Below are 144,179 nucleotides of genomic sequence, written 5' to 3'. Positions count from 1 at the left end.
GCTCCCCATTTGAGTATTCATTGTCGATTAAGCTTCCTTTCTTCTTTTCCTTCTCTCTCAAACACGAGCTATGTAGTGGTACTATGATAGCGATGAGCCGGTTCTTCTTGAACATCGGTGTAGAGCACAACACACGATTACGATGAGGCGAGTGGGCTAGATCGAGCTACCAAATCGCTCTGATACAATGTAAAGAATCGGGTATGATTCTTGTGTAGCGAAAGAGATGTGTGTTATGTGTATGTGTGAGAGGAATTATAGGAGAGATGAGAGAACACAAGATAGGTAGGAAAAGGAATACTCAAGAAGAAGGTGTATATTTCACAAGTAGAATAAGAATTACAAAATGTAGCATAATAAGGAGTCACAACCGACCTTATATGAAGTATGAGGACGGTGCTTTATATAGAGTCACCCTCTCTCTTCATTAACTTTACAACAACCACTCTCTCTCTCTCGGGGAATGTGAAGACTCATAGTCATGGGGAATATGTAACTCATTAGTTATGTGTCATAGAATATGATTCTATGACACATAGTTAATGTGTAGAGAGTAGTGGTTTGACTCTTGACCTTTGAGTAATCATAGATTCTCAAAAGGTGTGTTCACACGTTGTGCTATGTTGAGCTTGATCCTCAACATAAAGATTTATTAAAACAACATTGACCATTTGGGTGACAGTTGATTGTAGTAACTCATTCTTTTGGGATTTACTGCCAGGATTGATGTCTCAAATTGGTAAAGTTTTGGTTGCTCCTCATGTTAATTCATTGAAAAAATGTAGATTTTGCATGTTATGGGATAAAAGTTTTAAACTTCCAGGATGGTTGAGTATTGATACATCTCGATTTGGTCGATTTCGTTTTAAGCTTCAATGGGAAACTTTTCCGGACATTGTTTTAAATGTGGTAAATTGGAGCATTTTATGGCTAAATGCCAATATGATGGTGAACTGTTCCCGGAAAATAATGTCAAACGGAAAATAAGAAAGATGGTGAGAAGGATATTGTTTCAATGGTTGATATGGTTAGGGATGAAGGAACATCTTGACAAGAACTCAAGGCTCCTTTTGCACAACGCTCGGCCACAACCGAGCGTAGGATCATACACAGAAAGCGGGAAAGAAAACACGACACGAAGAAGAGAAGAGTACGCGGGATGTTTACGTGGAAAACCCCAAACTAGGGTAAAAAACCACGGCAGCCCACAGGCTGCAAACTATCACTATGTTAGAATGTACAACAGTGAGTTCACAGAGGCAACGACCTCATGCTCACGATCTTCGCCACAAGCAGCGGTTACAACAGAGGCGACGACCTCTTTCTCTCTCTCTCTCTCTCTGTACACAATTACGCGCTCTCTCACTCCTTGCACCAACAAGAATGACAACAACAGTTACTAGAAGTTTTCCCTAAGTCATATTTATACTAATATGACTTTTCGCCTATTTACAAATATAGCCTCGATGGACTCTCAGAAACATATTTACGAATATGTCTCTTCATCCGGTAGGAATTCCTCACCGGGTCTGCACCATCCGTCTCTCCGTAGCCGGGTATTCCTCATCCGGTCTTCACCAGGTCTGCACCATCCGGCTCTCCGTAGTCGGGCACTCCTCATCCGGTCTTCACTAGGTTTGCACCATCCGGCTCTCCGTAGCCGGGTACTCCTCATCCGATCTTCACCGGGTCTGCACCATCCGGCTCTCCGTAGCCGGGTACTCCTCATCCGGTCTTCACCGGGTCTGCAACATCCGGCTCTGCTCTTCTCCCTTCCCATCCGGAGGGACCTGTCTCCCAACAAACTCCCCCTTCACTCCGGCATGGGGTGTATTACTAGTCTGATCCTCTTCCGGCATGCATCCAGCTCGTTCTCAGCCGTGTGTACCTTCGTCAGTGAGAACTCCTGGTCATCTACTCTTTCCCGGATCTAGTGATATCTTCGCTGGATATGCTTCGTCCAGGAATGGTAGGCCGCATTCTTAGCAAGATGGATGGCACTTTGAATGTCGCAATAGAGCCGGTATTCATCTTGTCGGATACCGAGCTCTCCGATGAAGTTCTTCATCCATAAGATTTTCTTGCCGGCTTCCACAGCTGCCATGTACTCTGCCTCCGTGGTTGACAATGCAACCGTCTTCTGCAACCGACATGTCTGAATCGGTGAAACCGTCAAGTTGAGGTTTTCCGGAGCCGAATCGGAGACACATATTTGAAGTGCCCTTCAAATACCGAAGTATCCATTTGACCGAGTTCCAGTGCTCCTTGTCGGGATTGCTCATAAACCGGCTCACCACTCCAACTGCGTATCCTATATCCGGTCGGGTACACACCATTGCGTACATCAAGCTCCCAACAACAGAGGCATATGGAATCTTCATCATATCCGCCTTCTCTGCTTTCGTCTTCGGCCTTTCCTTACCGGATAGCCTGTAGTTTGCCAGAAGTGTCGATCCGACCGGTTTCGCATCTGACATGTTGAACCGATGAAGCACCTTTTTCACGTACTTTTCCTATGACAACCATAATTGCTTCACTGACCGGTTCCGGATAATATGCATCCCCAGCATCTGTCTTGCCGGACCCAAGTCTTTCATTGAGAAGGTCCGGTTGAGGGCCTTCTTCAGCATCCGTATTTTGACTTGGTCCCGTTCGACGATCAACATGTCATCCATGTACAGGAGTATCAAGAAGTCGCCTCCTTCAAACTTCTTCAAAAACACGCAGTGATCGGCCTACGTCTTGTGGTACCCTTGATTGACCATGAAGGAGTCAAACTTCCGGTACCATTGACGGGGAGCCTGCTTTAGTCGATACAGGCTCTTCTTCAGCCGGCATACAAGGTGCTCATTCCCTTTCTCCACGAATCCTTCCGGTTGCTGCATGTAGATCTCCTCTTCGAGGTCGCCGTGAAGGAATGTCGTCTTCACGTCCAGCTGCTCTACCTCGAGGTCCATGCTTGCCGTTATACTCAGCACCGTCCGGATGGAGGTCATCTTTACAACCGGGGCAAATATCTCGTTGAAGTCCATGCCCTTCTTCTGCTGGAACCCCTTCACCATGATCATGGCTTTGTATCTTGGGGGGTTGCCGGCATCTCTCGGTTTCAACTTGTACACCCACTTGTTTTGGAGGGCCCACTTTCCTTTCGGCAACTCCACCAATTCGTATGTATGGTTCTCATGCAGGGAATCCATCTCATCCTGCATAGCACTTAACCATTTGTGGCTGTGGGTGTCATCCTTTGCTTCTTCGAAGCTTTCTGGCTCCCCTTCATCGGTTAGCAGCACATGCTCTACATCCGGAAATCTCCGGGGGGGCCTTCTCTCTCTAAGAGGATATCTCCGTCTTCGGGCTTCGGTAATCGGCTCCTCCATTTGCTCTTCATCCGAATCCGATTCAGGGTCTTGGCCGGTTTCGGATTCGGCTTCCTCTACTTCTTCTTCAGCTTGTTCGGTATCCTCACCGTATCCAGCTGGTTCTTCGAGTGCTAATCGGTCTCTCGTTGGTTGGGTTTGCTCTTCGTAGAATCGATCCTTACCAGTCGACTCGGAGTTCATTATCTTCTTTTCCGACTCCCAGTCGGCAAGCGTCTTGGCCTCCATGAAGATAATATCTCGACTCCGAAATACCTTCTTGTCGACCAGGTCCCACACTCGGTAGCCAAACTCATCGTCACCGTAACCGAGGAATATGCATGGCCAGGTCTTTGGATCTAACTTTCCACTCTGGTCCTTAGCTACATGCACGTACGCGAGACACCCGAATACCTTCAGATGCCGGTAGGATACTTCCTTACCGGTCCATACTCTTTGTGGCGTGTCTCCGTCCAAGGGTACTGAGGGTAATCTATTTATCACATATGTCGTCATCGACAATGCCTCAGCCCAAAACTTCTTGGGTAGTTTTGCATGCGCTAGCATACTCCGGACCCTCTCCATTATGGTCCGGTTCATCCTCTCAGCCAGTCCGTTTAGTTCCGGCATCTTCGGCACGGTAAATTCGAGCCGGATTCCCTTCGAGCGGCAGTACTCCTCGAACTGCCCCCGGTATTCTCCTCCGTTATCTGCTCGAACCGCCTTCAGCTTCCGGTCGGTTTCTCTTTCCACTCTTGCGTGGAGCTCTTTGAAGACGGATAGCACCTGATCCTTCGTCTTCAATGGTGTGGCCCACAGCTTCCGGCTATGGTCATCTATGAATGTCACGAAGTACTGCGGTCCGGCATGTGACTTCGTGTCTACTTGACACACATCCGTATGTACCAACTCTAGTGGTGCATTACGTCTCATCGGTGGCCTTGGTCGGAAGGAGGTCCAGTTTTGCTTACCGGCCAGACAATCAGTGCACTTCTCCAACTGCACGTTCTTCACTGGAATGAGGTTGTCGTTTGCAAGCCTCTTCATCCCCTTCTCGCTCATATGACACAGCCTCTTGTGCCACAGCTCACCGGCAGTGTCGGATGCCACGTTCACTTATTCCGGACATAACCGGGCATTCATCAGGTACAATGTGTTGACCTTCTGGGCCCGAGCCACAATCAGGCTCCCTTTGCTGAACTTCATGACACCGTTTCAGATGTTACCCGTGTAGCCTTCATCATCTAGCCAACCGTCTGATATCAGGTTCAAACGAACCTCCAGAACGTGTCGGACATCCTTCAGCAGCAGCTTGCATCCGGTTGGTGTTGTCAGCCACACGTCTCCTATGCCGACAATTCGGCATGTACCTTCATTCCCCATTCGGACACAGCCGTGATCAGCGGCTACGTAGAATGAGAAGCATTTCCGGTCCAGGGTAAGGTGGAACAACGCTCCGGAGTCTACCACCCAGGTCATCTCGTCGCCGGCAAGGTTTATCTCACTCTCCTCGGTGATGAGCATCAACTCTTCTTCACTTGCCGCGATTGCCGTCGTTCCCTTCCAGTCTGGCCCCCTCCGATCTTTACCATTCCGGTCCGGGGTCCGCTTCGAATCGGTACCGTCGGTTTCCTTGTCTTTTCGGAAATGCCAACAGTTCTTTTGGAAGTGTCCCGGCTTGCCACAATAGAAGCAAGTAGGCCTTCCCCTTGACTTTGACCGTGTCCCCGACTTCTCCCGGTTCTGGGGACTACGGTTTCTATGTCTTCCGCGTTCCGATTCGGTAAGGAGCGCTTTGGAGTCGGAGCTCGTATCTTTATCTTTCCGACGTGCCTCCTCATCTAGCAAGCTCGACTTTACTCTTGCTAGGGATAACTGTTTCCCTTCCGGCCCAGCGTTGCCCAAGGTGACAACCAACGTCTCCCAGCTATCTGGGAGGGAATCGAGCAGGAGTAGTGCTAGTACCTCATCGGCGAGAGGTACCTCCAATGATGTTGCCTGGTGTATCAACCCCTGGAAGGCATTCATGTGCTCCGCCATGTTGGAGCCGTCTTGGTACCGGAGTCTTACTAGCTTCCGGAATACCGAAACCTGATTAACAGCATTTTTGTTTTGAAACATTATGCCGATCTTCTCCCAGAGCTCATGAGCCTTGCTCTCTTTATTGAAGTTGTTGTACAGGCTCATGTCGATGAAGCACCGTATGTACGTCGTTGTCTTCATGTGCATCACCTCCCATATCGCGGCGTCGATTTTGTCCGGTCTCTTGTCCCCAAACTGAACCGGCAGCCAGAGGTCTTTAACCACGAGCATGTCCCTCATCTTCGACTTCCACACCGAATAGTTGGAGCTGGTGAGCTTGAACATGCCACCAAACGATTCGTCCATTTTTTGTGTTGTTATGCTCTGATACCACTTGACGAGAACTCAAGGCTCCTTTTGCACAACGCTCGGCCACAACCGAGCGTAGGATCATACATAGAAAGCGGGAAAGAAAACACGACACGAAGAAGAGAAGAGTACGCGGGATGTTTACGTGGAAAACCCCAAACTAGGGTAAAAAACCACGGCAGCCCACAGGCTGCAAACTATCACTATGTTAGAATGTACAACAGTGAGTTCATAGAGGCAACGACCTCGTGCTCACGATCTTCGCCACAAGCAGCGGTTACAACAGAGGCGACGACCTCTTTCTCTCTCTCTCTCTCTGTACACAGTTACACGCTCTCTCACTCCTTGCACCAACAAGAATGACAACAACAGTTACTAGAAGTTTTCCCTAAGTCATATTTATACTAATATGACTTTTCGGCTATTTACAAATATAGCCCCGATGGACTCTTAGAAACATATTTACGAATATGTCTCTTCATCCGGTGAGCATTCCTCACTGGGTCTGCACCATCCGGCTCTCTGTAGCCAGGTACTCCTCATCCGGTCTTCACCGGGTCTGCACCATCCGGCTCTCCGTAGCCGGGCACTCCTCACTCCTCATCTGGTCTTCACCGGGTCTGCACCATCCGGCTCTCCGTAGCCGGGCACTCCTCATCCGATCTTCACCGGGTCTGCACCATCCGGCTCTCCGTAGCCGGGTACTCCTCATCCGGTCTTCACCGGGTCTGCACCATCTGGCTCTGCTCTTCTCCCTTCCCATCTGAAGGGACCTATCTCCCAACACATCTCGTGGGTTAGAGCGAGATCCTAAAGTTCATGGTCATGTTAGAGGTTTTGGAGAGGAGAATGGAGTATGTATTAATGATGGCCCAAATGTTGAAGATGGAGAGTGGCATCAAGTGAAGCATAAGATAAAAGGGAAAGGTGTTGTCATACAAAGGGACATAAAAAATACTAATGGTAAGGCATTACCGAAAGATAATTTGAGATTGAAGGAGGGGTTTATGAAAAATCATTGACAAAAACAAGTGAGAAATCAGAGATTGTCCAATCAATTACAATTCGATTCTTCCGGAAGGGTAGTGCGACCTCAATTAAATCAAGGGCTTCGTTCTCGTGGAGTGAGACAACAAAACCCTAATATTGGTGGGGGGATGTAGTACACACGAATCCTTATGCAATGCTTGAACAAGTAATTAGTACATTCATGAATACACTTGCTCATAAAGAGCAAGTTCTTACCAAAGGTGTTAAATGAAAGTGGTATCATGGAATGTGAGAGGGGAATCTTCTCCTCATAAGAAATATATATTATGGAAAACTTTATTTGATAAAGAATGGGGTGTTTTATGTGCAGTTGAACATAAGTGTCATGATGTAGCAGGATCAGTGTTACATTTGCGTGGATATTCCGCATATTATGCAGGACAATTATCACATCATTACTCAGGGGTTGTCAGGATTATTTGTGATTCGTTTTGTCCACATATAGTCTATAATGATCCATATGGACGTTTTTTGGTGATGGAGGTCAAGTATTTTGAGAATTTGATATGGTTAGTAGGAATCTATACACCCAATAATGCTAATCAACACATTGAGTATGGTCTTCAATGTATTCACGACTATCATTGGGCCGTGTTGGTTTGTTAATGGGTGATTTTAATATGTGTGTTGATGCGTCACAATCTACTTCACGATTCTCATTAATGGATTCTCCTGAGCAAGCCGTTTGGGACAAATTGGCATCAGAGGTTTTGAAGTTGGATGTATGGAATTGGTTGCATCAAGATGAGGTTGGGTTTACATTTCAGTCTATGCAATATAAGGAAACATGGAGTAGGTTAGATAGAATGTATGTTATGTATGATGAGTCCTTTTTGCCAGAGATGCTTCATATGTCAATTATGCAAGAGGTTGCGACATCGGATCATTTTCCCATATGTTTTGCGTTTAATAAACATGGGGTACACATGTATAAAACATTGCTTCATCGAGTTCCTTTGAGGTTTAATTCTTCTTTATTATTACATTCCTTATTTCAGGCCTATATGCAACAAATTTTTAGCATGTTTTCAGAACAAGTTATTACAAAAGGATGGCATGCATGGGATACAACACTACAAAACATCAATGATATTCATTGTATGTATGGTATGACTAATGCTAAAAGGCATAATAAATTGATTGATAAGTTTTCATATATTCTTACGCGATGCAATGTACTATTGATGAATAATCCTCATGATGAAGAGCTTTTGGATGTTCAAGTTCAAGTACAAGAGATTGTGAAGAATTTGTCTTGTCAAAATTATCAACAAATAAGACTACGCCAATTAAAGGAGGGATTTATAGATAATCAATCACAATCTCATATGTTTTGTCAAGGATTAAGACCACCATATGCTCGTTCAAATGTGGTACAAATTAAGATAGGGGATGACATTGTTGTAGACCTAGTCAAGGTTATTGAGTTATGTATTACTCATTTTAAGAATTTGATTGGGCCAGAGATGATTATAAATGACGATGTCTTGAAAGCACGACAAGAGTTTTATAATGTAATTGGGAGTGTCATGAATACAAATATTTGTCAACAATTGGATGCCGATTTTGAAGAAGCTGAGGTTGAAAAGGTATTGTTACACCTTCCAAATGGTAAAAGCCCTGGCTGGGATGGTGTTACAAATGAAGTTTTTAAGAAGTATGCTAGCATGCTTAAGAGTCCATTCACACAAATGTTTCAACAATGTTGGTATTCTGGTTTCATGCTTGAGAGCTGGAAGGTGGGTTTAATTAAATTGATACCAAAGGTACTATCTCCGGAGTCATTTCATCAATGGAGGCCTATTTCATTGATGGGAGGGTTGTACAAAGTGTTTGCAAAGATATTATCCAACAAACTTAAGAAATTTTTGCCTCAACTTATTCATCCATTTCAATATGGTTTTATTATAGGTAGAAATATATTGCATAATGTTTTGAATGTTCAAATAGCTACCGATTATGCTCAACATTCGCATCAAGAAATGGTTATGGTGCAATTAGATTTGGAAAAAGCATATGATCATGTTAATTGGTCTTTCCTCTTAGGTGTGATGTATAATATGGGATTTGGTCCTCGTATGTGTCGACTTATCTTTTTGCTAGGGCAAAATGCAACCTCGTGTTTGATGCTTACTGGAGGAGTCACTCCGAAAGTGTTTCTTACTAGATCCGTGCGGCAAGGATGTCCACTAAGCCCATTGTTATTTGCTATTGTTACACATTCTTTGTTAGTAATGTTGTCAAATCTTGCGACTAGTGGTGATATTGTGGGTTTGCATCTTCCTTCTGGTGGACAATTGGTGGCACAAGCATTGGCTAACAATTCTTTTATGTTTTTACAAGCCTCAAAAGAAAATCTTAAAAAGAGTATGCAAGTTTGGGATCAATTTGCTTTGTCTTCAGGGTTGTATATAAATTGGAGGAAGTCTCGCCTTATTTCTTCTACGAAGAGTGATTTTGAATGTTTGGGATGGCGAGGGTCAGTTATTACACGAGGAACAATTTATCAACATTTGGGTTATCCATTGGGTATTGATGTTACAAATGTTCAATTAATTGATTGGATTGGTAGTAAATTGAAGGACAAATTTATGTATTGGAAGTCTCAATTATGGCCCCTTCATGTATGACTCAAAGTGGTGCAATGTATCTTGATACCCATGTTATTATATTTTTTGCCTTTACTTCCTTGATCTAAGAAGCCATTACAAAACATGTTACAACCTATTCGGTTCATGTTGTGGCGAAAGGGAGAAATGATGGGAGTTACATGGATTTCATGGGACCATTTGGCTACTCCGAAAAGGTTAGATGGTGCAGCAATATTGGATTTGGAAAAGCATTTGATGGCTCATAGATTTGCATTATTACAAGATATATGTCAACAAGATCAACCATGGATATCTATCATGCAATATTTTATTGAGCATGAAGGATTGGTGCATGGGAAAACAAAGATTCAAGCATCATGGTGGTCACTACTCAATGGAAGTATTCCTCTGAAGATTCGACATTCTATATGTGGACAACATTTGGTAAGATCATGGCAAGATGCATTATCTCTTTTTGAATGGGGACCATCAAGTAATCGAGAATATTGTAATTCATTACAAAATGAATTGCTTGTTTCTTCTCGAGTTTTGTTTTGACATGGGAAAGAGAAGTTGAGATCTCAATTCAATAATTTATTTCGATTGGGGATTGTACATTTGGAAGATGTGGTTGATAATGAATCTCAAAGGTTGTCGGATTTTGAAGATGCCAAGCGATGGTTATGTGTTCCCCCAAATTATGGATTTATTTGGGAGAAATTACAAGATATACCATTGTTGCAAGGATCTTTACCATTGAAAACAAATTTTGCACCTTGGGTAGATTGGCAGCTACAAGATGGTACACGCTTGTTACAGGTCACTACAAATATATTGTATCATCATGCAATGGCATCATTATCTTGGTTATCTCCTAAAGCAACGAAGTTGTGGAATGTATGTAAGTCAGATGTAAGGTGGTGGAAAATATTACAATGTGGTTGGCATTCCCATCTACCATTTCGTGCAAAGGTATTCATATGGAGAGTCATGATTGGTGGGCTCCCATTAGGTTCAGCTTTAAAGAGACGAGGACTAGGGTCTGGCACTTGTTTCTTTTGCATCATTCCATTCGAGGATAGTACACATAGGTTCATCAAATGTCCTATAGCATGTACCATTTGGAAGTACTTATCTAACATTTGGTAAGTTTTAACCTGTTGTTGTTTGAGACCTCAACAATGGATTTTTTCTCAATATGTTCAAAATGGATCAAATGATGAGATGGAGATATTGTTCCAATTTTTACGTTATTGGGGTCTACAACACAATTGGAATATGAGTAATGCTTTCATGTTTAATAATAGACATGGGGTGAAAGCCTATATAAAGAAGTTGAAAGGTATTCTCATTTTTTGATGTTAGAGCATGTGGGGATCATTTCCTCAAATGCTTATTCAAGTTTTTTAATAGCATTACAGAATGTCCCTCTCTCTAAATAGGCATATGATAGGTAGAGGAGACTACGAAGTGGTGTAAATAAGTGGATTTTACATACAATTAATATAATTGTGTGCTTTTACCAAAGAGAGAGAGAGAGAGAGAAGAAAGATGAATTTTATTAATTTAGAATTATTATGGTTGTTCTCTACTAAATTGTAAAGAGGCGTGTAATGTTATTCTTATAGGACAAATGTGTCCTTTTGTTTACAACAGATGTAACTGTTCATATGGCTTTTCATACAAGAGTCATTTAACTCTTTATTTATTTATGTTAGGAAACATGTCCCTCCGGATGGGAAGTGAGAAGAACAGTACTGATGAGCAAACTCGGTCGAGGCCGAAACTGGATGTGGAAGACCCGGCTACGGAAAACCCAGTGAGAATCGGATGACAAGTACCCGGCAACGGAAGACCCGGTGAGAACCGGATGACGAGTACCCAGCAAGAGCCGGATAGTGAAGACCCGATGAGAACCGAATGTGGTGTACCCGGCAAGCGCCAGATGAGGAGTACCTCGCTACGGAGGACCCGGTGAGAACTGGATGAGGAGTACCCGGCAAGAGCCGGATGGTGAAGGCTTGGTGAGAAGTGCTCACCGGATGAAGGGACATATTTGTAAATATGTTTCTGAGAGTCCATCGGGGCTATATTTGTAAATAGCTGAAAAGTCATATTAGTATAAATATGACTTAGGTCAAACACTTGTAGTTGTTGTCATTCTTGTTGGCGTAAGATTAGAGCGCGCAACAGTGTACAGAGAGAGAGAGGGAGAGAAAGACTCGAAGAGGTCGTTGCCTCTGTTGTAACTGCCGCCTGTGGCGAAGATAGAAAGCTCGAGGTCGTTGCTTCAGTGCTTTACCATTTTATACATTCTGACATAGTGATAGTTTGCAGTCTGTGGGCTGCCGTGGTTTTTTCCCTAGTTTGGGTTTTTCCACGTTAACATCCTGTGTTCTCTTTTCTCCATTGTGACGTGCATTCATTATCCGTTTTTCTGTGTTTCGATTTTAGACTTGATTGTGGCCGAGTGGTGTGGAAAGGGAGTGTGCATTCCTGTCAATTTATTTAATTTTTTTTATTTTCCTTATATTTTCTAACACTCCCCCCTAAGGAAAATGATCAAAATTCTAAGTTTTTATCTTTAGTTTTTGTGTGATTAAACAATCCGATATTTTTGCAACATTCCAAGTGCTTGTGACTTGCTACTGCCTTTGTTAAGAAATCTGCCCAAATAAGAGTTGTAGGTGTAAACTTTATGTTGATCTTCTTTTCTTCAATCATGTCTCTTAGGAAGTGGTGCTTCATTGAGATGTGACGTATGTTGTCGCTAATTCTTGGGTTGCTTGCTAGTTTTATATAAGACTGATTATCGCAATAGATTTCTATTCCTTTCCTTCAGCAAAATTAATTTCCTCCTATATAGCTTTTAACTAGATTCCTTCTTTTGCAGTTAGAGTGGCAGCAACATATTCTGCTTCCGTTGACGATAGTGAAATCATAGCTTGTTTCTTCGATCTCCATGCAATCGCACCTACGGCAAAAGTGTTAACGTAGCCACTTGTGGATTTTCGGTCATCCACATCTCCACCCCAGTCAGAATCATTCCATCCATGAAGAGCAGTTGAGGGGTTTGCCCATGACACAGTTTTGGTTGGATCAATTCTGAATGCATGGATTGAAAAGTAAGACATAACTGTTTAGTATGTTTAAGATATCGAAGAATAAGTGCTTGCCAATGTTGAGGGCCAGGGTTTGTCATAAAGCGTGATAGTAGTCCAATACTAGCACACAGATCTGGTCTTGTGCTACTAACTAGATATCGTATGGAGCCTATTACTTGTCTATAGGGAATGTTTTTCATTTCGGTTTCTTCTATGGGTGATTTTGGTCTATCTTCAGTAGACAACATAAGTGTGGTAGGAATCCTCTAGCAGCTATTTTAGCTTTGAAACGCATAAGTTGTCCTTAGGGATCATGCTTTATTCAGAGTACCCACTTGTAGGTTATAATTTTACGGTCGGTGGGTTTTCTCACAAGGTTCCATGTTTTATTTTTGGTAAGGGAATGCATTTCATTTTTTATTGCATTGATCCAATTATCTGCATTAGGGCTTTGGAGTGCTTCTTCAACGTTGGGTGGTTCTTCGAGATCGGTTTAGGGTTTCTTTCTTTTTGTATCTGATATGTGAGCAAATGCAGGACAACTAAATATTCTCAAGATTTGGAGATGAGATTTATGTCCATACCAGATTTCAAATGGAGCAAGGAAGCCTAGGGAGTTGTTGTAGATTAGATTTTGAATGTAGCGTGATGTCGCAATGGCTTCTTCCCAGAATTTCGATTCTAGTTTTGCAACATGTAACATGCAGCAAGCAACATTAAACAGGCTTCTGTTTTTTCTTTCTGCAATGCCGTTTTGTTGGGGTGTGTGTGGGACAGACCTTCGATGGTGGATTCCATGTGATTTACAGAAACTTATGAAGTCTTTGGAGTGATATTCCCCTCCTCCATCAGTTTCTAAGAATTGAAGTTTTTGGTTAGTTAGATTTTTAGCAAGAGAAAGGTAATTCTTAAATCCTAATAGAGCTAGATTTTTAACTTTTAGGAAGGTAATAACAGTGAATTTATTTAGCCATCAATAAAATTTATGAAGTAATTGATCCGCTAATTGATTTTTTAGGAAAGGGGCCACAGAGACCATTGTGGACAAGTTGTAATGGACAACCACTTGTGGTTTGTCGAAGTGGAAAAGTGTGTTGGGGCATTTTTCCATGAATGCACCCTTCACAAATTTTCAGGTTTGTGAGATGGGCTTTTGGAAGGTCTAATGCCATGTTATGAAGTTGCATATTTTTTATGGCTTGTAGATGAGTATGTGCGAGTCGACAATGCCACAGATTTGTTAGACTAGATTGTTCGTTTGATGACGTGTAGTGTGATTCTAATGTGATGGTTTTGGGTGTGCATGGGATACGATAGAGTCCATCTAGGTGTTTACAAATGTATTTAGTTTTCTGTCCATCCGGGGTTTTATGTTTGATTTTTGCATATGTTTCTTCAAACTTTATGGAAGTACCATTTTTGGTTGCTTGACATAGTAATAGTAGGTTTTTTGTAATTCCAAGAACAAAGTAAACGTTGTCTACTGTGAGAAGTTGATTGTCTTCTAAGAAAAGGTTTACATCCCCTTTTCCTAAAGCATTTAGCCTATCATTATTGCCAAGACACAAGACATGTTATTACAACTTGGGATTACTTGGTGGTTGCTATGTTTTAGTCCTCTCAATTAGAATGATTTGTTCCTTTATAAAAGAAGAGCCTTAAATAGTACCTGAATAGAAATGGTACAAATTGGAGGTTCAGGTAGACTAGTAGTTTACTACCCATGAAGTCGATAACCATTACTTTTGGAACTGATGCTATATGGAAATTTGATGACTATCAAGGATATCATGTGTAAGATGATTTTTCAACAGATTTTAAACTTCTGCACGAATCTACTATTAACACACTGGAGATAGAAGAAACTACACACCAGCGTACTAATGCCTCAAGACTTGACATATCTACTTCTTCAGGAAGGCCAGTTCTATTTTCTTCCTGTATTTATTTATTTTAAATCTTTTTATCTGAATTGCGGGGTTAGAGTCTGGACATAATCAGTCTTGAAATTTCTTTTAAGGTCACATTAAAACCATATCCTTTCTTCCTGTGTTTGGCTAAATAAATCTATTTAAAATTGATCAATTTCTTCCTGATTTTGTTTTAGTTTTAAATCTTTATTTGTTTATTAACTTATTTTGTCTCTCCTGAAATAATAAGAAGACATAATAACGTTGCATGTAAATATAAATACATATTTCCATTGTTGAATTTATTTTGTCGTTTCTGCATCATTTTGACATGGCCATGTTTCTTTGAATCTAACAAGCACTTCAGAGGGCAAACGTTTTTTCATATCATTCTAATTTTTTTATCAGGGCTAGCATTCGATCAATCACATTATTTGAATATTTCAAAGATCTGTGTCGTTTCTCCCTTTTTATTCTTAATTTTTTTTTATGTTGATTTTTTCCTCTCAATTTATTTCTAGAACATTGTCATTCGAGCACATCGGCAACTCTGTCATAATTTCTTCCTACTTTTTAAAATTTTATTTAAATATTGCCATGGCAATGTTTTTGAGTCTAAAGAACACTTCCAACTGCAGGTGTGCAGGGATCCTCTATACACGAAGACTCTGGCATTAACTGGATTCAAATATGGAATTAGTAGAAAATGATTAACACTGCCATTAGTCTCGGCAGGTGTGCAGGGATCCTCTATACACGAAGACTCTGGCATTAACTGGATTCAAATATGGAATTAGTAGAGAATGATTAACACTGCCATTAGTCTCAACGAATGCTTGCCTAATAAGAAGATACTTTAGGTAAGTTATTTCCCTTTTTCCCTTGGTTTTGCTTCCATGCCCTTATAAGTATTATTCATGACTTTAAATTGAAAAAGGAAAAGGGTTTATAGTTTGTTTTGTCGTAAAACATCCTCAGTATTAAAACTGCGTCCAATTTTGGTTTGCGTGAATTTCTCATGGGTATATTTATCATTGTGATACAGAAAAGTAAAACAATTAAGAGTACCTTCATAACTTTATCTCTTATTGTTCTCGTAATGTGTTGATTATATATGAATCCTACAAAAAATATGGTTTTGAATAACAGTTGATGTAAAAAATATGGTTTTGAATCATTTTTCATGTCTTAGAATTTTCTGTTTTCATGAATCCTACAAAAAAATATTGTTTGTCATTTTTCAATCTAGTAGAAATTCAGCTTTAGAGTTCTCTTGAATACTATATAACGATTTCGGGTTGAGTGTTTGCCTTATTCATGAATTCTATCAACTCTAATTGTGATGCTTTTTCTTGATTTATGTTCTCATTTGTATTCATGAATTCTATGGAAAACAGGAGTTTCATGTATGTCTTATAGGAAACAGGGTTTGGATTATTTACGCATCTTTCACAAAAAGAACATGGTTTGAGGGTTTTCATTGTGAAAGAACATGCATCAGGGATGTTCATGAGTCTTATAGAAAATAAGGTTTTGAATCTTCTAGTACACACATGGTTTAGGCATTGAACTTTTGTAATGCAAAGTTGAGGGATTCTTGAATCCTACATAAAACGTAGTCAAGAATCCTAAAATCCAGAATGTTTCTCGTGGTCTACTGTGTATCCATGAATCCTATTGAAAATAGAGTTAAGCATTATTATTTGACCTATAGGAAACAGGGTTTCGGTCACATGTGCATCCTTAGAGAAAAGACTAGGGGTTTAGGGTTTTCATTGTAATGAAAAATGCATCATGGTGTTGGGAGACAGGTCCCTCCGGATGGGAAGGGAGAAGAACAGTGTTGTTGAGCAAACTCGGCCGAGGTCGAAACCGGATGACGAGTACCCGGCTACGGAAAGCCGAATGGTGCAGACTCGGTGAGAACCAGATGAGGAGAACCCGGCTACGGAGAGCCGGATGGTGCAGACTCGGTGAGAACCGGATGAGGAGAACCCGGCTACGGAGAGCCGGATGGTGCAAACCCGGTGAGAACCGGATGAGGAGTACCCGGAAACAGAAGACCTAGTGAGAACCGGATGACGAGTACCTGGCAAGCGCCGAATGATGTAGGCCCGGTTAGGAGTGCTCACCGGATGAAGAGACATATTCGTAAATATGTTTCTGAGAGTCCATCGTGGCTATATTTGTAAATAGCCGAAAAGTCATTTTAGTATAAATATGACTTAGGGCAAACTTTTAGATAAGTAGTTGTTGTTATTCTTGTTGGTGCAAGAGATCAGAGCGCGTAACTATGTACAAAGAGAGAGAGAGACAGAGAGGAAGAGGTTGTTGCCTCTGTTGTAACCGCCGCCTGTGGCGAAGATAGAAAGCTCGAGATTGTTGCCTCGGTGCTTTACTGTTGTACACTGTAACATAGTGATAGTTTGCAGCCTGTGGGCTGCCGTGGTTTTTCTCTAGTTTGGGTTTTCCACGTAAACATCCTGTGTACTCTTCTCTTCACTGTGTCGTGCATTTCATTTCCCGTTTTCTGTGTATTATTCTAAGCTCGGTTGTGGCCGAGCGTTGCGTATAGGGAGCGTGTAGTTCCTGTCAAGTGGTATCAGAGCGAAACGACACAGAAAATGGACGATTCGTTGGGAGGCATGTTCAAGCTCACTGACTCCAACTATTCGGTGCGGAAGTCGAAGATGAGGGACATGCTCGTGGTTAAAGACCTTTGGCTGCCGGTTCAGTTCGGGGACAAGAGACCGAACAAAATCAACACCGCGATATGGGAGGTGATGCACATGAAAACAACGGCGTACATACGGTGCTTCATCGACATGATTCTATACAACAACTTCAATGAAGAGAGCAAGGCTCATGAGCTCTGGGAGAAGATCGGCATTATGTTTCAGAACAAAAATGTTGTTAATCAGGTTTCAGTATTCCAGAAGCTAGTAAGATTCCGGTACCAAGATGGCTCCAGCATGGCGGAGCACATGAATGCCTTCAAAGGGCTGATCCACCGGGCAACATCATTGGAAGTACCTCTCGCCGATGAGGTACTAGCGCTACTCCTGCTCAGTTCCCTCCTGGATAGCTGGGAGACGTTGGTTGTCACTTTGGGCAACGCCAGGCCGGAAGGAAAACGGTTATCCCTAGCAAGAGTGAAGTCGAGCTTGCTAGATGAGGACGCGCGTCGAAAAGATAAGGATACGAGCTCCGACTCCAAAGCGCTCCTTACCGAATCGGAACGCGGAAGACATAGAAACCGTAGTCCCCAGAACCAGGAGAAGTCGAGGACACAGTCAAAGTCAAGGGGGAGGCCTACTTGCTTCTATTACGGCAAGCCAGGACACTTCCAAAAGAACTGTCGGCATTTCCGAAAAGACAAGGAAACCGACCATACCAATTCGAAGCGGATCCCGAACCGAAACGGTAAAGACCGGAGGGGGCCGGACTGGAAGGGAACGACAGCAATCACGGCAAGTGAAGAAGAGTTGATGCTCATCACCGAGGAAAGTGAGATAAACCTTGCCGGCAACGAGATGACCTGGGTGGTAGACTCCGAAGCGTCGTTCCACCTTACCCCGGACCGGAAATGCTTCTCATCCTACCCAGCCGGTGATCACGACTGTGTCCAGATGGGGAATGAAGGTACATGCCGAATTGTCGGCATAGGAGACGTGTGGCTGACAACACCAATCGGATGCAAGTTGCTGCTGAAGGATGTTCGACACATTCCGGAGGTTCGTCTGAACCTGATATGAGCCGGTCGGCTAGATGATGAAGGCTACACGGGTAGCATCCGGAACGGTGTTATGAAGTTCAGCAAAGGGAGCCTGATTGTGGCTCAGGCCCGGAAGGTAAACACGTTGTACCTAATGAATGCCCGGTTATGACCGGAGGAAGTGAACGTGGCATCCGACATTGCCGGTGAGCTGTGGCACAAAAGGTTGCGTCACATGAGCGAGAAGGGGATGAAGAGGCTTGCAGACGACAACCTCATTCCAGTGAAGAACGTGCACTTGGAGAAGTGTACTGATTGTCTGGCCGGTAAGCAAAACCGGACCTCCTTCCGACCAAGGCCACCGATGAGACGTAATGCACCACTGGAGTTGGTGCATACTGATGTGTGTCAAGTGGACACGAAGTCACATGCCGGAGCGCGGTACTTCGTGACGTTCATAGATGACCACAGCCAGAAGCTGTGGGCCACACCGCTGAAGACGAAGGATCATGTGCTATCCGTCCTCAAAGAGCTCCACGCGAGAGTGGAAAGAGAAACCGGCCGGAAGCTGAAGGCGGTTCGAGCAGATAACGGAGGTGAATACCGGGGGCAGTTCGAGGAGTACTGCCGCTCAAAGGGAATCCGACTCGAATTTACCGTGGCGAAGACGCCGGAACTAAACGGGTTGGCCGAGAGGATGAACCGGACCATAATGGAGAGGGTCCGGAGTATGCTAGCGCATGCAAAACTACCCAAGAAGTTCTGGGCTGAGCCACTGTCAACGGCGACATACGTGATAAACAGATCACCCTCATTACCCTTGGACGGAGACACACCGCAGAGAGTATGGACCGGTAAGGAAGTGTCCTATCGGCATTTGAAGGTGTTCGGGTGTCTCGCGTACGTGCATGTAGCTAAGGACCAGAGAGGAAAGTTAGATCCAAAGACCCGACCGTGCATATTCCTCGGTTACGGCGACGATGAGTTCGGCTACAGAGTGTGGGACCCAGTCGACAAGAAGGTATTCCGGAGTTGAGATATTATCTTCATGGAGGACAAGACGCTCACCGACTGGGAGTCGGAGAAGAAGATAATGAACTCCGAGTCAACCGGTAAGGATAGATTCTACGATGAGCAGACCCAACCGGCAAGAGACCGGTTAGTACTCAAGGAACCAGCCGGTTACGGTGAGGATACCGAACCGGCAGAAGAAGAAGTAGAGGAAGCTGAGACCGGAACCGGCCAAGACCCTGAATCGGATTCGGATGAAGAGCAAATGGAGGAGTCGGCTACCGAAGCCCAAAGACAGAGATATCCTCTTAGAGAGAGAAGGGCCCCCCGGAGATTTCCGGATGCAGAGCATGTGTTGCTGACCGATGAGGGGGAGCCGGAAAGCTTCGAAGAAGTGAAGGATGACACCCACAGCCGCAATTGGTTAAGTGCCATGCAGGATGAGATGGATTCCCTGCATGAGAACCATACGTACGAATTGGTGGAGTTGCCGAAAGGAAGGAGGGCCCTCCAAAACAAGTGGGTGTACAAGTTGAAACCGGGAGATGCCGGCAACCCCCCGAGATACAAAGCCAGGATTGTGGTGAAGGGGTTCCAGTAGAAGAAGGGCGTGGACTTCGACGAGATATTTGCCCCGGTAGTAAAGATGACTTCCATCCGGACGGTGCTGAGTATAGCGGCAAGCATGGACCTCGAGGTAGAACAGTTGGACGTGAAGACGGCATTCCTTCACGGCGACCTCGAAGAGGAGATCTACATGCAGCAACCGGAGGGATTTGTGGAAAAAGGGAAGGAGCACCTGGTATGCCGGCTGAAGAAGAGCCTGTACGGACTAAAGCAGGCTCCCCGACAATGGTACTAGAAGTTCGATTCCTTCATGACCAATCAAGGGTACCACAAGACGTAGGCCGATCACTGCATGTTTGTGAAGAAGTTTGAAGGAGGCGACTTCCTGATACTCCTTCTGTACGTGGACGACATGTTGATCGTCGGACGGGACCAAGCCAAAATACGGATGCTGAAGAAGGCTCTCAACCGGACCTTCTCAATGAAAGACTTGGGTCCGGCAAGACAGATGCTGGGGATGCATATTATTCGGAACCGGTCAATGAAGCAATTGTGGTTGTCACAGGAGAAGTATGTGACAAAGGTGCTTCACCGGTTCAACATGTCAGATGCGAAACCGGTCATATCGACACTTCCGGCAAACTACAGGCTATCCGGTAAGCAAAGCCCAAAGACGAAAGTAGAGAAGGCGGAGATGATGAAGGTCCCATATGCCTCTGCCGTCGGGAGCCTAATGTACGCAATGGTGTGTACCCGTCCGGATATAGGATACGCAGTCAGAGTGGTGAGCCGGTTTATGAGCAATCCCGACAAGGAGCATTGGAACGCGGTCAAATGGATACTCAGGCATTTGAAGGGCACTTCAAATATGTGTCTCTGATTCGGCTCCGGAAAACCTCAACTTGACGGTTTCACCGATTCGGACATGTCGGCTGATGTGGATACCAGCCGGTCTACATCCGGGTATGTAATGACATATGCAGGGGGAGCTGTTTTGTGGCAGTCGAGGCTGTAGAAGACGGTTGCATTGTTAACCACGGAGGCGGAGCACATGGCGGCTGTGGAAGCCGGCAAGGAAATATTATGGATGCAGGATTTCATCGGAGAGCTCGGTATCCGGCAAGATGAATACTGGCTCTATTGCGACAATAAAAGTGCCATCCATCTTGCTAAGAATGCGGCCTACCATTCCCGGACGAAGCATATCCAGCGAAAATATCACTGGATTCGGGAAAGAGTAGATGACCAGGAGTTCGCACTGACGAAGATCCACACGGTCGAGAACAGGTCAGATATGCTAACCAAAGTGTTGATACCCGACAAGCTGGATGCATGCCGGAAGAGGATCGGACTAGTAAGACACCCCATGCCTGAGTGAAGGGGGAGTTTGTTGGGAGACAGGTCCCTCCGGATGGGAAGGGAGAAGAACAATGCTGCTGAGCAAACTCGGCCGAGGCCGAAACCGGATGACGAGTACCCGGCTACGGAAAGCCAGATGGTGCAGACCCGGTGAGAACCGGATGACGAGTACCTGGCAAGCGCTGAATGATGCAGGCCCGATTAGGAGTGCTCACCGGATGAAGAGACATATTCGTAAATATGTTTTTGAGAGTCCATCGTGGCTATATTTGTAAATAGCCGAAAAGTCATTTTAGTATAAATATGACTTAGGGCAAACTTTTAGATAAGTAGTTGTTGTTATTCTTGTTGGCGCAAGAGATCAGAGCGCGTAACTGTGTACAAAGAGAGAGAGAGAGAGAGGAAGAGGTCGTTGCCTCTGTTGTAACCGCCGCCTGTGGCGAAGATAGAAAGCTCGAGGTTGTTACCTCGGTGCTTTACTGTTGTACACTGTAACATAGTGATAGTTTGCAGCCTGTGGGTTGCCGTGGTTTTTCCCTAGTTTGGGTTTTCCACGTAAACATCCTGTGTGCTCTTCTCTTCACTGTGTCGTGCATTTCATTTCCCGTTTTTTGTGTATGATTCTAAGCTCGGTTGTGGCCGAGCGTTGCGTATAGGGAGCGTGTAGTTCCTGTCACATGGCTGTTCGGCGTTTATTGTACTCCAAAATCCTAAAACCAAATTGCAATCAACAGTATATGACGGAAAGCCTACATGGTATGTTGATTCTGCAGCTCGTAGCTTCAAGGCACCACCTTTCAAAAACTAATGCATGCTTGATGACAATTATAATATTGAAATGTTGCACTCTAGTTTCTGTTAATTTTCCCAAACACCTCTGGCTAGCCCATGAGTGTGGAGCAACTACATGTGCTATTCGAATGATTAAATTGGTCAATTGATCTGCCTTTTCTCCCACAAGGATTGAGCAGGAGCATTTGGGCAACTAATGAGAACATTGGTGTATTTGGGGAAATAAAGAAAAACATAGTGGCACTCTTTGGAGTTTTACCTTTAATACTAATGGTAGTGATAATCAAACGAGATTCATAATCATCATCATGAGAGAACAATCTAAGCTCAAGAATTTATACCAGTATACCACAACATTAGTCCATTTTTCACTTCAATTCCTAGTATTCGCATCCAAACGGCTGGAAAAGTTCGACCAAAACCTCACACTAAAAAATTCATTATGAAAATGCCAATGTTACTCAAATTATAGCTAGAACCATTCTAGAGATTAATGAAACAATCAAACTACCTAAAGAATACCTAGAACATCACGGAATTCCAACTCAAACCTCATCTGCCCTTGAGCCCAGCGACCTAAAGTCATACATTATCCAAACCTAATCTCATGTGTCTTGAAACCCATACAGAAAGCATACCTTATCCAAACCAAATCTACATTCAAAATCCATAGCTTCACCAACTCTAGTTTACTAGTTTTCAAACCTAAAGCATTCCTTATCCAAAACCTCATTTATCTTGTGCAAACTAAAACATATAGTTTATTGAAACCTTTGCTCTACCATTTCTTACCCCATCTAAACCATGCCTAAATTGTACATCTCAAATCCATCTAAAAGCATAGCTACATTTCAAAAATCACCTAAATTGTACATTTCTCCTAACATAATCTGCCTTGCCAATCCATAAAAGAGCATCATCTAGATTATGCTAAAATAGGAGTCCATCAAGCACTAAAGTACCTTAATAAAGCAACATAAAACATGTTGAAGATCCATCAAATCCTAATATAACTTTACAAACCAACATAAGATCATACATCATCCAAATCCTAATCCAAATATCCCCCAAAAAAAGAGCTCTCCTCTATTTTTAATAGGTTTTAAGAGAGGCTTGATCAAAATAGTAAGTTTCTTTTGTAGAACATGACCTTGATACTTGATTGATGCAAAATTCCTTTCCATTTTTAAAGAACCATACCTCAACCTTACACCCCATTCCTTACTATAGATCACTATTCTCCCTTCATTGTCAACTCTCACTAACAAATTCATGGAGCTTAGTCAAATCAGTATGACAAGGTTGTCCTATAAGTGAATTGTTGTATGCAATCGCAACTCATCCGCTACTATTGTACATGGATCATCTAGTATCAATTAGTCAACTTCATGGTTTGCAAATGAAAGACGGACATGATTTCGTGGCTCAAGCATATGCAGATGATACATCATTCTTGTCACAAAACAATCCAAATGATATGAGGGTGATTATGGGTGCCCTCAAATTGTATGGATTGCATGTTAACTTCAAGAAGTCCAAACTTCTACCCTTGACACCATATAGTTGGCATCAACTTATGTGGTCAAGTCAGATTGTTAGCCCAAATGAAATGGTTAGACATCTTGGCTATCCATTGGGATGGAATGCAACAGGGAAAAGAAAGGTTGAATGGGTTTTGCAAAAAGTGAGACAAAAGCTAAGCTATTGGAAGATTGCAACATGGCCACTCCATGTTAGATTGAGGATAGCGCAATCCATATTCATGGCTTATATGCAGTATTACTTAATTATGATTGATTGGCCGAAACACATGATACAAAAGATTAACTTAGAAATCATAAGCAACTTTTGGTGCTCTAAGCAGTCGCATAGAGGTATACGGCTTCTATCATTAGAGAAGATATGCACTCCACGATTGAGTGGAGGGCTAAATTTTCTTAATTTGCATTTGCATATGTTGGCTAGAAAAGCTACTTTATTGCGAAATTTGCTGAAAAAACATTGCCTTGGGCAAGAATGTTATCTGATCTGTTTGATCTTTTGAAAACTAAGTCATTTGGCTCATGGGAAACTAACCATTGGGATGCAGTTTTTGGAAAGCTTGACGGACACATCAAAGATTGTTCGTTTAGCTCAAAGCTTCTAAAGCACTGGAAGGACGTATTGCACCACATAAAATGGAAAGCTTACACCGGAGTGCTATATTCCCACAGTCATTAGCTAAACAAGAGCCTAGGAAAGCTTATTTTTTAGCAAAGAAGGGGCTGAAATCAATTGCAGATGTGGTAAATGACGAAGGCCACTTATTGCACTTCAATGACATGACATGTCGTTATAATCTTGGGCCACATCATCGCATTATATGGAATCAAGTCACTGAGTTGGTGCTTTCCTTAATACTTGTGCCACCTCTCAATGGAGATCGCAGGATTCAGGATTGGATGTTACGAAAAGGGAACATTGTTATTCCAATGCATAACATTACAACACATTCAGTGTATATGTTGTTGCGACTTGACCCATGGTTTCACGAACATGCAAATGCATTATGGAACCTGCACAAAACGCAGTCCTGGTGGAATAACAAGCTTACAAGCTCATGGAGCTCTGGTCTTCCACTTAACCAATGGCTATTCCTATGGAGATGCTTATTGGGTGTCCTCCCGACTGGGTCAAATCTTCAAAAGAGATCGATAACCTCGCCGCATTGTGCAAGATGTGGTGGACGATTGGAAACAGTCCCACACTTATTACGGACTTGTTCATTCACTACAACGTTTGTACAAAGACTAAGTGTATCTCTTTATCATAGATTTCCTTGCCGAAGGTTTGATAAACACTTTTGGATATTTGGACAAATTCCATGCGCCCTATCCGACAATGCCTATTTTCTCCAATGGACACGATTTTGGGCACTTTGGACCATTTGGACAGCCCGCAATTATAAGCTCTTTGCTCGAAAGCAACTGCATGAAGTTAGCTTCTTTAAGCAATCCCTCAGGTAATCTCTATTTGATTGTCTACAACTTAGAGACATCACACTCCAAATTTATAACCTTTACTTTGAGTGCTTTTAAGCTCTTTACTGTCTATAAAGAATCGGATATGATTCCTGTGAAGCGGAAGAGATGTGAGTTATGTGTGTATGTGTGAGAGAAGAGAGGAGAGGAGAGAAACACAAGATAGATAAGAGACAATATGAAGTACTCAAGAAGAAGAAGGAGATGTATATTAACAAGTAGAATATGAGATACAAAATAGTGTTACAAGGAGTCACAACCAACTTAGTATGGAGTAGGAGGAGGGTGCTTTATATAAAGTCACCCTCTCTCTTTATTTACTCACTACAACATTCACTCTCTCACTAGAGCATTGAGGAATGTGAAGTCTTACGGTCATGGGGAATGTAGAACCATTAGTTATGTGTCATTGAATATGAATCTATGACACATTGTTTAATGTGTAGAGAGTGATGGTGTGACTCTGGACCTTTGAGTAATCATAGATTCTCAAAAGGTGTGTTCACACGTTGCTCTATGTTGAGCTTGATTCTCAACAGTGTCTAATTAACACTTGTATATTTTTCTTTATTCTTTGTGGGTTTTCACCTCACTTTGAGGTTTCCCACTAGTAATAAAAGTGTTACTAAAAAAACATTGTCAACTCTCACTCATAACGTAAGCTCTTCAATGATTGAACTAAGTATGCTTATTTTCATTGTCTTGAAGTTGATCTTGTCTCTCATCCTTCTTGTCTTACATTCAATCTTTTGTATAGATTTAGTTTAACACACCACTACATTGAAAAGATTATTAACCTGCCAAGAAAGGAAACAAGACGCTACATTGAAAAGACGAATAACCTACCAAGATTTTTGACTTTATAGTATTAGTAAACCACAAATGTCGTAGAAGACGAAGATGAAATGACACTACAAATGGCATGTGTATAAATCAATGAAATGCTTTTTTTCTCACTCATATTAAATTTGTTTTGTCATTTGGTGATCAAATGAAGAGATATAATAGTAATCAAGGTAGATGGAGAAACCTTACTCTTATGACCACCTCAATGCATTAAAAGATTGATTTTGGGAAGGCCCAAAAAGTGGATGTTAATTTGTGTTGAATTTGCGTAGATCAACCAAGTTGGCGAGAAATCTCAGGTAATGGGAGCCCAAAAGTGAAGGCAAGGGAGACAACAAAAAGTGTTGGGATGTGTTTTCACAACAAAAACAGGATATTACATGGTGTTGATATTAGACTAAATATTGGCACCAATAATATTTCAACGCATTGTGTGATACAAGCTAATGAACACTAAATAAATCACTAGAACACACCGCATGATATCCAACACCATCAACCATAATATTCACATAACCACATGATATAACATGAAACAACACATATCCACCACACAATGAATGATACCAAATTTGCATCACATTAATCACATAGCACAAGTATATTGATAGGATGGAGAAACTTTAAGTACTCTCCGGCTTGATGAAATCCTCAACGAACATGTTTTGCATCATCAACTTGGAAGGTTGGAAAAGGTGACACAACATCGATTTAGAGGACAAACTTGATATGAAACCCTCGACGAATATGTTTTGCATCATCAACTTCATAATATTTTGAACCATCATCTAAACATAAAGTGGGGCAAATCATAAATCTTCTCGTTGTTAACTACATATATAAAATCACACCCTACTTCTATCAGGATAATGAGCAATTTATATTCAATCCACTTATAAGTTACGATGGAGTACAATAATCTGATCCGCCTAATATTAATTAAGATGAAAATTGGATCGTGACGGTAATTTTTCATCTCTTCATTCTTCTATCGAGTAAATAGAAACATCGTAAAGTCTCTTTGTGATTAAAGTCATAGTTAATTCAAGTGAAATTAATTGTTTCCTAAAGTTGAGTCAAGTGAAAGCAATTGTTTCCTAGAGTAACATTTGATTTGCTTCTTGGCTAGTTTATAGCATTTTAGTTCCACAGTGATTAACATTCACTGCCACCCATCTCACCAACAAAAGTTTAGACAATGGTACGACCAATCTAAACAAGAAAAACCAATTAAGAAATAGTTATTCTATAGGCACATTGAAAGTCGTTACGTGCTCAAACTCCAACAAGAAATTCCTTATACAAAACCATTGGGCTTCATTGTTAAAATGCATCTACAACTTGATCACGGTCACTAATTTGGAGAAGTGGAGACCTCCTTCAACTGTTCAAATCCAAATCAAGTGTAGGAATAGTTTGACCAAGAAACTCGACAAAGTCCAGAACTCATTTGAGCATATTGACTAAAATGAACATATCACCTTGATCATGGTTTTGCGGATTCAATTGTGCACGTTGTTAAGAGACAAACTCAACATCGGCCGGATCGGCTAAGCAAACCGAGGACTGGATCGATTGGGACCGATCGGTTAGGCTGGACCGGTGCGTAAAACGGGCGCGTAAACCGGTACGCATATCAGTGCGTAGGAAGGCCGTATCGGTGCGTAAACCGAAAGGCCGTTAGAGAGATATTCCTCGTAAGGAATAGTTTTGGGAGTAAGAGTCGAAGCTCATTTATGAGCAATCAAGTATTCTCAGTACTTGTGTCAGCCCGATTGTCAGGGCTTGTATAAAAGTGTTCACTGAGCACATCCTATGTACAGATTGAGTATTATTTTTGAATTAAGTTTTGTGTTTTACTCTCTCTCTGTCTCTCCCGTGTGTACTGTGCAAACCTAAGCTTTCCATTAAACCTTGCGTTTTCTGTTGTTCGGTTTTCCTATATTGCTTCTGCACGCAATTCTTTTCACATGCAAACTTGATCAACCTAAAAGTTATTCAAATGTCCAAATTTGAACATGATCAAAATTCATTTGTATACGTAGGCTTGGTTGAGTGCATCTATTATTTCACTTTGTGCATAGACTCGGCCAAGTTTGGAACTTTTACCATAAACTCCATTGAGTTTATCGTTAGGTAATTGCTCTGAATCAATTGAGCACTCCAACCTAAAAGTGGATGGCATTTTTGTACTTTACTTCAAGAAACAATTTGCTTCAAAGTTCCAAGAAAAATAAGTGTACTTTCATTAATACTCCTTAAAAAATTGCATATCTTTAATGAGCCAAATTACTCAACTATCTATTTTATTATTTGGGTCTAAATTTACAAATAGAAAACAAGCCCATTTCTGTGTCACATTTGTGGCCTCTATCTACATATACAATCCTAATGAGAAATGGACAACATCTTATCCCAATTTTCTTAGAGTCCAATCACAAGTCATGGAAGGAAAAGGAAACGTAGCATTTCACTTAAAACGATGATTAACATGCCCCAAAGTTGATGATGCCCCCAACTAAACATCAATGTGAGAGAAGAACAAGATGCCAAAGCCATGAAACATGACAATGTAGAATTATTCGAAACTTTGTTGTCTCATTCATACTGAAATTATTTTGTCCTTTGACATTGAAATAGTGTCAATCACCTTTTCCATGAAACACGCTAATGAATGTAGATGGCTAGGATGAGCAAACTTTAACTATCCTCCATCCAAAAAACATCAAGTTGAACCATGTGAATGAGAAACCTTTTTAAGCAACTTGGGACCAACAATTGGATACAAAACATAGCAGACCCTCAACTAAAAGAAGTGTTTACATGTACAAAACATAAAGAAGTGTCTTAGTAAACTTGTTATATTTCGCTATAAATGACATTATGATATTCTCTATTACATGCTTCAAAGCTTTCAACACAATGTTTACAGCTTTTTATCCACTCCATATTTTATTTTTGTTCATTCAGTCCACAGATGCATCCTCTTTCTTATTCTTTACAATTAGATCATATGGGCATCCCTCTTGAAGAAGCTTATTGTGGAATAACCATATGTTTTGCAAATAGATTGGGAATCGTATGGGCATCTCTCTTGAAGAAGCTTACTCTAGAACTATCAGAAGAATCATACTTGGATCAACCAAATCCAAACAACTATAGTAAGCTTTTAGTTAGAACAATCAGATGTGCAATAGCTAAGATGGCAACTTGGATCACCCAAATCCAAATATTAGTAAGCTTTTAGTTTACTTAGTTTTTCTATTTGACCATACGAAAATTCCTACTTTTCATAGCTTATGTGGATGCAACTAAAGCATTACCACATGTGGGTTTAAATAATGAATTATTCTATGTAGGTGTGAACATTTTGGTGATGCAAGAACCCTAGAAGTCCGAATTTCATGTAACGGGCATGCATTCATAAATGTAGTAGTGAAAGGCTTTCTTTGCTACCCATTTGGAACATTCTTGCATACTAATGCAAATGGGAGTATTGAAGAAAGGAATAACTATCAGAAATCTTGGGTTTTGACCTTCATCTTATTGGGGTTGCATATATAGGGTATGTTATTTTAAGTCCCAAGGGTAAATTCACTACAAAGGCAAAAATGCCCCTTACCTCGTACATCCATTCCTCATTAACTTATATTTGGTGGTTGGTGATGGGAATTATACAATGATATATGTTAATATTGGACCTAGTTTTTACAACTTTCCTTTCAAGTTTCCACATTTTTATCTGCTACTTACAGAATCTTTCCTAGTTTTACAACTTTCCTTTCTACATTTCTATCTTCTACTTACGTACACAAACTTTCCATAGCTTTAGAGCTTTCCTTTCTACATTTCTATCTTCTACTTACGTACACAATCCTTTTTTCTATAAATGGCCCACAAGATGACCAACATCTTATCCAAATTTCCCTAGAGGCCAACCAAAAAGTCATGCAAGGGAAAGGAAACACAATAGTAAATTAAAAAAACAAATAACATGCCGAGACGTTTGACAGAAGACGAAGATGCTAAAAGGAATTGAAAATGGCATGTGCATCAATCATGACACTCATCTTTTTTCTCACTCATATGGAATATGTTTTGTCATTTGAACCATTGAATTATCGTTTGAACTCAGTTTCATCAAACACTCTAATGAAGAGATCAACTTTAACTATGCTTCCGTCCACCTCAGTGCATTAAAAGATCAACTTTTTGGAAGGCCCGAAAATTGGATGGTAATTTGCATCAACTTTTCTAGGATCAACCAAGTTGATGAGAAACCTCAAGTAAGTGTTGCCCAAAACGCGAAGCGGAGGGAGACAACAAAAAGCAAAAAGTGTGGAGGTGTGTTTTGTATCATTTTCTTAATATTGAACTACATTAATGTTTTTTAAATTTCTTATTTTCTATTTTAAAACGATCTTTTCATTTTTAAGCCTAATTAACACATTTTAGGAATAATGAAATATTTTAAAATTAAAAATGTGTTTTGTATCATTTTCTTAATATTGAACTACATTTGTTTTTTTATTTAGTTATTTAAAAACAATCTTTTCTTTTTTAAGCCTATTTAAAACTCAAACCGAACTAGAAAGTATGGTTTTAACTGTTTTATCAGTTAACGGTTTGAATTTTTTTTAATGGTTCGATTATTAAAACTGATTCGGTTCAAATGGTTTCATGGTTCGATTCGTTGAGTTCAAGTTTCAAACTTTTTAAACGGATCGGTTTTGAACTCTCAAACCGAACCGGACCGTTGTTGTTGATTGTTAACCTTTTGCTAGACTTGTCTAAACTTCACATTAATTCCGTTCATTCTCTTCTCTACGTATTCATCATCGTCTCCCATGGAGCACCTCCGACCCCCTCACAAACTCATCCTCACAAGGTGGGAATCCCATGAGATGAGAGAAGCGGTGGAGAAATCGAGAAAAGCTCTACTCAAACTCTCTTCAAGCTCAACCTCTCATAATTCTCTTAATTAATCTTGCCAATGTTGAGAACCTCTTCCTCCACAGTACTACACCTGAACTTGAAGGGGGATATCATTATGAGTCATATGGTGAAGGAGTAAAAACTCGAGCTTGGGAATGGGGGGGCAGAGACATGATGTTCGATTTCAGACATGATGATGATGATGATGATGCCTCTACTACACAACAACAACAACAACGGATGGCCATCCTCACGGCTGCCGCCAATCTCACGACTATCGCATTGACTTTAAAAGGAGCACTGGTTTCTTGCGGCATTGGACGAATCTCAAAGAGCTCTCTCTACACAATCCTATTGGAATGACAGAGGAGGAGCTAATGGATTTCATAGATCACCTAGCACCCCTAAAGAATGGAGCGGAGACAGCTGGTAGGATCTTTTCATCACCTCCTCAATTATACAGCCTTCAATTAGGTAGCCAGAGGGGTGAATTAAGCCGATCTGCTACTGCTGCGGTTGTGGATGCACTTTCTCGCTCCGGCCTTCCTTTCCTTGAAGGTATAGGGCTTCAGGAGCCTGCCGTCGAGGCCCAGCTGTGGAGGAACCAACGAAATTTCTTGTTGGGATCAGATCTGAAGCGAGTGCCTGCGACTTCCATGAGACTATTCATCTGCGGGGATCCATTCGCAGGTATAAAACACAGAACACACTCTCAAAATGTTGAAAATCAGGCAGGAGGCTAGATTGATGAGGTGTAATTCAAACTAAACACTTCCAATGCATAATTTGCTTATTTTGATTGGTGCAGGAAAGACTACCCTTGTATCCACCATGCGTTCCATCTATACACTCAAGCGAGATAAGCTAAAAGCCCTGCTTACCGGAGGTTCGCACACAAGGAATTGAGGTGCAGGCCATGAACAGTTCCACGCATTCCACGACTGCATGTTCCCAGACATAGGGTCAAGCTCTTATCATGTTCCATCCATGTTCATGTTCGTTTGGAGCCCCATGGATAGCGAAAGTAGCGACAGAGGCGCAAAGAAAAGCGTCGGGGACTTCGAAGCAAGCTTCAGGTACTGGCTCAAGTTCCTCGCCTCCAAAAGCCGTCAATCCAACATTGCCCTCAGAGTGATTGTGGTATTCACTCGATCAGACCAAATGGAGTTTGTCTCAAGCTCTCTCTCAGTTTCAATTGAATCTCTTCGATCAGAATTTAAATGGGTGATTGACATCGTGGACCCTGCATTTGATGTGGATGCAAGAAAGAAAGATTCTGTCAAAGCTGTAGGAGAATGTATTTTCAGAATTGCCAAAGAGGTACTCGAAGGTATCGAGCTCTACGACATCTGCACGCAAGTAAGTAAACATCTCTGGAATCATTCAAAGAGCACAAATGAACAAATCATTACATGGACGAAATTCAGCCAAATCTGCAATATTGATGGTCAGCTTTCCAATCCCACCCATGACAAAGCTAAGCTAAATATAATTGCCTTATCCTTGAATGAATCTGGTAACATCATATACATAAACAAAATCAAGCACATAGTTCTAGATCCCAACTGGTTTTGCAATCAGATTATGGGCAACCTCATTGGTTTCCCAAACTCAAAAGGATCATCTAAAGGTACAATTGTATTTGAGAATGGATACATCCCCCAGCATTTCCTAGAGCAGAAGTTTGAATCCATTATAAGACCTAAAGTGCATGGTTCATTGCTGGTAGAGTTGATGGAAGCCATGCACTTATGTTGCAAAGTTCCCAAAGTCCCCGATACCACGGGCGAGTGGATCTTTATCCCTGCCATATTGTCCAAGGATGAGGCTAGGGAACAACCCCAATGGACTCCGATGGATGATGATAAGGATACTTTAGTGTATATGGGAAGAAGACTAGGGTGTGAGAACAACAACTGCACGTTTCTTACACCGGGACTATTTCCGAGGATTCAAGTGTTATTTAACAATGCCTTTCAATCTGAGGATGATAAAGCTCAAGTGACATTGGGCAAGGATTTCATATCTATACGTTTCCCAAAAAATAAGATAATCATCGTACTATGCCAAGCAAAATCAAACTATGTGATAGATGTGTTGGTTCGAGCACAAAGTAATACTAAAGAAAACATGTTAAATACCTTAGCTTTTGTGGAAAAGCATATTATCAACACCTTGATCACAATATGTGCACAACCCACTGGCATACAAGGGGTTAAGTTGATCGAGAGCGTCATCCGGCCCGATTGCTTACATGATCCATCAAATGCACCAAAAAGAGAGGATCAATGTGTGAAAATAACTTACTTGAAGGAACAACTACGAGAAAAATTTGAGGAAGGCAAAGAAGAATTTTATGATTGGAAATGTACTAGAGACATGTATCAGTCTCTCACGAGTGCTCTCATAGATCTCTTAGGGTCAGAGTATTATGAGGAGGTCTTCAACTCATGTAAACAATGGTTTGAGGTGGAGGTGGAGAACGCATTGTTGAACAATGATAAAGTCAATTTATCTAGGCAATATCAAGGTCGTGAAAATATGATCACGCCTAACCTTGAAAACCAGTTGGTGCGAGAAGGGAAGACATCAGAAGACACAATAGAGGTGCAATCTAGTAAGTTTATGGTAAGGTCAATTTTAAGTTTACATCGTAAGGTCGATGCAACTCATGAAGAGGTTCTAAAGTTACATGATAAGGTGGATCAAATGACTAATAAGCAAGAGGAAATACATAAAGAACTTCAATGTATGAGGGAAGATGTTATTAGCAAAGTTGAGAAATCCGTAAACAAGCTTTTGGAGATGGCTCGAGATAATGAAGCTGAGAAGCAACTCCCTCGTGTTGCCTTCCTTATGTTTAAATTTCGTAACTCGACACTTCAAAGACTTACGACATTCGTGGCTAAACTTTTGGAAGGGGAGTTTGTGACAATCCATTTATATTGTGAATATAAGAGATTGCCACATCCAGTGAAAGGTCAACCTGGTATCACCCTCACCTACTTGTCAGAGTCTCGATTAAGGACTCTAAATAAAGCTCTTCCTTATATCAATGGTTTCCTTCGTGTTCTAATAATAGCTACTAGGCTTGGTGTTTCCTCCGTGGTTCCAATTGCAAGCTCCTTGATTCCTAATTGGTCCCCCCACTTCAAACAACTAGCAAATGGATACCCCATGATACAAACTACTATTAAATCAAACAAAGATACATATCTATTTACATTAGAATCTGCTTCCAAAGAGTGGCAAAAGTGTTTGGCATTGATATTGGAGGAAAATGGAGGATTGAGTGAGGAGAACATATCTAAGAAGTTCCTCCTCAAATGTGCCAACTATGAAGTTGATGGGAGAACTCAAGTTGCATGGTTATGTGAGACACACTATAAGGAAAAAGGCCCTTTTCACTAGGCTAAAGTATATCATTCTATATGTGTTTGAATAGATAACATTTTCTCATTGGTTTGAAATTCTTACTTTTCTTGAAACCTTTTGTGTTCCTTCACGACACCTGCATGGGCTTTTGTACCTAAAAGAAATCAATGTGTCTCTTTTAGGTATGTTGCACTAGTGCACGTCTTTCTCTTGATCAAAGTTGTATCTCCTTTAAGGAGATGAAATATGCAAGAGTTGTTCTCAAGCATTATTAAGCTGTAACAAAAAAATGTGTATTAGGCTGAAGAAAACACTTCCTTTTCTCTCTTAAATAATAATCTTAACAAACTAAATATTTAATGTGATAATGTTTCTTCAACAATCTCCTAAAGCATCTAAACGATATACAAAACACTAATACAAAATAGGGTGTTATCAACGCAAAAAATGTCTCTTGTACCTTTGATGCACGCGCCTAGTACGTATTTTACATATTGAGGATGTGAGCAATGTAGTATAGGCGTCATATAATGACATGCATGGCTTCGTCGTAGAGCTACACATTTTGTGCCTGTCGCAAGGCGACACATTATACATGTCACATATTAGCATCTTGCGACGGTTACAAAAATTGATAAAATGGTGAAGCCTCTCATATTATTTCTTTTCATTTGTTCTATTGTTAAATTATTGCTCTCTCTCAGCGTGTCTTTTAGCTCTCTCGTGTTGTCTCTTGCTTTGAACCTAAATGCTAAAGGCTGTCGACGCTCTCTTACTACGATCGCTCACACTCTGAAATTTACGCTCCAATATCACTTTCACTCACTAACTCACACTCTCCCCCACTCTCCAGATTCGATCCAAAAAACGAGGCCCACAAAGCCCAGTTCAATTTCACCTACTTTTTACACGTTTTGGCTTAATAAATGGCTTGGTTCTAAATGGTTCGGTTTATATGGCTTGGTAATTTGTAAATGGTTTGGATTGGGCCCATCACTATTTATGTATTAGGGCGTGACGCGTCTGTAGAGAAATTTACACATGCACAAAAAATTACATTGAAATTTGATACACGCACGCGCGCGCACACACACACACACACACACACATACACATTCAGAGTTAGTGTAAGGCTGGAGATATCATCCATCATTAACGTATCTAATAAAAAAATAGTTACCTTGAATAAACAATCATCACGTTCTGGATAGAAAAGACTACTGATTGAGAAACTCCCATCATTCCAAATTTTAATCATCAAATTCTATTAGCAAATTTAAGGTACACAATCTGATCAACAGATTTAAATGGTTTATGAACCACTTGATCGAACGTTTGACAATCTAATACCCCCCCCCCCCCCCTTAAGGGAAGCTTTAAATGCTCTCACTCCCAACCACGTGCTTCTTATATGTACATGAAATAGTTTGTGGAGTAAAGTATACAAGGATCTTGGAGCCAAATACAAATTACCTGCCAAACATTCGTTATGTCCAAGTGATAAGAGATCCCTAATGGTCGTTCCATGCTAATATGTTGTATGTAGTGATGAGATTAATAGAACTCAGCAGTGTTTTTTGATTGCTTAGAAAATGTTAGCGCTCCAAACTATCATTCATGTATGGTTTCATAGCAATGCATAATCATCGAACTTGGTCAATAGAAAATCTTACTTCTTTATAGTTTATTTCATGCATTTCTTACTTCTTCATAGCAATGCATAATCATCTAGCTTGGTCAATAGAAAATCTTAGTTCTTCATAGTTTATTTCACTGATACTAAAATATGTCTGATACAAAATCTTATTTCTTCATAATTTATCATGCATTTCAATTGCATAGGAAAGTTTCAAATATGTGTAATAGAAATTCTTATTTCTTCATAATTTATTGACATGCATTTCAATTGCATAGGAGTTTTTTTCACTGATACTCAAATATGTCTATCTTCGCCTCCACATATAGGTCAGCTAGTGAAAATTCTTAATTCTTCATAATTTATCGGTGCATTTCAATTGCATAGAGTTTTTTCCCACTGATACTCAAATATGTCTATCTTCACCTCCATGTATAGGCCAGTTAGTGAAATCATTTGATCACAAACCCACAATGAAGAACCTCCATAGAGTGTATCCTGTCAGTGCATGCACTGCAAGTTTCCAAACCTAATTCATCCATGTCATATCAAACTCTCTAAACAAAACAAGAATCTAGTCAATGCTTTTGTGAGCTATTGATTCAAAAAAATTATAACATACCAAAGTAAGCCACAATAAAACTTCGATGACTGCACCAAGTTCTCGCACGATATTCCCACTTGATTGATGGATGGATCAATAGACCTTTCGTAAAATTCATCACGAAAGTGGTGGTGAACAATCGAGTTTAACAATGACCAATTTGCCATCATCATCACATTGGATGCCCGATGCATTATTGTAAGGAGATTCATTAGGCAGCTTGGTTGTCTCTGCTTGAATAGTTATAATTGACAGTCAAATATGGTTTCCAACATTTCCTTTTCCTTTTCTCTGTCCAGATCAGAAAATCCAAAAAATCAGATTCAAAAACAATGAGTAAATTGTCAATTAAGTGGAGCCCAACCAGAGAAAATGTCAACAAAACAAATCACAAAATCTATGCTACATTAATCTCCATTGAAGTGAACTCAGTCTCTTATACATATATACACATTTTTTCTGTTTCATCTGAATCTCCTTCCTGTAATTCCGAAATGACAGAGACAGAGAGAAATCACATTACTTTGGTCTACACATTCTTCCTCTTCTTAGCGTAAGTTCTTCTTCACCCTGCTGTTCCCAATTCCTACCATGGCTCAGCAGCTTCTTCCACCGCCTCACCGCCTCATCATCACCGAGCGGGAATCGAACGGGATCAGAGAAGTGAGCGAGAAATCAAGAGAAGTTCTACTTCCTAGGAGTAGAAACCTGGGCATTTACCTTGACGCCTTCATGGTGAAGAAAGACATCTAATTCAAAACCATTGCCTGATGCATTCCATGTCAAGCATGTTGCACAACCTTGGCTTTCAATCACGACATTTAGAAACTTTCGAAAATAAAGACACTTTATAAAGTACGCGACATTGAATTATAAAACGACGTAATCCCTCCTCCCTCTGTGAATAAGCTTACCGACTGAAATAATATTCACCCGAATGTCCGGTACATGCCTAACATCATTTAATACTAGTTTGCAACCCGTGCTCGTGGTTAGAATTATATTTCCTATGCCGACAACCTCTGTTATGCCGTGGTTAGCCATTTTGACTTTGCCAAAGTCAGCACCGGCATATGACGAGAACATCTCTCGATATGGAGTAATTTGATACGAGGCTCCCGAGTCAATAATCCAATCAGTTTGTTGGCATGCTAAGCTAACACACGCGCGTCATCACAAGCAATGACAATGTTGCCATCACAAGTGGCTGTAGTGAGGTCATTGCTCTTATTATCGGTGGTTCCTTTCTTTTGGTCTCTCTTTTTCTTCCAACAGTCTCTCTCATAATGGTTTGGACCACCACAATAACGACATGAAAAATCTTTCTTGAAGTCTTTTCTACTACTAGACTTTGACCTCCCCTTAGAATTATTTCTATGATTTTGTGGACCCCTAACATGGTTTCATCCTCTAGAGGAGTTGTTTTCTATGACTAAGGCTTTATGGTCAAAGTTGGACTCCTGCTCCTTTCATCGTGCTTCTTCATGTCGAAGATTCGACTTAAGCATGTCCAATGTTAGGTCCTTTTGTTGCGTTGCAGTGCCAAGCGTCACAACAAGGGTTTCCCAACTATCTGGGAGAGAGCCTAACAATAACAAGGTCAAAACCTCATTTGCTAGAGGTATATCTAGAGAGACAATTTGACTTATAAGTGCTTGAAACGTATTAAGATGCTCTGCCATACTAGAGACATCTTGATACCTAAGTCTTACAAGTTTCAACACGAAGACTCTATTCAAAGCATTTTTTGTTTGAAACATACTCTCAATTTTTCTCCATAACTCGTGCGCTTTGGTTTCATCACAGAAATTGTTATATAGACTCATGTCTATAAAACATCGAATATATGCAGATGTCTTTAGATGCATGGCCTCCCAGGTTGATGTATCTATGTTCTCAGGTTTGCTCATACCATGTAGTACGGGCAACCACATGTCCTTACATACAACATGTCCCACATTTTGGACTTCCAAATGGGGTAGTTGGATCCTGTCAGTTTAATCATTCCGCCTAATGATTCATCCATATTCCAAGTCTTTGCAGAGGTATGAACCTTGCTCTGTTACCACTTGTTGGGAATATGGAGTGGAATCGAGATGATTAAAATTTCAAACAGAATTAACACTTGATAAACAATAGATGAAGCCACAAGATGAAAATGAGAGAGTCCATTGAGATTTAACGTGGAAAACCAAAAATTGGGAAAAACCACGGGAACCTTAGGTTCCGAAACAAATTCACTATTTTCTGACTATACAAAGGTGTTGACAACCTCTAGAGCTTACTCTAGAGATATGCACATATATTTCAAGGCTACTGCCTTGGATACAATATTCACCCTACCAGATAGGATAAACAATAGGGAAAAAAAACAAAAACACAGAACAAATAAACCTGTTACAAGTGGACAAAGAGTTGTTGTGACTCTTTTGGGTAGTCCAGACAGCACCTCGTTAGATCTCCGTCTTTACACTTGCAACGAGTTCTCGCTCTCGATCACCCTGTTCTTGAGCTCTCACACTTGTTTCTATTTTCTTGCAGAAGCTTTGTTGTGTTTTTCTCACACACCTCTTCTTCTGGAATCTTTGTTTTTCCAACCTTAGTTCTGTTCACTCGTGTGTAGTTTTTCTCTGTAACGTGCTCTATTTTCTCTGTCTTTCTCTTAGTTTTTTCCCTCTATGCGTTTTTTGTCTATGCCTTCTTTTTATCAGCCTTTTTGGAGTAACGTCTCCTCTTTGTGTATCTGCATTTACACATAAACATACAAAAAACACACACGCACACAAGAAGAAAAAAGGACACATAAAAAACGTATATATATATATATATATATATTAATAAACATATAAATGTTTCCTTTCTTTAGCTCTAAGTCGATTCGGCGTCCAGTTGAATCAACGCTCAACCTGAATCGATGCCCAACCAATTCAACACTCAGCCCGAATCAGCACCCAGCTGATTCGACACTGAGTTGGTATTTGGCTCTCAGGCAACTCCATGTCATGGCCTCCACTTGAGTGGATAGACCCAACAAGATATACATGAGAGGATCTTCATGGCTGCTTCGGAGAAGGTTTGCACCACCTGCTTCATTTTCTGGTTTTGGGGTAGGGAGTATGATGTGGTCCACAATGACTGGCAAGATTTGAGAGGAGAGAGAGGAGACTTTCATGATAGAGATGGGTTTCAAGAGAGGAGATATGATATTACAACTCGGGACGGCTATTGCTCAGCAGAGCTGAGGAAGATAGATATGGTCCATTTACGTTCCTTTCCATTTTTAAAGAAGCATTCCTCGACCTTACACCTCGTTCCTTATTATAGATCAATGTTCTCCCTTCATCGTCCATTATAAATTTGAGCAATTGACCTCTCACTCATAATATGAGCTCTTTGATGATTAAACAAAGTATGTTTGATGTTCTTAAGTTCATTATTTTCATTGTCTTCAAGTTGATCTTGTCTCTTGTCCTTGTCTTACATTCAATCTTTTGTATAGATTTAGTTTAACTCAATTCCTCATATGCCCTCATCACATTAGGACAAGGAATGGGAAAGGCAACATGACACTACATTGAAAAAATGAATAACCTACCAAGAAAGGAAACACACTACTATGTTGAAATGACGAATAACCTACCAAGACTTTTGACTTTATAATATGAGTAAACCCCAAATGTCGCAGAAGACAAAGATGCCAAAAGGCACTACAAGTGGCATGTGTGTCAATCAATGAATTCTTTTTTTCTCACTCATATTGGATTTGTTTTGTCATTTGGCAATCAAATGAAGAGATGTAATAGTAATCAAGATAGATGGACAAATCTTAATGCATTAGATCAACCAAGATGACGAGAAATCGCAGTTAATGGGGGTCCAAAAGTGAAGGTAAGGGAGACAACAAAAAGTGACGAGTTGTGTTTTCACAACAAAAACTTTGATATTACATGGTGTTGATATTGGACTAAATATTCGCACCAATAATATTTGAACACATTGTGTGATACCTAATGAACAAAAATAAATCACCAGAACACATTGCATGATATCAAACACCATCAACTATAATATTCACACCACCACATGAAACAACACATATCCCTACCACACAATGAAAGATATCAAATTTGCATCACATTAATCACATACCACAAGTACATTGATAGGATGGAGAAACTTTAAATACTCATCATCCAACACCATGCAAAAACATCAACTTGGAAGGTTGGAAAAGCTGATACAAAACATCGACTTAGAGGACAACGCTCATGAGAAACCCTCATCGAGCATGTTCTGCGTCATCAACTTCATAATATTTTGAACCATCTTTAAAACATAAAATGAGGCAATAACAAATCTTCTTGTTGTTAAATATATATATAAGATCACACCCTACGTCTATTAGGATAGTGACTAATATATGTTCAATCCACTTATAAGTAACTATGATGGAGTACAATAATCTACTTTTCCTAATCTTGATTAAGATGAAAGTTGGATCATGGCAGTGATTTATTATCTCTTCATTCTTCTATCATGTATATAGAAACATCATAAAGTCTCTTTGTGATTAAGTCATAGTTAAGTCAAGTGAAAGTAATTGTTTCCTAGAGTAAGATTCAATCTACTTCGTAGCTAGTTTATAGCATTATAGTTCCAAAGTGATTGACAGTCAATGGCACCCATCTCACCAACAAAAGGTTAGATAGTGATACGAGCAATCTAAACAAGAACAACCAATTAAGAAGTAGTATTCTATAGGCACATTGAAAACAGTTACATGCTCGAACTCCAACAAGAAATTCATGAACTACAAAACCATTGGGTTAATTATTAAAATGCATCTACACTTGATCAAGGTCACTAATGTTGAGAAGTGGAGATCTCCTTCAACTGTTCAAACCCAAATCAAGTGTAGGAATAGTTTGACCCAAGAAACTTGGCAAAGCCCAAAACTTATTTGAGCATATTGAGGAAATTGAACATATCAACTTGATCATGGATTTGTGGATTCAATTGTGCATGCAAACTAGATCAACCTAAAAGTTGTTCAAATGTCCAAATTTGACCGTGATTAACATTCATTTGTATATGTAAGCTTGATTGAGTGCATCTTATTATTTCACTATGTGCATAGACTCAACCAAGTTTGGAACTTGTACCAGAAACTCACTTGAGTTTGTTGTTAGTTAACTGCTATGAATCAATTGAGCACACCAACCTGAAACTGGATGACATTTGTATACTTTACTTCGAGAAACAATTTGCTTCAAAGTCCCAAGAAAAATAAGTGTACTTTCATTAATTCTCCTTAATTAATTCGCATATCTATAATGAGCCTAATTACACAACTATCTATTTCATTATTGGGCCTAAATTTACAAATAGAAAACAAACCCATTTTCGTTTCACATTTGCGTCCTCTACTTTCATATTACACGATGCAAAAGTGGCCAACATATTATCCCAATTTTCTTAAAGTCCAGTCACAAGTCATGGAAGGAAAAGGAAACGCGGCATTGCACTTTAATTAACATGCCCTAAACTTTTGACTTTATGCTATAAGAGTAAACATCAATGTGAGAGAAGACCAAGATGCCAAAGCCATGAATCACAACAATGCCGAATTATTCAAATCCTTGTTGTCTCATTCATATTGAAATTATTTTGACGTTTGACATTCAAATGGTGTAAATGAGAAACCTTTTTAACCAATTGGGGACCAACAATTGGATAGAAAACACTCAAGTAATCCTTTTTAACAAAGGTATCCCTCAACTAAAAGAAGTGTTTAGTACATGTACAAAAAATTAAAAAGCTTCTTAGTGAACTTGTTATCTTTCACTAAAAATGACATGTTATGATATCCATTACATGCTTCAAACTTCAAAGCATTCGACTCACTTTTCAACTTTTTATCCACTCCTTCACATTTTTCTTTTGTTCATTTAGTCCACACATGCATCCTCTTTCTCTTTTGTCATGGGTCTTATTCATTACAATCGGATCATATGGGCATCTCTCTTGAAGAAGCTTATTGTGGAATAGTCATATGTTGTGTAATAGATTGGGGATCATATGGGCATCTCCCTTGAAGAAGCTTACTCTAGAACAATCAGAAGAATCATTAGAACAATCATATGTGCAATAGCTTGGATGGCAACTTGAATCACCCAAATCCAAATAACAATAAGCCTTTAGTTTAGCTTAATTTTTCTATTTGCCCATACAAAAATTCCTACTTTTCAAAGCTTATGTGGATGCAACTAAAGCATTACCAAATGTGGGTTTAAATACTAAACTACTCAGTGCAGGTGTCAACATTTTGGTGATGCAAGAACCCTAGAACTCTGAATTCCATGTAATGGGCATGCATTCACAAATGCACTAGTGAAAGGCTCTCTTTGCTACCCATTTGGAACATTCTTGCATACTAATGCAAATGGATGAGGTGTTAAAGAAAGGGATAACTATCAGAAATCTTGAGTTGACCTTCGTCTTATTGGGGTTGATTATATAGGGTACGTTATTTTAAGACCTAAGGGTAAATTCACTACAAAGGCAAAAATGCCCTTAACCTCGTACATTCATTCCTCATTAACTTATATTTGTTAGTCGGTAATTGGAATTATACAATGATAATATTGAGCCTAGTTTTACAAATTTCATTTCTACATTTCTATCTTCTACTTACTTACACAATCTTCTTTTCTACAAATGGCCCACGAGGATGACCAACATCTTATACAAATTTCCTTAGAGGCCAACCAAAAGGTCATGCAAGGGAAAGGAAACACGACAATAAATTGAAAAGACAAATAATATGCCCGAGACTTTTGACAGAAGACGAAGATGCTAAAAGGAATTGCAAACGGCGTGTGCATCTATCCATGAAATTCGTCTTTCTCTCACTCATATGGAATATGTTTTGTCATTTGAACCATTCAAATATATAGTTTCAACTCCGTTTCATCAAACATTCTAATGAAGAGATCAACTTTAGGTGTGCTTCCTTCCACCTCATGCATTGAAAGATCCAACTTTTTGGAAGGACAAAAAAGTGGATGTTAATTTGCATCAACTTTTCTCCCATCAACGAAGTTGCCGAGAAACCTCAACTAAATGGTGCCCAAAAAGCTAAGTGAAGGGAGGCAACAAAAAGTGAGGGGGGGTGTTTTGTATCATTTTGTTCATGTCAACACCACAATAATGTACACTAAAAAGGGTGATGATATGTGGCGATGATATTAATGTATCGAATATCAGCACCACAATAATGTGAAGAAGCCATCGTGTGATACCTCATAAACACCAAATAAATTACGAGAACACATCCCATGATATAATGTGGATATCAAACACCACCAAATATGATATTCACACCACTCCATTATGTTGTATAAAACAAAACATATCCCTACCAGGGAATAGTAGATGGATAGGATGGAGAAACTTGAACTAACAAAAGATATCCTTGATTCCCTACCACATTATGATAGGACGTGACCATTACTCACACAAACGTAGGATATCGACCTCTTGACCGAAGAGTCATATGTAGGATATCGACCGCGAGGGGCAAGACGATCACGCGTCTTCCCTTTGTGTTAACAACTACATGGAAAGGGAATAGATTAAGATAGGGAAGAAGAAACCTCAGTCCACACATTTTTCTATTAGAGACAAGAGAGAGAGAGAGAGAGAGACGTATTGCTAAAACTTGAGAGGACTCTACATTCGTCCTCGTTTTATTAATTTCCGTCCATTCTCTTCGCTTCTTATTCATGGAGCGCCTCCCACCCCCTCACCGACTCATCTTCACGTGCTGGAGATACGATAAGTTGAGAGAAGCGGTGGAGAAATCGAGAGCAGCTCTATTTAACCTCTGTTCAATCTCAACATCTGTAACTCATGATCTAGACTTAATTAATCTTCCCAATGTTGAGAACGGTTACCTCTTCCTCGTCGATACCACCAATTTTGTTCCACAGGAAGCCTTGAGGCGAATTCAGACGTCATTTGGTGAAGACGAAAATTGGGAATGGGGGGGCACTGGCCGAAGCTCAAAGAGCTCTCTCTAGAGAGTATGTGGAGTCCAATGAAAGAGGAGGAGCTAATGGATTTCATGGATCACCTAGCACCCCCAATGAAAGGGGCCAAGACAGCTGGCCGCACCCTCCATTCTTCTCCTCCTCAATTATACGGCCTTCAATTAGGTTGGCTGCCAAATTGTTTAAGCAGATCTGCTGTTTCTGCAGTGGTGGATGCTCTTGCTCGATCCGGCCTTCCTTTCTTTCAAACATTAGGGCTTCTGGATCCTGCCATTCAGACGCAGCTGTGGAGGAACCAGCGCAATTTCTTGTTGGGATCAGATTTGAAGCGAGTGCCTGCGACTTCCATGCGATTGTTCATCTGCGGAGATCCATTCGCAGGTAGAAAAACAGAGAACATTCTCAAATATTGACAAATCAAAACAGCAGGCTAGATTGATGGGGGTGTAATCACACTAAACCATTGCAATACATAATTTTCTTATTTTGATTGCTCCAGGAAAGACTACCCTTGTATCCACCATGCGTTCCATCTATGGCAGCAAGACAGATAAGCTGAGAGCTCTGTTTACAGGAGAGCGTACACAAGGAATCGAGGTGCAGGCCATAAAAAAGGATGGAATCCGAGTGTCTGTGTGGGACATGGCAGGCCAACAACAGTTCCACGCATTCCACGACTGCATGTTCCCAGACATAGGAACCAGCTCTTATCAGTCCCCATCCATGTTCATGTTCGTTTGGAGCCCCATGGATAGCGAAAGTAGCCACAGAGGTGTAGAGAAAAGAGTCGGGGACTTCAAAGCAAGCTTCAGGTACTGGCTCAAGTTCCTCGCCTCCAAAATCCCTCAATCCAACATTGCCATCAAAGTGGTGGTGGTATTCACGCGATCAGATCAAGTGGAGTTTGTCTCTCGCTCCCTCTCACCTTCCATTGATTCTCTTCGATCAGATTTCGAAAGGGTCATTGACATCGTGAACCCTCCATTTGAAGTGGATGCAAGAAAGAAAGATTCTGTCAGAGCTGTAGGAGAATGTATATTCAGAATTGCCAAAGAGTTGCTCCAAGGTATCGAGCTCTACGACATCTGCTCGCAAGTAAGTAAACAGCTCTGGGATCATTCAAAGATCACAAATGAACAAATCATTACATGGACCAAATTTAGCGAAATCTGCAATATTGACGGTCAGCTTTCCGATCTTACCGGTGACAAAGCTAAGCTAAATATAATTGCCTTATCCTTGAATGAATCTGGCAACATCATATACATAAACAAAATCAAGCACATAGTTCTCAATCCAAATTGGTTTTGCAATCAAATCATGGGCAACCTCATTGGTTTCCCAAACTCAAAAGGATCATCTAAGGGTACCATTGTATTTGACAATGGATACATCCCCCAGCATTTCCTAGAGCAAAAGTTTGAATCCATTATAAGACCTAAAGTGAACGGGTCAATACTGGTAGAGTTGATGGAATCCATGCACTTATGTTGCAAAGTTCCCAAAGTCCCACATACCACAGGAGAGTGGATTTTTATCCCTGCCATATTGTCCAAGGATGAGGCTAGGGAACAACCCCAATGGACTCCGATGGATGATGATAAGGATACTTTAGTGTATATGGGAAGAAGACTAGGGTGTAAGAACAACAAGCGCACATTTCTTACACCAGGACTCTTTCCAAGGATTCAAGTGTTATTTAACAATGCCTTCCAATCAAAGGATGATAAAGCTCAGGTCACTTTGGGCAAGGATTTCATATCCATACGTTTCCCAAAAACTGAGATAATCATCGTGCTATGTCAAGCAAAATCAAATTATGTGATAGATGTGTTGGTTCGAGCACAGAGTAATACGAAAGAAAACGCCTTAAATACCTTGGCTTTTGTGGAAAAGCATATTATCAACACCTTGATCACAATATGTGCACAACCCACTGGCATACAAGGGGTTAGGCTAATCGAGAGCGTCATCCGGCCCGATTGCTTACGTGATCCATCAGATGCGCCAAAAAGAGAAGATCAATGTGTGAAAATAACTTACTTGAAGGAACAACTTCGAGAAAAATTTGAGGAAGGCAAGGAAGAATTTTATGATTGGAAATGTACTAGAGACATGTATCATTCTCTCACGAGTGCTTTTATAGATCTCTTAGGGTCAGAGTATTATGAGGAGGTCTTCAACTCATGTAAACAATGGTTTGAGGTGGAGGTGGAGAATGCATTGTTGGAGAATGATAACGTCGATATATCTAGGCAATATCAAAGTCGTGAAAATGTGATCATGCGCAAGTTGAACCTTGAAAACCAGTTGGTACAAGAAGGTAAGACATCAGAAGACACAATAGAGGTACAATCTAGTAAGATTATGGTGAGGTCAATTTTAAGTTTACGGCGTAAGGTGGATGCTACTCATGAAGAGGTTCTTAAATTAAATGATAAGGTGGATCAAATGACTAATAAGCTAGAGGAAATACATAAAGAACTTCAATGTATGAGGGAAGACGTTATTAGCAAAGTTGAGAAATCTGTAAACAAGCTTTTGGTGATGGCTCTAGATAATGAAGCTGAGAAGCAACTCCCTCGTGTTGCCTTCCTTATGTTTAAATTTCGTAGCTCGACATATCAAAGACTTATGACATCCGTGGCTAAACTTTTGGAAGGGGAGTTTGTGACAATCCATTTATATTGTGAACATAAGAGATTGCCACATCCCGTGAAAGACCAACCTGGTATCACCCTCACCTGCTTGTCAGAGTCTCGATTGGCGACACTAAATAAAGCACTTCCTTTTATTAATGGTTTCCTTTGTATTTTGATAATAGCTGCTAGACTTGGTATTTCTTCTGTGGTCCCACATGCAAGCTCCTTGATTCCTAATTGGTTCCCCCACTTCAAACATCTAGGCAATGAATATCCCCTTATAAAAAATACTATTAAATCAAAGAAAGATACATATTTAAGTACATTAGAGTCTGCTTCCAAAAAGTGGCAAAAGTGTTTGGCGTCGATATTGAAGGAAAATGGAGGTTTGACTGATGAGAACATAGCTAAGAAGTTCCTTCTCAAACGTACGAGCTATGAAGTTGATGGGAGAACTCAAGTTGCATGGTTATGTGAGACACACTATAAAGGAAAAAAACCTTATTCACTAGGCTAAAGTATATACTTCTATATGTTTTTTAATAGATAACGTTTTCTCATTGGTTTGAAAACCTTAGTTTGATCAATAACATTTTCAAAATGATAAATAGGTGAAGCTTCGCTATTATTTATTTTCATTTGTTCCATTGTTAAAGTATTGGTCTCTCTATGTCCTTTTTTGTCTTTTAGCTCTCTCTTGTTGTCTCCTGCTTTGAAGCTAAATGTTAAAGGTTTTCGATCTTTTACTGTGATCATTCACACTCTCATACTCTGAAATTCATGTTCAAGCTCACTTTCACTCACTTACACTCTTTTCCACTCTGCACATCCAAAAAACGAGGCACGTACATCCCAATTCAATTTCACGTACTTTTTAAACGTTTTGGCTTAAATGGCTTGGTTCTAAATGGTTCAATTTATATGTCTTTTAGCTCTCTCTTGTTGTCTCTTGCTTTGAAGTTAAATGTTCACTCACTCACACTTCCTCGTATCCGTCCACATGCACACGTGTGCATGTGTACACATACGTAATCATAGATTGACATATTCGCATTCGTTGGGTTTCCTATTCGAATGCAAACGAATAAGAATACGAATGGGTGATCAAGTATTCGTTTAACTAAAAAAAACTGTCTTTTTTAATTTCCTAGGATAAAAGAAAAGGAACTTGACAATAAATAGGGATAATAAAAGAGGGACTTTGGGATTTGTCACTACTAAATTTTTATAATAAATGTATAACTTATAAATTATAAGTATTCGTTTTATTTTTAATAAATAAAATAAAGGATCATTAATTTCTCACTTTTTATTCACTCAAAATTTATGGATATTTTTATTTTGACATTAAAAATAGTACTTCAAACTAATCATATATTCAAAGTTTATACTAATCATATTTGTATAGTAAATATAAAAATATTCGTTTTTTAAAAATTGATTAATTAAAATAAGTTTCATAAACTCTCTTGACACTATAATCTATTAATGAATAATTGTTCTTTTTTTGGTAAAATAAATTTATTTAAATAAATAAATAAATATTTTATATCTATTTTGCAAAACGAATGGTTTTTGAATATTCTTAGGGCCATTTCATATTCTCGAATATTGAGAATATTGTGCAAGGAGAATATCACGAATAGCATGCATGTGTCAATCTATGTACGTAATTACTCACACTCACAATTACACTTACACATTTATACATACACATCAACAACATATAACATTCCACCTTCTCTCCGTACATCTCGTACGGTAACAATTCTCGGTCTTTTACTGTGATTGTTCACACTCTCATACTCTAAAATTCATGCTCACTTTCACTCACTAACACTCTCCCCTACTCTGCACATCCAAAAAATGAGGCATGTAAATCCCAATTCAATTTCACGTACTATTTAACGTCTTGGCTTAAATGGCTTGGTTCTAAATAGTTCAATTTATATGGCTTTGTAATTTGTAAATGGTTTATATTGGTTTCAAGGTCAAGAAAAAGAACTGAACATAAACCGAACTAGGTACATTGCTATAATGTATGAGGGCACAATCAAAGAAATTTACACATGCACAAAAAATTACATTGATACGACGTGCACATTCAGAGTTGGTGCAAGGGTTGGGATACTTTATGGTAATTCTTCAAACATAAGTTCCATATTTATCTAAAACATAGGATCCACATGTATGTGTATGTGTATGTAGATTTGAATGTGATTGTTAATTTATGTATGTGTAGCTATATGTGAATTATCATCCACACTACTTTGAAGTACAACAAAATGTTAATAGCAAAATTTCTCTACAAGACATTGCATAAGATAGCAAAGACTTGTTCAAGCCTCGAAGTAATGATGACTACATATGCCAAGTGACCATGGCAATGTATGGTATAATTGTTCCAATAATTTTACACAAAGAATAGGCACTACTATAGTGAATCCTATGCTTCTTATCTAATTGTTTCTAAACTCTTAACACATCTCTATATTCTAGAGCATACCTATGGAATTCATATTAGGAAATGATCCACCATTAAGGTATCTAATCAAAAAATAGTCACCTTCAATAAACCATCATCACATTCCGTATAGATTTAAAGACTATTGATTGAGAATCTCCCATCATTCTAAATTTTAATCATCAAATTCTGATTTAAGGTACACAATCAATAAACAGATTTGAATGGTTTATGAACCACTTGATCAAACTTTTTGTAGGTCTTCGTGACAATCTAATACTCTCTTAAAGAATCTTTCAATGCTTGCAGCTCCCAATTACATGCTTCTTATATGTACATGAAATTGTTTGTTGATTAAAGTATACAAGGATCTTGGAGCCATATACAAATTAGAGTGATAGGGAAGAGAGAAATCAATTAATCTACATGTCATAACCCCTTTACACAGTTTTACAAAAAGTATACTTTCATTAACCCAAAGGAATATATTTGAAAAGAAGACAAATATTTCTTTAGTCAAAAGAACCTTTTTTGAACAATGGTGATCATTATATGAAGAGTCCAACATATTCTATTCAACTACCAATGTTGGGCAGTTTACATCAAAAATCATGCAATCTTCGTTATCTCCAAGTTTATATGTGGACTAGCTGCTATTGCTGGATTTTCTTATTGGTGATTGAACCTTTCATTTCATGTGTACTGTCCACACTCCTCTTACCACGATCCATATGATCCATATGCAAGGGTGTTGGTCTAACAAATGAGAACTGATTTTTGGTGATACCTGCTTTGCCATACTCTGGATGCTCCGCTAAAAAGCTGAACAAAAAACTTCGACAAAGGAATCTCTTAGAGAGAATGTAATATAATTTCACCACCGAGATTTATTAAATGCTAGAGGCATTGCTAGTAGAACTCAAGAATATATATAAATACCGTTCAACATCTGGCAGGGAGCGTAATCTCTTCCCTGTTGGGGACTTGTAGTATCTGTTCACATCATCAAAAACCATTAGACGTAAGGTGCGGCCAATGACCAGCAATACACCAACAAAAATTCAGTTGGCACATAACAAACCAAATGTGTACTATAGATAATGGTATATAAATTTTGCTTTGCAATGCACATTCCTACTATAACCAATACATCTAACCTAATAAAACAGCATACACTGATATACCCAAAACTACAGTTGAATATCCTTGATGGAAATATGATACATAAACCCTTCATAGTTCAAAGATACTGGTATGAGATTGAAGCTGTGATTTACTTAAGATATTTCTAGCAGGCCACATTCTCTCACTTCACCCACTAGGAAACTAGGAATCTCTAAAAGCACTTATATTCATATAATAAGCAGGGAGAAATAATATGTTCTACAATACCCACACCTATAATTGTAATGATGGCTCTCTATGTTCCTAGAATAAGATAACCAATTTCCAAAAGAAATGTAAGGTATGCTATACCAGTCACATACCACATATTCATACAAATCATGCCATTCAAAACTCTGAAACTGGTGATACCTTCGATGCTTATAATGAATTAAAACGAAGAAATCTAGAAAAGATATAGAAGTAGGGCCCAAAAATCATAGAAAGACCTGCAACTGAGACATCACATAAACTATTGAATGAAGAACTTCCAATGTTAGAAAACCTACAATTTTATGTATGAATATATATTTTCTCATCATTCAATGACGGAATCAGTACAAATACTACAGCATAATTATGGTGCAATATTACAATGACAGAAAAATATAGTGCTAAATATAACACCAAATAATGTGTATCCAATGACCAACCAAGAGCAATGATCATCATTTGGACGCCACACACCCAAATCGCAATAATTTAAAAAACTTTTGTCTTCAGTTATTGATCCCCTACACAAATTATTTGGTTATATATACAAGATCTAACTTTACTTGAAAATGACTCTGATGACAATCCTACTTTCAGGAAATAGGACTAACATTTCACAAGAACTCTTAAATATACAGGGAATTCAATTACGTGTTCCATTTCGGTCTCTGGTTTCATGCATCAGTATGACATTGATAATCATTTATCCATTCAAGAAGTTTATTTATATATAAATAATACTGGTTTCATCAGATGGACTTTAGCTAGGGTTTTCCTATTTCCCTTCTGTGGATCTTCGGTTTTTAATCACATTCATTTATCAAATCCTACACTAATTTCAGAGTAAGAGACCACATATCTTACTTTCTACGATGTAATATCTTACTTTTCACGAGGTAATATGTTACTTTCTACGAGGTAATAAGCATATAATAAATATCAGTTGCATTGGAAGGATTTAAGCTATTTAACTAGGGTTTCCTATTACACTGTTTTGGTTCTTAGGTTATCCTTGTACCTTCTAGTTAATTCATGCACAGTCATTCATCAAATCACAACAGTGATTTGAATGTAGTGACTGCATAGCTTAGTTTCTGTGTTGCATCAGAGGGATTCTAGCTAGGGTGTCCAATTTGAATCTTCAGCTTATCCATCCTCATTCATTCATCAAATCATGACACTGACTTTCGTGTAAACAATTGTATATCTTAGATCTGAGTTGCAATTCTAGGCCTTTCTTGCAGAATGGTTTCTCTAGGCTTTCTAATGAACTTAGATACGAAAGGATCATTTGCAGATATAACCAGCACATCAAAGGGTAATGTCATAAACAATGTTTCACATTAAGTTACAATGTTATTTTCCCACTGATGTATGTAAGATTATCTCTCACATCTTGCAAGCTGGAGCATTATTGTTAAATACAAAAATTTCAGGCCCATATGAAAACGTAAGGGTAAAATTCTACGTGCTGACCACTGAAAACATGAATGATATGTTATTGATTGGTTTCTTCTTCTGAAGAAACAATGACCTCAATTTGCAACAAATGTAATGTACAATTGATTAAAGGAGGAGAGAGTGAGAATGAATGAGACGGGAAAAAACTTACACATCCGCAAATCTTGCCGATCCTTGACCTCGGAAGACTAACAATCGCTCCCATCCTGACGGAGCTACAGGAATATCAGGCTTGTCCAGTGCCCACATGAGGTTCACATCTTGCGAGAAATCTGAGGGGTCATCACAACTGGCATGTGGACGCCAGCTACAGGCATGACTGCAAACAAAAGGGTTCTCCGTCACAACTTGTCGGATCTCCTCGTATATCTCCTTAGAAGGAATTAGCCTCCACTTGTAGCAAACGGCACACTGTACAGAGAATGCCTTGACTGTGCGCAATGCTCGGCTCGAGGGGTCATCGCCATTCGCTACCTCACCATCCACATCATCGATCTCTTTCACTTCCTCGGATTTCCTCTTGACCATTCTCTAGTGCGTATGTATGTGCGTTTACGCAATGCACTATTTCATTGAGCCTATCTGTTGCAGGTGCTACCTCAAGAAGGCAAACTCTGACTGCAAAATCCATCAGATGAACAAATTCTCAACAACAGAAACAACGCAGGGAAAGGATAGAAAAATGCCCGTGCATAAATATGGTCCCAGCACAATGTTATACCTTAGCATGCAGAAAAGAGATTCTCTGTCACGGCACTTAAGGATACGAGAGACATGAACAGCGCAAACCCCAACACTAACCCTAACCCTAATTTTGTTAACAGCAGATAATGGCGATGGCACAGATGTCAGAAGCCACTGATCAAAGTTACCCACGATTTCTATCACTGTGCCCTAGCCCGCCATGTCCGCTCCCTCTGATGGAGATCTTATGGCTGCGTTCACACTTGTCCGGACAAAGATACAGCCCAAAAGCACATATGGCTTGCCCTCCTCCGGAGCTGATCATGTAAGTTACCACTTAGAGAGACTCTTTGTAAAAGTTTACGTGTGTGGAAGTTAGTAAAGATAACATACACAACCGGCTCAGCCAAACAGCAGTATACAGGTAAAACACTGAGAATGGGGCACACAGTATGTAAGAGAGAGACAAAAAGAGCATACAACAAAACTCAATTCAAAATGATAACGCTTTGTACATACAATGTGCTCAGTGCACACTTTTATACAAGCCGTGACAGTGGGTTGACACAAGTACTTGAATGCTCATAAATGAGCATTTGACACTAATTGCCTATAATATTCATATAAGAATAGGAATATAGGCCCTAACAACCTGTCAGTTCCTGGTCGATCTAGCCTAACCAGCCTTTAGCCGATTTGGCTCATGTTGAGCTTGTCTTTCAACACTCTTCAAATACATAATAGAGGCATCCAACTTCTCAAAAGTGTTCAAAATTATAAATTCCTTTAGTGTCCTTTTTCGTGGGTTCGATCTCCTTGAAACCATATGCATCGAGAGGAATTAGGATAAACATCTAATTAGTTCAAGCATGCTTTGGTTGGCTAGGCCCAAACATAGGGGATAAAGCTTAGATGGTAGAATATTGATATCCTCATGTCTTGTGCATATCAGGAGATTTTATGACAAAGTAAAGTTTTATGAATCAAACACAGCGAAAGACTAGACAACAAAGTATAACAAAACAACAAAGATTAGTCTAGATCATAAGAATTGCCCTTTGTTAAAGAGAAAGGTTGAGAGCTTGATACCCTTTTTGGCCTCTTCTTTGTGGTGAAGGGAGGGCTAACTAAGCTTAAGTGGTTAGTTTTGGGGGGTGCCAAGTGGAGGTAGTGGGTCAAGTGGTGGGAGGATATTGACTTTTCAAATATCAACTTCAAAGAGTTTGAGCATGTCATTGGATGCTTTTGACATTTGTCTTCTCTCATTTTGTTTCCTCCACGCTTGTCCAAGGTTTGGCTTGCATAAGTAGGTCAACCAATCATGATGCGGTCCTATCGTGGATAATTATGATGAATCATCCATCGACTATGAGAGGGAGGATAAACTCAATATGGGGGTGCATGATGTGAGGATTCAATGGTTGCCTTACTTGCATTACCCCATGGTCATTAGGAATGACAAAAGGAATTGGTGGGGTTGTTGGGAGTACACATCAAAGGTGGGGACAAAGGATTGGATGTTAAGAATCTCTTACTAATCAATAGACTAAATTTAAAGTAAAAAAATGTAAATAGATTGGATAGATGGACCCGGTCTTCTTGACCACCTCCAAACTATGATCAAGACATAGCTAACCTATGTCTGACTTCCCATACCAACTAGTATTAGGACGACTAATACCTTGGAAGAGGTAACACGATTGTCGTGACATAAGTCTACCTTGCACTACTCATGCCTTTCGATGTAATGAAGTTAGGCCTTATATTTATACATCTTCCCATACCCATTGAATATACGTGGCTTTTTAAAAAGATTTAGCATTCATTGGTTCTCAAGCTCATGATTTTGCATGCACTTATTATTCCCCCTATCCAATCTTACATGGGTTAAGATTGATTACTCATGCTTGTCACTTAACACGACAAATTCTTAGATTGAGGCAAGCCCCACTAACTTGTTTACAAAGCTATTCCCTTTTCAAAATAGTCGTTGCAACAAGTGATTACAAATGGTAAATGTAGGAAACGAATACAAAGAAATAGGAACTATAAGTTAAGAGGTAGAACTTTGGGTTTTGGTCGCCCAAGCTCACAAACAATGGCAATCAAGCCTTTTATTGTTGTGGTTTTCTGCACCCTCTTTCGCATTCTCATCCTCTTCAAGGTCCCACCTTTTTTTGACATTTATGACTCTTTGAGCAAGAAGAACCCCAACAAGTAGCTCAAGTAAGAATTCGAAGAAGAATGGGTGAACCCCCACTATCCTCTCTTACACCATACACATGAAGCCCTAAAACTCAAGAAAGAAAAGAAGAAGAAGCTCTCTCAATAACACCCATAAACTAAAAGAAATAATGCATTCTCCAAAATAATGCGCGGTGCTCTCTCTCAACTAAGAGAAGATTACTTACAAGAAAAAGAGAGAGGGACTCAATGGTTCGTGGTGCTTACTTTTCAACAAAATGGTAAACGCTTTAAACTACCTCAATGCGATGATACAACCACATTGGTTTTGTTTCAATGGGTTTAAATACCGCTTGAATTGTATCGAAAGTATCCAAGATTGTAAATTGTAATATAGTTTTTTCTTAATACAATAAGCTTTTGTATCCTTCATCTTGTTGTATGCCTCACAAACTTTTAACTTCCGACCTTATTTTATCATACTTTTCTTTGAATATTACTTCCAAGATGTAATATACTTTTTCATTAATATAATTAGCAATTGTATCCTTCATCTTGTTGAATGCATCACAAGTTTTTATCTTCCCATCTTGTTTTATTAGACTTTACTTTGAAGATGTAATGAGCCTCGAACTTCAAATGTATTGCCTCAAAAATGTAATGAAACTCGAACTTGAGACAACTTGCGTCAATATTTTAAGACATGTCACTTGTAATAACTCTTCTTGATGAACATTAAACTTCTCGCTATTTGATTTTGGGTAGTTTATGCGCAACGAATAGAGAATGTGTCATATGTGCCTCAATTACTCACTCTCTTTAGATATTATAGACTAATAAATATTGGGCTCTTTAATAACCCTCCATATAACATATTCCTATATCGTATATCATCCTCTAAATTTTTATTACTAAAATTGACTCTTGTACCTTACTAAAAAAGAAATCAAACATATGTTGATCGTTGCCAATCAAATAATATTATGCCCTTTATATCAAAGAGCCTAATCATTGACAAAACCATGAAAAAAAACACTAAAAGATTTGTTGATTTCAATATTATTTTCAAACCTACTTATTGTAGTTGGGTTGGAAGGTGGTGCAATGGTTGCTCAAACCATATCAAGAATTGTGGTAACATCTCATGAGAAAATAGGCATGTTGTGTAAAAACAATGTGTTGGCTTCCTGCATAAAGATATTTCTATCCAATATTTATAAAAAAGTCACACACAACATGTTGAAGGTAAGGAAGTTGTCACTCAATGACTAATTATATTAGTTGGTGCCTTTGTCTAGACTTTTAGTGTTATTATCGAGCATTACATCTTATTTGACTTTTCTTTTTTCAAACCAACTTGAGGTTGGTGTGCGGGAAAATAACCAACATCTACCTTTTTGGTTGGTGAAGTAAGGCAAAAGCATTATCAATCACTATGGAGCCACTAACCCATAGCTAACTTCCAAAGTAAACTCTAACCTCGATCTATGACTTAAGCACTTACACAATACTTGACCTTATCACTTAATAATGAAGAGACTTCACCACATTTCCATTTGATAGAATAGCAAAGAGACAATAAATAGTCAACACAATCTAGATTCCATAATATACGCGATGTAGTTACAAACTTTAAGGATTAGGTTTATGCTTATGCTTAATGAAATGATTAAGGGGAGAGTGTGGTTTAAGCTTTAGTTCTATGAAAGTATCGAACAAGTGAAAACACTTACAATGGGGTTATAGTTTCGCCTTTATAGTTCTTCATTATTTAACTATATTGTATTTATGTCCCTTTCACACTTGGCTGGGTATAAAGGTTTATAGATAATACCTTTATACCACATTACAATATTAGGATTTCTATATCCTACAAGGAACCTTTAGTGTCTACTCCGACCGTAAAATCAGTGACAATATGTATAACGGATACTTAGCATCCCCCCTTGACCTAATGTATTTATATTATTGTTAGACTTACCTATGTTCCAACTATCTGCATGAAACCAAGAGATGTTTTTTGAAAGTATGAATTTGTTGAGATAATGATAACAAGAGTCCGCATATGAAATTAAAATGTGAGAATGAGATTAGGTTTCCCATAGGTTGTTTGTGCTTCCTTATTCAATTATGTAGCTATGACTTCGGTTGCGACAACAATAGTGTAATCCTTATATGTCAAGCATCGTTTGTCAATCTTAAGTTCTAACATCAGTTTAGGTGCAATGACAAGATTATCAGTGTTACCATGTTGTGAGTGTGTGTCATCAAACTTCACATGAAGACTAATATTTGGCTCCTTTCCACAAACTTACCATCGTACTCCTTGTTGCACATTTATCAATGCTAATTCCAAATATTCTACCTATTTTTTCAATTCATGTTGTTTTCACCTCTCCATTGAGACTTGTTGTAGATTCCTTAGGAAACATTGATTATCTTGTCTGTGCTATGAACTTGTTTTTTTAATCAATCAAGCCCGAAGGATGAATAAGTGTTCTTGTTGGGGAATAAAAGCCATGGATATAGGAGGCAAAATTATTGTTCAATTTGGTAAAATTGAAAAAGAAAAAGAAAAACGAAGAAGGAACGAGGTAGACTCAAAGAGTTCAAGAGTCGAACAAGGTAATGTAGATAGAGCAAGTTTATTAATAATAGATCACAAAATCGCAACTAGATACAACTCGAGAGTTGAAGATTGATGTGGGAGTCGGGACCATAATGCTTATACGATTGTTGAATTACTCAAGCTATGTCTTTGTTATTAATATGTAAATAGATTTGAGCATGAATAGCTTAATTGATTGAGTTAAGCTTATGTTCCACAAGTTCATGGGTTCAAATCTCCACATGACTTGTTAATCATGACACCTATTGTAATTTGCAAATGATTATAATCATGGAAAAGATGATGAAATGTAATTACAATCTTCAATACACCTTTTGGTAGAGATTGTCTCCCGTTCTGACTTTGGTACATTACAAGAGGCCTTTAATGTCAATACAACTTCACAACTTCAAGTGGCTTTGAATGATTCCACAACCACAATCTATTATCGTGTCAAAATAATATATCTTTCTTATGTTCATATTCAAATGATTCCCTCAAAAACTTCTTTCAACAACTCTAAATTCTCGTCCTAAAAGCTCTCTTTTAGTTCTCTTTCTAGTCAATCCTATTTTAGTTTCTTCTAGGCCAAATGTCAAAATAATATATCTTTCTTATGTTCACCATCAAAACCTATCTTCAAATTATTCCCTCAAAAACTTCTTTCAACAACTCTAAATTCTCATCCTAAAAGCCCTCTTTTAGTTCTCTTTGTAGTCAATCATACTTTTGTTTCTTCAAGGCCAAATAGTAAACAAAATTAACTTTTGCAAAATACAATTGACATGTGTCTTTACTTCAAAGAGCTACTTGCTTATTTTGACCATAACCTTTGCAAAATGCAATCGACATGTGTTTTTACTTCAAAGAGCTACTCGCCTATTTTGATCATAACTTCTTATCATATACCATAACTTCAAATGGGAAATGATCAATAGATTCTTATTCCACAAATGTCTAACTCAAGTCTGGAATTAAATTTAGTTGCAACATCCAAATTTCAACTTTTCTACATCCCCCAAAAAGCAAGAAAGTTGTAACAACTCATAACTTAATCACAAGTCATCATTAGTTGGGTGAATAATTAGGATGGCCATACATTTGTATCATGATATATTACTCAAGTTGTGCACAAATAATATTTATGAATTCAATATTGCGATGTGATATTCATGTGTTACATCAAAAGACCCCTAACATTCAAACAAATCAAGAGAATACCCCTACAGTTAAAGGGGTAGCTTAGTGATTTAAACAATATTAGGGGACACACAAGAGGATGATATCATGACAAATCAAAATTAAAAGCAATGCATCAATAATTAAGTAGATAATTAGGTAGACATACAATATTGTTGAGTTAAATTGTTGATAAGAGAAATGCTTAAATTTAGCATGGAGTCCTTGATGCAAGACGACGTTCAATGAGCAAACGAGTGGGAATGCGAGAAAGATGGAAACACAAACATGAAGAGGAAGACAAGATTGGAGTTGAACTCCTCGAGGACAATTAGGGTGGGAACCCTCTTTATATATAACCAAGTATGCAAGGCCATGAATGTATGACACCTTGCACCTCTTTATACCAAAGATGCCACCTATAAGAAGACTATGCTTACAAGTCACGTTGTGAACATTCTTTTAGCATTAGGTTAATGACACGATATGCCGACGCATATAAACTATTAGATTTCCATTTTTATTATCATGTTGGTTGCGACACTGTGATATATTTTGTGTTGTGTGTGGGGTAGGGGGTAGGCAAAGGATATTGTTGAGAGGAGAGACATGTTGTGCGTTGCAAGGTTAATTCAATACGACACGATACCTTATTAGCCCTTGACGTATGAACACTTGACATATGAACCGGTGTGCTTGTCCTTAACGGGATGAAACGAAAATTCATACGAGTGTTGCATGGCTGTCGCCAGCTAATGTCATGAGACGTTTTTGGTTAACTCCTACAATGAGTGAAACCCTCATTTTGTGTTGTTAAGATATGTTGCTCCTAGAGGATCAATGTCATCATTCACGCTTGGCAAGTAGGAAAATAGAACATGGGTTGGCTTCTGACAAACTTGAGTTTGTGACAAGCGAGCTGGTGGTAAGTGAGCCACTTCATTGGTACTTGCCCATGAATTTGTGTTCAGTTAGCAGCTAGCTAGGATTGATGACACTCCCTTTGTGTTGATGTTGCATTGACAAGAGACTGCCCATAGCTCTACTATGGGGGAAGGTGAGGATGACGTCAAGTCCTTATGTGTACGTTTTGTGCTACATCAAAAGACCCTAAGTGTTGCTTTGCTTTGCTTTGCTGGATTTGCAGATTATGGCCGGAAGATGATATTGCCTTCTTGCATGATCCTTCTGAATTTTATCAACGGAATTTTGTAATTCCAATATTCAATTATTTCTGCAATCTGAGCCCCAGTAAAGATTATCGAATAATAATCCATGAATATTCAGGCCTTCTTCCTTTGGCCTTGTCTTTCCTTTCACGGTTGTCTTGCCACTGGGTGTCCTAATAGAACTTTGCCATTCCACTTGTGGTAGGTGGTGAAATCTTTGTCTAAATCATCGAAGAAAAGTCGAGTCGATTTTTTCGTGCGTGTTGCATCGGTAAAGAACCCCCTAGGAATATGTCGCCTATTTGTCTGCCAACAAAACGATTACACTTCAGCCATACCTTTGAGTTCAATATTGCTCAAACTATGCTATCCACGATGGGTAACACATCCTGCTCTTCTATATCCACATCAACCGGTCTAGAACCAGGCGTAGCTATTTGAAAAGTTTATGTCCTTAAGCTTTCAAGGAGAAAAATATGGCTGCTTTGCCCTCAACAAATCCATCGACTCCATTAGTTGAGAGAGCTAACATCTAGCCAACCAACCAATAGTGGGCTTATAGTTTAATTGGTTGAAACGTAGCGCTCATAACAATAATATTGTAGGTTCAAACCCTACTAAAGCATATTTACTTGCCTTACCTAACTCACCAGTCTTTCACTACTTTGATGCGCAACAAGGTAAGCAATTTCCGTTGGTTCTCAACCACTATATGGAGTATAGCCAAGCGGTAAGGCATTGGTTTTTGATACCACATGCAGAGGTTCAAATCCTTTTACTCTAGGATCCTAAGGCGGCATTCAAAGCATTTCTCATTCATAGCATTCTTGAATGAGTCATTCTTCTCACTTGGCTTGGAAGGCATCGTCGCCTTTCATTGGCAATGCCGCATACCTCGCTCTTCTTTCTTGGAGAAATGTTGCCTTTACGGAATGGATACTTGTTGCATGCATTAAGCAATGTGAAGAAGGAATGAGTGCAACCAAGTGCTACCATGTACAAGGACTAGGCGAAGCGATGGACCCCGCACAGACAGTTAAACAAACGCCTTCAGCGATGAACCACAGGCAGTGAGATACCAAAGATATGATCTATTGAGCAAGATCCAATATCTACTGAGCCTGGATTGATGGGATCTGAAAAACCAACCTATAGAGATAGGCCCAAGGTTTGACTTGGCTAGCAGTTCTGAAAGAAATAAGTGTGGAAAATCTAATTTGGTAATGTTTCAATGGAAGTCCAACTAGATAGTGGCGAAGCTACGTCATTTTAATTTGATGCGTATCCTAACATACATACATACATAATAGTACCATGTATGGCATCGATACTGATACCTATGGTTCTTTTGAATTATATGTCGCTTGTTCTACTCCAACATCCTCGAGATCTGGAATGTTTGCAGAGTATTATGGACGAGGAAGAACCCTGGCAATAGACATGTATGGACTTGGAGAGAGGCCTATTCTAGGGAACTATTATAAATATCAAGAGTAGACATTGTGTTGGCTGCAAGAAAGCCAACGCAAGTCCCTCTAATGCTGCTTTGAAGACATTTTCTTGAAACCTATCTTAGTTGACAAAACGAAGTCTGTTGTCTCCCTCTCGGAGGTAACACCTTCGATTACTTCCAAGGTAATCGGGTCAAGGGGTTATGGTATGTGGTGGTGGTCAGTATCGAGGGATTGCACGACAATCCGATTTCCGAAAAAAGTGTCGGCCTCAGACGACCGTGTAAAATAGACTTCACTAAAGATAGAAGATACAAAAATGCAATAAGACACTTGGTATAGAATTGGCCCACGAACAAATATATATTACTTAGATCGGATAACAGAGTTACACGGCTTGCGACCGAAATTACAATAAGGTTTTGTCAGTACCCTGGGACAGACTATAGGGATTCGAACTACACAGGGTTTTCCTTCTCTCTAATATGCGGTGTCCTTCTTTTTCCCTTCGCTCCTCGTTTTATAGCTTTTTCTTTCACTCGGCGTGCTTCAGTCCATTCGGCTGATATTCTTGGATGCACGTATTTCGTTACCTTCCTCCTTCTCGATTGTCTTTGTTTACCTACTTTACCTACTTGTATTTTAGATTCGTTTCACATTATAATTACTTGTTTGTCCCACGGATAACATAGTCGTATATCCTTCGTCTCCTAACTAAAATATTTGTAATCATCATATTACTTTTACCAGGAGTAGTCTTTCCAGTGTCAGTCGAACGTAAAGTCATGGCTTCCATGCAACGTTGAAAGGGTCTTAATGTGGTGGGATCATCTAGGTTGGATTCGGAAGGGGTGAGCTTGCTAACTTGAAACAAACATAAGGGGCCAGATAAAGAGAAGGATGAGAAGGAGGAAGATGGCAATCATATTAACGTTGCAATCCAATATTTACATATTGGTTTGTGTGTGTGTGCGTTACATCAAAGAACCCCGCTTATTTACAAATCACAAGAATAGCCCCATTGTATTGACAAACTACAAGAATTACCCCTATATTTTTAGAGGCAAGTTGGCAAGTTAAAAGAAAGATTGATAGAGGATGACGAAAATATGTGTTGCTCCGAAGACAGATTGACAGAGAAGAAGAGGATGATGATCATTTGCGAGCATGAGTCTCAGTTTGTGCGTGTGTGAGAGAGAAGAAGACCCCCCTCCTCACTTAGTAACAAATTGCAACAATACCCCTCCTTCACTTATCAACAAATTGCAGAAGTACCCCTCTTTCACTTATTAACAAATTTCAACAATACCCTTCCTTCACTTATTAAGAAATTGCAACAATACCCCTCCTTTACTTATTAAGAAATTGCAACAATACCCTTCCTTCACTTATTAAGAAATTGCAACAATACCCTTCCTTCACTTATTAAGAAATTGCAACAATACCCTTCCTTCACTTATTAAGAAATTGCAACAATACCCTTCCTTCACTTATTAAGAAATTGCAACAATACCCTTCCTTCACTTATTAAGAAATTGCAACAATACCCCTCCTCCTTCCCCTACCTTATATTTTTGGAAGGGTAGTTTTTTTTGTGAGTTAAACAAAACTTGGACACAAATACACAGAGAAACAGAGGAGAGAAACAGGGGAGGAGGATTTTATGTTTGTTTTTGTTACTTCTGTGGTCTGCTCCTGCTCATACACAGAGCCATGGAGCCGCTCGTTGCTCTCTCCTCCAGCAATCGCTTCTTCTCTGCCTCCTCCTCCTCCTCCTCCTTCTATTCCTCTCGTCTCTCCTCTCCAGTACACACCCAAGGTAAAATCACCTTCCTCCTCCCACACTGTTGTATTTGTTTCTGAAATACCTGGATGCAAATATGTAAAGAAACAGAGAATTCTAGTCTCTGCGTCCACACACAGTGTTCATTTCAAGAAATGAGCTACGAATACGATTGCAATGCTCGGCATGATAAGTAGCAAGAATAGTGGTGGAGGAAGAAAAATCTTCTTCTTCTTTTTTGTTCATATTGACAAAAGTAGTGTCTTTTCTTCTTAAGATTTCCATTCATGCATCTATTGAAGAGGGCATGTCCCGTGTTTTCATTTCTCCTTCTATTTTGCCTCCCTTTTGCTTTGTTGTGCTTGCAGGTGTATCGAACATTTGGAATGGCAGGAAAAACACAGGGATTCTGCGTGTGAGCAGACGAACTAGGTGTGGAATGGCTGCTGATGCTGAGGTCTCTGAAATCTCCCTCTCAGAAGGAAACCAAAATACGCCTTCTTCAGGCAAGCTTCGTTTCTAGATATAGAGTTTTTTAAAGTCGTTTTTTATTGTTTTTGGCAATGGACACACAACTAGAAGCTGGAGAAAAAAGGAGAAGAAGAAATTTAAGTTGGGATTAAGAACTGCTAATAAATAAATAAATGGGAAAGCCTTAGCTAAATATCTTATTTGAATGCCTCTTTTTAAGCAGATTTTTATTTAGTTAGAAGAGATGTAGAGAAGGCAGTGGAGCGTGTCAACGAGCTATTGAATTCAATTGAACTAGCTAAAGATGAAGCAAATTTAGCTGACCTTGAAAACCAAGCTGCAGAAAGTTCACTCTGGGATGATCCTTTAAAAGCACAAAAACTGTTGTCTACCTTAACTGTGGTTAAGGACAAAATCACCAAGCTTAGGGATCTTAAGGCTAAGGTTACAATCGTTTCTGTGTAGGAAATATCCTTTATATATACATATTTGTTTTATGTAACATGGCAAACGTTTATTGGTTTGAATGTATGTGCAGGCTGATGATGCACAGTTGATAATTGAATTGCTTGAAGAGATGGGTACAGAAGATTTAGGGTTAATTCAAGAAGCTTCTGATCTTTCTTCATTCATGAATAGGAGACTTGATCAGTTTGAGACAACAAAGCTTCTTTCTGGGCCTTATGATAAAGAAGGTGCTCGTGTTACAATATCTGCTGGAGCAGGAGGGACAGATGCGCAGGTCAATTTTAGTACTAAGTTGAAGTGTCATGTCAACTTGCATCTGGTCATTATGGTCATAATTGCTGATAAATATTGTACTTCTGCACTGCAAGGAGCTCATTGCTTTTTGTTTCAGATATCCTTGAGGTTTTGAGAACGGAAAGATATATCAGTTAATGTATTGTGTCCGGCTGTAATTCTAAGTTTGACTCACAGCTCTGGCATGATGCCTTTACTCATATTGAGATGAAGTTGAGTATTTGTCTGAACATCCTGAGTGCAATGGACAACTAATTTCTGGCATTCACACACATGAACATGCAATGGGCATGCTGAGATGAGGCAGAGGCTCTCATAATGTCCATTCAACCAATTGGCTTAGGATCGTTGATATGGAGGAGAGCACTCTTAGGTTACTATACGAGTATGTTGCCAAGATAGGGAGTCTCCTGCAACAAACACCTTCTTAGCTGATAGGAAGTTTTTAAGTCTTGTTTATTTTCTTTTGACCTTACCTTGCCAAGTTTGGGGAAGCTCTTGCAAGAAACACATTTATACCTCATAAGAAGTATTTAAACTTCTTTATTTTCTTTTTAACCTTACTTGTTCCTCGTCGCATCCATGGTATACCATTATTGTGAAAGGATCGAACACATCAAGATAACTTAGAATTCTTTTAATCTTACGTATTCCATGCAATGGCACATAATTTATCCACTATGAAAAACATCTATATATCTGAGCCTCTCCAAGTGAATTTAGGTAAATTAGTTAGAAGAAAAGAAAGACAAAAAACGAGAGAGAGGCTAGCTTAACATCCTGTGATTATTGGATCCATGAGAATGCACTATATGCTGATATATTAGCTTGCACTTGCAGCATCTCGCAATCATTTTAATGATCTTCCGAAAAAGCACTTTTTCACCAATAGAGAAAGCACTTTTTCAATTTGTAAATCTTCAATTAAACTATAACTTTTGCTTGAAGGTAATTGTTTCATGTCACAGAAGGTCTTCTCATTAATTTATTCCATGTTTTGTCTTGCCTATGCAGCACAGGATTGGGCTGAGATGCTTCTCCGCATGTATATGAGATGGGGAGATAAAGAGGGCTATAAGATAAGAGTAATGGAAAAGTCTCCTGGAGAAGAGGCTGGAATAAAATCTGCTACTGTGGAGTTCGATGGTTTATATGCATATGGTTACTTGTCAGGTGAAAAGGGGACTCATCGGTTAGTCAGACAGTCACCGTTCAATTCGAAGGGTCTTCGCCAGGTTTTATTTTCTCTATTTTCAATTTAAGATGGTTAAGTTTGAGAGTTTTCACTAGGATTCAAGTATCACATGGACTTTGATTGTGGATGCAGACGAGTTTTGCTGGAGTTGAGATCATGCCTCTTATTGAAGAGAGTGCCTTGGATGTGGAACTACCAGAAGAAGACATCGAAATATCGACTTCAAGAGCTGGAGGAAAAGGAGGACAAAATGTCAACAAAGTAGAGACAGCTGTCCGTATATTGCACATACCAACTGGCATTGCTGTACGGTGTACAGGTAAAGTACTAGTCTAAATATTTGCTTTATATCTGAAGCTACCTTTTATTTAACGTTTGAGAAAACATGAAAATAATTTTATTACAATATGAATTGTTTTCAGTTCTATTATTGCTATCACAAAACAAACAATTTTTAGTGATTAATTTATTGAACCAACATCCATTGGCAGCTTCTCCATTTGTGAAGATTGCTCAATCTCTCTTCACCTGATAAGAATTGGAGCACATTGCATATGAAACTGTACTAATGATTGAAAACTCTCACATGTGAATATAACTAGTACCAATCTATTTATCATTACCCATTCATATCAAATGCAAGACTATGGATACATCTAATGTCTCTAATACTGTGTATTCTGTAGTGGCGAGTCTAGATTCTGTCCCTGTTGTATTCTACTACATGACGTGCACATAGTTTACTGCATACCCATTGTTGTGGTTGGTATCCACATAAAATTGGCGAGACGAAAAGAGGAATTGAGATTCCAAATTGGCACATATAAGTAGCAACAAACATTTTTTGTGTTAAAAGGTCGAAAAACATATATATAGGTTATCAAATATAAACGTAAATTATCTAACATTTTAATACTTCATGAACCTTAAATTTTTCATTTGAATAGAACAGTAAGATATTAAACACATATACTTTCTACTATTAACCACCAAGTCAGAACTTACATCAAGGTCTAGTTGGCTTATGTGATTAGATCCACATCGATACAGTTGAAAATAAAATGATATTTCCTATATAGATAGAGACAGAAGTCAGAGTTTTCATCAGTCTTCCCATGGGAAACATCTATAACCCAGTTGATCATCACTATAATGATGTACCTTTTAATCTAGGTTTAGATGTCCATGAGTTGGAGCTATAGCTGCAGGGTCCTCTCTCCATACAACATCCCACCGCGCTCCTCTTTCAAGATCTCAGTAGGTCATGAATCTTATCAATATTGACATTCATAAGATTTGCATAATATTATCTTAGAAGTTGGAAATTGTTCTCTGTTCAAAACTCCTAAGGAAGCAAAAATTTTAGTCCAAATTCAGCTTCTTAGTGTTGGTAGGGAGCAATGGAATTGCAGGCAGAGAGCAAAAACTACATAAGCAAACAGAGGAAGCAGAAGAAGAATAGCGGCATTATGTTTTTGGGAACAATAGGGTTCTGTTCCACTTAGACTTTGAGATGGATATATATGAAAGTTTTTAGGGGTTCACACCTGTGCACAAAAAAAAGGCTTGATGGCTATCCCTTTATTCCCAACAATTGAAACTCAAACAACCATGCATTGCATTAGGGAGGGCTTGGGTGATTGGCTCCTGAGTCCTGACTAACGAATGATGAGAATAGTAATGCAATGTGGAATCTACTATAGTGTTATTTGATACCTGATTCATGTCTTATGTGGAACATTGTGTCCAGCCATCTGGGCCTCAATGACTGGAATGATTTTATTCCCAGTTCAGTGGGGTTTTCCCAAGTTGTGTATGTTCAATACCATCTGCTGAATATCAGTTTTGCTTTGATGTTTTTGATACTTGGGTTTATGCCGTAATTGGTGAAGATATGATGTTTCACTTTTTTACGCTGACCATGGTATACCATACTGTGCATTATATCCATCGCATGAAAGGTCTCTTGTTATTGTCAGCTCCTAATTGCAGTCTGCCAGTGTTGTCTAAAGAAGTGCCTGTTTGTCCTTTTATGCTACTGCATATCTACACATTCATCCCCTGGTATGACACCTGCAATCATGCAGTGTCTGATGTTTATAGATTGCTCCTGTGAACATGTGTTTGAGTGTTGTATCATGCAATACTCTTTACGTGAAGGAAAAGAAATAGAGTAGAGTGGAGATCCGACTTGTCATTTACCATGTCAGAAGTGTTATCTCCTCAATGAAGTATGAGAAAAATACAAAATCTCCCAAATCATTTCAACATTTTTTTTAGGGGTATAAAAACTTGATTGCATAAAAATTTCATTAGAAGCAACTTTTGTGAAAATGCTTGAACTTGGTAGCCTGTTTTCACCCATTAGATAGTTTGAGAATGTATGAACAATTTTCTTAGCGTGAACTGTGTAGCTTGTTGTTTATATATTTTCTTACATATTCTATATGATAATTTTCGAGGTTGACCATCCTTACAGAGCAGCGTAGTCAACTTGCCAATAAGAACCTGGCTCTTTCGTGGCTGAAAGCAAAACTTCTAGTAATTGCAGAAGAACAAAGAGCATCAGAAATCAAGCAGATTAGAGGAGATATTGTGAAAGCTGAATGGGGTCAGCAGATCCGGAACTATGTGTTCCATCCCTATAAGCTAGTCAAAGATTTACGAACCAATGTGGAGACTTCAGATATCATTTCGGTTATGGATGGTGAATTAGAACCATTTATTAAAGCTTATCTAAGGCACAGGCATTTGAAATCCGGTGATGAGTACAATCCTTCAGTTTAAAATGGAATGGTCTGAGCTAAGTGTAAATCTGAAGTAGATCAACAATGTATATTAGAGTAACCTTGGAAGATCAGAATGTTACCTTTTCCTTCCGAAATCATGCCAAGGCTCTCATTTGTCATCTTGTGCTTGCATCTTGTTCCTATTTGTGGAAATTTATTGTTCTCCTGTTAATGGATGCCATGATTATATTATCCAAAAGAAAATAAAACACTGGAGCAATTTTGCTCCATTAAATTGTGATGCAAGAAGCTATTTTTCTAGTTTGATGGTGCACTATTTGAAATTGTAATCTCTAGTTATCAAATTCTTCAAATCTTATCAAAGATATCAACTTTCGTAGCACAATTCGAGTAGGATTGCAATGGTATCCTATGTAAAATTTTGTCTGTTCAATGCAAAGAGCTATTTTTATAGTTTGATGTCATCATTTGAAACTGTAACCTCCGTTATTTTTCTGCTTCAAATTTGTAATATTAACCAGATCTTGCCAAAAATATTCACTTTTGTAGCACAATTGGAATACAATTGCAAATGCAATGTTAAAAGAATAATTACCTATTCTGAACAAATGAGGTTGAGTAAGATGTTACACAACTTAATGCAAAGAGCTATTTTTATAGTTTGATGTCATCATTTGAAACTGTAACCTCCAGTTATTTTTCTGCTTCAAATTTGTAATATTAACCAGATCTTGCCAAAAATATTCACTTTTGTAGCACAATTGGAATACAATTGCAAATGCAATGTTAAAAGAATAATTACCTATTCTGAACAAATGAGGTTGAGTAAGATGTTACACAACTTAATGCAAAGAGCTATTTTTATAGTTTGATGTCATCATTTGAAACTGTAACCTCCCGTTATTTTTCTGCTTCAAATTTGTAATATTAACCAGATCTTGCCAAAAATATTCACTTTTGTAGCACAATTGGAATACAATTGCAAATGCAATGTTAAAAGAATAATTACCTATTCTGAGCAAATGAGGTTGAGTAAGATGTTACACAACTTAATGCAAAGAGCTATTTTTATAGTTTGATGTCATCATTTGAAACTGTAACCTCCAGTTATTTTTCTGCTTCAAATTTGTAATATTAACCAGATCTTGCCAAAAATATTCACTTTTGTAGCACAATTGGAATACAATTGCAAATGCAATGTTAAAAGAATAATTACCTATTCTGAGCAAATGAGGTTGAGTAAGATGTTACACAACTTAATGCAAAGAGCTATTTTTATAGTTTGATGTCATCATTTGAAACTGTAACCTCCAGTTATTTTTCTGCTTCAAATTTGTAATATTAACCAGATCTTGCCAAAAATATTCACTTTTGTAGCACAATTGGAATACAATTGCAAATGCAATGTTAAAAGAATAATTACCTATTCTGAACAAATGAGGTTGAGTAAGATGTTACACAACTTAACTCATTTGTTTGTAGTTATCCTCATTTTGCATTATTTATTTGACAAGTGTGATTTGAACATCAGAAGGAATTTACCTATTCTTAGCTCTTACTCGTTTGTGTTTTTTAAGCACATTCTTAACATAAAGCTATATGACATGTAATATATCGCGAAGGTGTATGTTGAGTAAGATGTTATACAACTGAGCTAATATGTTTGTAGTTATCCTCATTTTACATTAATTCTTTGTCAAGTGTAAATTGAACATCAGAAGGAATTTACCTATTCTTAGCTCTTATTCAATTGTGTTTTTTAAGCACATATTCTTACACAAAGCTACATTGCATGTAATATCTGGCATAGGTGTGCGTAATGGTATTAGAAAGCATATATTTTGTGAAATAGTCAAGACTTAAGCAACTCTATTTTTATATCTGGTAAACATATTCCTATTTTTCAAAAATCAAAATAAAAGTTCAATAAATGGTAACTCCATCCAAAGTTTCATAGCAATTCAATTCAAATAATGGAGTTGATCTTTTGCTTAATCCATGATACCATCCCAAGATACTTCTATTGAAATATTCACCTAACATATTTATGGAAAACGTGTTACTTGAATCTAAAGCTTTATTATATAATGCGCCATTGCAAATTGCAATGCTACCACACATCCGAGCTACTCATTAAGTAAACAAAATGACAATAGCTCAAAACCATTTACTTCTCGTGGCTTTTCTCCACAAGCCATTGCATAAGCTAGGAAAGTCCAATCTTCCTTTGCACATTGTAAGTAAAGATGGCAACATATGCTTTACCTATTCTGATAATGCTAGGTGCTATAAGCAAATTTTTCACTAGTTTAAACTCTAAAGTTTTTGGCTTCTCAACTAGTTGTTTCTAAACTCACATATCTATACTCTCGTATATTCAACTTCCAACTACGTTTGTTAGATGTTCAGGTTTAATCCAAAAACCAAATGTGAAATTCTTTAAACTACCTTGAACAAAATCTGATATGAAATCATACAACAAATCATTCATCTCTTCTGTATCTAATCAGAAATATTATGTTCAATCAACAATCATCACATTCTGTAAAGAAAAGCTGACTGGTTGAAAATGTCCCATCATTTTAATTTTTAATAATGAAATTCTTTAAAGCTTTGAGGTACAATCAGATAAATACATTTGAATGGTTCATGAAGTAGCTGATCCAATGTTATGTAGACGTTCTTGACCAACTAATACCTCCCATAAGGAGAAGTTTAAATACTGCAGCTCCAGTTACGTGCTTCTATTTACATGAAATATCTGGTGGATAAATATACAAGGCTCTTGGAGCCATCTACAAATACCTGCTATACACTCATCATGTTCATCTGATAGGAGAACCTAGGTTGCTCCATGCTAATATGTGTGCAATGACAAGCTTAATGGGAACTGACACTCAATCAAGTGTTTCTTGATTGCTTGAATAATGGTACAGCTCCACACTATCATTCCTCTATGATGGTTGCATTTGAACACATAGTCATCAAGCTTGATCAGTGACACCACTGAGGTGCTTCCAGCTTGAATAGAAAATCTTACTTCTTCAGAGCATCATGCATGTATGATGGTTGACATTCCAATGCGTTACCGTCAGGATCACGTGTGAATATGACTGGCCTTCCTGACTTGCTCATTGTGTATGGTATCCCTGCTCTCAGCAGAACATGTAAATAAGTAAACACCTATAGATGTAGATAAATGAGCAGCAACATGTGGGACTGCCTCCACATAATTTACCTGCATTTTCCAAAACGGATTTCAATCGCATAGGATTCTTCACCGATACACAAATATGTCGATCTTCGCCTCCATGTACAGGTCGACCAGTCACGGGATCTGGGTTTGGAAGCTCCATTAAGTGAATCATTTGGTCACCAACCCACAACCAAGTGCCTCGATAACGTAGCCTGTCATTTGGCCTTGCATTGCATGTTTCCAAACCTAATTCATCAATTGCATATCAAAGTCTCTCAATAGAAAAAGAATATAGTAAATGTTTGGGAGCCATTAATTCAAATAGAGCATACCAAGTAAGCCACAATAAAACTCCAATGACCGCTCCAAGTTTTCACACAATATGCCCACATGATGGATACCTACGAACCCAATGTCTGCAATAAACAGAACTATTCTTAAATTCATCACAAAGTGGTGAACAATTGAGTATGAAAATGGCCAAGTTACCATCATCATCAGATTTGGTGCTCGATGCATTATTAGGGGAAGTGGTTACATTTGGTTGTGTAGTTGTGCATTGAATTCGTTTGACAGTTGTCTTGCTGCTACAATTCAGAGTTTTTCCATTGGAGAGATACCCAGAAAAAGGTTTTTTCTGCAATTCCAAAGATGTATGTCAAATTTCAATACAAAAGAGGCATCCGTCATTGTTGGAATTACAATTGTTTCCGAGAAAATGGGAATTCAAGAGTTCAGAGAATTATATCAATTCATATGGGTGATATTGTCTGTCCTTTCAAATGAGGGCATGAAATATATGCAGCATCCTCTAGCTGGCAACGACACATCTTTATGAATAACAGTTATTGGATGATCCATCATTACATTTAGCCTGAGTCAGATTTTCTTGTATTTTGTGCCTAAAAAGAATAGTAATTGATAATAATCACTTCCTTATGACATCTAACTTGCTAACTATATTCCTTCTTATTACACATGCTCGCTTGGATCTAATCAAACACAATCTCAAGAATCCAAACCCTAATATAAAGCCCATAGCAGCACAGTAATTGACCACTGAGTTTAAAATGTTTTTGTTCAGGAAAGTTTGTAACCATCACATGAAAAGAATCTGCACGATAAAGTGCACTATTTTTCTCAGTTAGGAAACCTCTCCTCCATCTTGAACTGTCCCATGGTGCAGATCTTTTGAATGCGAAATTTTAGTCTGCCCCCAAAACTAGCTAGTCATGCTTGGGTCTTTGTTACTAACAATAAAGTTTGGGAACCCATGATGTTTGAATATACTTGACATAAGAAAACGTAGCAAGTTGTTCAGTTTGTAATCTTCTTTATAACGGATATAAAATAGGCCTTCTTAGTGAAGTGACTAACATAGCCCATATTCCATCATGACCAGTTTGTGTATGTGCAAGATCAAATATACAATCCATAGTAAATATTTTCCCATGAATTATTAGGATTTGGCAATGGCTGAAGAAAACCTACTGTATTTTGCCAACCAGACTTTACTTTTGACATACTAAACATGCACAGACAAGAGCATTTGCATTTGCTTTTAAAGACGGTAAATAAAAATTGATTTAATTGCTTTCAGCATAGAATTAATTCCCATATGTCCCATGTATTGTGGGGCAAATAGCATGGTCTCTAAAATTACCTTATTCCTCACCTTCATCACACGTAAATGACCATGCATTAACATATTACCACGGTTCAAATTATAACGCTCATGCCTTTCACAGGAAAACATTTCTGATCATATACTTGGCTGAAGGATTGAGCTTTCATCACATATGGTTCATCATGATCCACTATAAAAATGTCAAAACTTGTGGCTTCTAGATAAAGCATCAGCCATTACATTTTCTTACATTCATCATGAATAACATAGTGAGACATAGAGAAGATGTTTGTTCATCTCTCATGTTCCCCATTAATATTCTTATGATCAGTTTGAATGATAACGTTGGCCTCAGTTAGTGCTTCCAAATGGAAAGAGCATGTATACAGCCAAGAACTCTTTTTCATTATTGCATAGTTTTCTATGCACTTGTGACAATCTACTCTCAGTAAGCAAGAATACGTATACCTTGCATTATTGCACATATACTGTTACCACATGCATAACATTGAACCAAAAATGCCTCAGATAAATGAGGCAATAGAAGTAATGGTTCAGTTATGGGTTGATGTTTGAACTACTCAAAAGGCCACCTTTTCCTCAATACCCCATTTAAATGCAATTTCAGCTGAAATAATCTCATAAATATCCTATAACAGGACCACAACTCCAGACATTTGCGTATATCATGATTAGACTTCAAATCTGACATATGGTGCACTGTCTGAACTTTAAATATCCCTAGAAAGTGGATTTAGGCAAATAGAATTCATTCTCCAGACCGTTGATGACAAATCTATGATTACCAACTTCCTGATACTCTATGTCCAGATGTTGGCTGATGTTCCTCTTCATAAGTGGAGAAGATCAGCACACTGTTGAAAAATATTCCCAGAAATGCTATTTGAGCTCTCAAAGTTCTATCCATCATTCTATTGAATGTTGTGGAGCATTTATTAGCCCAAATGGCATTAGTAGAAACTCATACAATCTAAAACTAGTTCTGGAAACTGTCTTATGCACATCTTCTGGCCTAGTACTTCCCAGGTCTGAGATCAATAACATGATCCTCATAGAAATTAAGAAATTCCAATCTATCTTTAACTACCAAAGATCATTTAGATTTGCTCATTTTACTATTTCCTTTAACACAGTGACCAAGTGCGATCACAGAATTTGTTCATTATAGACTTACGTAGGGACCTATCCCAATCAATTGTCTCTCCACTATGCATGCAATGTATGGCTTTCATCACAATTTATTTGAAAGTCACCATGTAAGTCAACTGTCTTGGTGTAATGAAAGTAATCAAAAGTCTTGACTATTTCGTTCGTGTATCAAATTAAGAAAGGAGAAGTGCATATCTACATGGAGAAATCCACCAAAAATCTGCAGATGGATATCACAAGGAGAAGTGATGAGGGGAAAACGGAGTTGAAAGTTCTCAGATGACCGTGGAAGTAATCATTAAAGACAAATAAAATTCCTATCTCTCTCTCATTGTTTCTCTGTGAGGAAATAATAGAATCTATATCTATATCTCTGTCTCTGTCTCACCTCGAGCTGTAGATTTCCAGCAAGGTCGAAACGGGGAAGAAACGCTGTTGCGGAGACAGACGAGAGCATTGCCATGAATCCTGTCGAGCAGAGCGAGCAGAGGCAGAACAGCAGACAGACAGCAGAAGCAGAAACAGAAACAGAAACAGAGGCAGAGGCAGAAGAAGATAAGATACTTTGGCTTAGCTTCCTCCTCCTCTGTTTTCTTTGATGCAAAAGGAAGGTCTCTTGAAGAGAGACCACATGAAACAATGGAGTCAAGACACCCAAAAATTGCCCAGGCCCACACCATTCTTCTTTGGATCTAGTAGAGTAATGGGCAGGTGCACACACACACACATCGGGTTTAGGTTTTGTATACCATGTGAGGTGAACCAACCCTAACTAGGTCTCGTTTGTGTATGCTCGGCTTGGCCTTTAATGGAGAAAGGATGGATGTTGGGCTTTCTAGTTACATGTGTTGTGGTCTTTATTGGAGGAAAAAAGATGGTTTTCTTGTGAACTAGGTCTCCTTGGCGTACACTATGCCCTTATTGGAGAAAGGATGGATGTTAGGGCACTCTAGCTACATGCCATGGTGTTTATTGGAGTAAAAAAGAAAGGTAGGCTAGACAGAACAATGTCCACAATGCATGGATTTTGTTCCTTTGTTACCGTTACCATTTCACAAACAAAAACTACCAAACCACTCATATTAATAATCGGATAAACTTTGAGTTCTTGTTTGCACTTTAAACCAATTCATTATAACCAACCACTCACAAACAAAGCTCCTTGCGAACAAGTTTTGCTAATTGCCAAACCATTTGAGAAAAGGTGAGCTTTTTCCTATCGTTATAGTTGTTTTAATACTGTAATTCCAGAGCTGGTGTGAGAGCCTATAGGTGTGCTTAGTTGAATAAACCAAAGTTTTGTACTTCAAGGCATATCGTTGTATCTAAATCTACTCATGCAGGAGGATGTAGGAGTCTCTCTCCATTATTTCCATTTGCTATTTTGTCTTGTGCTCAAGTGCTCTAAATGTACTTAGTAGTTATAGAAAATTTAAATTCTTGAAAGTTGGGGGACTAATATGAATGATTGAACAAGAGAGAGAGAGAGAGACATTGTTGCAAGGATCTTTGCCATTGAAAACAAATTTTGCTCCTTGGGTAGATTGGTGGTCACAAGATAATACGCGCTTGTTTACATGTCACTACAAATATATTGTATCATCATACAATGGCGTCATTATCTTGGCTATCTCCTAAAGCATCGAAGTTATGGAATGTACGTAAGTAAGATGCGAGGTGGTGAAAAATATTACAACGTGGTTGGCATTCCCATCTACCATTTTGTGCAAAGGTATTCATATGGAGAGACATGATTGGTGGGCTCCCATTTGGTTCGGCCTTAAAGAGATGAGGACTAGGGTCTGGCATATTTAGCCAATTATGACACATCCATGTCTCACACAAACACAAACCATATGTATAGATTCATCACAAAACCATTATGAATTATGATACAATCATGGATCATGTTATAATGGCAAAATTATTTGGTCCTTAAATGGAAACACAATGGTAAAACATTATGCCATTGCAAAAGGTTTATAATATTGTTTTTGAAGTAATATCAAAGGACATACATATATTGCAAGGATGAATGACTTTGGATATGTTGCCCCATGAGCGTCATTGGGAGACGCACAAAAGAAAAATACAACATGATAAAAGTCAACACAAATAATTTATAAGGGCCATATTTTGGAAGTCATGTGTTAAATTTTCTCTAAACATAGATTCTCTTCTAAAGTCGTGTTCTAATAGCATAATTATTATCACAATTTACGCTCAGTCTAATCTTGACTCTTCAATTAATTCAAAAATTCTATTATTTTATAAACAGCTCCAAAATCGGGCAATGGAGGTCGAAAATCATGTAGGGTTTCATCAGAAAATGCTTCACTAACGCCCAACACTCCGATTCTCCACCTCCATCTTGCCAAAGGATGATTATATTCATAAACATCTTCAATCCCCTTCACTATACTTTCATCGATATATTTGGTCTCATCGATTCCAAATGTAATCAACGTAAAGAAACAATTGAATCACTGATTTAAATTCCATACCCTTGGCAGATCCATATGGACAAGGAGGCTCCATCTTTTCATCATCATCAGAAGCTTCAGCCACCTCACCGCCTTATCCAAATGTATTGGGATTCTGATCAATTCAGAGAGGCATGTGAGAAGTCAACGGTAGCTCTAGATAGTTTGATGCCACTCTCAACTCCTCTGGAGCCTAGCAGTGATCATCATCATCATAACAATCATCACCATCATCGGCTCTGTCATCTGATCGAGGTGGCTGATGTTGAGAGCCTGTTCCTCATTGATAGGAAGAATGAATATCATGGCAGAATAGGATATTCTTCATACTGTGATGGACGCATGCAAGAAGAACGATTTTGGGGGAGCAGAGACATTATGCTCAATTTAGGAGGTGCCACTGCAGAACAGAATGGTGTACCTCAGGGATGCCGCCAATTTCCGTGGGGGAGCAGTCCATCTCCTGTTTAAACAAAATTCCATCACCCAAGAGGAGGAAAACGCTTGGCTGGAGGCCTTCTCTATGGCTGCAAATCATGATGCGGCCCCCAAAAGCCTGCTCATCCAGGGAAAAGCAATGACAGGAAGGCCCCTATTCAATACTTATGATCTTTTGAGTGCCCTCAAGAAAAGCAATGGCCTCACGCATCTTTCCCTGCAGCAGAGGGACATAGAAGATGAGTTCATCGAGGTGTTAAGTGAATTCACCTCCCTCACCAGCCTCCACCTTCAGTGTATGACGATCTCCCCAGAGTTTGTCGGAGGATCGGCAGACCTCCGTCCTTCAGATTCACCCCTAGCAGCCTCTCTGCAGAGATTGCATATATCTTCCATATTCAGTACCTGGAGTAGAACCACTGGTTTCCTGCATCACTGGCCGCAGCTCAAAGAGCTCTCTTTGCACAGTTTTATTGGCATGAAAGAGGAGAAGCTCGTGGATCTTATAGATCATCTAGCACCACCAAAGGAGGAGGAGACAGCTGCTAACACCGTTGCATCACCTCCTCGGTTATATAGCCTTGAATTAACAGCCTACCGGAATTTCTCAGACTTAAGCCGATCGACTACTGCTGCACTGGTGGATGCGCTTTCTCGGTCTGGCCTTCCCTTCTTTCACCTGCTTGGCCATCGTACGATGGACCCTGCCATCGAGGCGCAGCTGTGGAGAAACCAGCGCAATTTCATGTTGGGATCAGATTTGAAGCGAGTGCCCGCAACATCCATGCAATTGTTCATCTGTGGGGATCCATTTGCAGGCAAAACATGACACTCTCAAATATTGAAAATCAGACAAGCTAGATTGATGAGGATAAACACTAACACTTTCAATTCATTTGTTTGGCGCAGGAAAGACTACCCTTGTATCCACCATGCGTTCCATGTATGGGCGCAAGAGAGATAAGCTGAGAGCCCTATTTACTGGAGGTCGTACACAGGGAATCAAGGTTCAAGCCATCAAAAGAGAGGGAATCCGAGTGTCTGTGTGGGACATGGCAGGCCAACAAGAATTTCATGCATTTCACGATTGCATGTTCCCCGACATAGGAACAAGCTCTTATCAGGTTCCATCCATGTTCATGTTTGTTTGGAGTCCGATGGAGAGTGAAAGTAGCGATAGAGGAGCAAGGAAAAAAGAGGTGGACTTCGAAGCAAGCTTCAGGTACTGGCTCAAGTTCCTCGCCTCCAAGAGTCGTCAATCCAACATTGCCCTCAAGGTGATCATGGTTTTCACACGAGCAGACCAAATGGAGTTCGTCTCAAGCTCTCTCTCACCTTCCATTCATTAACTTCGATCAGATTTTAAAGGGTTTATTGACATTGTCGACCCTACATTTGATGTGGATTCAAGAAAGAAAGATTCTGTAAAAACTGTAGCAGAATGTATCTTCTCCATTGCCAAAGATTTGGTTCAAGGTATTGAGGTGTACGACACCTGCACACAGGTAAGCAAACATCTCTCAAATCATTTGAAGAACAAAAATGAACAAATCATTACATGGACTAAATTCAGCCAAATCTGCAATAGCCACGGCCAACTCTCCAATCCCACTAGTGACAAAGCCAAATTACATGCAGTCGCCTTGTCCTTGAATGAATCAGGTAGCATCATATACATAAACGAAATCAAACACATCATTCTTGATCCCAATTGGTTCTGCAATTAGATCATGGGAAGCCTCATTGATTTCCCAAGCCCTAAATCATCTAAGGGTACTGTTGTATTTGCTAACGGATACATCCCTCGGCATTTCCTAGAGGAGAAGTTTGAATCCATTTCCAAATCCAATGTAAAGGGGTCGTTATTGGTAGACTTGATGGAAGCCATGCACCTGTGTTGCAAAGTCCCCAATAACTTCCCCAGAAACAATGCAGATCTTATCTTTATCCCTGCTGTATTGTCAGATGTGGGTGTAGAACAGCCCCGATGGACTTCATCTACCACATGCAATTTAGATGATAAGGATACTTTTGTGTATATGGGCAAAGGCTAGAGAGTGAGGACAAAGACCTCACGTTTCTTACACCAGGACTATTTCCAAGAATTCAAGTTTTATTTAACAATGCATTCCAATCCGAGGATGATAACACTGACATAATGCTTGGAAGAGATTTCATATCCATATGTTTTCCAAATAAGGAGATCATCATCATCTTCTGTCAAGCAAAATCAAACTACGTGATAGATGTGTTGGTTAGAGCTCCAAATAATACTCAAGAAAACACGCTAAGTACCTTAGCTTTTGTGCAAAAGCATATCATTAACACCTTGATTACAATATGTGCACAACCTACAGGTGTCCAAGGTGTTAATTTGATCGAGGGCGTAATCCGGCCCGATTGCTTATATTTTCCATCAAGGACATCAGATAGAGAAGATCAATGCGTGGAAATAACTTATTTGAAGGAACAACTACAAAAAAAACTTGAGCAAGGCAAGCAAGAAGTTTATGATTGGAAACGAACAAGGCATATGCTTGTTTCTCTCACAAGTGCTTTAATTGATCTCTTGGGCTCAGAGTATTATGGGGAGGTCCTCAGGTCATCTAAACAATGGTTTCAAGTGGAGGTTGGAGAATGATGAAGTCAATTTATCTAAGCAATATAAGTCATGAAAATGTGATTATGACTGGCCTTGAAAACGATTTGGTGCAAGAAGATCAAACATCAGAAGACACGGTAGAGGTACAATCTAGTAAGTTTATGGTAAGGTCAATTTTAAGTTTACATCGTAAGGTGGATGCCACTCATGAAGAGGTACTAAAGTTACATCATAAGGTAGACCAAATGACCAAGAAGCTAAGTGAAATGCATAAAGAACTTCAATGTATGAGGAAAGATGTTATGAGCAAGGTTCAGAAATCTATAGGCAAGCTATTGATGATGGCTCTAGAGAATGAGATTGAGACGCAACTCCCTTGCATTGCCTTTCTTACAACTAAATCTCGCAACTCAAATATCGAGAAACTTTTGAGATGGGTGCCTCGACTTTTGGGAGAGGAATTTGTGAGAATCCAATTATATTGTGACGATAAAAATTTGCCACACCCAGTGGAGAACCAACCTGGTATCACCCTCACCTCTTTGTTAGAGTCTCATTCACAGACTCTAAATAGAGCTCTTCCATATATCAATTGTTTCTTTCATGTTTTGACTATAGCTGCCAGACTTGGTATTTCCTCTATGGCTCCCCTTGTAAGCTCTTTGATACCAGATTGGACACACCACCTCAAACTAGCAAAACAATACCCTATGATACAAAGTACTTTGAAATCCAAAAAAGATATATATAATTTAAGTACACTAGAGTGTGCATCCAAAGAGTGGCAAAAGTGCTTGGCATCTATATTGGTGGAAAATGGAGGGTTGACAGACCAAAACATAGCTGAGAAGTTCTATCTTATGCGTACAATATGTTATGGAACTGATGGGAGTATTCAAATTGCATGGTTATGCAAGACACATTGTGAAGGAAAAACTCCCTTCCAGCTAAGCTAAATTATATCTTGCTATGTGGGTTTGAATAGATAACATTTCCTGCTACTTTTAAAATCTATTGTAAAGTAATATATATTCATTACCTCAAACCTTGATGGACTTTTGAACTTAGCTCCCTTTTATAACAGCTATTATCAAGCTTATTGGTGCATTTGACATAAGCGAACAATGTGTTTCATTCTAATCACCTAGATATGTTGCACAGTTCATACCTCTTTCTTTCGATCAAAGTTCAACAGCCTTTCACTTAAGCAGAATCAGAATCTTCCTCTCCTCTTGCAAATAATTATCTTCATAAGAAATTAATTAATTCCATAACGTAATGTAAGCAATCTCGTTTACCAGCTAAATGTTATACAAAAGCACACAAAATGAGCAAAGCATTATTCAATTAGTTATGGATGAACAAGAAGGCCCATAAAACGTTGGACCAGCTACGTTATGAACCATTCAAAACTATTTTATCACATTATGCACCTCGAGGTAGCTTTAAGAGTTCCATGATAAAAAATTCAAATGTTCGGATATTTTCAATCAGCCAGCTTTTCTTTATAGAATGTGATGATTGTTGAATTGACGGTAATATTTCCAGTTAGATAGAGAAGCAATGGACAATTTGCGTGTATGAACAATTTGCATGTATGAATTTTATATCAGATCGTGTTTAACAATAATTTCAAGAAATTCATGCTTGGTTGTCGAATAAAATATAATCTTAGAGCAGCTAACAAACATAGGTTGAAATTGAAAATATGAGATTTGTGTATCATTGTTTGGTTAATCAACACCTTTGTTTCTAGTGCTTCTAGAATACAGAGATGGGTGAAGAGTTTACAAGTAACTAGATAAGAAGCCAACCTTACCAATATTTCATTACTCATATCTTGTAGCCCTGTTTGATCTTCCCAATCCCATATACATATTGAGAAGCATCTTATCCCAGTCCTGTGTTGCAAAGACAAGATAAAACACGGAATAAATATATTACAAGACCTTCCGTTACAAGTAAAAGTTACAGACCAATTGAAGATTCACAAACTGAAACAATTCCTTCATAGGCTGGAAAGTGCTTTTCTGAATATCATTAAAGAATCTGCCTACAGGCTTCCAGTGCTTGCTAAAGCAGCATATAATGCAAACAGGAAACAAGAAATGATAAGTTGAGTACCTTATGAGGGCAATTTATAAAGTCTACTTCACTATGTGAAGAGGATGCATTTTCATATAAGCAGAGCCCGATTTTCACGTTTTCCAAGTTAGGCAGCCATTGTAAGAGAGCATAGCCTAGAACAGCTTACAGTCAAATGCAGGTGATTTCTCTAATTTGAAAACTTGAACCTTTGTATATATTTGTTACAAAAATCAAGAACCGTAAAATGAAATCCACAATCAAGAAGGATACAAATAAACTGGGGAGAGTGGATTTAAACTTTTGATGGATGAACCATTGATTGTCCGATCATGTAAAGTATTTGTTTTTGTTCTTCTGTCAGTTCTATTTTTCATAAGATTTTCTAATTATTGTTTCTTTTACTAGGGTTTCTTAATCCGACTCAATTTTCTTCAACTTCTTTTTCTCTACCTTTCAATTGTGTGTGTATAAATCAGTGGATCCAAAGAAATGCATTGCCACGAACAAACAATACAAAGAAGACTTTTCAAAATCCTTATCTTTAGGAAAGAAACTTGCCTGAAGAAGGTGTATTTTGGTTCCTTTCTGAGAGGGTGATTTCAAAGACCTCAGCATCAGCAGCCATTCCACACAGGATTCGTTGGCTTACACACAAAATCCTGTGTTTGTCCTGCCACTCTAAATGCCCAAGACGCCTAAAACGCAAAAGGTAGTTGAAAGAGAAAGAGAAGAATAAAATAAACAAATGTCCCCTTCAACAGGGGTATGACAGGAAAGCTTAAGAAGACAAGACCCTACTTTTATCAAATGAACAGAAAAAGAAGAAGGTTTTTCTTCCTCCGCCACCATTCTTCCAACTTTTCAAGCCGAGCTCCACAATCTTATACATAGGTCATTTACTGAAGCAACTCTGCGTGTGGATGGATGCAGCGACTGCAGATTTCTCTTCCTCCTCCACCATTCTTCCAACTTTTCAACCCGAGCTCCACAATCTTATACATAGCTCATTTACGGAAGGAACTCCACGTGTGGATGCATGCAGAGACAGCAGATTTCTCTTCCTCCGCCACCATTCTTCCAGCTTTTCAACCCAAGCTCCACAAACTTATACATAGCTCATTTACTGAAGGAACTATGCGTGTAGATGGATGCAGAGACTGCAGATTTCTCTTCCTCTTCCTCCACCACCATTATTCCAGCTTTTCAAGCTGAGGACACCAATCTTATAGATAGCTCATTTACTGAAGTGTCTCTGTGTGTGGATGGATGCAGAGATTCTCTCTGATGTTTCAGGAACAAAAGCAACGGGGGAGAAGGAGGAGGATGCAGAGTAGAAGTGATTGCTGAAGGAGAGAGAAACGAGAGGCTCCATGTCAGGGCGAAATACAACTATAACATAAGATGCTCCTCTGTTTCTTTTGGTAAGAAACCTCTGTTTCCTACTAATCTTTCTTCTGGTAGGACTCAAGCCTCACTCAGCTGTTAAACCGTTTCTAAACAGTTTGTCGGTTCAGCTTGGCTCGGTTCAGTTTTGAGCTTCCTAAATCAGATTGATGTCGGTTTGCCAAGGCTCAAGCCGAACCAAACCATCATGGGCTTAACCAATTTGGGTTCGAAAACCAAACTGGTTATGGTTTGGTTTGGCCAAGCCATACCAAACCGTTGCAGATTTCTAGGTTCTACCATGAGATCCCCATGAATAGATATAGTTTCCAGGATTAAGTCTTGGAGCTTGGAACTTGAGATTTCCACCACACACTCGGAACTTTCTGATTGTTTTGATGTTTAGGAGCTTTGTCATAGCAACTTGTCGTCCAAGCTCATACTCTCTCTTCTTACACGTCTTATGATTCTTGTCTCCTTTGGCACGCCTCTTGTGAGTTGAGTCCCAAGAGATCCTCATTGCCTACAAATCTCGAAAAAGCTTCTCACCACAAAGGGACATCTTGTAAAGCCATTTAGAAATCCTTAATATGCACCTGAAAGAAATGATCCCGCATGCTCTAATATCCAAAGATTCCACATGAGAATGAACACATTTCAACTTGTTTGCATAGACTTTCACCCCATGTCTACCATTGAACATGCAAGCATTGCACATATTCCAATCGTGTTGTGATCCCTTATAGTGTAAAAATTAGAACAAGTTCACCAACTCTTCATTTGGACCATCTTGAAAATAGCAAGCAAAAAACCTATTGTTGAGGCCTTAAATAACGACATGTTAAAACTTGCCAAATCTTTGATTAGGAGATATGACTTCATTTTTGAGAGAAAAATGTACACTCGGTGCAACATACCTAGAAGAGACACATTTATTAACAAAAACACATTGTATACTTAATTGAAATACACAAATAACCTTGATTAATAATATATTTAAAACAAGACAATTATTCTCGGTTGCAAAAGCCCATCTAGGTTAGATGAAGGAATATACAAAAGTTCACAATAAATTTTCAAAGTAGGCCTTTCAAACCAATGAGAAAATGTCATCTATTCAAACCCACATAGCAATATATAGTTTAGCCTAGTGGGAAGGGCCTCTGTCCCTTTTTAGTGTGTTTTGCATAACTATGCAACTTGAGTACTCCCATCAACTCCATAACAAATGGCACGCATAAGACAAAACTTCTGCATTACGTGTTGGGTTCAAAAACCCAACTTTTCTCACCTCTCTATTACATACTTACTTCATACATATCTCTTAATTCATTAGACACATATACACAAAGACTCCCTACCTTATTAATTAGCTTACCGTAGTGATAAGTTGTTATATTAAAAGCACTACGTCTTGGGTTCAAAACTTAATTTTTCTCACCTCTCTATTACATACTCCATACCTCTCTCTCTCTCTCTCTCTCTCTCTCTCTCTCTCTAGGATTCAGGTGTGAAACCACCGTTTAGTAACCACCTCGGCCCCTCTCTCTCAACACCACGTACAAGACAAGAAAAGACAACCAAGCACCACACGCAAAGACAAACAAAGATCGCCCACATGCATGTCACATCACACAGCTTCATGAATCAGTGCTAGGCATGTACGAGGTTCAGAAAGAGGAAAGAAAGGCAGAGAATGCTCTGTTCAACGATGGTGATGGTGGCAAGCCAACATCTCCGCTCATTGATTCACCAAACAACATGCTAGGGAACAAAGAAGATGATGATGGGGATGAAGAAGCATGTCCATCTCCACAAGAAAGATCTTCTTCATGTAATTCCCTCCCCACCCACTCATCACAGTCACAATCATAACCCTAATCATGCCAACCGCCACCATCGCCACCGAGTACCGGCTCCACAAATCCGAGCTCGACACGCGGCCGTGACTTTGTCCGGACTCCTGGCTTCGGTGCTCGTGTTGTATGTAATTTACACACATTGGGAGAGCATCGGCTATGCCCTACGCCCCGTGTGGGACAATACCCCTAAGCAATTCCACCGCATCCCTCACTACTATGCACCTAACATATCTCATTCCCTCCTTTGCTCGATGCATGGGTGGTCGGTCCGCACGCATCCAGCCCACGTGTTCGATGCCATCATCTTCAATAATGAGCTTGACCTCCTCGAGATTCGAATGCGCGAGCTCGAGCCATTCGTCACCAAATTTGTCATCCTGGAGTCCAACACCACATTCACGGGTGACCCCAAGCCCCTCTGGTTCTCTGACAACTCCGGGAGATACGAGTTTGCGCGCGGACAGATGTGGTACGAGCAGATGGCCGGACGGAAGCTGAAAACCAAGGAAGACCCGTTCGTGCTCGAGCATGCCCAGCGGAAAGCCATGGATGAGGTTCTCAAGAGGGCCGGTGTCCGGGAGGGAGACCTTGTCATCATGGCCGATGTGGATGAGATACCTAGTGGGCATACCATAGATCTCCTCAGGTGGTGCCATGGCATCCCTCAAGTCATGCATTTGGAGATGAATTCTTATCTGTACTCCTTTGAGTACTGGGTGGACAAAGGCACATGGAGGCCTAGTGTCCATGTCTACAAATATTCAACTACCCGATATGGTCATGGACGGCACACGGATTTGATTTTCGCTGACTCGGGGTGGCATTGTAGCTTCTGCTTTAGGCATATTGAAGACATTGTGTTTAAGATGAAGGCTTATAGCCACGCCGATCGTGTGAAGTCACCGAGCTTTCTCGATCCAAGCCGGATTCAAGAGGTTTTATGCAAAGGCAGTGATTTGTTCGACATGTTGCCCGAGGCTTATACTTTCAAGGAGCTAGTGGCCAAGATGGGTCCGGTACCCAAATCATATTCTGGGGTGAATCTTCCATCTTTCTTGTTAAAGAACCATGAGAGATTCAAGTTCTTGCTACCCGGGAATTGCATTCGAGAAAAACACGAGACTTCTTGGCCCTCATGATACCACCCCTTATTTCCAATTGGATTGAACATGATGTGTACATGTAACATTATACATGGATGTGTAGAGATCTTGAGGTGTCTTCCCTTCTAGTCTTAGAGGAAGATGTCAAGGGATGTGTGAAACATTGCTAGTTTTAACATGAATTAGGAGAAAAATGGATATGTATCACGAGAATGAGGTTACATAGCCCACTGTAAATGTTTAGTTCTTCTTCTTCTTTTTCTCTTTGTCTTTGAGCTTGCGTGTGCATGCAAACTTGGACAAATGACTTTGTTAAACCCAAAGGTCTCTAGTACGTACCAAGAAGTAAAGGAGATAAGAAAGAGACAACACTTTTTCGGCTCAACGAAAACACCTTGACATAAAGGTATTTCTCAATCTTGGCCCGTCCTAAAAATGAAAGAGATACATGAAAACACACATATTGATTTCAATAAAAGTTTGAACCTTTTTGGCATGAAGGATTCCAAAGAAGATGAATGGTGTGATATTGTTACATCCTTTTCTTCTACAACTAAAGAAAGATTATTTCTCATTTTGAAGTTACATGTTACAACATGGAAACACTGATTTGGTTCTTGTATGGCACGTGAGGTATCTGATCCATTGAATTTCTTTGTGAATTGTGAATGTATCTCCAAAATTTTAATATTTCGAAGTTCAAGGGTTCAATCAGCTATGTTCATGTCAACTCTTAGTGGCACTCATATTCAGCTATGTTCAAAAGAGAAATAACAAATTGTGTGTAGACTCTAAACTGTTGCCACCTTTTTGAGCTTGAAATATCATAACTTCAACCTGGTATAAACAAGGTTTTAGCATGGCTCATGTTCTCAAGTTGTTATCATGTAATAATTCACATATTCTAAGGTTTTGTATCCTATTGTATAAAGTGATGTATCAACATCAAAAAATTGTATATCGTGCATCCAATCATATCCAAAAAGACAATGCATTGAACATGAAAACACCAAGTCTAATGTAACGAATTGTGTTGTTTTGTCTCCAACGATCAAATAGTTATATCAACGATCAAATGGTCAAGTTCAATATAAAATATTGTATTGTTTTGTGTCAAATTGTACGGGTCCTTATAAACAAATAGAATAATCACAAGGCAAAATGAGCATTTTATTGTAATGTAGTCAGTGCCATAGTTGCCATTGTATTGTTACAAGGTTTTAAATGGGTTGTTTCATCATACATTGTTTCATTATACATTATAGTCGCACCTTTAATTTACACATGGTTCAATTTAAATTCACCTCAAGCTGATATTCTCAACATGTAAGAATGATTGATCCACCCTCTTTTTCTACTCCAATTATAGAGGCATTATGTTCTGCAAATGAGAAATTTGGTCTTCAATGCACTAAGAATTCATAGGTATATATGGTGTGTGTGTGTATATATATGTAAACAGTTACACTCGTATATCAAACCTGGGATTTTGATTTCTTTGCTTTGGACCCCTTGGCAGGGGTGAAGGGTATAAATTTGATATTGTACATAAATGGCTGTAATACTTCTGGGATGTTCACCCCCTCATCTGTTTGATAAGTCTCTAAAATGCAACACATGGTCCGTTCGGTTGCAGTTAATGTGGAGTTGAGAAGATGAACATATTGAGTTGATTTCTCATCGTTCTGCATGCATATAATAAATTCCAATGAATGCTTCTGGACATAAACATATGAAGGGAAAATCTCAGGTAAATAGCCACCATGCCTCTAATGTTCCATTATTTCCAAAATAGACCTGGTCAATCCCCCAAGGAAAGAAGAAGTGGATGAAATCATCTAACATTTGATTTAATACTCAACACACTTGGGTATGTTTTCAAAACTTAGGACAGTAAGGGAAATAAAGAGAACTCATAGATATTTTGAAGTTTTTCTGCCAAATATTAAAATTCTTGAGATTGAAAAGCATAGCATGGTAGAGCATGCCTACCATCGTCTGACCATATCGGATGCCAAGATTACGAGCTTGATAATCGGTGCAATTCGAGCAAGACACAAGTTCTCTATATGCTTTAGAGGCTGGAAACCACGCTTCCAAATCATATTTCGCAGCAGCAGCATCATTTAGAGCTCCAGAAACAATAGCTACAACTCTATATGGTAATCCAAGCTACAAATTTAAAAAATAAAAGTCTTTTACTATTCATAAGCAGACGAAATATGAAATATGGTGGGTTGCACAGGAATGTCATGTTAACAAAGCCTAAAATGAGTACACACAACCCAAAAAGCTGAGAAGAGTGAAGCAAAAGACTTACATGTTGATAGAACTCTTCAGAATTTTTCAGCATCTCCTCATGCATTTCCCAAGAACTATTCCCAATGGGACTTGTTATACAAAATTGCTCCACCTTCTCGAATTGATGCACACGGAAAATGCCCAATGTATCTCTCCCATGAGACCCAACTTCCTTCCGAAAGCATGTTGAATAACCAGCATATCTGTAAAGCATCGTCATAATACAAGTTGTGAGATCCATCTGACAAACTAAATTAGTCCAAACTACTTATCACCATCTTACTTGAGGGGGTCCAGGATCCACACTTTACAGGTGTACTTACATCTTTATGATCATCGCATGCTGTGATGAGTATAACTTACCTGATAGGGAGTTTTGATGGATGTATCCAATCACCTCGATGAAGAGCACATAGTGGTTGTTCTGATGTGGCAATCAGGTATTTGTCATCCCCTTCTCCTGAAACCTTCATGGCACAACCAAAGCAAACATATACATTAGTGTGGATATGTTCAAACATAGACATCTTGTTGAAGTAGATGGAACTCAAAGTAAATGTAAAGAATGTCAATGTATAATCTCTTGAAAGGAAGCTGTTTAAGAAAGTAATCATTGTATTTCTCACATTGTAGAGCGCTTCATCAAATTCAGAGAGCTGTGCGCATTCAGCCATGACCTCCTTTCTCATAAAGAAGGGAGTTTGAATGGGTGTATAATTCCGCTCGTACAGAAACTTCTGGCCATAGCTGACTAGAGCTTGATTCAAAAGTACACCAGACCCTTTCAAATAGTAGCCTCTTCCACCCGCAACTTCAGTTCCTGAAAAATACTAGATCCTTCTCTTTAATAAACAGTGTTAGGAATATCAGCAGAGACTTAGAAAACGTAAAAATATAATATCCTGTCTTTCTCTTTAACACCTACAGTGATCTCTTAATGAATCATGGAAGGGTATTTAAGACCCATGTTGGGATCCCTTCGTCTGTCCGAATAGAATTATAATATTTCCCTCCCCATTGTTTCTTTGAATACCCCCACGCTTCTTATTAATTCCCTTTGTCCAATAATAATGTGAAAGCTCATTCATTTTTATGTTGACTTTTAATCAGTTTTGCAAAATTCTAAACCAGCATCTTAAGAGGCTAATCAAAATATCAATATGGAGAAAAAACATTTTGGTATAATTTAAAACAAGTATCGGTCCAATCCAACCAGAAGCTCTACTCACATGTAAAATCATCTACACATACACAAAAATATTTTAATCTCAACTCAGGATTCCAAATAAACTGGAATGTGATCTCAACGTACGATTTTTAAAACAATACGCATCTTAATATCAAGGTATGATTGAAAACAATATTGATCTCAATACTCTCAAGGTATGATTCAAACAAAAATTTGTTTTCCTTAGCCGCATCTACAGCAAGCAGTATACATAAAATAGGCAAACCTTTCTCAAGATCTGCAATCCCAAGCATATCCACAAGTTCCACATGATTTTTCAGCCCTTCTTCATTTCTAGGAGTACCCCAAGTTCTAATCACAGCATTATTAGCCTAACATATCAATATTATTATGCCTCAGAAAAACCATATTTTCATGTAGAAAAAATAGAGAGCCAAGTATATGGCATCCTGAAATAAAGAGACGTACCTCATCATCACTAACTGGCACCGAATCATGAACAAGGTTCCCGACTGATTTGAGCTTCAAATCTAACAATTCTCTCAGTCTTTTGGCCTCTTTGCTTGTATCAGCCTCCAATACTTTCAAATCATTCATTTGAGAGACAATATCCTCGATATCTTCAGCTACCTGATTGGGCAGTTATGGGTATATACAGAGACTGTAGTATTAGAATTTCCAGGATTCTTAGGTATTCAAAAATGGTAGATTTCAGAGGTTAAATTACTAACCTTTTCTGGGTTTTTTTTCTTCTGCTTGTATCTCTCATTGACCTGGTTCATCTGCTTGCGAAGCTCCTGATCCAACTTGTATTGGCCTAGGAAGCAATCAATAAAGGTATCATAAACATAAATATATACACACATTGACATATTTGAATTTGTCAGAAGGAGAGTTTTTCATTAAGATTTTTTAACGTTTTGGCTGAAGGTCATGTTTTACGGGTTTTTTATTAAGAATTTCGGTTTTCTGATTAGGATTCAACGTGAATCTATTGATTTGAAATATAAGGTTTTTTTCATCGAGTTTCTAGGGTTTTGTGGTTTGCTACATAAACGCCATGCCCGATCGAGCTCAATGACATCGTCCACGAGTTTGGCACCATCTTCGCCATGGCGGCGCCTTTGAGAATCACGGATGGCCTCAGGGTTCCCGCCTCTCTCGAGGCGGAAGAGATTGAGGTCAAGCATCGATCACTGGTAAGCAGACTCCTCTTCTGCTTCAAGAAGCAAAACACATACACGCAAACATCCAGAAAGAGAGAGAACAGAGAGATTGTCCAGAAATATGCATGTAGAGAATCGAGATGGAGAGAGCGAGAAAGAGAGAACAGAGAGATTCTCCTGAAATATGTATGTAGAGAAAGAGAAAGAGAGGAAATCAATTGTTCATATTTTCACAAATGGGGGGTGGGCCAGGGGGACCAAAGTGAGAACATTTGCGGACACTATGAGAGTCCAGAGACCAAAGGCGCATGTGAGAGCTGAGAGTTATGACAACAAGAGAGATGTCTGTAGAGATAGGTTCGGACTTGCACTCGTAAGCACACCAGTCGCCTCGTCAGAGCCAAGTTGTATGGAAGCAATGGCACGGGCAATGGTCAAACCGACGAAATCTAACATGGATTGGTGAGTATGATTTGCTTGTCCATACACTTGACAGTTGATTGATTCTTTCATGATAAACGAATCTTACTTAGGTATGAATTGGGTTGCTTGGCGACATGCATACATCAACGAGATTTTTAGGGGAATTATTGAATTAGGCAAATCATGCAGTAGTTTGTTATAATTCATGAACAAATATCATAGGTAGGGTTTGTCCTCACGGTGACATATTGGTAGTATTGATCCTTCCGTTAGAACACAAGAGTAATCTCCCTTCGTCGTGGGAAACTTTCGTTACAACCATGTGCAATGCATCGACAGTTACCGTTAAGTACTCCTCAATCACAAGTGCAATTCTAACTGAAGCAGCTCGGAGAAAATCATTTGCTAACGATTCAGCGAACAACACTTACATAGTACAAGGTTCGACCGACCAATCGAACGGTCGTGGAAGAAGTTTCGTGACACAATATTTATTGTTTTCATAAGTTAAGAGTTGACCATTTCTTTCTTATCACTTGTCAAAATAGATGTGGGATTAAAATTTCTTCACATTGGATGTGTTTGGGATGGAAATGGCACTTTAAGGCATCAATTTAATAATGTATCTAGGCTTTCAATGATCACGGTTCGCAAGTTAGTGTTGCTCCCTATGCAATGAAACCACTTGGCAACTCAAATTGTTTTTTATAAGTTGCACTATGAGGTTCTAAGGAGGTTTGAAGCAACTTGCTATCTTATAGATGTCCAAATTTCCCATTTCTACACAAGGTGGAGTAAAGTCATGGTAAGCTTTTCTCATCTATGCTTCTTCATATATCAGATAACATGTCACCTTGACTTTGGCTTCACCAACAACAATGAGTTACTCTACTATTCTAGCTTGTCCAAGAAAGCATCCCCAACCCTAGAGAGTAATGATTTTGAAGGTAGAGCTTAGAGCCTTTAGATGATTTAGCTTTGTCCCTTAACAAAACTTGATGCCAAACTCTAACCATATCCTTTAGGCACCTTACAAGACACGCTCCATCTTCTTAACGAGTTCTCCCATAATTTGCTATGGAGTTTGCTAACATTGCAGCCAACAACTTGACCTATTGTAATCAATTTTCTCTATAAACTTGACTTCAAAACCTGTACTATAGTCCCCCATTCGAATTCTCAATTATTTTTGCACTATTAACTTGTTATTAAAAGACGTCGTCATGATTTATTTAATTACGTCATTCATTCACAACAAGGATCCAGTTAAAAAAGGTATGGCCATGTCAATTCTTCACCTTATTTTATTAGATCTTAGGAAAATATGCTATCAACGACTAACGAGTTTACAAAACTATGGAATAGATTTTCAAAAAATTACTTTTGAATATATATATATATAGATATATATATATAATGGCATCAATAATAATGTAAGGATGTTTTTGGCATCAATAATGTTGGTCCACATAATGGGATTATGCCCTTATGACCTATTGAACTTATTGTTTCAGAAATTGATAAAGAAATTAAGTGTGGTTGTCACTTAACCATGCACCTTGGATTAATAATGTTGATATGATATTAATCTATTGAACTTGTTAATGCTTTGAAGCAGATTGATTAGCTAACAAACAAAGGATATATTTTAATGCAGTTGTTGATGTGCTTAACTTTAAAAGTGAATACGAAAGGAGGAACAAATGTTTCAATATCTCTATTAATTAAATTGCAATTTAAAGGTAGAATATTGTTACAACGATGTTCTAACTGGGCTTGTGATCGAAAGGACAAAAAAGTCTACCTAAGATATTATTTCTCTAAGGCTCTAAGGTATTTTATTGGATAGCCAAGAACCAAGTGTATAATTGTTCTCAATAGTAGAGTACAAGACATTTTTTTGAATGCCCTAGGCCATGACCAAATAATGAAGCGATTCTAGAACATTTCCGTAAGAGAATCAATGCTACCAAACAAAAGAGTAGGAAGCAAACGTTGGGAGAATTTAGGCAACACTATTATGTATGAGTTTATAGAACCAAAAGACGAAGCAAAGTTTGAGCAACTAGATGGATGATTGAAGGGGAGTGTTGATGTAAACAATTAACAACAAACATTTGCTTACTATAAATGGATTAGATAGTTTTCTAGTTAAATGCAATAGTTGAGTGTAGTCCTTGGGTCAGTAAACCATGTATAAATGGCAACCCTAATCAAATGAAATATGGCTATCATACTTTGAGGGATCATTCTTTATGTATTTGTTCGCTTAGGTGCACATTAGCATAAATCTCCATTGCTTCATCATTCCATTGGAATTGAACTTAGGAATCCGATATAAGATGCTTCATTCTTCCATATGTATTAGCCAGTCTATGTTGTTCAAGTCTATCCACTCCCAATTGAACATACCCCACACAAAATGGTCAAAATGTTAGTACATGTGACATTGAGATAATGTTTCATAATGAAAAAACCATTTGTCACTAACATTTTGTTACCAACATTACATAATTATTTAGAGCAAAAGTATTCAAGTATCAATAAAAAATCACAAAGTGGCAGAAAGGTTCATAACATAAGCTAGTTAAATACTGGGCAGTACATAAGTTGGTTAAATACTAAGCAGTACATGGCACATTCAGTTTAACAATGAATTAGGTCATGGATAAAATAACATGTAATGGATACTGATGCCCCATTATGCTCAACCCTATTAGTTTATTACAATAGCATTACACATATCTATGCACTGTGTTTATGAGAAAACTTAAAAGATGGTATTTATTCAGCCATTGCGAGCATATGATATAAGCTCACCCAAATGGATCAATGTAGCCATACCACTGAATGAGTGTTAATGTAATTTTGCAAGCCCTTTATAAGTTAATATTTCCAAACGTTTACTAGAATGTAGCTTGGTAATAAATGCATTCACCGCCATTTGTCATTCATCCATCAAATTTCTTCCTTCGAATGTGCCTTATAGACCCCATAAATTACCATAGTTTCACCAAATACTCTCTACCAAATTTGGTGTGCATTTTGATACACACCCCACAATATCTATTTGAGAATCTCGGGTCATGAGCAATGTCTAATCACTTTCCTTATCCTTATAACATAAAGCAAAAGTTTACAAATGAATTATGTACTAAGGGCTTTAACAATCCCTAGATGAAGAAATTGGAACCCTTTTCTTTCAAATAATCTAATTTAAGTGTACACAAGAAACTTATATCACATCGTTAAGTTTGGAAAGTGATAGTAGATGAAGAAACAAGAATGTATAGCTTACAAAGAGCTTCTCCACTTTAGGTTTTTTGAGTGAATGGTTAACTCAGGTATTTTCAGATTACACCCAACAACATGCTTCAAATAGATACTTAAACTCTATGACACACGCATTATCATTTTCTTGTGTGTAGTTTGAAAGGAAAACATAACATTCATCATGTCTTTCATTTACCAGGATATTTGGTTAATAAGTGGTCCTTTGCATATAATGCCCGCTCAGGATTTTTGCACATAATGAACTCTTTGACAATCATACACATAAAATGATAAATGATGAAATTTTGACTAATGAAAATTGTGCATGAAAGATTAAGTGATAAAATATAGGAATATTGATGTTTATGATCTAATCATTCATGGTGGATAATGAGGTTCACAAATCAGAGTCCTTCCCCACAAAAGAGAGATAACCTGGTTAGGTAAAATGACAAAGATATGGTCCATCGGATAGCAACATCTATAAAGGAAACATTCCATAAGACAAGTGCTAAAAAGGTTTTTTGGGATGGATTGGATTACCCACATTGTATTGCAGTTGGTCCCAAACAATGACAAGTACTTGATGAGAACTAGTTGCCTCATAACCAAACTTCAACTATAGATTTTTGGAAAACACCATTAACTTCAATTAAATTTCTTTCTTATGCTTACTCGAATCAGGAGAGTCTTGTCAGATATGCAAGTCCCTCTATCAACTACATTTTGCTTAAGTGCATACTCTATAAAGCCCTGATTAATTTGCCGCTGCCTAAACTTGGCATAGCATTGGAGTTTGACTCAACCAAAAAACCTCCATTACCATTTAAAAGAATAAACAAATGACCCATTTCAGCCATTGTGTTCCACTCTCGTTGTATGGAGCTGATTATCTTATATTATCTTGTTTTATAGGTTCAAGTATACAATTATCATTAATATGTTGGCAAAATATTCACTAGAATTTCAGATCCCTTCTATCAAGGATATGCAAATGAGAGTTTAACAAGATTTCAATCTCGTAACTCGCCTTCTCTTGTATGATATGGTAAGGAATTGGGCTTCTATAACATGATATCAAACTAATTAGCCCACTCTTGGATTGATTGGATTGAAGCTGCCTTCCATCATTGACAGAATCATCAAATCCATACAAAAGCCATTTAAACCTACATTGTTATGGTGGTGATTTAAACCACGTGACTGATTCTTCTGTTATAGCTTATGCCTGGATTGGTTGAACAAATCCAATCGCAGTTTTAAACCTACATTGTTATGGTGGTGATTTAAACCACGTGACTGATTCTTCTGTTATAGCTTATGCCTGGATTGGTTTAACAAATCCAATCGCAGTTTTAAACCTACATTGTTATGGTGGTGATTTAAACCACGTGACTGATTCTTCTGTTATAGCTTATGCCTGGATTGGTTGAACAAATCCAATCGCAGTTTTAAACCTACATTGTTATGGTGGTGATTTAAACCACGTGACTGATTCTTCTGTTATAGCTTATGCCTGGATTGGTTTAACAAATCCAATCGCAGTTTTAAACCTACATTGTTATGGTGGTGATTTAAACCACGTGACTGATTCTTCTGTTATAGCTTATGCCTGGATTGGTTGAACAAATCCAATCGCAGTTTTAAACCTACATTGTTATGGTGGTGATTTAAACCACGTGACTGATTCTTCTGTTATAGCTTATGCCTGGATTGGTTGAACAAATCCAATCGCAGTTTTAAACCTACATTGTTATGGTGGTGATTCAACTATATACAACTCTTCTAACCACATGACTGATTCTTCTGTTATAGCTTATGCCTGGATTGGTTGAACAAATCCAATCGCAGTTCATGCAACTCTAATGAGCACTATAGTGCCACAAACTATTTAATACCACAAGCTACTCAGTACTAAGGCCTGAGAATATGTTAATAATGATGAGGATAGTTTAATGACATTTAAACATCATCAACCATTGCACTGCATCAACATCAGCTTAAGAGATAAAGAATTTAACCCATATAGTTGATTACTGCATGCTTCTGTTATGTTGTACCTTTTATGAGGACTATGATGTCCCTTTTCTTACATGAGGATGGTTTTAGCATAAGATCTTCACTGCTTTACAGTTTTTTCCCTCTTGGTAACACCTGGATGAATAGCTTTGATTTTTGCATGTACACTTGATTATTAATCATTTTTTACGGATAAGAAAACTTCGATTGCTTCATGTTCCATATCAGAATTGACACATAAAAATCGGATTTTGCAAGCCAGAGAGCGTTATGATACTTGATCCCATTTACATTTGATAATTATTGACTCGATATACAATATCTAGAAAGCCCACAACAAAAATTATCTGAAAGGACATGGCCTTTTCTTTCAATGTTATAAAGATGGGCGAGAGAGTGAACTGTTCATTGGACCAAAACCAAAAACAAATGGAAAAATGTATACATTATAACACGGAAACGAATAAGAGGAGGTATGTGTGGCAATCCATGCCCTCACTCACTCAACATGCAACAATTTTGAGTGTGCTTATGCGAGCATTCAAAAGAAAACCTTCCTGAAATGTTCTGAAACATGAAGCTCTAAAAACCTAACGGGGAGAGAGAGAGAGAGAGAGAGAGAGAGGAAAAACCCTAAATCAAACTCACTTGCATGCTGTCAGAAGAGGATGCGAAAGAGCGGGGCATTGTCGGAGCTGGAGGGGAGGAGCTCCCAGCGACATGGCTCTAAGTGCTCAGAGACGGGGCAGAAGCCAGCCAGGGTCTTCCCTGCCTCCTCCCCTTCTACCTTCGCTGTTCCCTTGCCAGCACCGCCATCGCCATACCTGGTACACGATCCGAACTCGAAAACGCTTGTTTCTGCTTGAGCATTCGGGGCAGGGGCAGGGCTATTAGGGTTAGGGTTGGGTTGTGAGTCTTGCGGAGCAGGGCTCTCCCCGGCCGTCTTCTTGGAGGTGCGCCATCTCCCGAACAGGCCCATCTCGGAACCCACCAAGGAAATGGATGGACAGAGACAGACAGAGAGAGTCAGAGAAACAGGGTTTGGGTTGAGACTCAGAGACCTACATACATACATACATACATACATACTACATACATACATACATACATACACATCATGCATGCATACCCAAATAATGCCTTCTTCCTTCTTCCGCTTGTTATGTATCTCTAGTGATGTTTGGCCAAGCCTTGGAACTTTGACCTTTCTTTGTCCGAGACCGAAATGCATGCCGCAAGATGATCTGACCCTTATCGCCGATCCCGACCCTGAACCCAAGCTTGCTCGTTGTGTGAGCGGACCGAACCCCCTTCGAGAGCTCCTTCTGATGCGCACTGACGACTCCATTCCATCAAATGTTCGTGTTCGACCATCCAAAGCTTTATCGCTCATTGCTGAACCCTCATCCCTACTCTTTTTAGAAAAAGACAAAGACCATTGGCTTGTCATACTCCACATTTTCTTTAGTATACCAACTTGTCACGTCATCTGTGTATGAATAGGGCATCATTTCAATGTATCGAATCTACGGGGGTTGATGTGAAAGTACCATTCTTAGCTTATTTGGTAGGCCTCTTGCTTCTCTTTCTTTGAAATTAATTCTTTCATCATCTTCTATAGGAGGTGTGCCATTCGTGAATGTGTTGATTATTGGTTGGGCATCTTCACCTTGCTTATGCGTTCTCTTTCTTACACACCATTCTTATATGCCAATCTAAGTCACCTAGGCATTCGAAAAAGAAAGGAGATGTAAAAATATTTCATTCTGAGTTATGAATCCATAGGAATCCGTCTCACAACATAAAAAGTGCCCACAAATGCAAACAATTCTCCCACCATAACTCAATAGGATACTATTTGGGAGTGTGTGAAGCAATACGTTGCATATGCTTATAACTAGTTATTGCCAAGGTAATCAACACTAAGTGACTATGTCTCCATGGTTAGTATTCTACAAGAATATAACCCATATATATGACTCGTAATAAGTGGCATAAAGGGAATGTCATGCTGCACAACAAGTTTGGAGATGAGTGGTCTGAGTTCTTGCCTGTATGTTTAGGGATTGCAGTTTTTCGTGGGGTATGGTAGTATGGGCTATAGTGGCACAAGTGATGTGGCCATATGAGGCATGCCCAAATGACATGATTATTAGAATTCAAAGAGGAATGATAATGGTGGTGCAACGAAGTCAAATGGAGGCTCCTTACATGTTAAAGACAATGCAAGAAGTATGGGAGCTACTATGCACCACCACAATGTGGTTTATTTGGACTGCTAGGTGTTCTAAGGTGTTTGGTAATACTAATGTTCATCCAGTGGAAAGTGTACAAAATGTTTTGATGGAGGTGGTACATACCTTGAAAGGGCGGTATGAGGATATTAAAGGTGAGACAGATGTTGTAATGTTGCAACGTCTCAAATTTATTGCCTATTGGAAGAAGGGCCCTTTTCTCATAGTACAAAATTCAAGACCTAAATGGTGCTTAGCACCACCAGTATGGTTGTTCCCACCACCAATCACATAACTTGGTTAAGGAGTGGTGGATGGGACCTAAGGAAGAATGCACCAGATCAATGGTAGCTTGATGGTAGGTCAGTTTTTATTGTAATAATTGTTCATAACTAATGAAAGGATATTTTTCCAGGGGAAAAAAAAAGTGGCATAAAGGGAAGAGAGAGGCATAAAGGGAAGAGGAGGAGAACCCCTACTATGCAAATTTCAAAATGTCAGACTAAATTAATTAGTTTAGCTAATCAATTACTCTATTTATATTAACCACAAGGTCTTCATCCAATGATCATTTTTCCTTTCATCCATGGACACGATATATACTACAATAACCCATGAAGTTAATGACCATAGACTTACCAATGTAATCTATCAGTCGCTCAAATCACTAATTGTTAATGTAGTCAACCTTATGGCAATAGCTTGGCTTAGCTTCCTACGTTGTGTCCTACTCATGAACCCTAATAGTGTGTGGGAACCTCGTGACGATTGGCTTGGGTTAGCTTCCTACACCATGTCCTAGTCATGAACCCTACCTAGTATTGATTCTAGTGCAATGGCCATTTGGCCTTTCATACATGGAAACCATATATACTATAATATCCCACGAAGTTAACGGCCATGGACTTACCTATCAATCACTCAAATCACTAATTGTTTATGTTGCCATCCTTTTCGCAATGGCTTGGGTTAGCTTCCTATGTAGTGCCTTGGTCATGATCCCCAAAAGTGTGGGGACCTCATGATGATTGGCTTGGGTTAGCTTCTTATGTGAATTAATCATGAACCCTAATATTATTGTTTGGGGGCGCTCATGATAATAGTTCTAGTCCAATGGTCATTTGGCCTTTCATACATGAACAACATATTTACTACAATAACCATGAAGTCAATGGCCATGGATTTACTAGTGTAATCTATTAGTTGCGCAAATCACTAATTGTTAATGTAGGCAACCTTTTGGCAATGGCTTGAGTTAGCTTCCTACGGTATGTCCTATTCATAAACCCTAATAGTGTATGGGGGTGCTCATGATGATTTCTATGACATTACAAACCTTGTTAGCCCCCAAAAATTATCATTATTTACCTTATGATCATTTTTTGGGGCTAAAAAGGTCCCTATTGTCATCGAAATATGTTAGGATCGTGACCGACCACAACCGATTTCACTTCAAATGTTTGGGTGCAAAGATCAAGAAGGTTAGTACACAGACAGAAAACGAAAAACGGAGACATAAGATCTTTTACATGGAAAACTCGAAAGGGAAAAACCACGGGGGTCCAAAAACCCCAAGAAACAGAATCACTATGATAAGGGGGAGTACAGTAAGATACTCGGAGGCAACAACCTCGAGATCTTCTTCATCTGACAGACGGCGGCAGAGTTACTACTCTTAGTCTCTCTCACTCACTCACAGATACAGAGGCAACTACCTTCTCTGACTATACAACAATGATGATTATCGCTAACCATAAAGTTTGCCCTAGTTGTATATATACTTATACAACTTTCTTGCTATTTATAGATATAGCCCACATGGGCACATTTAGGCTATTTACAAATATGGTCTCACAAATCGGTTATATAGTTGAGTTTCGATTTCGGCCTTGGCCGAAATACTCATTGACTCCGTGCAAAATGGTTCTCCCTTTTTCCTCGATTCGAGCTCCACTTCCCATTCGGAGGGACCCGTTATCCAACAAACTCCCCCTTCACTCCGGCATGGGGTACACCAATCCGACCTTTTGTCGGCACTCGTTGAACTTCTCTGCTGATAGCACTTTTGTCAGCATATCTGATCCATTTTCGACCGTGTGGATCTTCACTAGAGCAAACTCCTTCTCTTCTACTCGCTCTCAGAGCCAATGGTATCTCCTCTAGATGTGCTTGGTTATCGAGTGGTAGGCGGCATTTTTCGCAAGATGGATGGCACTCTGATTATCACAGTGGAGGCGGAATTCCTCTTGTCAAATTCCCAACTCTCCGATGAACTCCTTCATCCATATTATTTTCTTGCCGGCTTCTGTTGCAGCCATATACTAGGCTTCCATGGTCGACATCGCCACGACCTTCTCCAACCTAGACTGCCACGAAACAATTCCCCCATGCATACGTCATTACGTATTCAGACGTGGATCGGTTGGTATCCACATTAGCCGACATGTCTGAATCAATATAACCTTCCAATTTGGGGTTACCTGAGCCGAATCGGAGACACACACTCGAGGTGCCTCTCAGGTACCACAGTATCCACTTGATGGCTACCCAATGCCATCTTCCGGGATTTGCTCATATATTGGTTGTCCACTCCGACTGCGTATCCAATGTCTAGCCTCGTGCAAACCATTGCAGACATCAGGCTTCTGACTATTGAGGCATAAGGGACCTTATTCATCTCCGCCTTCTCGGTTTTCAATTTCGAACTTTGGCTTCCAGTCAGCTTACAGTTTGTCGGTAGTGTCGAGCCGACCGGTTTCGCGCTTTCCATGTTAAATCTCTGGAGCACTTTTGTCACGTACTTCTCCTTCTCCTGTGACAACCACAATAATCTCTTTGTCCTGTCTCAGACAATGTGCATTCCCAAGATCTGTTTTGCCGGTCCCACATCCTTCATCGAGAATGACCCACTCAAGGCCTTCTTTAGAGCTCGAATCTTTTTATGGTTTCGTCTGACTATCAGTATGTCGTCCACATATAGCAGGAGTATGAGAAAATCTCCTTCGTCGAACTTCTTCACAAACACGCGGTGATCAGCCTCCATTTTGTGGTACCCGTTGTCGGTCATGAAGGATTCGAATTTTAGGTACCATGCCGAGGTGCTTGCTTCAGCCCATATAAGCTCTTCCTCAATCGGCATACCACGTTCTCTTTACCTTTCTCCACAAATCCTTTCGGTTGGTGCATGTATACCTTTTCCTCCAAATCTCCATGAAGGAGTGCAATCTTGATGTCTAGTTGCTCGTCTTCAAGATCCATGCTAGCCGCTATGTTCAACATTGTTCAGATTGACGTCATCTTTACGACTGGGGCAAATATTTCGTCAAAATCTACACCTTTCTTTTGCTGGAAGCCCTTCACGACAATTCGGGCTTTATATCTCGGTGGATTTTCGCCATCTCCCGGCTTCAGCTTGTATACCCACTTTTTCCGGAGTGCCTTTTCCCTTTCAACAACTTGGTCAATTTGTATGTGTGGTTCTCATGCAAGGAATCCATCTCCTCTTGCATGGAACTTAACCACTTTCGGTTGTGTGTATCTCTCTTTGCTTCCTCAAAGCTCTTTGGCTCCCCCTCATTGGTTAGCAGTACACGCTCTTCATCTAGAAATTTTTGGGGGGCCCTTCTCTCTCTTAAGGGATATCTTCTGCCTCCATTCAATATAGTCGGTTCTTCTTCAGCCCAGTTGAATTCGATTCTTTGTTCGGCTAGTTCCCCTTGTTCTTCAGTCGGTTCTTGATTTTGCCAAGTATTAAATCGGCTGACTAGCTCATATTTGATTTCAATCGAATCGACTTCTACTCGATTCGGCCAAGCATCGACTCGGCTCGATTCGGTAGTTGGAGACTTATTCTCAATCTCCCAATCGACAAATGTCTTCTCCTCCATGAAAACAATATCCCGGCTCCTACTCACCTTCTTCTCGGCTAAGTCCCCTAGCCGATAACCGAATTCGTCGTCGTTGTAGCTGAGAAATATACATGGCTAAGATTTTGGGTCTAGCTTCCCCCTTTGGTCCTTTGCAACATGCACATAGGCAAGATAGACGAATCCCATCCGATGTCGGTACGTCATCAAGATGTTTTTGCCGCTCCACACCCTTTGTGGAATATCACCGTCCAAGGGTATCGAGGGTGATCAGTTTATCACATACGTTGTCATCATCAACACCTCATCCCATAACGTCTTTGGTAATTTTGCATGTGTAAGCATACTTCAGACCCTCTCCATTATGGTCTAGTTCATCCTCTTGGCCAACCCATTAAGCTCCGACGTCTTCGGCATGGTATACTGGAGCCAGATTCCTTGCACTTAGCAATATTCTTCGAACGATCTACGATACTCTCCGCCATTGTCCACTCGGATTGCCTTCATTTTTCGGTTGGTTTCCCTTTCAACCCTTGCTTGGAACTCTTTGAAGATGAATAACACCTGATCCTTTATCTTCAGCACAGAAGCCCACAACTTCCGGCTACAGTTGTTTATGAAGGTCACGAAATACTATGAACCACCATGAGACTTTGTGTCCACGTAGCATACGTCGGTATGCACGAGTTCCAGCGACATTTTCTTCCTCATCGGGGGCCTCGATCGGAAGGAGGTTTGATTTTGCTTGCCGGCCAAGCAATCCGTGTTCTTCTCAAGTTGCACATTCTTTACCTCCGGAATGAAGTTGTCATCGGCAAGTCTTCGCATCCACTTCTGGCTCATGTGACATAGCCATGTGTGCCATAACTCATCGACTGTGTCGGTTGCCACATTTGCTTCCCCTCCGCATAATCGAGCATGCATCACATATAGTGTGATGGTTTTCTGAGCTCGAGCCACGATTAGGTTCCCTTTGCAGAACTTCATGATGCCATTCCGGATGCTACCCGTGTAGCCTTTGTCATCCAACCGACCAGCTGATATCAAGTTCAATCGATCTTCCGGAACGTGTCGAACATCTCTCAACACAAGTTTGCACCAGGTTGACGTTGTCAAGCACACCTCTCCAATGCCGACAATTCGGCATGCTCCTTCACTTCCCATCTTTACAGATCCGAGATCTCTAGCTCCGTAGGATGAAAAGCATTTCCGGTCGGATGTTAGCTGGAATGACGCACCCGAATCGACCACCCATGTCGATTCATCGCCGATAAGGTTCACTTCTTTTGCTCACTGATGAGCAACAACTCCTCCTCACTTGTCAGATCGTTGAGGTGTTCTTGCTGTCCGAAATCTTCTTCGGTTGAACACCGTTGGCTCCCCCTTTTTCCTTTCGGAAATGTCGGCAATTCTTTTGGAAGTGCCCCAGCTTCCCCTCAACTTCGACCTTGTCCTCGACTTATCTCGATTCTAGGGATTTTGATTTCGGCCTCGTCCTGGATTCGCATCACTTTCTGTGAGTAAGGTCTTTGGGTCGGTATTGGATTCTCGGTACTTCCGGCGAGCTTCCTCATTTAATAAGCTCGACTTCACCTACTCTAGGGATAAATGCTTCCCTTCCGGTCCAGCGTTGCCCAATGTGACAACGAGCGTCTCCCAGTTGTCCAGAAGGGATCCAGCAACAATAAAGCTAATACCTTGTTGCAAGAGGTACTTCTAGAGAGGTGTTTTGATTCATCAGTCCTTGGAAGGCCTTAATATGCTCTGTCATGCGGGAGCCGGCTTGATACTAGAGTCTCATGATTTTTCTGTAAACTGAGACTCTATTCACGACGTTCTTGTTTTCAACATCACGCCGATCTTCTTCCATAGGACATCCACTTCTGTTTCTTCACCAAAGTTGTTGTACAGACTCATGTCTATAAAACCCCTTATGTATGTTGCCGCCTTCAGATGCAACACTTCCCAAGTTGATGCATCGATCTTCTCTGGCCTTTTATCTCCGAACTGCACCGGCAACCAAAGGTCTTTGCACACGAGCATGTTTCTCATCTTTGACTTCCAATCTGAGTAGTTGGAGCCGGTTAATTTGACCATGCCAACAAACAAGTCTTCCGTCGCTTTGATACCACTTTGTTAGGATCGTGACTGACCACAACCGGTTTCACTTCAAATGTTCGGGTGCAAAGATCCAGAAGGCTAGTACACAGACAGAAAAAAAGCGGGGACACAAAACGAAAAACAGAGACACAAGATCTTTTATGTGGAAAACCCAAAAGGGAAAAACCACGGGGGTCCACAAACCCCAAGAAACAGAATAACTATGATGAGGGGGAGTACAATAAGATACTCGAAGGCAACGACCTCGAGATCTTCTTCGTCTAACAGATGGCGGCAAAGTTACTACTCTCACTCTCTCTCTCTCCCACTCACAGTTATAGAGGCAACTACCTTCTGACTATACAACAATGATGATTATCGTTAACCATAAAGTTTGCCCTAGTTGTATATATACTTATACAACTTTCTTGCTATTTACAAATATAGCCCACATGGGCAAATTTAGGCTATTTACAAATATGGTCTCACGAATCGGTTATATAATTGAGTTTCGGTTTCGGTTTCGGTTTTGGATTTCGGCCTTGGCCGAAATACTTATCAACTCTGTGGGAAACGGTTCTCCCTTTTTCCTTAAGCTCCACTTCCCATCCAAAGGGACCCGTTATCCAACAAAATCATGGAGGCGTTGTTGGGTTTTTTGTTGACAACCAACATTTCATGGAGTTCATGTTGTGGGACATTGATGGTTTGGCCAGATAGTAAATATGGATCTCTTGTGCATACCCACCCATGATCATTGTACATGATTTAACTTATGATCATTTTTTGGGGTTAAAAAGGTCCCTACTGTCATAGAAATCATTGAGACATTGTTGGGTTTTTCATTGACGGCCAACATTTCATGGGGTTCATGTTGTGGGACATTGATAGCAAAAATGGACCTCTTGTGCATACCCACCCATGATCCTTGTCACACTCATAGTTGGAGATCCACTAGTTATACCAAATGATAATTGTTGTTGTTTGAGCCATGATAAGGGAAATGCTTATCATGGAGCAAGGAAACATATGACAAATTGGAGTAAACCTCCCTCCACAAGGTGATATGCCATGTAGAATTGCCAAATAATTTCATTGGGGGAGATTTTCTCACAAAACATTTGTAGGAGGTCATTGCATCCATCATCTAATGTCATGGAGTGGTTGTATCAATTAGCAGCTTCTAAGCTACTTTGATGAAATTACATTGTTGTATTCTCCGAAATTTCATGTCCCTTGTCATACACCTAAGCATTACAAGACATTTAACATATACTTTCTCAACAAATAGATTTATAGAGGGTGAATGGTGGCTCACAAATATGTTTTCATGCCCAACAATAGTGGACCAAAATCCAACTAAAGTTAAATGCATTTGCCAATCCCAATTAGATTACACAAATATTCAATCCAAAGCAAAGAGATATATGTTGCCATTGTTTTTGAAATTTTCATGAGTTATTAATATTAATGCTAAAATATGCTAATTATTTCTATACACTTAGAAATTGGTAAAAATTGAAGGGACAATGTACCTTATTGCCTATATTTAAGTGATTAAGCATGTTGGGTTAAGTTTTGACATCTTGAGTGCGTAATTAGGTGTTAAGGTTTGAGTTTTTTTGGTTCTTTTATCTATATTTTCTATTAGGCTTAGGAATATATTCAAACATACTCTTAGTTGTCTCACAAACACGAAATAGATGTTATTCCAACCCCATAGACGATCCACATTCTAGAATAGTTAGGGAAAGCTAGGTAAAACATTGGACGATAAATCCAAAAAACTTCCCCCACATAAAATGAAGGAGAAATAAAACGGGCATTAATAGAAGAAAACATTCGAGTAGGAGAGAGTCAGACCTAAGAGAGGCAGCGGAGCAGCGGCAGGTAGGCAGCGGCCTTCGGGGAAGAGTGTTAATAGAAGAGTGGAGGAGGAGCGGAGCAGCGGCCACCACACAGCAGAACAAAGTGAGTGCAAGAGCAGGAGCTGAATGTGAAGGTCATCTCAGCACAACTTTCCGAAGGGCGGTGGTTGCCATAGCCCCCCCCTCGCCGTCGTCGTTGCTATGTAGAGTAGTTTAGGGTTACAGTGGGTTTGAGAAGTGGGTTCGAGGAGTGCTTTCGAAGAGTGGGTTCGAGGAGTGGGTTCAAGAAGTGCTTTATATTTATAATATTTAAATTAATTAATTAATTAATTAATTAATTCTAAAAAAATGGATATATATATACATTTATTTAAATAAAAAATAAAATAAAATAAAAAAGGGGGGGGGGGGGGGGGGGAAGAAGAAGAAGAAAGAAAATGAAACACGACAAAAGGGAAGGGGGGAAAACAAAAAAAAAACAGAACCATAGTGTGCAATGGTGGGAGAAACTGAACTTCCAACAAAACCCACTATGTTACATGAAGAAGGCGAAACAGATCTTGACGTCACCTTGTCCCTAGAGGCCAATCGGCTCTTAGCGGAGGAAATCGAACGCCTACGTCGTACTTCCTTTGTATGTAGGTTCCTTGTCGGTAGACCAAGTCGTGGCATGGTTCGGGACATGCTCCAAGTGGCTGTGATGGAAAACATGCCTCCGATCAAGAGCGTCCGGGGTTTGGGGAAAAATTTCTTCCACATTGAATTGGGTGATGGCGCGCTGGTGCAACCATTGGTAGAGCTCAAGGTTCTTGAATTAAAGTACAGTAAGGTGCTGCTCCAATCGTGGTCACCAAGGTTCAATCCAATTGAGGAGTTGCGGAAACTTAACAATCCTAGGGTGATCACCACAACATTTCCCGGCCTCCCTCCCTACTTGTGCCATCTACTTCCTTTCTTTGGCGAACAAATAAGGACGATTTGCCCTAAAAAAATGTCCATGGCAGATACAGTAGCGGAGGTGCCCAAGCTATGCATCTTAGTGCCTTCCCTCCATGGAATTCCATCCAGAATTAGGCTATACTCTAAGGAGCTAGGTCTCACAATGGTGAATATGGTATATGAGGGACTCCCATGGGCAGTTTTTCATCTGCAAACAGAAAGGGCACCTAGCTAAGGAATGTCCTCATAAGACTGGAAAGGGAAACTCGGGACCTCGAACCTCATGGAAGGCCGCGCCACCCAAGGGCAGCGAGGCTCTTTGGCACCCCGTTAAGAAGCAGGGGAAACTTTGAAGCCTAGGTGCAACCTCACCCCCCCTCTTTCAAGACTGTCCCGTAGAAAGAAGTTCTCCTACCTTGTCACCAGCAAGTGTGGACGAACAACCCTTGAAACGAGTGAAGATCCTCTCCGGGAGTGCGGAGATGCACAACCTATAGGTGAGAGCGTCCAACAGATTTACATTGCTCCAAGGGCTAGGGGATGGCGACCCAAAAGCGTTGGCAGCAACATTGTCCCCATGCGAATCCTTGTCCCCCAAGTTCGTGTTCTCCACCCCGATGGAGATGTAACCACAACAGGTATCGTCCACCCCTGAGGAGATGTTGACAAATGCCCCCTTCATGATGGAACGTGAATGTGGTGGTGACCTCATATTAGTGAAGTCGTGGATCCGGATGGGCACGGTGTCGTGAAGATCACTACACGCGGATCGTGAGGCAGAACCGTCGGGGTTCTGGACCGGAAGGACTTGAAGTTGGCGCAAGCTTTAGCGAGAAAGTATTTAAGCTAGATTGAAAGAGAGAGAGAGCTTGAGATAGAATAGAACGCTTGACTTTAGATTGAGAGAAATTAAGATTGAACTCTTGATTTTAGATTTTAAGAAACAAGTTACACGATCAATTCGATAACGAATTCTCTTCTTCTTAATTTCATAACAAAAAAAACCTAACCCTTCTTCTTTTTCGTCCCTTTTTTTATAGATGCTCTCATGCATATGATGCATGTGAGGGTACAAGACATGCATAAAATGCATGTTTGCCATTTGGCGCCCATGTATTACATGTGGTGCATGATAACCATGTCACTCATTTTAGCTCTAATGTATGAGAATTTACATGTAAAAGTACAATGATAGAAATATAAATTCACATAAATGTCATGGCTTAGTGGTAAGCCAATTGACTCTTAACTTGGAGGTGCAAGGTTTGAATCCTTACTTGCCCTCCTTGTATATATATATGTATATGTGTGTGTGTGTGTATATATATATTTATATATTTATTTATCTAATCGTCGGTTCGCCGGATGTCGTTGCCTCACCGGCGTTGGATGTCGTACCGGTGGCTGCCACCTTGCCGGATGCCGTCACCTTGTTGTCGTTGGATGTCGCCAGATGCCGGTTCCGCCGGATCATCGGTTGCCGGTGTGCCACCAAAGTGACTACCGCCGGATCACTGGCTCCATCGCCGGTCCGGTTTTGGTTGGCCAAAAACCTTTACAAGTAGTTAGGCCACCTCCACTCTTAGTTCAAGTTACCTTGAACTCTCTATGCTCCACACATAGACACAAAGATAATAGCTTTTGATCTACCTTATATATGATGAGAGCCGTATTTGTCGTGCCTATGTGGGATATCTCACAGTTTTCTCTTTTCCTTTCACAAACTTTATACCCTCATATCTTGACATTTAGTTGTCTGTTTCTCGTGTAATAAAGTGCATTCGAAAGCTCTTGAAGACCTCCATCATTTTGTACTTAGATATTAAACTTATTTAAAATGTTATCTTCACTATTATTGTTTTATGTGATTCATACTCGATTTGGTACGTTTTATGTGATTTTCACACTATTGCCGAAAATCTTCACGACAACGATCAAGGGCAAAATAGGCAGACCATCACCTGGTTTGGCGTCGTCTCTCTGGGCTAGAGGGGTGTAGGATACGCAACCGCTTAGGAGCCAAACTGTATCGCTATTGTTGGGGTGGGGGGTGAAACCTAGAATAAGCTTCACCCCCCTCCCAAGGGGGGTTATGTTAGAGAGAGAGCAAGAGAGAAAGACAAATAGGAAATGACACCAAAATGAGAGGAGAAAAATGTATATTCATTACATGCCCAAACGGGGTTTATATAATACATCCAATGTAATGGTTACATGAACGTTATAAATAAGACCGTTACACATTCTTCTACACATGCACATAATTGTGCATGTGTCCATACACATACTCATCCTCACAGACTCATTTACTTTACACATACACATCAACCACATCATTACACCTACCCTTATGCCTCCCCGTATATTCTTACGGGGGTAACACATGGCACGCCTGTGGGACAGTGCATTGCACGGTGAACCCACTCACCATGGCAACTCTTCTCAACTGTAACTCCATCGGTCGTCTCAACAGTCGGAAATCCCTCGACCGGATCACTGCTCTACGATCAATAACTTTGATCAGAGCTTTGCTTGACTCGAACCTTCTCGTTCGGTCAGCACAAGTCGCAATTTGATCATACACCAATCGGCTAATTCAATGTGGCATGGGTCGTGAAATCGTGTTGTGCGTTTGTGTATTCTCTAGTTCATTCATGTGAGTTGGGTTTTATGTTTTATACACCTTGTTCTTTCGAATTTTTATTTTCACCCTCAAGTTTTTAAAAATTTATTGTATGCCCTCTGATCTTTGAATTGTTCTTCTGATGCCCTCTCAGCCACGCGTCTTGGCCATGCTGGTTCGGCCGATGCTTTTCGGCTGTCTACGAGATGTTGGCCATCTCTTTGCCGCTTCGACTGTGGCTATGCGGCGGCTATCTCTGTTCAGGGTCGTCTTAGTCCGGCTACCGGACTGTCTTTGTCTAGTTGCTTGGCGCCATCTATCTGATTGTCGCACCTTTGTTCGATCGTATGGCCACCTATGCCACCGTCGAGACACATCTTCTTCAAGCTCTGATTCTGATAGTGAAGATGATGAACCCAGTCAGTGGTGATGATCCTTCCGTGCATCTATGCAAGGAGAACACGCCTCATATACCAAGTGATCCAAGCTTCCATAGTGATTCACAATCCTCCTTTATGAATCTATTGTGATCTTGTTCTTTGTTAACATTGGCACAATAGCATCACACACACAATGATGGGAGGTATAATGATCCCTAACAATGCTTGATGTAGATCCATCACTATATTCAATTTCTCTGTTTGGGTTGAAGCAGGAATGAGGCATTATATTGTGGGGAAAACTAGAAAAAACTTCTCAGATGGAACGCCCACCATTTCTATGGTGGGACCAACACACACACAACATAGCCGCTAACCCAAAGATGAAGAGAGCTTAAGATATAGAGATGAACTCTGGGGTGGCTAGGATTTTAGGTAGAGAGAGTGAGGAAAGGGGTTGAAAGCAAGATCATCATCACATATTGGGGATGGGGAAAGGGATGTGTAGGCGATGTTGTGGAGATGGTGCAGCAAGAACTGACAGAGGGGTAGGCAGAGAAGCAGAGGAGGAGAAGAGAGTCTTCTTCTCAAGGGAATAATGTTGATATCTTCATCACAGGCTAGCTCCCACACAAAGAGTCCATCCACCACACCATACTCCCTACACAAACACTAACAGACACGTACAAAGAAATGGAGAGATAGAGATCAGTGATGGAGAGGGAGAGTGAGGGAGGGAGACGTGACTTCTTCTCAAAGGAGGGTCGGCCTTTCAAGCGTGCCAAAAGTGTTAATAGGTGGGGGGTGAACCCCCCTCCCAAGGGCGATTGCGTGTGAGGGAGAGAGAGAGTGAAAAAGGGAACTATTTGAAGCGGGTCGGGAACGATAGGCTAGGAATCCCTTAGGGGCTCTCCAATCTACTGTGGAGTCCCTACCCCCTGAAGTAGATGACAGTTTGCCCCCTGACATGGGGGTCGGCCCCGACATGGACGTCAACCTCACCGCCTTCAGATGAGGATCCTAACGTGGAATGTGTAGGGCCTTGGTGGAGGCCGGCAACAACATGAGTGCAAAAGACTTCGGGAGGAGTTGAATCCCCTTAATATCCGGGGCAACATTGACATATTGCTTTTGCAGGAACACCACCTCTCTCAAGAGAGAACTCAGAGCATAGTAAACCCCTTGTCGGGTGGATGGACCATGTGGTGGTCGGCTGCACAGGATGACCTCCACCAAAGAGGAGGGGTCTGCATCTTCATTAGCAATCAGGCCCGTTACGAAGTAACATCACATGGCACGTTGGTGGCGGGTAGAGCCTTATATGTGCTTTTGAAATGGAATCGCCTTCATATTGGGGTGCTAAATATTTATGCCCCTAACTCTTCCCTAGAGAGAGCAATCTTTTGGAGGATGCTAGCGACAACATTGCCTGATGCAGAGGCGTGGGTAATGGCTGGAGATTTCAACATGACTGAGCATCTGGGAGATAGGAAAGGGGGTGTCAGAAATAGTACTAAGCAGAGAGAGAATTAGTACTAAAGAAGAGAAGTACTATTAGTACTAAGGGGACGGAACTTCGTAAGATTCCCGAGAGAGAAAGAGAGACAAAGAGAGAGAGAGATAACGAGGATGAGAGAGAGAGGGATGATGATAACAACTAATATATTATGTGAAGGATAAGTACAAAGTGGCTAAGAGGCTTAAGAGTGACATTGAACCAATTTGGTTCAAAACAATGCCTTGTGCCTCCTTTTATAGTGCTCTCAGGAGTAGTCTTGAAGCTTCTAGAATGTTCTAGAGAAATCTAGAATATACATTAATTTCTTATAATAAAACATAAATGAAAATAATATCTTACAAATTACAATAGATGGTGTGATGGTTAAGAGCTCGACCCATATACCATAAGGTCATGGGTTCAAGTCTTGCCATATCATGACAGGGGGGACCCAAAGACCGCTTCATGGTGCAGAGTTGGACTCATGGGTTTTCCTAGTTGGAAAAATTGGGGTGAAGGATACATGGGGCTCTTCCCTTAGGAGATGCTCATATTCACTACACCCCGTGAATGCTAGGGGTGGTAGTCTTGCACAACTAGACCACATATACATCAGCTTGTCCCTTGAAGAGTTGGGGGGCTCCTTCACTATCTTGGCAGGTCTTACATTCTCGGATCACCAGCCGATGAGACTAGATCTTAACCCACCCCGCGGTAGCAAGGGGGGTCTCAATGTGAAAATTCCCACAAAGATCATGAAGAGTGCAAAGGTGAAAGCAGGGTTGTAGAGCATATGGTGGGAGACCATTGTAAGTGAATCGGTCAGTGAGGATTTGCAGAAGAAACTGGCCCTCTCCTCCTCTTTTTTAAAACATGAAACCAAGTTGGCCCTCTAGCAGGCTAGAGCCATTTAAACAAACTTATGGAAGTCCGTTGTGGCCGTGCAACAGTTGCTACAAGTAGACCATAGCTGCAATTGGTCTAGAGCTAAGCTGGAGGAAGCCAAGTTGAAGTTGCAGGAAAGGACGTTGGAGAAGAACCAAATGCAACATGGTGGGCTGGAGCAGACGACAAGATCAACTGTCATTTCTTTCACTCCAGGGCACCCAAGGGTGGTGGTGGACATATACAAGGGTTGTGCAAACCAGAGGGCTCAATAACGAAGGGCAAGGATGAGATTTTGCATATGGCAACACAATATTATCACGACCTGCTCGCACCTATGCATATGCGACAAAACAAGGAGCTGGCTAAGAGAATGTTGGCTTGCATTCAACCCAAGGTAACCCTACAAGCATACCCTAGCTGCAATTGGTCTAGAGCTAAGCTGGAGGAAGCAAAGTTGAAGCTGCAGGAAGAGATGCTGGAGAAGAACCAAATGCTATTTCGAAGGACCGCAACATGGTGGGCTAGACCAGACGACAAGGTCAACCGTCATTTCTTTCACTCTAGGGCACCCAAGGGTAGTGGTGGACATATACAAGGGCTGCACAAACCAGACAGCTCAATAACGAAGGACAAGGATGAGATTCTGCATATGGCAACACAATACTATCGCGACCTGCTCGCACCTATGCATATTAGGCAAAACACGGAGCTGGCTGAGAGAATGTTGGCTTGCATTCAACCCAAGGTAACCCATGAGATGGAACTTGTGCTCGAATGCCCCATTTCTCGATTAGAACTCTCGGAGGCACTTAGGGATTTGCGGAGAGGAGCATGCCCCGACCCCAAAGGTCTCTCACGAATTTCTTTTGAGATTCATTGGGAAACTGTTATCCCGTCATTGGAAGATGGGATTCGGGAGATTTGGACCTCAGGAGCAATGCCAATTGGCATGGCTGAGGGGATGATCTATCTCATCCTTAAAGCGGCAAGACGAAGCCTCGAGCTGCGTCAATGGCGTCCAATCATGATCCTTAACACGATATACAAGATACTCACAAAAGTCCTAGGTAGGCGAATAGCAAGCTTCCTACCGGACATCATACATGAGAATCAAACAGGGTTTATCAGGGGTTGGTGTATCTCTTATAATGTGCTACTTCTTTGGGAAGTTATGGCATTGGCAGATCGCGCTATATCGAGCTCGGCTATTCTGATGTTAGACTTTGAGAAGGCCTACGATAGGGGGTTATGGCCCTTTTTGGAAAGCGTGATGAGAGCTATGGGCCTTCCCCAACAATGGAGGAATTGCACTTTTGCACTCTATCGGACTACTACCAATAGTGTGTTGGTATCTGGTGCTAGGGGTCCCGCCTTCCAACTACATCGTTCAATGAGGCAATGTTGTCCCCTAGCCCCATATCTCTATCTATTTGTAACCGAGGTGTTCTCTGCCTACTTACAACCACCAAGCAGCGGATTGAGGGGATTGCCCATCCCCAATGTGACTGAAGATCTTCTGTTATCTGAATATGCCGACAATATGGTCCTTTTCTTGCAGGGTGATGATGTAAATTTGTAGCGAGCTGAACATCTTGTTGAGGACTTTTGTCAGGCAGCTAGTGCCAAGGTGGCATCCCCATGCTAATTTTGCATGGGTCCTTGATGGGACAACATTCAAGTACCTCGGATTTACGATGGCGAGGGCAATCCCCAAGGGAGCGCAATTGTCCCATGTGCAAGCCAAACTAAGCAAGAAGTTGAACCAATGGAGCAAGACTAAACTATCCTTCGTTGGTAGAGTTCTTATTGCGAATCAAGTGATGCTCACCACCATGTGGCACTCAGTCTCCTTCTGGATTATGGACCCTTTAGGTTTACACACGATTAAGGCTGCCATCAGGGGGTTTATATGGTCAAGTAAGGACAATCCGATGGCTGCCGCCATAGTGTCATGGCATTGGTTAACACAACCACGGGCCAAAGGGGGGCTTGGCCTCATAGACCCCTTAATGCAGAGCCAAGCATTGCTAGCCAAAATGGTGGTTCGATGCCTCCTACCAGGTAAGGGGTGTTGGAAGGTTCTACTTCACAATAGGTTGTAGGTAGGGACTCCCAAGTATGGTAGGCCTTGGCCCGACTCCTTGAATTGGTGTTGCATGAGCGGAGTCCCACCCAAGATGGCTTGTCTTCCGGAGGAGAGGGTCGCGAACTCCATCTTGCGGGTATGGTGTCACGTTGTCGTGAAGATTCTGGGCCATAGGTGGAAACAATGTGAAACGCGCGAGAACACTGGTGTGCACGAGTGCACGACCCTAGCGAATTAACTAGTGTAAGTACTAGGCATAGGTAGAAGGAGGTGTACTAGGTAGTTAAGGCATTATTAGGGATTCAGACATCGCGTAAGTAGGGAGAGTTACGAGGAGAGCGAATCAGGGGAGAATCTAGGAAGGGAAAGCAACAAGTCATGAATGCTTTGTAACGATCGCTCCTTGTGCTATAAAAGGGACGACCTTTGATTGTTTTGGGGACATCGGCTAGAGAGGAGAAAGAAACAGGGAGGTAATCGAGAGAAGAGAGGAGAAAGGAAACAGGGAAAAAGAGGACAAGGAGTCCTACGACATATCACCGGAAGGCGGTTCCCCTGCTCGCGTCAGACGCCCGAGTGCTCCCGGCCAAGGGATTGACCTTCTGTGTGCCTACCCAACTTCGTATCTGACTACTATAGAGCCTACGCTCGAATACCGGCACTGATCCGGTTGTAATCACCCACAGCGCTACGCACATATATTAATTAATAGAAACTTATCCACCTAGCACAAGTTATTCTTAGCATATTTGCCTGCGCCTGTGTCTACGCACGACCCTCTTACACTTTCTCTCTCGTTTCATTAATCTTTCTGTTTAAACCGTGCTCTCAGGGCTCACGTAAACCACAGACTCTTCCTCCTCACATCTTGATTCCTTGGTTCAAGACCCCCGTGGTCCTGCCCAACTTCTATGTATCTACGAGGATTTCCTCGACAATGTACGACATCATTTGGTCAAGCACACACCGGAGACACTAATCGAGTGGTCTAGACAACCATTATTTTGGAACCCTTAGGTGCAAACAAGTGACGACATGATGTTAGGGCAGCTTAAGGGCCTCGCATGGGGAAAGCTGGCGCAAACAGGGCTCCACTCTATAGATGTTGGCGACACACGATGACTTTAGGAGGAGCCCAAGAGGTCCCATTCCCTCCCCTCAAGGGAGCCATGAAAATGCGAAGATTGATAGTTGAGGCAGTTGATAGGGTTCCGATGGGGGAGGTGAGAGAAGATGCTTGGTTTGGTCTCTTTGATGAGGCTGGACGGGTTAAGTTGTTGAAGGGCGTGAGCGGATCGGGAAGAGATACAATTTTTGGGGAGAGTCAGAGTAAGGGCTCTTGGCACCCTATCCGCGTGGTGGCGCAAGTTGGTAACACCTAGAAGACAGACCCAGATGTTGCTAAGGTGGAACCCCATTGGAAGTTATGGGTATATGGTTGTCAGCCCCTTGTTGAACTAGAATGGGATCCATGGGATTTTAGGCGGAAACATGATGGCAGATTTCGTCATTTCTTCAACTACAACACTAAACTGGGCCGGACTTTTCAACTGCAGCTAGACGGCCCCTTACGCAATGGATGGTGTACATTGGGCATCCCTGATGAGGTGCTCATTACCTTTTGGAAGGGTCTTTGGCGTCTCCACATTCCGAAAAAGATAAGTTTTTTTGGTGGCAATTGGTCATAATGTGGTTCCCTTTGGCGAATGGTTAGATAAACGTGGCAACCCGTTAGATTGTCCACTTTGCCATTCACCTATTGAGAGTCTGAGGCATTATTGTCTATGGGATTGCCCTCAAGCTCAAAAGGTATGGGATAGAGTGACTTGCCTCCTTGCAGCATGTGAACTGGAAGGAATAACATCGTGGAGTGTTGCGGCATGGCTTGATCACTCTGTTGATAGGTGGACGGATGCCCTCAATGCAGATAGTTGGTGTTACATATGCATGAGAGGCAAAATCGCCAAGATTCAATTTGAGAGAGTCTTGCAGTCCGCATCCCCAAGGTTCCCGAACATTTGGATGCTGATCGCAGGCTTCACCTTGTGGTATGTATGGAAAGCGCGTTGCCTAAAGGTTTTTCAGGATCTGGTGCGGCCCCTAGAGGACGTGATCATGGACATATGGTTTGCGCTTGTCAGTTGCCTACGAGGGCAATTGGACGAGGTCTGCAGCCATTCCAATGACGTGGTTACTGCCTGTTTGTGCTTTTGGCAGAAATGGCAGAACACGTCTATGGTGACACAATGAGGAAGTGGCCCGAGGTGGAACTACTAGCCCCCACACTGGCTGTTTCCAACTCACTTACCACCCTCCCATCGTTGTCGACCCCAGGAGGTGTCTCGTACTAGCCATCACTGAAGGGCACCGTTTTTAGCTATAGGTATTTGCATTAAGTAGTCAGCCCGAAAGGCGATGTAACTAGTCTCATTTTCTTGAACCTAATTGGAGGGAGATTCCCCGATCTATGTATAAGCCTCCTTGTACAGTCTCTTTGTAATAATCCTTCCTAACTAATGGGAAAGTAGCTTCATTTTGGGAAAAAAAAAACTAATGCTAATGAGTAAAGGTGTTCATTCTTGATCACTAAGGTTGTCATAGAAAAGGAGTCATTGACTAACTAGAATATTTTTGAGTAAAGTTTATTGGTACCACACCACAAGTGCAAATTCTTTCAAAGCACGTCCTTAACATGGTTGATGATACCCTTCTCAAGAGAATAAAGAAGAATCTGTGGTCAATTAGTGAGCTTTAATAATACGAAGTTCATATACTCCTTTGGTATGATTTATACTCGAAAAAGTTCAACCATGTAGTGAAAAATAAACAATCTCTCTTTCGGAAGAGGAGCTCGCTTCAATTAAGAATGTCACAACATTTTGTTATGATGCTTAAAGTAAGATAAAAAGAGAATGGTCTACACCTAGATGATGACAATACATTGGTGGACAATGAAGAAGAGGATAAAATGGATGTTTTTTATGAATTAGATACCATAGTTAATGATGCTTGTGGGGTAGATACAAACGAACATGTCTATAACCAAAACCATGTGTTTGTTATTTCTAGTGATGCCAAGAAAAGGTCTCCCAATTTTTCTCCTCAAATATCTATTATGGTGACATAATAATAGAAATGTCCATAATAATTTTGTTGATTTGTACCACCCATTTAAATATTTGTTACATCCATCTAATGCCTATTACATGTTTGAGTCTTTTCTTTACAAAAACTTTCTAACGGCAAAACATTCTAGTTTTTTTAACGTCATTTCGCAAAATGCCTTAAAAGTTCACAAGGGTATTGGTGAAATGGACAAATTTGTCATTTTTATACAAAAATGGAGGAAATATTTGAATTATTACCCTTTACGCAAAACATTACTACATGCTTGTCATGCAATTGTATTACTTTCTCCATCTTCTACAGTGTTAACTTTGTCCGCTTCTTGTTCATATGTCGTCTTAGCTATTTCTTCCAATACTTCATCTTTGTCATCTTTTTATTTTTCAACATGTGCTATTTCTTCTAGATCCCTCAACCACGATTGTTTTCAATGTTACTATTCCTATGAAAAGGGTATCAATTGCGACAACATGGGTTCACCCATGAGCCATCCATTTTCAAGCATCTTGTGGGAGAATTTACAAATGATAGGATTGCTAACTTAAGCTTGTTGCTTCTACTAGGTGGACTGAACTTTGTTTTGCTTTAAACTACTCAGATTGGTCTGTAAGTCATCCCGAGTCTCGTTTTTGCACTATTGGTTGAACACCTTACGACCTCTCGTGCCTCTCTTGGGTGATCAACTCTCTTATTGATTCCAAAAGAAAAGGAAGCAAGAGTTAATTCTTAATGCATCAAGCAATAGGATGATTATATATTTATTGTAAAGTGATAAGTTAATGGGGGAGATTGGCAAAAAATGTGGTAGTACAATTTGATGGAACCTCAAAGTTCCATGACACTTAAACTTGATAAGAAAACCATTTTAGACATTTTCATACTCGTTTTTGGCTTCCAAGGAAGAGAGAGAGAGATGTCTTAGGGATCTACCATGAGATCTAGTAAATTTTATGGGAAAACACTTTTAGACATTTTCAAACTCGTTTTTGCTTCCAAGGCATAAAGAGAGAGATGTCTTAGGGATTTGCTATGATATCTTGCAAATCATTAGCCACAAAAAAATAATTCAAGAAATATTAAGCGAATATTGATAATATTTACATTGAAAAGCAACATACACGAGTCATTAGGTTCTTCCTTTTGGGATATGATCTCTCTCCTGCAATGTTGAGAGACCTGGCTCACGATAATATAAGTTCTTTCTTTTTCGCTTGAATATTCATTAATCTGAACTTTTACTTCGTACAAAGTCCGTGATGTTTACATCATTGTAAGGTAATATTAAAACCCGTCCAGGAAACTAATTTGTCTCTTCCTTCATGGCCCTTGTCATCCCACACCCCATGTGAATAACCCTACACAATCACATGGGTGAACAAGGCGTACTTGTGTAGACACTAACGCCGGTCATCCCTAGATAAAACTAAATCACATTCAATCAGATTTAGTATTTTACATCATATCGATAATTTGATCAAATCGTAGTTAATGACCTTTGTTACTCTATACATATATCTAAAGCCTTCTAAATCTTGTACATTCCGTTCATATTAAAAAGTACTCCTTACTAGTATTTAATGAATAAGATCTAGTCTTTTTCTTATTCTCTTTTGGATATACTCTTTAAAGGCAATGCCCTCTTGTGTATGTCAAGCAATCCGTTAAAAATATTTTTTACATCCCCTTCGTTGACCTCAAACTGTATATGTTGTGCTTCCATATTTATAAATTATGAATGACCCCTCTGGAGGAAGCCAGATCCATGCTATTATGGTTGTAAATTTCAAATATTTACGTAGTGGAAGACCTTGGACCCCTACCTAGTTGAAGTCACATCAAATTAGCGTGATGTTTCAAAAACTTACAACTTCTTATGTAAAAACAATGAAAGCCATGCATGCATACTGTGCAAATACACGAGGCATGAGTATAAATTTTCCACAATAGATGAAAAGTGGGAATTGGCTCATTCGCCTATAACAATGTTGGTGGATTTGAAAATTGGTAACTGGTTACATTTGGCACATTTTATTGTTCAAATTAGTGTGATGTTTGAGAAACTTACAACTTGTTATGTTTAAAGAATCAAAGCCATGCATGCATACATTGCAAATACACGAGCCATGAATATAAAATTTCCACAATAGATGAAATGTGGGAATTGGATCATTCACCTTTAACAATGTTGGTGGATTTGAATATTGGTTGCATTTGGCACATTTTATTGTTGTCAATCCGACTCCCAACAATTGTACGAGTAGACCTACTAGAATCGAAGCTAAAAAGCACTTATGTGTGTGGATAAAGTGCTTACATTTTGGTGCAAGTAGTTGTTTGAGGATTTGAATTTCGGAATGTACTTGTGATAATCATGAACTTAGGTTGCGTAGATTTTTCTATTAGCCCCCAACAAGATTTGAATTTTTGGCGGGTGTTATTTATAACCAAAATGGATGGCTCCAGTTTGAAGCAAACCATTACGAGAAAACAATATAATGTGAAATTGTTACAACATGGAGAGAGGTCATATTGTAGGTACTACCAAGTGGACAGAATTTGATGAAGACTAACTCTTTTTTACAATTAGTTCTGTAACGACATGACCGATTCATAGACTATGGTTGGGACTTTTTTGTTTAACCTCACTTATCATAATATAATAACATGTTGATAATCTAAAGCTTCTACACATTTGTCCAACATCATTGATATGCTCACATTCCAAAGTATAACTTGCCTCTCTCTTTTTTTCCAAAAAACTTGCCTCTTATTATAACTTGATGCAATGAAATGTGCTCATACAAATAGCACTTTAAGTGTCAAAACAACTAATAAACAAAGTCTAATTAACATGATGGGAATGAACTAGATGAAATTAAAATTTAGCTTCCATCTCTATCACATCAAATATAAAACCAAAAATCCATTAGAACCAAGCATAATAAATTAAAAGTAATCTTACTTTTCCAACGATTAAACGTGTGTAAGAGCATGGAAACAACCTACATAAGTTTGTTCATAGGGTGATCATGTGACTAAGTAGGCAAGCATTATCAAGATCAATGACACCTAAACTATAACTAGCTACTACTACTTATCACAAGAAAATTGTGCGAATAGATCTTAGTTACAAGTACCCAAAATTCGAACTAAATTAACCAGTTGAGGTCATTCAAATAGAGCAAAAGGCATATGCTAATTTATTTATTTTTATGATTATCCATATGGAGTAAGGAATTGTTTGTGGCACCACTAGCCTCTTTATCGTAGTCTAAAATAGAAGGTAATTAAGTGACGCAACATTGGATGTAGTTAGAGGTCCTACCTTGAAGATCAAATTCTGCTTGAAACATCACTTCATAACTATGCACATTGTAGTAAAGAGGGAAATATTTGATAATCTTCAAGAGAGACCTTCATTCCTCTACTTTGGGTAGCTCATAGGCATCATTGACATCTAGTTTTTGTAGAAATTGTTGAAACTAGGAATATCACAAATGTCCCACTCACACAAAGCCACAACAATTTGCCTTGACATTGTTAGTAGAGTATATTGCGCGTCAAGTTTATAACAATAAAGACAAGTTGGGTAGCACTACACATAATCGAGCATTGACAATGCATGGAAATGGTATATTGGGAATCGTCAATTCATAATCAAAATTTTAGCCATTCTTTTGTCACATGCGCACCCACACACACAAACACACAAACACAAACAAATTATGAGTATTAAGTAGAAGGCTTGAAAATTGTGCATTGAGAATTAGCTCATGCGTGGTGACACACAAATGATGTACATTGTATATATCAACAAGGCAACTCGAGAATCGTGCACCTGAAAATAATTGCTGCCACAACATGCATAACATGCAATTGGGGAACATTTCCCTTGCAAGGGAACCAAGAAGGTGCATGATCATCCATCCACTCTTTCATTCTATATCCATGATATGAGAGGAGTTATTAGTAGGTCAACTACAAATGCCATCTCATCCCACACTTCAAAGAACGCTTTGCAGTAATGAGCGAGTGAATGAAATACAATGTACTCTTTGAGCTTAATAATGAATTTAGCTTCACTCCTTATATATAAGAAACATACATGTACATATACATATACATGTACATACATACATACAATACAATACATACATACATGCATGCATACATACACATACATACATACATACATACATACATACATACACACATAAAGACATGCATACATAAATACATTCAAAATACATACATTCATTCATATATGTACATATACACATAAACATCCATCCATCCATCCATACATACATACATACATCCATACATACAACCGTCCATCCACATGCACAACATCTAATACATACGTTTTGTATGTATTGTATAGATGATAGATGTTCAAATTTTGAGTGTGTGTGTGTGGGGGAAGGGTACGTACATAAATGTAGACTTTTAAATGTAATAAGTTTTGGGCTACAACACTCGTACCATAAAAACCCTAGATGTGTACAAAAAGAGTGTCATAAATCAATCAATATAATCAATATAACATACACACACACACACACAGACTCTAGAGAATATATAAATTGTAGATCCTTTGAAAATGTAAGAAATTACTATTTATTTATTTTAAATTACGTAGCTGGCTATAAATATGTAAATTAGTATTTGAAATAGAAACACCAAAATTACGAAACCCCCAAAAAATAAGTAGAAATAAAATGAAAATAGAAAATATAAGTAAAAATGGAACAAAAAATAAAAAAGTTAAAAGTTAAAATTTAAAACAAAAAAACATAAGTACAAAAAAAAGTAAACATGTAAAACTAAAACTAAAGCTAAATATAAAAACAAAAATTTGAGTAAGAAATAAATAGAAATAACAACAACAAAATATAAGGAAAAAGTTTTGTTTTCGAAAAAATAAATAAGTAAGCATTTTTAAAAAGGAAAAACCTAAAACAAAAACAAAAGCTAAAATAAATAGAAAAATAAAATAGACAAAAAATACAGAAAATATAACAAATTAAAAATCAGGGAAAAACAATTTAGAAAAAATTGAAAATGAAAATAAGCCAATAAAAAGTGAGCTAGTAAAAAATAGATAATAAAAAATGTGGGAATATAAAAATAAAATAGAAAACAAAAAATACTACTCAAAAAAATACAAACAAATATAACAAATTAAAAATAAGAGAAAAACAATTTAAACAAATTGAAAATTAAAATTAAGCCAATAAAAAGTGAGCTAGTAAAAAATAGATAATAAAAAATGTGGAGAGAGAATAATGGAGAAAGGAACAAAAAATAAAAACATGAACAAAAAACAAAAGGAAGAGAGAGAGCATGAGAACTGCCTCTCTCTCTCTCTCTACAGAAGAAACAGAGTAAATTTTGAATGCTCTCCTTCTCCTTCTCCATCTCCATCTCCATCTCCTTCTCTTCAGCTTCCTCTCTGCATTCATTTTTCTCATCTCTCTCTGTTTCTCTCTGTGTCTGTGTCTGTCTTTCTCTCATTCTCTTCGCTGCTTCCTCTCGAGAATCCCCCGCCTCACTTTGATTCATTTGAGCTCTTTAAATCTCCTCTCCTGCCTTTTAGGCGGGCTTAATCAAACGAATAGAAGATTAGAAACGCGCAGAGAGAGAGAGACAGAGACAGAGAATACCGCAGAGAAAACAGAAGACAAAAATCCCATCATTACTACTAATGCTTAGAGCTAACTATCTTTGACTCTCCATCACACTTAATCCCTCTCCTGAAGGTCTGTATTTCTCTCGTCTCTCTCTCTCTCTCTCACACACACACACAGACACTGCTGCCCCTCCTTTACTGAATTCTTCCATATATATACATATAAATGTATATCTAGTTTTTGTTGTCTCCATTTGGGCGATTTCCTCTTTCAGAGTGCAATGCATAAAAACTGAGCCTCTCTTCCACTTGTTTAGACCAGATGGTTGGGGCTTGGTAGAATAGAAAACAGTAGCTTTTGAATCCTCTCGGTTTGAGTGTTCACTAGGAGGGTTTACATTCTCCATTCAGTAGCGTTTTGAATCAGGCTGGGCCATAACAGGGGCTTGATGTGGGCATAACCTAGTCAGGATATAGTCAGGATATGGTATTGGCATGATATGATCATTGCAATGCAGCCATTGTAATATGGACTAATGATGCGGATATACATAATATAGGCATGATTTGGTCATCAGGATGCAGCTATTGTAATATGGACTAATGATGTGGATATACATAATATAGGCATGAATTGGTCATCAGGATGCAGTCATTGTAATCTGGACTAATGATGTGGATATACATAATATAGGCATGCTGTGGTCATCAGGATGTGCACAACATAATGTAGTATGCATACAATTTGGGAAGAAGAAGCCATAATATGAACCTAAAGAATCATCATAAATCAGACACAATGTGTACATGTTATAAAATCAGAGGGGCTTTTAGTTTTATTGTCTGTTTTGCATCATCTGGATTGCAATTTGGTTCTTTCGTCATAGAATGGTAATGGCTGCTTGTAGGGTTTTCTGATTTGGCTTGGGATTTTGCTGCCTGGATCAGACTGTGCATGTCATACAAATGGCCGGCTCTGGTCGTGGCGGTCATGTGAGGTCCTCTACTCATGCCATTCTCTCCCCGGCTTTCGACTCCATGATGTGCCCCCCCAGGAAGAGCACCTCCATTTTGCACACTTCCAATGTTAATGTAATTGATACCAGTGAAGTCACTACCTTGCTCCAAGTGTTGAAAATGGAACCAGAGAAACATCATCACCAGCACCAGCACCACAATTACGGGCGGAAATCAGTGGATGTCCGCGAGCTTTTGGATTGTCCAGTGTGTACCCGGCCGATGTACCCACCCATTCATCAGGTTTGGTGATTGATAATGTTGGCACAATTTATGTATAGTGTTTGATGTACTAGTGCTATATCTATAGGACTCTAATAGTGTTTTATAGCAATGGTCGGTGCATCGGAGCTTGTAATGTTCGAACAATACGAGCTTTTGCAATAGAGGTTCAGCTATGGAAGCTTGTAGTGTTGAACACTCTAAACAAGCATAAGAGAGTTGGGCACATAGGAAGAATGTGTAAACCTTCTTGATACACACACCCACCCAAATCCACATGTACAAGACAACATGAATTGTTGGTATAACATGATTTGTCTTGATTTGCCTTTGGTAGTGTTCAAATGGGCATACCCTATGTTCGGATTGCAAACCAAGGGTATCGAACCAATGCCCCACATGCCGAATCGAGCTCGGCAACATCCGATGCCTTGCGTTGGAGAAGGTGGCCGCAGCTCTCGAACTCCCGTGCAAATATCAACCACATGGGTGCCCCTCCGTGATGCCTTACTATAGTAAATCGAAGCACGAGAGCACGTGTGCCTTTAGACCCTATAATTGCCCTTACTCGGGAGCCGATTGTTCGGTCTCCGGCACCATCCCGGACATTGTGGCTCATTTGAGAGATGAGCACAAAGTGGACATGCACGATGGGAACACGTTCAACCATCGATACATTAAAAGGAACCCTGAGGATGTAGAGAATGCTACATGGATGTTAACGGTAACCTTCTCCCTCTCATTATATTTTAAATCTTCCCACTTCTTTTGTTATTTCAAAGCCTATAATTGGTTGTGTCATTGTGTACTAGTGACTTGCAAATCCACTAAAGAGTTTTTGTTTGTTTTTTTGTATTAGGTCTTTCATTGCTTTGGGAGGCATTTTTGCTTACATTTTGAAGCTTTCCGACTCGGTGCGGCCCCGGTCTACATGGCATTTTTACGGTTTATGGGCGAAGATTCGGAGGCGAAGAATTTCTCCTATAGTCTCGAAGTTGGAGCACATGGAAGGAAATTAACATGGCAAGGGGTCCCAAGAAGCATCCGAGATAGTCATCGGAAAGTGCGGGATAGTAGCGATGGGCTTATAATACATAGGAACATGGCCCTCTTCTTCTCCGGAGAAGATCGGAAGGAGTTGAGGTTGAGGATTACCGGAAGGATATGGAAAGAGACAATTAATGTCGAGAAGAAAATGTAGGGGAGAGTAAAAAGTTTTGATTGAGTTAGGTAGGTAAAAATTGTATCATGTAGAAAGAACAAGGAAATCTATGAGATCCCTCTTCACCCTCTCAATTCATCAAAAAGTGTGCATAGTGGGAGTAAAAATTCTCTACCCCTCGTCGGAAAGATAATCGGTATAATGAATGCTCTGCTCTTAAAACTAACTTTTTGTGCCATTAATGCTAGTCATGGTTTCAAATCCCTCATCAAGACAACATGCATCCCTATTTTTCGAACCATGTTTCGAAGCTTGTTGCGGTATCCAATGCTTGTCACTTCTTGTGGGATGGTGGGGAAGTCTAGTTACCATGCTTCTTCATCCCAAATTCATGTCAAGTTCCCTTAATTGTCTCACAATACCTTTACAAAGAAGGTCTCCTTCTTGTATATAGTTAATTATGTGGGGTTGCCATGGCATTTACCCATCTTCATGAGTTAGCCATCCTAACTATAGTGTTGAGTATCATTTAAACCCTAACAAACAAATATGTAACCAATTCCTAACTATAGTAAGACCTTCATTTTCAAAGGTGTTATTGTGAGTTCATTTTCATGTTTTAAAGAACAGTTTTGTTCGTAAGGATCACACTTGTCACCTTGTTGTCAAAGCAAAGCATTAGCTAAGTGTGTAATGTGTGTGGGTGATTTGTGAAAATTCGATACTTGACTTTCTTGTATTCTTTAATGTGTTGTAGCACTATTCCCCAAGGTGCTCCCATCCCTCTAATAATATTCTATGTGCCACAATGCATGTTGCTCATAATATATCTACCATTGACATATATTATCCGATGTACGCAAGTCAGGTATAGAATAACCTGTTACGTTCGATATGTTTCATCATACTTTATTTTATGTTTCATTGGCTCTTATTACAAAGTCCTTGTTGGAATAAGTGACTTCTTCACGTGTTACAATATCTCAAATGATTGTTTTTTTTGTTGGGTTTTTTCTAGTGATCGTTCATTGGGATTCACATGAGCGTGATAAATTTGAACTATATAAAATAATGACCACGTAAACTACATAGTATAATAGTATTAATTTTGAAGTGGAGGGAGACTGAAAAGTGGGTTAAAAAGATGAAAATGGAAACATAGTAGAGAGGAAAATGGTTATGGTTTAGAAGGATAGAAAATGGTTTCAAAAAGATGAGTTGTTTTGTAAAGGTTTGGGTTTAAGAGAGATGGAAAGCGTCATGCCTCTAGAGGAAAATTAATTAGTAATTGAGATTTTAGTGACACAAATATGTGAACAATGCTTCGTGCCATGTATTGTAGTAAAAATTACTAAGCACAATTTGCAAATACTGATATGATTCACATGCATGTTGGCCATTTAAAAAACATGGATTTTACAAATATGGTGCAACATTCACAATTTTGAATAAAAAGGTATACGACTGTTGAAAGTGATGATAAAATGTCCTATAAAAAACGATATTGATGCAGGCTAATGAACATGTACAATTGTGATGCTACTCAATTGAGAATATGACGAGTATGAGAGTGAGAATGTACCTTCGTTATAATTGAAATGAGATTGATGAATAGACATTTTCTTGTGAAAAACGGCCCAAGTACATGAAGTACAATGGTTTACATGCTTGGAAGACCTTTTGGAGGTTATTACAATTTGCAGATAGGAAGGATCAATGTACGATTAGATGATAGAAATCAAGATAGGAACAAACGTCAAGTTCATGATAGTTCATGGTATGCTCATATGAATCTTGAGTTTTGGAAAGTTATAGTAGGAAATACTATGTTACTATAAGAGAGGGAGGGAGAGAGAAATATTTTGTTGCAAGGATTGATGTATGATTAGATGATAGAAATCAAGGTAGGAACAAATGTGAAACTCATGGTATGCTCAAATGAATTTCTTTTTTTGGAAAGTTATACTATGAAATATTATGTCAATATATGAGATGGTGGGAGAGAGAAATATTTTGTTGCAATTTTCAATATTGAAACCCTTAATCTAATGTCACCAAAGGAGATCAAAATGTGTTCCTTAGTCCATCCTTTTGTTGCTGTGTAACGTGGTCTAAGATGCGTACAATAATCACGTGATCATAGGGACCTAGAGGAAGGTCATTAAAATGGGTTCACACTAATGTAGATTTGATGTATTATTGCAAATTCAAATAGAAAAGAAGAGAGGAGAGAGTGAGAGCATGGAAAAGATGAAACTTGGTCTAGGTCTCGTCTACTAAATAGTTGGTAATCATGGAACCATAGGCATAGACATTGGATTGCAACCCACTTGGATAAAGTGTCATTCTCTTGCTAATTTCTCATTGGGAAGAGTGGCAATGATTTCTACCTGGATGAGGAAAACACCATCAATCCTACCATGGGTGTTGGCTTGATAAATGGTCTTGCCTATCTAGAGGCAAGTGTGTGGCACAATATTGCCATCAGAATCAAGGAATAAATAGTGCTAGGACTTGACATGAAAGTGGTCACAAAGAAAAGAAACCATGAGGCAGAATGCAACTAGTATTCTGCTCCCTTCAATGAAACCCAGAATGTCTGATTGTTGCATCGCAACTAGTAAACTGAGATGTCTTGTAGTTAGAAGGGAGAGACAAGACATTGGTGATCTAGCCAGGGTAATTTGGAGGACACCCAAACCCATACTTGCTACATAGAGAGAGTGAAAGTAGGGCATAGGAATTTCATGAAAGGAGTGATGGTCAGGTGAGATTGAAACAATTTCTCGAAGTCTTGCAAGGGACAATACCTTATGGGAGATCCGCATTGTTGAGACATCTTAACCCCCTTCTAGGAAAACCAATACGAACCAATTTTTTGGGGGCTAATGTCACAACATGGGTGATTACAAAATACTCCAAGCTTGGTTGGACATGTCAACCTGAGCATTAACCTATGTAAAGGGACAAACATCCTAATCCATGGTGGGTGTATTAACATCCTTTCATTACCTAGTTAATATACCCACCATAGATTAGGATGTTTGGATTAGCCTAGTTAGTTTTGGAAAAATATATAGTGATGTGGTTAGCAATGGGCCCAGTTTCAACTCAAATTGAACCGAACTGTTAATCCATGGTTCAATGATTTATCGGTTCCAAAAAAAATATAATGGTTTCGTTTCGTTTGGATGATAAATAAATGGTTTGGTTCTAAAACTCAAGTTTATCAGTTTATAGGTTTGAGTGGTTTGGTTTAAAGGTTTATGGGTTTTTGGCGAACTCCCCCCCCCCCCCTAAATGGTTATTAATTTAATGGTTTAATTAATTTTTTTATTGATTTAATTAATTAACTTAAATGCTTATTGGTTTACCTTTTCTTAAATGTGTTGGTTTAGATAGCTTGAGAGTTCCTAAATGGCTTGGTTTGGTTTTTGTTTTATATAAATGGTTCTGTTTTGAAGCAAAGAAACCAAATTGAACCGAATTGAAACTAGATGGATCAAGTGGATGGTGGTTACTTTTGGGAGCAAGGCATGGTGACAACCACGGTTTATGGTCATGAGATTGATAACACCAACACATAGTATGGATTGAAGAGGTTTTGCAAATACAACAATGATTCTGGAAACATCTCTAGGAAGGGACCAAGCAAGGCGAAGCACGACCCTTCTCAAAGCCAAACAAATCCCGATTAACGACATGTATGACACAAACAACAATGAAAACTTTGACACCTATGGAGCCAAAAACTCCAAGAGCATGTAAGGTGATCCACTTTGTTCTTGTTAATGAAAAGCCATTGCCTTAAAACAAGAAATCTTGGTTATTTGAGTTGAATTGATGTAGATCACATGGCACAACCAAAGTTGCATTACAATTGTTAAGAATTTCGTGTTCCATGGGTAAATTGAACATGTAGAGTTCCAATATTGATGTATACTATAGCTCATTTTGGATGATAAAGTACAATTAGAGGGAAATCATCAATCAATGGAAGTTATGCAAAATTCTTCACAAAGTTGGGGCTTGGGTAGAAAATAATAAGACGTACAACATCTAGATATCATAAGTATTAGAAAGATGATTGAGAAACTTACTAGGCGGATGCGTATATGGCCAGATGGTTGCATAAAATATAATAGAATAAAATTTTATCATTCAAGAAGAGGCCAATATTGATTAATAGAACCAAATAATCATATCATTTGTAGTAAACTCTCAACATAAAAATAATGCATGCACACATGTGCTTACCTTTCTTAGTAGGGATTTAAGTATGACACTTAAATTATCATGTCCATCCAACAAGCCAATATACTTCTCTCGGACTACCTTATAAACTAACCACATGACAAGTGATATTCATCCTCCACTAGGTTTTATCCTTCCATATCTTTATATTAAAGTGATGATGTCATATGTTACCTCAACTCCTGCCTTGTGTGAGTGCGCTTTGAGAAGTATTAAGATGCTCCAAGATCCAAGGCATTTTTAGCTTGTGCAAGTAAGCATCATACCTTGTATTTTTTATTTTTAAAGTCAAGATTCACCGTGGTATTAATGAAAAGATGCCCAAAGGCTACAAAGGATCCATACAATAAATTACAACCCATGAATCAACATGTCTAGTAGCGGAAACCCTCATGCATGGTCCTTTCAAGACGGGGGGTGGAAAATGCCATTTTGGTGGAGCATTAGACTCATGTTGAGGTAGTTATGATGAAAATATGTGTATTGTAACATTATAGATCATATACAAATCTTTAACATGATTCCATGGTCATATATACACTTGAGTAGAATTGAGTGTGCTTATCATTACGTTATAAGAGAACACTTCCTTGCACTCCTACCAAATTACCAATCAAAATATTCAGCATTTGTTGTTACATTGTTCTAGCACTAACAAAATTGATAAGGTTGTTTAAGGGTTGTAGCCGAGAACAAGATAAAATGATAAAAGAGAATAAGAAAAGAAGAATGAAACTAGAGAAGAATGAAATCATACTAATAAGAAGAACAAGATTACAAGAATACAAGAATACATCGAAGGCTAGCATTGAATTGGGATGGTTCATTAATGCATCAAAGACTAAAGCGCATGCTTATATAGCATGGTTGGACCCATGAATGCTTGCTACCTCATATCCATGCATGATCACCACTTGGCATTCATGTAAGCATGCGATTCGTTGATCATGCATTAGCCTATGCGATATAACAAGTATCTCACATATATCTCCATTTTATTCTGTCCCCAAAATAGGTGAAGACCTCTGTCTTTTTCCAAATTTCTCAAAATTGATGTTGCTTGAGAAAGACAACATTAGGCTCACCATGTATTGCCTCATATTGACCTCTTAGAGTATGCAGGAGTATCAACCACATCTCCTTGAATAACTCAACCGCATTCGGTTTGACATTCTGAAATACACACTTACATCTTGCCTTCCATAATATCCAAACTACTAAAGAAGATATTGTAGACCAAACATTGTCTACTTCCAAACAATGGATTGGTGTAGAATAAGAGGCCTCCAATACATGTCTTCCATAAGAGAGGAGAAGAAAATCAACATAGTCCCTTTCATAATTGTGTATTTCTTTAGCCAAGCTTCCCCATCTCCCAAAACCCCATGTGTACACCTGTTTACCATAAATAGGATACAAAATTCTCAACATTCTTTTCCATACTGTTCTAGCTATAGGACATACCCATAAAACATATCGTGCACCGTTTCACTGGGAAAACCACAATTGTCACATTTTAAATCATGGCAATGCCCCTTCATCCATGACTTCACAGGGGTGCGATAATGTACCAACAACCATCTAAACAAGACAACTTTTCTAGGAAATTGCATGGCCAACAACAATTTCCAATAAGCATTCAACCAAGAGTGTCGTACATTATCCAAGCTCCAAAATTTACATGTTGTTGGCGTAACAGCCACACGTCTCGTTAGCAATTCTCTACCAATTTTTACCGAGTACTAAAAAAATGGGATTTGCTTGCCTAGCATTCCTTGTGTTGATATGCTTTGCCATTTCCATTCATTGGGATCCCACAAAAGTTTGTCAATGGGCTTATTCTCGTAAACCCACAATTCAGATAAATTGTTTATATCATTTGGGTGTGGATTCAACATCCCTTTTTTACTGTTTTCCCACAATATACAAACATGCAACATACTCCCTTGAGATACAACTTCGTATTCCATAACGATAGAATGAAGCCGTGCAAAACATAAAACATCGAAATAAAGAACCACGAGAGTTTTTATAACCCTTGACCCCCAACAAGACATACCATACCAAAATAGACCACTTTGAGAAGGCTGAAAGGAATACATATTAAACACTCTATCGATTTCTGCATACATAATGTTTCCACCCCAAATTGTGCCACAGAGCTGGGTTTTGTTTTCCATCGTTGAAGAAGAAAAATACAACCAATTCCTTACTGATCTAGCTTCTTCTCTATCAAAATCAAACCATTTCAACCTAGTTCTTTTCCCTAACATTCCCCCCGCCTTTGATAGAAACAATGGGTTCATTATGAGGGGTTGGCGCAACCATTCCTCCATACATGATGGTAGAGATTGGACCAAGTTATGTTTCAAATCCCACCATGCTTTCATGATACCCCGAAAAAACTTATCTTGGTGAAAAGTATCAAGGGAATGATTAAAATCTCTTAAAAACCACCATCTAATACTATCTTTCCAGTTGCCACATGTAGAAGGCATAACCTTAACCATTATGTGACTTAAGATTTTTTTCCATGGCTCCCCATTTGGCAACCAACCTCTTATAATAAATTTTCCCAAAAAAGCCTTAAATTGTAATAGAGGATCAATCAATCCCAGACCCCCCTCGTCCTTTGGAGTTGTAATGACTTTCCAAGATACTTTGGCTCTCACATATGAACCATCTTTAGATCCCCAAAGGAAATTTCTAATAAGTCAACTTGTGATAAACCCGAACGTGTACACAACCAAGCCGACAAAATGTACCACATGGAAGCCAACAATACTTGATTGGCATCATACCTTGTATTGGGGCCAACAATGGGGGTTAACATTTAGAATGTAATATTCCAATTTTGGCATTTTAACACCTTGGCACTTCGACGTCGTTTTTAAATTGTGTGAGTGAGTAATAGATGATTGGAGATGTTAAATGACATTTTAACCTTGTATTTGGGCCAACATTGAGGGTTAACTTTTTGAATGTAATATTCCCATTTTGACGTTTTAGCATCTTGCCACACCATCCTTAGTACTTTAATAAATCTAACCTCGATTATCGCATATTCATAACATCACTTGAGAACTTTGATGAGGGGATGAGAGTGGATCAGAGGATGAGAAAAAAATGAGACTGAATTATTGAATGAGCCAAATCGGGGGCAATGAGGAACATAGACAAAACATAAGTCAAGATAAGAGACAAGAATGGTATGACAGGACATCTTCGACTTCATATATATCTGTGTCCTTAAATTCCATTGAGGGAGGCACCTTGAACTTGAGTTTATCATCAATTCCATCCTCAACAACTTCAACAAGGTTTTGAGGAGACCAAATATGCATGTCTAGAAACATAAGATGAACTATGGGTCACAATTAGAAATTATGTCAAAAAGTTCATGAAGGCAAACCATGTATGTAAGGGGGTCTGAAATGCTAGATTTCATAGCGACAATGAAAGGAGCAATTTTTGTGTGTAAGGGTAGTTAACAATGTCATGAACATCAAGTAGTTCTAGATGAATTGCCGAAGAAGTTCGCAAAGGCCAAGAAGGGTTAAACTTCCAACACATAGGTTGTTGCTTCCTTGGCTATAATTACAACCACCTTTTTCTCTTCTATTGTTGTCACACACGTGAAATGGACGAGGTGGTGTGAAAATGTGCAAATTAGTAGAGGAGAGAGGAACAAATGATATTGAATATGAAAGACAAGTTGGTGGATTGGATGATGAAGTTGAAATAACAAGCTCAACTGTTCACATTGTGCATGAATACACATTGTCATGAAAATCCACGAGAAGAGTGCGGAAGTTTGTGTAGAATCGTGTGGGTCTTCAAAGATGGAGGATGGTTTGAAGTGGTGGTTTTGTTTTTTTCTAGCATGTGATGGAAGTTATACATGCAAGAGAACATGTGGTTGTGTTGTTTCTCAATGTGCACATTGTGTTTGAATATATGTTCCTACTAGAATTGTGGGACCATGAGAGTCTTGAATAGTAGTTGTTGTTATTTTTTGTAGCTCGATAGGGACATTGTACATACAAGGGGGGGCTTGTGTGTTTTTGTGTTGACACGAGAGGAAGGGGGAAGTGAGGGTAGTGTGAAAGTGGGGTAGGGTTGGCAAGGCCAAGGCTAGGTTTCATTGTTGGTCTTGGCCACCTAGGCTCTACACTCTTTCATGGATCAAGTGGTGCACTCTCGATTAGTATTGATTGCTCATGTAGCAACATTCTTCTTGCGTAGCCATGCTACTTGAGAACAACATAGGTTGTTTCTTGAGATACACTACATTATCTAGCAATTCTAATCTTCATACCCTACTAGCTTGGCTATCATGAGGGAGCTATTCAAGAGGCAGTAGCACAAAATAGTGCATATTTGACTAGTGAAGAAGCCATTGTATAGTCTCAAATTGGCACCTAGGAAGTGTTACTCAAAGAGCAAACACTACTTTTTAAACATTGGATTTTGATTGTCAAAAGTGGAAAACTCACTTTAAAAGAGGAATGATTCCAATAATATCCACCAAATTCAAGGTGAAATATTTCAACAAACTTCACAAAGTTGTTTAGAACAACTTGTTCTCTCCTAATGTTGCCATGTGTTGGTGACTTGTAAATTTGTTTGAGGTCATTCTTGTAAAATAGGCTATAGATACATAAGCTACTTTATTTTGAATATTAAATCCTAAGATTTGGAAAGGGGCCCCATTTAGGAGGTCCAACAAATAAGACATAATTAGACTATGTAAGAAGTAAAGCTAGCCACTCTATTGTACTTCTCCTTTTGTGTAATTGTATATGAACTCCTTAAATTATAGGTGAGGGAGAAAGTTAACTAACTCATTGTTGCACTATTTGCTTATATCTTGTCTCTACTATCATCTCTGTGTGCACAACAACACATTCAAAGTGTAGTCGGTAATGTTCTCCTTGCTCTCCTACTAAGTGATGTTGTTTTTCTCGCTACAATGTTATGGGCATGATTATAATTTATCCTGTGGTAAGTTCTACCGTAGTATTCTACACACGAGGATAAAGTGTGAGGGTTAATCGATAGTGTAAAGAGGGGAGGATTACTTTTAATCCTAGGAATTAAGACAACCCATACGGGCCAAGTGTGAACTTGCATGGGGGCCTTAGGTTTGGTTATAAATATGAGCCCTAGCTACCCTCATTAGACACATCAATTGACTACGTCGAAACTGTGATCTTGTGGTGAACATAATCTTGTTGTGAGCGCGCTAGTACCAGGTACGACTCAATGCCATGATAGTGGTATGGGACGCCGATCAAGCCTCCAGTCCATCTGGATCCCTTTGCTCGAGGGTGGTCGGGTGGATCCACACCTTTTCTTTCCTTGTCTTATGCTTACACTAGGAATGATCTCTAACATACAAGGTCATCCTAGAACTAAAGTATGATGTGTTCTATACTTGAGGGATTATGGATAGTATGAACTATTGTGGCTTATTGGTGTAAAGTACATGTACAAGGACATCCTTGAACTAAAGTTTGATGTTTTCTATACTTGAGCAATTATGGATAGTATGAACTATTCTCTATGATTGGTGTACATGGTAGGGGCTAAAACTACCAAAATTGACATTACTTATGTTAAAATCTAGGAGTGAACAACACTTGGTGACCATGAAGGAGATGCTTTTATATACCAACAAAACTTGATAGATTGTGTAAACTAGTGGTGATACAACATCCACAATTGACATGATGATAAGGGGATACGTTGATCTCCATCATGCCAGACTGATCATTAGAGAATATGTGTGTGTGTGTGAGTGCATATGTATAACATCAAATCATTTAGAGCACACAACTTGGGACATTTTTTAATGACAATTAACTGACTTTGGGGAGCATGTGTAAAGTCCTTTTGTATAATTAGTAAATTATATTTTTTGTATTCAATATAGTGGATAATATAGATTTTCCCTGATTTATCTTCGTCATGATAATTTATTTTATGATTCCATTTAAGCACACAAGAGAAGTTGTTTTATGATTCCATTTCCCCTACATACAACAGTGTCGTGAAGATTTCCGGCTATAGTGTGAAACCGGGGTGGAATAGGGCAAGTCGGTGGTGTGCAACATGTGCACATGTATAGTAGGAAAACGGTATATAGAATAAGGGGGGGCATTGGTCCCACATTGTAACGTTCCTCCCTCCTTGGGCTATAAAAGGAAGGGAGGGGTCTCTTGTATGGGGTTGCTCATTTTTGTGTTAGAGGGTATACCGTTAGTTTAGGGTTAAGCAGTTTCTCATACTCTTGCTTCGTTCTAGGGTTTCTTCTTGGTAGTTCCCTTTTCTTCTTCTTTTCTTCTTCTTCTTCGTGGTGTGGGTGGAGAGTTCGTGTCGGTTTTGGGGTTTGCTTCTGCCCGACCTCCTGTGCAAGACCCCGCTCGGCGCGATGGGCCCGAGAGCTTCCCAATCGGCGGCTTGGCAGCAGACTGCCGTTGTAACATACCCCACCTTGGTTCGGCTCGAAGCCGGGGTTGTATTCTTTCCCTTGTAATATACATACTGATAACTATTTGTGCATATTGGTGTATTTGGTGGTGTCGGGAGCACAACCCGTTGTTTCCTATGCATAAGAGTTGGTGCCGCGCACGCATGCTTTCTTTCCTCTCTCCCTCTCTCGTGTTTGGCTGCCTCCGGGCCGTGTTTGGAGTCGGTTTTCTTGTCTCTCGAGCTCCCTCGTCTGAGACCCCTGTAGTCCTGCCCCCTTTCTACACGCACGCGCGTAACAACGCGACATCTTTGGTGAACCCGATGTGAAAGAAGGCGGCAAAGGAGTTGAAGATGAGGGGATATGAGCTTGCTGAAGCTATGGCATTAGCCGTCGACCGGCTAGTGAGTGCTCATGAGGGAATGGGTGCCCTTGATAGGGCCGTAGAATCGATTGTCGGCACCATAGGCCGATTCGGTGGGAAGAATGCCACGAGCTATTTGGAGGCCTATCGGGCCGAAATGATCATGAGGGACATCTTGGAGGACAGACGGCTGTCCGGATTCCCTCGAGTGGTGACGCCGAGCATCCACGCGGAGGTGCTCGAGGTGCTGGCCGGATCCCATGCTTGGGTGGAGCTCGAGGGGTGGCTCCTCGAGAAGTACGGGTACGGCGATTCGCTTCGGCTGTTGAAGCGGAACTTCATGGCTTGGGTTGAGAGCCCTGGAAAGGGGAGGAACGCGTTAGTACTCCTCCAGGAATTCGAACAACGATTCGCTAGGCTGTCGACGCTATATCGGACCGTGCTCGATATGAGCAGGGTCTTGCTGTTCGTCAAGTCGGTGCACACGCTGGATCGGGAGAAGGTGGCTCTCCTATTGGAGACGGATGACGGCCTCACGGCCGATTGGGCCGTGGTCAAAGGGGTTTAGGGTTTAGGGTTTAGGGATTGGAGCGATGAGGGCTCGACGACGTCGGGGCCGGTCCCGGCGAGGAAGCTTGAGGAGCCGGTATCGGTGCCGGCTAGGAAGGAAGAGACTCGGAATTGGCTCGAGACGAGCCCAGTCTCGAGCGGAGTGGTCCAAGCCTCTTCTGGAGGAGCGGGTGAGCTGATGCAAATGGTGTGCGACCTCCAGATCGCACAAGCACGGAGGGACAACGACGATCAACCTCGTGACCGGAGGCCGTTGAAAGGGCAACGATGCATGTTGTGTGACGTGGTCGGTCACATCTAGAAAGAATGCGCGGATTTCGTAGAGGCACTCCAGGCCAACGTGGTGTACCTCTAGAATGGGCGGGTGCATGTCGACGACACGTGGAAAGCCATAGAGTTGAACACTGGGCGTGACGGGATGAAGCGCTTCATGGAAGAAGCCGCGGCGCGACATGCAAAGGTCGTCCACTACTCCGCGTCGGCCGGTATCTAGGTCGGGGGCGACGAGGGCCGGAAGGCGAAAGACTTCAGATTCTGGCCGCTGGTGCTGGAAGGCCTCTCCGGGGTACGGCTAAGGAAGGAGGAGGCGAACCGCGCGGAACAACGTATCCGGGAGGTCATTGGATGGGACGATCCGGTTGAAGAAAAGACAGGCTTCGTGGAAGCCGCATTCCAGAACTACGAGGTTCTGGTAGAAGACAAGCGCGTGGGAAGGGCTGGGGGCCCCGATCCCTCACAATGGTACGAGACCCAGTTCGGACCAAAGCAGAACGATGCTGGCAACATCGAGGTGCCCGATAAAACAAAAAGGGCCGGGTACTGGCTGAGCACGAAGATCAAGAGATCAACGGACCTGCGGAAGGTCCTCGAGGAGCGGTTTCTCGACAGCAAGGTGGAGCTGTTGCTGAGGGAGGTGCTCGGAATTGCCAAGAAGGAATTCCACGACTCCATTGTGGACTTGGTGAAGCGGAAGCAGCTCTCGATGGAGCCGGAGCTGGAGAAGCCTGTGGAGGTGCGGACGACGCACCTAGAAGACACGACCCTAGAGGATGAGTTGACGGACAACTACTACGCGAAGCCGCATTGGGCCAGGGCCACTACGGAGACCCTTGTCCGGGTTGGTGACGTGCAGGAGCCGGTGGTGGCATTGGTAGACCACGGCTCGGAGATCAACCTGATGTCCATGGACTTCTACAAAAAGGGGAATTGGCCGATCAACACCAAGCACGGGTGGAAGATTCGCGCGGTGACACACGCTACGAAGGAGCTGCATGGTGCGTGCCCGAATGTATGTGTAAAGATCGGTGACGTTGAGATAGATCAACACTTCTTTGTGCAGGAAACCTCCTCACACCCGGTGATACTCGGTGAGCCATACAACGGCACGGATGGAAACGAAGGTGCTTAACAACGGATTAGCGTACGCGCGCGTAAAGAGCCAGGACGGACATCGCTCCGTTCAGTTTTTGACGGTGAGGCCGAACCATGAGCGTAATCGTCAGATCCTCGGCGGCCAGAGCCGAGGGGATTTTTAGAGAGGGCTATCAAGGCGTGGGTCCGCGATAGTCCGGACACCCCAGAAGAACCCCACACGTGTACCATAGGTAGAAAATTTTGGTCCTCCGATAATGGAGGTTGTACCATAGCCGACATCAGTGGTCAGGAAAAGAAGAAGGCGGAAGAGAGACTCAGGGCGCTCGGGGTCCTCGGCCCCGACGAAGAGATTGGCAGTACCGTGGAGGCGGTCTCCTTCGATGACACCTTGGGGGAATTACGTGAGGTTGTCGAAGGAGGCCTTAGTGAAGATTGGGCAGTTCCGGTTAGTTTAGTGGAGATGTACGAAGTCATCGTTGACTTCGGGGAAAAGGTTGGGTTCGGTCGGACGAACCGCGTGGATACCAAGTACAAGACTGTGGACCGGAAGGTGAGGCCAATCGCGGCACCCTTGCCGGAGGGTAGCGGAGAGCGGATAAAGGGGGTCACGTCGGACCCAAGTTTATGTCAACCGGTCGGCATAGGGCACTGATTCACCGACATAACGCTACGGGAGCTCAAGGTTGGTGGGGGTGGGTTTCTATTGCCAGCGAAGGAGGACCGGTTTCGGAGGATGCTCGGAAGGCACATGAGAGCCTTCGCATTCTGGCCGGAGGAGATCGGGTGCGTAGACCCGACGATCGTGGAGCCGATGGTGATATTCACGGTGCCGCATGTGCCGTGGAATCTCAAGCTGATTCCGGTACCCAGAGCTCACATCCCGAAGTTGATGGAGCCACTGAAGCAGAAGGTGGAGATGGGCATCCTTGAACCGTCGAACGCCCCATATTCGAATCGGTGGTTTACCGTGCCAAAGAAGAAGACACATTGTGCTTCATCCAGGACCTGCAACCGGTCAACAGGGTGACCATTCGTAATGCAGGTATCGGATCCGACGTAAGACTAAGATACTGATGGTGGCTACAAGAGAATGGGCCCCGGCAATGTGGAGTGACGGTCGGACCCGGACGAGAACCGGGCGGGGCGGACTTTCGGATAACCGATCTGGAAGGGAGGAAGAGGCAGTCCTAGAAAGAGGCCGGGAACACGGTACGACAGTACCACAAGGGAGGGTGTGGAACAAGCCACACTCTCGACTTGCGGAGAAAAACAACCCGGGATAAGGGTCCGATATACAACGAGCCTGAGTAGGATCCTTCACACCGGTTCAAGAGACTCCAATGGTCGGCCCTAGAGCCGACGTGAGACCTAGAGTGATGAACGGTGGTGGCGAGGGGCGGTTTGCGGAGATCCTCACACCAATCCGGCGGTCAGCCTGAGTGCCAGCGTGAGTCCTATAGGAGACATCGGTGGCGGCAGGTGAATGTGACTAGCAAAAGAGGCCGACGAGAAGGTTGGGACTACGGCGAGAGGAAAACGGTAAGCGGTGCTGCCGCGACCTTACACACACCGGTTCTAAGACACTCTGACGGTCGGCCCGAGAGCCGGCGTGAGACCAAGAGGGAAGAACGGTGATGGCGGCAAGGCGGGCAGCCGAGGCGGCAAAGGGGGAGGTCCCATGGAGATCCTCACACTGATCCGGTGGTCGGCCCGAGTGCTTGCGTGAGCCCTAAAGGAAAGGACGGTGGCGACAGGAGAACGTGATCGGTTGGCGAAGGCAGAGCGGCAAGGAGGTATTGGACCGGCGAGTGGGGTTTAGTGCGGGTGGCACCGAACAAGGGAACAAAAGACGACACACAACGATGTTGGGAATGTGGACGAGGGAGCGTTACAAGCTGCACGGTTGAAGATAGGAGGCAATATCGAAGTCCGGAGGATCCTCGACACCCGCTTCGGAGATCTCGGCGGCTCAGTCGGGGTGGCAACGACTGGCGTGGCATGCAAAACCCGAGATAACAAGCTGGTGGGGGCAAGGGGATGACGACAAGCGGAAGGCTCCGAACCGGTAGCAGCAGCGCAAGACGAAAGTGGCCAAGCGGGCTACTACAACAAGGTGTTCCTCGAACACAGAGGACACACAGTACGCGAGGGGCGGCATGCACAATATGGGCGAAGGAAGAGAGACCGGATTAGCAACGGTGTTCGAGAAGGCCGTTGAAGAAGAAGGTCCGTGCAGCGGACGTGGTGGATCAGATGGAGGCGACGAATCAAGGCCGGTAGCGAGCCGGCGAGACAGACGGGTGCCGCTAAGGCAAAAGACCTGGTTGATCACCGTGGCCATAATCTCTCACCCTTTTCCGGACTTGGCACGTACCGGTGGACACACGGTTTGGTGGGGGCGGATGTCGTGAAGATTTCTGGCTATAGTGTGAAACCGGGGTGGAATAGGGCAAGTCGGTGGTGTGCAACATGTGCACATGTATAGTAGGAAAACGATGTATAGAATAACGGGGGGCATTGATCCCACATTGTAACGTTCCTCCCTCCTTGGGCTATAAAAGGAAGGGAGGGGTCTCTTGTATGGGGTTGCTCATTTTTGTGTTAGAGGGTATACCGTTAGTTTAGGGTTAGGCAATTTCTCATACTCTTGCTTCATTCTAGGGTTTCTTCTTTGTAGTTCCCTTTTCTTCTTCTTTTCTTCTTCTTCTTCGTCGTGTGGGTGGAGAGTTCATGTCGGTTTTGGGGTTTGCTTCTGCCCGGCCTCCTGCGCAAGGCCCCGCTCGGCGCGACGAGGCTGAGAGCTCCCCAATCGGCGGCTTGGCAGCAGACTGCCGTTGTAACATACCCCACCTTGGTCCGTCTCGAAGCCAAGGTTGTATTCTTTCCCTTGTAATATACATACTGATAACTATTTGTGCATATTGGTGTATTTGGTGGTGTCGGGAGCACAACCCGTTGTTTCCTATGCATAAGAGTCGGTGCCGCGCGCGCATGCTTTCTTTCCTCTCTCCCTCTCTCGTGCTCGGCTGCCTCTGGGCCGTGTTCAAAGTCGGTTTTCTTGTCTCTCGAGCTCCCTCGTCCGAGACCCCCGTGGTCCCGCCCCCTTTCTACACGCACGTGTGTAACAACGCGACAACGGTCGTACAATGTCGTTTCTATTTAGTAAATGTAAGTTGTTGTCTTTGTTACAACTCTCACTTTGGTGAAAACACACATTTAAAAAAAAATAAAAATAAAGATTCACCTTGGTATTAATGGAAAGATGCCCAAAGGCTACAATGAATTCATACAATAGATTATAATCCTCATACCCACATCAACCGACAAGTGGAGCATATCTCCACTTTATTCTCTCTCCAAAAGAGGTGAAGACCATTGCCTTTTTCCAAATTTCTTGAAATTGTTGTTGTTTACGAATCACAACAATAGGCTCACTAGTTATAGCCTCATATTGACCTATTAGAGTATGTAAGAGCAGTAACCATATCTCCTTGACTAACTTAACCACGTTCTGTTTGACTTTCTGAAATACACATTTACATATAAGTTTATAAACTTCCACAATTCCCAAACTATTAAAGAAGATATTGTAGACCAGACCTTGTCCTCTTCCAAACATCCGATTATTGTAGTATAAGAACCATCCAATACATGTCTTCCGTCGGAGAGGAGAAGAAAATCAACGTAGAATGGGCCGTGGAGAAACTTCGAGTAGCGAGGATAAGGAACAAAGCCCGGTTCGACCGAACACACCGGCTCCGGCCAAGGAAGATCAAGGAAGGCGACTGGGTGCTAGTCTACGACAGTAGCCTCGATAATCAGCACAGGGCCACGCAGAAGTTTGCGAGGAGGTGGTTCGGGCCTTACGTAGTAACAGGCGCCAACGACAATGGGACGTACCATCTCGCGGAGCTCGACGGTACGAGAATGGCGATACCAGTAGCGGGGAAGAGGATCAAAGCGTTCAAGAAACGACACGACGGTGAGCCAGAGCTAGGAGGCGCGGACAGCAACGACGAGCAGCCCGAGGCGGAGGACGAACCGGTTAATGAGGAGTAAAAGCAAGGACCGGTTTTCTCCCATAGGGACCCAATTTTGGCGCATACCGGTGGATGCGCGGTTAGGTGGGGGCGGATGTCGTGAAGAAAACCTTCCCCAGGCGCAAACCGTGTGTTATGTGTGTGAACCAGCCCTTACACGTGGGCACGTCCCTTGTCGTATGGTAGATAGGTAGGCACAAAGGTTAGATCCTAGGTAGCAATATTCTATAAGGGAAATCGAGGAGTATCTCTGTCCGAAAGGACAGAGAATTAATGTGATGTAAACGGGTGAAACGGTCTCCCTCCTTGAGCTATAAAAGAGAGGGAGACGGGGGAGAAAAAGGAGAGCGCGCTAGAGGGGACGAAGTGCTGTCGGACTGGGACCGAGCTCTTCTTCTCTGTCATTCTCCATAGCTTTCTTTTGTGCAGGTTCTCAGGAGGCTGATCCTGCTCCGTGGAATGCCCGTGTGCTTCCGGTAGGATCTCCATCTTGCTCTCCTGTGTGCGTGGGTGATTAGGCGTCGACACCCGTCTCGCCGACCTGATCAACTGTAACCGTTCAAGTCATCTGCATACATATATTTATATACGCGTTCTTATACTCTATCTCCTGCCCAACTTGTGTCTCTTGTGTTGATCGGGCTGTGT

General features: G+C 40.1%; 7 protein-coding genes and 1 long non-coding RNA gene across 13 annotated transcripts; 4 read left to right on the top strand and 4 right to left on the bottom strand.

Annotated features, from left to right (window-relative positions):
• The first annotated feature begins 30,922 nt into the window (after positions 1 to 30,922).
• Positions 30,923 to 47,560, top strand: LOC147865994 (protein TORNADO 1-like). Of its 2 annotated transcripts, XM_087316357.1 has the most exons (3): positions 30,923 to 31,042; positions 44,397 to 44,694; positions 44,813 to 47,560. In XM_087316357.1, the coding sequence occupies exons 1-3, from the start codon at positions 31,007 to 31,009 to the stop codon at positions 47,470 to 47,472; spliced, it is 2,994 nt and encodes a 997-aa protein (XP_087172483.1). In that variant the 5' UTR covers positions 30,923 to 31,006; the 3' UTR covers positions 47,473 to 47,560. The 2 variants fall into 2 exon arrangements, with proteins under 2 accessions (XP_087172483.1, XP_087172482.1); XM_087316356.1 differs by lacking the exon at positions 30,923 to 31,042 and having other exon boundaries at positions 44,319 to 44,694.
• Positions 47,561 to 49,867: 2,307 nt separating this feature from the next.
• Positions 49,868 to 53,176, bottom strand: LOC147865993 (methyl-CpG-binding domain-containing protein 2-like). 2 transcript variants are annotated; one of them, XM_087316353.1, is made up of 4 exons: positions 52,979 to 53,176; positions 52,409 to 52,875; positions 50,359 to 50,412; positions 49,868 to 50,253 (listed from the first exon to the last, which is right to left on the bottom strand). In XM_087316353.1, exons 2-4 carry the CDS (start codon positions 52,783 to 52,785, stop codon positions 50,073 to 50,075), a joined length of 612 nt encoding a protein of 203 aa, XP_087172479.1. In that variant the 5' UTR covers positions 52,786 to 52,875; positions 52,979 to 53,176; the 3' UTR covers positions 49,868 to 50,072. The 2 variants fall into 2 exon arrangements, with proteins under 2 accessions (XP_087172479.1, XP_087172481.1); XM_087316355.1 differs by having other exon boundaries at positions 49,868 to 50,241; positions 52,979 to 53,172.
• Positions 53,177 to 63,146: 9,970 nt separating this feature from the next.
• On the top strand, positions 63,147 to 68,950 carry LOC147865992 (uncharacterized). The gene is made up of 7 exons (XM_087316352.1): positions 63,147 to 63,351; positions 63,684 to 63,821; positions 64,010 to 64,230; positions 64,325 to 64,528; positions 65,568 to 65,783; positions 65,876 to 66,062; positions 68,223 to 68,950. The coding sequence occupies exons 1-7, from the start codon at positions 63,246 to 63,248 to the stop codon at positions 68,528 to 68,530; spliced, it is 1,380 nt and encodes a 459-aa protein (XP_087172478.1). The 5' UTR covers positions 63,147 to 63,245; the 3' UTR covers positions 68,531 to 68,950.
• Positions 68,951 to 71,055: 2,105 nt separating this feature from the next.
• On the bottom strand, positions 71,056 to 75,124 carry LOC147865991 (glyoxylase I 4-like). The gene is made up of 5 exons (XM_087316351.1): positions 74,875 to 75,124; positions 72,179 to 72,326; positions 72,022 to 72,105; positions 71,732 to 71,935; positions 71,056 to 71,642 (listed from the first exon to the last, which is right to left on the bottom strand). Exons 1-5 carry the CDS (start codon positions 74,947 to 74,949, stop codon positions 71,530 to 71,532), a joined length of 624 nt encoding a protein of 207 aa, XP_087172477.1. The 5' UTR covers positions 74,950 to 75,124; the 3' UTR covers positions 71,056 to 71,529.
• A 9,947-nt stretch (positions 75,125 to 85,071) lies between these two features.
• On the top strand, positions 85,072 to 86,593 carry LOC147865990 (uncharacterized). Its single transcript, XM_087316350.1, has one exon. It carries the CDS (start codon positions 85,261 to 85,263, stop codon positions 86,479 to 86,481), a length of 1,221 nt encoding a protein of 406 aa, XP_087172476.1. The 5' UTR covers positions 85,072 to 85,260; the 3' UTR covers positions 86,482 to 86,593.
• Positions 86,594 to 87,591: 998 nt separating this feature from the next.
• Positions 87,592 to 91,229, bottom strand: LOC147865989 (serine--tRNA ligase-like). 2 transcript variants are annotated; one of them, XM_087316348.1, is made up of 10 exons: positions 90,987 to 91,229; positions 90,663 to 90,752; positions 90,404 to 90,561; positions 90,201 to 90,306; positions 89,373 to 89,566; positions 89,110 to 89,213; positions 88,766 to 88,949; positions 88,438 to 88,617; positions 87,927 to 88,130; positions 87,592 to 87,826 (listed from the first exon to the last, which is right to left on the bottom strand). In XM_087316348.1, exons 1-10 carry the CDS (start codon positions 91,123 to 91,125, stop codon positions 87,809 to 87,811), a joined length of 1,377 nt encoding a protein of 458 aa, XP_087172474.1. In that variant the 5' UTR covers positions 91,126 to 91,229; the 3' UTR covers positions 87,592 to 87,808. The 2 variants fall into 2 exon arrangements, with proteins under 2 accessions (XP_087172474.1, XP_087172473.1); XM_087316347.1 differs by having other exon boundaries at positions 90,404 to 90,565; positions 90,667 to 90,752.
• A 4,371-nt stretch (positions 91,230 to 95,600) lies between these two features.
• LOC147865988 (uncharacterized) lies at positions 95,601 to 97,478 on the bottom strand. The gene is made up of 2 exons (XR_015529459.1): positions 96,543 to 97,478; positions 95,601 to 95,966 (listed from the first exon to the last, which is right to left on the bottom strand). It is a non-coding gene; the product is annotated as an uncharacterized LOC147865988 (long non-coding RNA).
• Positions 97,479 to 123,826: 26,348 nt separating this feature from the next.
• LOC147865987 (E3 ubiquitin-protein ligase DIS1-like) lies at positions 123,827 to 127,068 on the top strand. Of its 3 annotated transcripts, none has more exons than XM_087316345.1 (4): positions 123,827 to 124,186; positions 125,005 to 125,316; positions 125,633 to 126,019; positions 126,155 to 127,068. In XM_087316345.1, the coding sequence occupies exons 2-4, from the start codon at positions 125,023 to 125,025 to the stop codon at positions 126,494 to 126,496; spliced, it is 1,023 nt and encodes a 340-aa protein (XP_087172471.1). In that variant the 5' UTR covers positions 123,827 to 124,186; positions 125,005 to 125,022; the 3' UTR covers positions 126,497 to 127,068. The 3 variants fall into 3 exon arrangements, with proteins under 3 accessions (XP_087172471.1, XP_087172472.1, XP_087172470.1); XM_087316346.1 differs by having other exon boundaries at positions 124,965 to 125,316; XM_087316344.1 differs by lacking the exon at positions 123,827 to 124,186 and adding an exon at positions 124,326 to 124,532.
• The last annotated feature ends 17,111 nt before the right edge of the window (positions 127,069 to 144,179 follow it).

Source organism: Azolla caroliniana, unplaced genomic scaffold (genome assembly GCF_043228905.1).
Source record: "Azolla caroliniana isolate FFs.n. ecotype wild unplaced genomic scaffold, voAzoCaro1.0.p SCAF_3, whole genome shotgun sequence".
Lineage (NCBI taxonomy): Eukaryota > Viridiplantae > Streptophyta > Polypodiopsida > Salviniales > Salviniaceae > Azolla > Azolla caroliniana.
The sequence above is the reverse complement of the archived record's forward strand: the minus strand, read 5'-3'. Positions and strand labels throughout refer to the sequence as shown.

Bases quoted from the DNA above. Each gene is read 5' to 3' on its own strand.
- LOC147865994 (XM_087316356.1), top strand. From the start codon at position 44,349: ATGTGGAGTCCAATGAAAGAGGAGGAGCTAATGGATTTCATGGATCAC. The intron at 44,695-44,812 runs GTAGAAAAACAG...TGATTGCTCCAG, and splicing joins CTGCGGAGATCCATTCGCAG to GAAAGACTACCCTTGTATCC.
- LOC147865993 (XM_087316353.1), bottom strand. From the start codon at position 52,785: ATGGTCAAGAGGAAATCCGAGGAAGTGAAAGAGATCGATGATGTGGAT. The intron at 50,413-52,408 runs GTAAGTTTTTTC...TGATGTGAACAG, and splicing joins TCGGCAAGATTTGCGGATGT to ATACTACAAGTCCCCAACAG. The intron at 50,254-50,358 runs GTATTTATATAT...CCTTTGTCGAAG, and splicing joins TCCCTGCCAGATGTTGAACG to TTTTTTGTTCAGCTTTTTAG.
- LOC147865992 (XM_087316352.1), top strand. From the start codon at position 63,246: ATGGAGCCGCTCGTTGCTCTCTCCTCCAGCAATCGCTTCTTCTCTGCC. The intron at 63,352-63,683 runs GTAAAATCACCT...TTGTGCTTGCAG, and splicing joins CTCTCCAGTACACACCCAAG to GTGTATCGAACATTTGGAAT. The intron at 64,231-64,324 runs GTTACAATCGTT...ATGTATGTGCAG, and splicing joins TTAGGGATCTTAAGGCTAAG to GCTGATGATGCACAGTTGAT.
- LOC147865991 (XM_087316351.1), bottom strand. From the start codon at position 74,949: ATGGCAATGCTCTCGTCTGTCTCCGCAACAGCGTTTCTTCCCCGTTTC. The intron at 71,936-72,021 runs GTATGCTCTATT...TTGATGAATTAG, and splicing joins GTTTTATTGTGGCTTACTTG to GTTTGGAAACATGCAATGCA. The intron at 71,643-71,731 runs GTAAATTATGTG...TGCTGAGAGCAG, and splicing joins ATCCGTTTTGGAAAATGCAG to GGATACCATACACAATGAGC.
- LOC147865990 (XM_087316350.1), top strand. From the start codon at position 85,261: ATGATGATGGGGATGAAGAAGCATGTCCATCTCCACAAGAAAGATCTT.
- LOC147865989 (XM_087316348.1), bottom strand. From the start codon at position 91,125: ATGCTTGACCTCAATCTCTTCCGCCTCGAGAGAGGCGGGAACCCTGAG. The intron at 90,562-90,662 runs GTAATTTAACCT...CCAATCAGGTAG, and splicing joins AAAAAACCCAGAAAAGGTTA to CTGAAGATATCGAGGATATT. The intron at 88,950-89,109 runs GTAAGTTATACT...GATGCTTTACAG, and splicing joins CCATCAAAACTCCCTATCAG to ATATGCTGGTTATTCAACAT.
- LOC147865987 (XM_087316345.1), top strand. From the start codon at position 125,023: ATGGCCGGCTCTGGTCGTGGCGGTCATGTGAGGTCCTCTACTCATGCC. The intron at 125,317-125,632 runs GTTTGGTGATTG...TGCCTTTGGTAG, and splicing joins TGTACCCACCCATTCATCAG to TGTTCAAATGGGCATACCCT. The intron at 126,020-126,154 runs GTAACCTTCTCC...TTTTTGTATTAG, and splicing joins ATGCTACATGGATGTTAACG to GTCTTTCATTGCTTTGGGAG.